The sequence below is a fragment of the Arvicanthis niloticus genome, chromosome 30 (genome assembly GCF_011762505.2).
Source record: "Arvicanthis niloticus isolate mArvNil1 chromosome 30, mArvNil1.pat.X, whole genome shotgun sequence".
Taxonomy (NCBI): Eukaryota; Metazoa; Chordata; class Mammalia; order Rodentia; family Muridae; genus Arvicanthis; species Arvicanthis niloticus.
In genome coordinates this window covers 8,444,564-8,552,797 of record NC_133438.1, presented here as the reverse complement: position 1 = coordinate 8,552,797, position 108,234 = coordinate 8,444,564, and the positions used below count along the sequence as shown (strand labels likewise).

Sequence of the window (108,234 nt, the reverse complement as noted above, 5' to 3'; positions counted from 1 at the left end):
GCTTGTCTGAATGTGTCATCACTGTCTGGGAGGCACAGAGGTGGATGCCTTCCTAGCAGGGATAAAGCCTCTGTTTCCATATCCAGCTCCTGAATTTGTATCATTGCCATGTACTGTGCACTGCTGAGCCTAGAAATGAAGGGGCCTATGGTCCCAGTCACCTTAGATGATACAAGCCAAGAAAAAAATGTGTAAATCACATGAGGGAAAAAAGAGCAAGCCATATATTTTTTCCATTGCCTGTACTCCCTAGGGAGTTAAGTTTTAGTATTAGAATTCAAGACAGACTCTGATTATACTTCTCTTGAATAGATTAGTATTCCATCAAAAAGTTCATGTGTTTTCATGTCTGCTTACATGAGCCGGGTTGTGGAAGGTCATCCCTGAAAACAATCTTTTTGGTAAATTAGGGCATTTTTTCCTCATGCATATATAAGGACATGAGTCAATCCACTCTAGAAACTGTGCATCAGTATATCTTTGACTGTATTGTACAATAGAAAGCTGTTCAGATCTGCAGGTCTTAGGTTCATGAATAATACTTGCCCTCAAAAGTATAGTTATGGAATGATACAATTGATTCAAGGTTGTGCTACATTAGAAACAAGATTTACAGACTTAAACTTGGCAATCACAATGAAGAAACAGAGGAACATAAGAAACAGTTTAGAAAATATATACCAGAAGCAGTGAATTAAAGGCTGAATGATTTCATTACTCAGTAATTTTCAAAGCAATATTGACATGACACCTGTATTGCACTATCAGGGAAATGGCCATTTTTCTCTGTTGCTCTTCTGTGAATTTCTGTCTTAGAAATAATACTAGAATTCTTCTTGATAGTTCATACCAAGCTGTCAAAAATACAAAACTAGCCAGGTAGTGGTGGTGCACACCTTTAATCCCAGCACTTGGGAGGCAGAGACAGGCAGATTTCTGAGTTCGAGGCCAGCCTGGTCTACAGAGTGAGTTCCAGGACATCCAGGGCTACACAGAAAAACCCTGTCTCAAAATAACAACAACAACAACAACAACAAATACAAAACTAAAATGAATACAACTCTGTTTAGGAAGAAAGATAATCCTCATATAAACACACAAAACAACATATAAGAGCATATGACATAAGACTTGGCAACAGTCTCATAGGCAGGGAAGTATGAAAAGGTATTTTTAAAGTGGTAAAAGCAAGGACCTGTCAATCATGTCACTGCACCAAGAACAACTGGCTCAAAATTTCAAGAAGGAGGAAGGGAACTTGAAAATATTATGAAGTAGCACCGGTTATTTATGAAAGCATCCTGATAGATCATAATTAGCGTAAACTATATATAAAAGAATCTAAGAAAAATTATCCATGCAAAGAAATATCAGAGACAAGTTTCAAGGATGGAATTAGACAGAGATATTATCTAAGGTACACAGAAACAGATTTCAAGTTGATTTCATGTAATATATGCAAAACTGTTTCAACACATAGAAACACATCAATATATTTCACGACATATTTAGGCTCAGTGAGAGAAGGACCATGACAATGCCAATTGATTCACCAAAAGCCTGTGGGAAAATAACACATTTTCCCAGTATAAAACTTTTAAAGGAGAAAACAGAATAAAATATTCCAGCATAAAAAAGATGAGACAAACTTAGCCTAACATTTCACAAAATTAGAAAACTGGAAAAATTCCATGCTAATCAGAACAGAGACATGAGTGTCAACTCCCACTATACTAACACAGCAAAGTGGATGGGTGAATGCCCCACCAGGGTGGGAGGAACAATTTTTAACTGATGTAATCAGGACTTTTTCCCCAAATATAATTCAAAAATTTAAAACTTACAGATATATCAGTTGTGGTAATATAATGTCTTTAGTGTAAGCACACAAGAAGTAGGTGTGGGCACAGTGAGGGAAAGCCAGACTGATCTACATGGAATGTTTCAGTGTTCAGAAAGGGCTACATATTAAGACATCATAGCTTAGTTACTGTTTTATTGCTATGAAGAGACACCATGACCAAGGGGACTCTTATAAAATGAAACATTTAATTGGAGTTTGCTTACAAATTCAGATGGCAAGGCCTGGATTGGCATGATAGGATGCCTGGTGGTAGGCAGGCTGGCAAGCAAGGGTGTGAAAGCTTAAATAGCTCCACTAACTGGGGACGAAGCATTCAAGCATCTCAGCTTATGGAAGCCTTTATCATTTAAACTGGCACATTGCACCCACAGACCCACATAGGCCTATAGCCATGTCTTAATAAAAATATATCCAGTGGAAACTCAAAAGTCCCCGTGGTTTTTCAGTCTCTCAACACAGTTTTAAAGTCTGAATTATATCTGAGACTCAAGGACATCTCTTAACTGTAACCCCCTATAAAAACCAAACATATTTCTAAGACATGATGGAACAGATTCTATATTACCATTCCAAAATGGAGGAAAAGGGACATAATGAGTAAATATTGCAAAGTGAAACCAAAGAACACCAGGACAAGTCCAAATTCTGTAACTTCATCTTCAGTGGACTTAGATGTCTCTTTTATTCTTGCTTTGCCAAGCACAATACATTTCTCTGTCATGGGCTAGTTTGACTCCCTTTCTATATCTCTTCTTGATAGGTGTCCCAAAGATATCACATCTACAACATCTCAGGGTTTCCAAGGCATTCCAGGCTTCACCTTCTCAACTTCACACAACGGCCTATCTGGGTCTTCATTCAGGGACTCCTTGGCCAGATTCCTGGCCTCAGGAGTTTTCTTGACTGCAACAGGAAATTTCCTAACCCTGTTCTTGATGTTAAATCCAGAACCAGGTGGCCAAAGCTACCAAGCGCTGTGGCTGCTTGGCTGAATCCCAGTCCACTCAATAAGGGCAACTCTTTAATTATTTGCTTTTCTGTTTTGTTTTTTTTTGTTTGTTTGTTTGTTTTTCGAGACAGGGTTTCTCTGTATAGCCCTGGCTGTCCTGGAACTCACTCTGTAGACCAGGCTGGCTGGCCTCGAACTCAGAAATCCGCCTGCCTCTGCCTCCCAAGTGCTAGGATTAAAGGTGTGCGCCACCACTGCCCAGCAATTATTGGCTTTTCATGATGTTATCTACAGTGATATTTTCATAGTTCTGCAATTTTTCTCTTTCAGGGCACACAGGATGAAGAGGCAGGTAGATCTATTTGACTTAGAAGCCATCCTGGTATCCTTATCAGGTTATAGTCCAGCCTAAATTACATAGTGAAACTTGTTTGAGAAACAAGAAATTCAAGGCATATTTTCTAAATTGACTTACAATCCTCAAAAATGTGTTTTTTCAATAATAGCATGAATATTAGAACACCAATTGTATTGGTTTAGATGAGCATGCTGCCCCACCCACTAATTCATAATTTTTGAGCACTATGCTCCCATTCGGTCACAATGCATTGTGAATTTTATTTATTGAAACATTAGTGAATAAAGTATGTCACTGGTTATTAACTCAGAGGAAAACAAAAAGCCATAAGTGTCCATATTTTTCTCTCTCCCTCCTTAATGACTGTAGATGCGGATGTGCATTTTCAGTGTTCTGTTCAATCAATATGGCTACTTTTTGAAAAAAAAAAAAAACCCTTCCTGACATGATAGACTCTTTTCCCTCTGAATTTTGGCTAATGGCACCATTAGCCAAAGTAAATTCTTTTTTTATAAGTTACATAGGCTATGGCACTTTATGAAAAACAAACAAACACGTATATCCTACGAATAATCATTTTTTAATTGGATTTAGGGCTTCTTTTCAGAGACTGAATTCAAGTCAGATTATGAAACTTGCATAGGAACAGGAAATATAATAAATGATGGGAACTTGCTATTGTTTTTGTAAAAAACTACCAATGGGAAACCTCCTTGTTAATACTTGCTGATATTCAAAGTAAACTTCTGTACTAAAGTTTCATCAGTAACCCTTCCTATTCCATTGCACAGACATTAGTACAGAAAACCATAATGTGTCAAATAAAATATTAAATGCTACCAGAGTCCCTATGCTTAGTGGGGCATCTGTATTTCCCCCTCCAACACTCCGCAAATGGTGATGCCTACATCAATCTGAGGTGGTACCTGAGGCGTTGATATGTGGAGAAGCAATACCATTACTCTTGTATACTGAAGAATATGCTTGGAAGTCCAAAACAGTATGGGTCAAGGAACATGAGGACTTGTAGCTTCTAACCTGGAGAATCCAACTCTTCACACCATATGGGGCTGGGAATACCAGTACCAAGGCTGCCATGTGCTTTTCTTCTGATGCTATCGTGATACTCTGTACTCCTTGTGTGAAACAGTGATTGAATAGATCTCTCTATACTTTGTCCAAATGTATTATATTCATTTACTGACAGTGTACCATTCCCTTTTTTCAGGAAAAATGCTATAGAAGTTGCTGATAACTTCTTGACAACCTTATTTTGCATAAAGACATAGTTTCTGAAAGACCCCACATGTTCATCTTTTAAATCTTTTTCCTGTTTTTTCTTGGCAATACTCTTCAAGGCCTGTCAGTAAAGAACAAATTCCTACTCCAGTTTAAAGAATCATCCTGGAATAAACAGTGGAAACTATAAGAGCCAGAGCCAGAGCCAGAGCCAGAGCCAGAGCCAGAGCCAGAGCCAGAGCCAGAGCCAGAGCCAGAGCCAGAGCCAGAGCCAGAGCCAGAGCCAGAGCCAGAGCCAGAGCCAGAGCCAGAGCCAGAGCCAGAGCCAGAGCCAGAGCCAGAGCCAGAGCCAGAGCCAGAGCCAGAGCCAGAGCCAGAGCCAGAGCCAGAGCCAGAGCCAGAGCCAGAGCTCAATAATCACCCAAATTTTTTTTTTACAAGAAAAGTAATGAAATGAGAAATGATGAAGAACTACACGTGACACTCCAGGGACCTGTCGCTTCTAGTCAGTGAGCATTATTCATCATGGTACACAAATACCTTGTTTCCCACTGATTCACCGTGAAAACAATTTGTCTAGAATCTATATGTCACATGCTGTTATCCAAGAAGAAGATTTTCAATTAATGTGCATGAAGAATCTTTTCTCTGCCTGATCAGTGTCCACACCCATGGCCCTCTAGTAACTAATCTTTTAGAAAAAGCAGCAGAAAGAACTGAAAGACATAATACCAGTGGGACTCCATCTTACCACAGTCATCATTCAAGTCAGTTTTCAGTTTCCCTACAACTAAACAAGCTAAAATTCATTTAAAATTCAATTAAAATTCAACTACATCACATGGTTCTATATAAAATGGCTAATTATAGTACTTTTTAGAAAGTTGAACAAACACCCGTGATCAACATGCATTCAAAATGCAACAGCAAATAGAAAATACATGCATGACATGTGAATATACAGCTAGCATCTGCTCATTAAAATACTGTAACACAATTGACAAAGGTTTCTGTTTCCTAAAGATTCTAAATAATTTGTTTATGAACTAAGTAATTCTTATTTTATATGGACTGCTAAGAAACGGTTTGCAGCCCCATGAGGAGAGCAACAATACCAACCAACAAGAGCTCCAGGGTCTAAACCACAGCCTGGGAGCACATAGGGAGGGACCCATGGCTCCAGCTGTATATGTAGGGGAGGATGCAAGTGGAAAATCACTGGACTCTGAAACTCAGAAACTGGATCAGATCGGTGAAGATGAACTGGAGCTGCTTAAAGAAGAGACTGGCGGCGCTCAGGAAGGCTCAAGTGCAAAAACAAGAATGGCTTTCCAAAGGGCACGGGGAGTACTGACAAATCGGCAGCGAGAGACACTTCTTCAAGAAGTCAAGGAGAGTGAGAAAATGATTTGCCCTTGTTACAGAGACACCACATTCAGGTGTAAAATACTAGACAGACATTTGGCAATTCTGGGCAAAAAACATCTCGTAACCAAGTTTTTGAAGCTGAATGTGGAAAAGGCACCATTCCTCTGTGAGAGATGTGGATCAAAGTCATCCCCACACTAGCTCTCTTGAGAAAGCTAGACACGAGAAAGCAAGACACGAGAGTATGTTGTTGAATTCACTGACCTAGGAAATACAGATGACTCCACTACAGAAACTTTAGAATGGAGACTTGGTTGTTTTGATGTTATCAATTACAGTGGAAATTTAATGGAGCCACCATTTCAGAGCCAAAAGAAATTTGGGATAAACTTCACAAAGCTGGAAAAGAAAACTATCTGAGGAAAGAAATCCGATTCTGATTCTGATGATGATTAGACCATGCTGTACTTTAAAGTCTTCTGTCTGTCTGTCTCTCTCTCTATTTCAGAGTTAAGTGTGTTTTCTAAATTCCACTTGAGAGAAGCAGATATTTAAATTATAGGGCGTGGGGAGTGTGTCCATAGTATGTTTCATTTAATGGGACAACTGGTGAATGTAATGGTTCCCTCAACTTAGTAGGCCCTCCTTACCCACTTTTCACTCTCAAAATTTAGAGCAAATCTCTATGTCTACGTAGATCCTGGTAACTATTCTGTCAGTTTTCTTTGCATATTTTTGTTTGAGCTTATCCGCTCTATGTGTCAAGGTATAGCCAGCTTTGTATGAAGTCTTTTTAGGGTACTTTTTTTTTCTTTTTTCTTTTTTTTAAATGTAATATTCTTTTGGCATTAGTATAAGATTTTTTTTTTTTAAGGAGAAGAGAATCCCATACTAATCTGTCCAGTCCTCAGAGACTGTTAGAGAAAATTCTTCCTGCTTTAGTCTCAGCACTTACTTGACTGTCTTATAATGTAGAATGTTGATTTAGTGAGACTTGTTTCTAGGAACTTCCTTTTTCTCCGTCAATTTTGATTTATTTATGTATCACGTTCTAAGGCACTGTATCAGGTAGCACTGATGTCATTGTCATTGCATTGCCTCCTTTTTATTTCTAGGTCTAAGACATATAGATTCAAACTTTCAGTCTAGACTATGTGTACTTTAGTCTCTGCACAAAAAGTCTGTAATACTGAATCATTGTATTATCTTTGAGTCTCGATTTTATTAATTTCTATATAACCTTAGCAATATCCTTCTATATAGTATTTCAGATTGACTTTGTTTCATACTTGTAATACCTCAGGCACATAATTATGAACATAGGTTTTCCACAGCCAGTGCCTCCTACTACCCAACTTCTCAGTGTGTTTTTGTTATACCACTTCTGTGTGATTATCTTTCCTGAGCTGGTAATTACCCTGACACTCTCAGAAAGTGTCCTTGGTACTCTATGAATTCTGTTTCACCGTTCATTGATTTAAGTATCGACAGTAGCTAATTTAAGGAACATTTAAAGAGCAGGAAATGTGGCTCAGCAGTTACAAGCACTAGTTCTTGTAGTTTTCAGGTTCAGCTTCCTGTATCTGCCTGGGAACTCTACTTTCTTTCAGACATCAGGTCCCACGTGATTTGTTGCCCTCTTGTGGCTACTGTAGGCTCTGCATGCATGAAGTACACAGTCTACATGCAAGCAAAGATATCCTTTCAAATAAAATTAAAATAAGTAAACCATACTAAAAATGAAACTATAAATGCAATGGAGGTATTGCATAAGTATTCAAGATAACACTACAAGAAAGAAAACAGAATTATCACTCGTAGTTTGAGAGTAAATGTGGAGTCTGGATATATGACATGACAGCTCATGTAAACATTGGAAGAGTTAGGAATGATCCCTATGTATGATAAATAAAATTGTTTGTGTACATGGAGCCCAGAGTTGGAGAGTATCCCATGTCAATTATAGTGTGGCAAGAGAAGAGTATATTGATAAGATAGATAGGTACATATCAGTAAATTTTAGGCTCATCCATGGTAAGTGTGGAAGAATTTATAATACTGGATAATGCTGTTATCTCGCATCACATCACAAAGAAGTACGTTATGAGAGGAAAATTAGTTGTATCAAATGCCATGGTTTTTTTATTCAAAGGTATAACCACAGGACCCAGATCTGAAACGTCTTTACTAATTGGTAAGGTATGGTGTAGAAAGGACATGTTTACACTCTAAATAGTTCATGATCAGCTAACAGGACTTGGCTTCCGTTTGCATTATTAAAACCAATTGGTTTAAGGGCTGTGTGTTGATTGTGCCTTAAGCCACATTCAACAAACTATTTCTAGCTGTTCCTATGTGAAGTGCATTGAAATCAAACCCTTGAGTGACATTCTCACTCTCACTCCACTGCAATTTTGAGCTTCGAAGGTCTTGAAGGCCATGCATAGTCTCTGAGGAAATTTGACTGCATGCGGTGTATTCACTGGGAGCTTTTGGGTTTGCTGCATTTGACCTTCACATCTACAGTTCTGCCAAATTCTGTGTTGCTGCTGTGACTTTCCCTGATCTTATCATGGAGCCATCTTCAGAAAGGATAGATCCCATTTCCATTCCTGATAATTAGGTCCTTCCCCTTTTGTTTGTTTAAGACAATGAATTCTCCACACCTGTGTCCTTTGGTTTCTGCCATGTAGGGTTAGTAGAGCTGTCAGTGATGTCTTTCTCATTCCTCAATGTAGCAGATGTTTCCTCTAGTTTCTCATATTGTATGTTTCAGAACTACAGTCTGTTGTTTTTGTTCTATTCTAACTCGGGTTTTGATCTTTAGATGAATTTCCTGACCCCATTTTATTGCTATTCTTCTTGTTTAGCTCACTGTGTATCTTCCAAATTTCTCGAGGAATTGAGAAATATCTGTATTTGGTTTTTAGAGATTTATTTTAGCTTTTTCAAATTTATCTTTCTCTGTGAAAATTCTCTTGATTGTTGTTTGCACTCGATCATGTAATAATCATGAAGTATTTTGCCAAAAAATACGGGAAAATGTAGAGTAATTCTGCTGAAATGGTGGGGAAGAAATACAAAATGCCCCTTTCTGTGACTGAGTAAGATCAGGTGGGTATGAAGTTAGTGATAAGTGGCATCCGCTCTCCCATACTTACCCTAATATTCTTCAATAAGAAATTATAGAAATTCACAGTAACTGTTAAGATAATTCCATGAGATGATACAGATGTAACTATGACATGAATGCATAGGTACATAATAGTGGTTCTATAATAATGTAAACATAATATCTGTCATTCACACATGTATAATGAATGCTTATTTTGCGACACAGAAATGACATAAGCTATAACACATAGCTAAATTAGCTAGGAGATTAGGCACATGTCACATATTTCAAATTTCTTGTGGAAGTGATTAAGGAATACTAGACCAAGAGCTGGAGAGGCGGCTCAGCACTTAAGAGAACTTGTTGATCTTGCAGTTTACAGGATCAGTTCTCTATACAGCAAAGTGACTTAACTGCCTTCTGTAACTCGAGTTCCAAAGAATCTATTGTCCTATTATAGCTGCTTTAGGCACTGCTCTCACTAGGTGCACAGGCCTACCTGTGGAAAAACGCACATATAAATAATATTAAGTGCATAAATCTTAAGAAAGCGAAACAAAATCTAGAGGTCTTCCTTCTTTCAGAGTCTAGATATTTACTTCCTTACATTAATATATCTGTGCATGCTGAAACAACCTTGCATCCTTCAGATTTTGGAGAATAATATGGACAGTGCATTTTTTTCAACGCTCCAAAGAGATTTCCCGTTTGCATTCTCACCAGCAGTTACATCACTGATCTGATTTGCCATTTCCTAAGCTCTGTTTTTGACCATTTGATTTCTTTTTGAAATTTTTTTTTGAGGAATGTCTTAATACATAGCTGTTGCTGGTCTGAAACTCACCATGTAGACAAGGCTAACAGCAAGTTACTGAGTTACACTTGCAGCTGCATTGAGAGTTATTTTCATTTTCTGTGAATAGGTGTTTTGTCATAGTACATGCCTGTGCAACACAGGTATTTAGTGTCTATGGAGGTCATGTATAGGCATCAGATCTGTTGAGAAGGAAGATAACAATGGCTGTGAGCTAGATTAATAGTGATAGTCTTTGAACCCAAGTATTCTGTAATAACTGTAGCTGCACTCACCCACTGAACAATCTCTTGATACATCAATTTGTTTTCTTTGTGTTAGCCATTTTTGCTAGTGGGAGATGGAATATCAATTTGTTATTCTCTCAAGGCTAAGTAGTATGAACATATTAATGAATACTTTGGGGAATTCTGGAAGGCTTTTAAGCTACAATCTATTAGATATTATCCTAATTTATTTTCAGTACGCTCATCATTGGCAGAAGAAAACTGGGCAGTTTTGTTGTTTTGTTTGTTCGTTTTGTTGCTTTTTTTAAACTTTTGTATTCTTCAATGTTCCTAATGCTGATGTCATGTATAAAGGTGGTATTTTCAGGTTATATATGCAATCATACCATTAATGAAATGGCTGAGTTAAGCATCTAAATTTTCTATTGTATCTGTTTGCTTCCTTTCAAATTTCTGCAGTTTGTTACTTTACCATTATTGTTACATGTGTCTGGACTTTTGTTCCATATTTATGTCTGTGCACCACACATGTGCAGAGACTACAGAGGCCAACAGATGGCATGGAATCCATTGGAACTAGACTTAAACTCAGACAGTTTTAATGCTCTGCCATTTGATTGTTGCTCTAGAACCCCAGACTTCTGGAAAAACAGCCAGTGTGCCTAGCCATCAATCCCCACTCCATCCTCTATAGCTAGGTTAAAACTATGGTAAATATGATCGGGAAGAACGTGAAACTTTGTCATGTTTCAGTGTCAGCTGAAGACTGTACATTTTCTTCTTTCTGGACTGCAAACCTAGAGTCACCAATATGCTCTTTATTGTGTTGAAATGTGTTTCTTTTATTCTGACTTGTACTAGGGATTTTGTGGTGATTTTTGATCAGTGGAGGAAATACTGTTCTGACTGAGATTTTCTTTCTTAGGGGCTTGAATTCAGAAGGTATTTCTGGCATTTTGGCTGATACATTATTATTCGTGTTGTTTTTCATTCCCAGTGAGCGTTAGTGCTTTCCTGTGTTATACAGGATGGCTTCTTTTATGTCTCTGATATTCATTTATTACTTACATGAAATTTTTCTCTCTTATGTGTCTTCATGGACAATTCATGTCTGATTCTTCTATATATAGTTTTATCTGATTGTTACATAAGTAGGATCTTGGGTGAAAAATTTGTGTAAAGTTTTTACCACCTTCAAGAAAACTTCCTTTCCTCTCACTTCTAGCAGTTTTTTTTTTTTTTTTTTTTTTTTTTTTTCTGGACGTAATGCTACAGTTCACATTTATTTTCTTCCAGGCCTTTAAAAATATCATTCCATGCTTTGCTGACATTAGTATATGTTCAACTGTTCATGAAAGTATTTTCTAAGCCTCCATTGGTGTTAAAATATAGGAGAAGACAACAGGAAAACAGATACACATGGTAACAGCACATAGATGTGAAAATAGCTGGATAGACCTGGGAGATGAAGAAATCTGTCTCTGAGAGACCATCCCTGGTAAATCTAGACTGGACTTCTGTGGTCTCCTACAATTTAGAGTCCTACTTTCTCAACAGTACACACAGCTATTTGAGCTTTTTCTACTTTAAACAATTCATGTTGAAACAAGTGATAAGGACCTTTGAATGGAAGACTCAGAAATGTAGAAAAATATCTGTTCATAAGTAGCTGTGTATTTGAGCAAGTGTCAATCCTAGATTGTATACAAGCCCTGTATCATGTATTTCATAGCGGAAGCATATAATACCTCATCCCATCCCAGAATACCTTCTTAATCTTCATGAAATTGAAGCTGCATTTTTTTTCAATTGAAGACATGAAAAGAATTATGTCATGGGACACATTCATTTCCCATATACAATACTGCTTAAATTAAAAAACAGCATTTCTCACTGGTGCAAGAATGTTTGATTTGTTGCTGATAGAGTTAATAACATTTCTCAGCCTGTACGTTACAGACAAGAGTGATAATGTGATGTGCCAAACACAAATATGCTCCTTCACTTGAACATACATGCAAAAATACTTGCAAAGAGATTCGAAGAACACATCAAAAAGATCACCAAACATGATCAAATAGGCTTTGACTCAGAGATGAAGTGATGTGTGAAAACCAATAAATGCAATCCACCATGACATGGTCATTTCATTACATGCAGAAAATGTCTTTGACAAAATTAAACATCCCTTTTCCATAAAAGTCCTGTAGAGATAGAAGATACAAGGGACATATCTAGACACAGCTTACAGCAAGCCTGGAACCATGTTCAAATTAAATGAAGATAAACTCAAAGCAATTGCACTATAATCAGGAACAAGCTGAGAATGTCCATGCGTTCCATATCTATTCAACATAATACTTGAAGTCTTAGCTAGAGCAGAAAGACAACTGAAGGAGATAAAAAAAAAAAAGATACAAAGTAGATTGAAAAGGAAGAAGTCAAATACCCTTATTTGCAAATGATATTATAGTATACATATGTGACCCAAGCATTTCCATCAGGTAACTCTATAACTCATAAACACTTTCCCCAGAGTAGCTGAATACGAAATTAAAGCTATTAAGTCAATAGCTTTCCTATATACAAATGACAAAGGGTCTAAGGGAAAAAATTAAGAAAGCAACACCTTTTACAATAGCCTCAAAAAAAAAGTATGTTGGTGTTAACTTTAGGCAAGCCAGTATGATAAAAACTTCAAGTCTTTGAAGAAATAAGTTAAAGAAGTTAATTAGAAAGTAGAATGGCTATCCTACCAAAAGCAATCTACATATTCAACACATTCCTCATCCAAATTCCAACCTGTATGTTACAGACAAGAGTGATAAAGTGACTTGCTAGCACAAATGCCCTTTCCCTTGAAAATCCATTCATTTCTATGCCCATTTTCCTTACCATCCTGATCCTGACCATGAATCCCCTATGCTTGAAATTTTAAATAATGTAAACTCACGACATTTTCTTTTTTTCTTGGCTATCAAAATTCTGTGTTGCTATCATTATAGTTTCACTTACATAAGATGGGTCTTATGCTGATGTTTTGATTCATATTATGGTTGTTAGGCTATTTACTGAGAAATATTTGGAAAAAGTATTTGCATTACCTATTCTCTTTGCTATTGTGACCAGGACAATGCTGCTGGAGTTTATCCACGTTTTCCAACTGCCGTGTTCTACCACTTGCAGTTTCTACCAAGTGTCCTTTTTGCCCCTGGAGCCCCTGTGAGAGCTTTCACAGTTCCCTTCTTATTATGTTTTTATCCACATTTTCATATGGAGGTGTCATTTATTTTTGACCCATGAAAAGTTCCTGGTGCTTTCTGATAACTCTTTTCCCATATGCAGGTGTCACACTCCTCAGCCAGTCCTGCACCTGTGAGTCTGAACTAAGATCCTTGGATGGTGAAGACAGGAGACTGTAGCAAAGGATCCAGGTATGTTAGAGGGATTGATCATTTGTTAATATCCTTTGTTTTGTTAGTTGATAGTTTTTTCTTTTCCTCTTACGTGCCATGATTGTGACCAACCCTCATGAAAGCAAATCTTTTAAAAACTTCCTTGAGTCTTAGCAATTTGTATTCTTTTTTATACTTTTAATAAAGTTGATGGCTTTGTAATTGGCCATATTGACAGCCTCAGAGGCATTGGTGGCTCTAGAGATGTTTCATCAGGTTTTCTTTTCATAGCAGAGTGATAGTCCATTGTGTAAAAGTCCCACATTTTTTTTAGAGGATCATCTAGGTGGATTCCAATTTCTGGCTGTTATAAGTAAAGCTGCAGTAAGCATGGTTGAGCAAGGGTCCTTGGGTAGGTTGGAGTGTCCTTTGGGTAGGTTGGAGTGTCCTTTGGGTATATGGCCTAGAGTGGGTGGATCTTGAAGTAGTTTGATTCCCATCAATTTGAGAACTGTCATACTGATTTCCTTAATGGCTGTACAAGATTGCACTCCTTCCAGCAATGCAGCAATGCTTCTGTGCTCCACATCCTACCAGCATTAGCTCCCTCACATGCTATTCTGACAAGTAATAACATGGGGTATCAAAGTTGTTCTGATTGGCATTTTCCTGAAGGTTAAGATTGAATACTTTTTAAGTTCCTCTTGGCTATTTGAGTTTCCTCCATTTAGAATCCTCTGTTAAGATTTATAACCCATTTTTAACTTGTATTTTTTTTCACATCTAGTTTCTTGAGTTTTTACTGTGTGGAATTGATAAAATCTTTTCCCAGTCTGTAGGCTGCTGCTTTGTGTAGATGATGGTGTGCCAAATTAAAACTTTTCAGTTTGCTGAGGTCCACTTACTGAATCAATTGCCTGGGCTATTGATTATTTTCCTTTTTTTTTTTTTTTTTTTTTGGCTGTCCTGGAACTCACTCTGTAGACCAGGCTGGCCTCGAACTCAGAAATCCACCTGCCTCTGCCTCTGCCTCCCAAGTTCTGGGATTAAAGGTGTGCACCACCACTGCCGGGCTTCTCTTTTGTTTTAAAGAAAATTTTCTCCTGTGACATCTGTTCACTGTTCTTCCCCATTCTATCTTCTGTCAAATTCAAAGTGTTTGGTTTTATATTGAGGTCTATGACCTACTTGGACCTGAGGTTTGTTTGTCCTGGGTGATAATTGTGGATCCATTTGTATTCTTCTTGATGCAGATAGCCAGGTAGACCAGCACTATTTGTTGAAGATGCTATCTTTTTTCAGTTTGTATTTTGGGCTTCTTTGTCAAAAATAGAATAGCCATATATATTTTTGTCTAGGCCTTCAGTTCATTTTCATTGATCAATGTGTCTTTTTTTTTCTGCCAGTATTTTTGAGTTTTTAGACTGTAGTCTTGTTGGTAATTTGAAATTGGGCATGGTGAGAACTCCAGAAAGTTCTTTTTTTGTTCAGGATTGTTTTAGCTGTTTTGTAATTTTTTGCTTATTTATATCTAAGTGAAGTTACCCACTTAAAATGTATGAAGACTTGATTTGGATTTTGGATAAGAAATGCCTTGATCTGCAGATTGCTTTTGGTAGGATGGACTTTTTTAGTATTTTAATCCTCTTGATCCACAAGCCTGGGAGATCTTTCCATTTTCTAATATCTTCTTCAATTTTTTCAAAGAGTTGAAGTTTTAATTATACAAGTCTTTCAGTTGCTTGCACAGAGTTATCATCATCATATTTTATATTATTTGATGGTATTGTGAAAGCTGTTGTTTTTCTTTTAAAAATCCATTTGTCACTTGTATATAGGAAGGCTATTGATTTTTGTGAATTCAGTTATTTTGGGGAAAGTTTTTTTTATCAGTTCCTTGGTGGAATTTTTTGGGTCACCTATATATACTGTAATATCATTTATAAAAAGGATTTTGACTTTTTTTCTCTGTAATTCAATGTCTATTTTCTTGATCTCCTTTAGCTTTTTGTTCTTGCTAAAAATTCAAGATTCATATTGAATAGACATGGAAAAAGTGAACAGCCTGGTTTGTTCTGATTTTATTGGAATTGCTTTGAGTTTCTCTCCATTTAATTTGATCTTGTCTTTATGTTTTCTGTAAACTGCCTTTATTATATTTAGGTATGTCCCTTGTATTATTTATCTCTGTAGGACTTTTATGTTGAAACTGTTGGCTTTTTGTCCAGGCCTTTTGTGCATGGACTGAGATGATCATGACTTTTTCTGTAGTTTGTTTTGTCTGATGGATCATATTTATTGATTTTTGTATTTTGAACTATCTGAGACACAGCCTTCTTGATCATGGTTGATGGTTTTCCTGATATTTTCTTGAATTGTCTTTGCAAGTGTTTTTGTGAGTATTTTTGCATGATGTTCATAGGGGAAAGTGGTCTGTAATTCTTCTTAGTTTCATGTTTATGTGGTTTGGGTATCAGTGTTAACTGGGGCCTCACCAAATAAATTGGGTGGATTCTTGTGGAATAATTTGAGTCTTAATTTTAATTGTTTTTTGAAAGTCTTAGAATTGTGGACTAAAACCATCTGTCCCTAAGCCCTTTTTGTTGTTGTTGTTGGGAGAATTTTAAGGATTGCTTCTATTTTACTAGGGGATACATAGGTCTATTTGCTTATCTGATATTGATTTCACTTTAGGATATGGAACCTGTTAATTAAATTACCCATTTCTTTTAGATTTTTATCAATTGTGTGGAGTAGACCTTTTTAATATGTTTTACGATTCTCTGGTTTTCCTCTGTGTCAGTTATTATGCCCACATTTTTGTTTCTGATTTTGTTAATTTAGATATTTTCTCTCACCCTCATAGTTAGTTTGGATAAGAGTTTGTTGATCTTGTTGATTTTGTCAAAGAACCATCTCTTTGTTTCACTGGTTCATTGTATTGTTCTCTATGTTTTTATTTTATTGATTTCAGCCCTTAGTAAGAATATTTCTTGTTGTTTAGGTTTAGTTTTTTCTTACTTCTGTCTTAATCCATTTTTAATGCAATAGAGTTGTTCACTTTTCATTTGTTTGTCAGCACTGTATAACTGAATTCTTTAAAACTGTGCCAAATGCACTGCTTATTTCTGCATCATAGACAGCCATAAGTGTTTCCATAAACCACTGAGTTCTCAAAAGGAACTTAATGCTTTGCATAGTAACGCTCCTTCAGCATGATTCCCAGAAGACAAAATTGTTCCTGACTTAGCACTACCCCAGTATCACCATCTAGGGAGGAAAGCTACAGCCCAGGATGAAGTCAGCATTAAGGTTGAATTGGCTGAGAGACCTGATTTCTTGAGACTTCACTATGAGGTTCAGACATCTGGGTGCAGTGTCCTCCTAGATCGAGTTAAGGTCCAAAGCCAGCCTGGCAGCTGGAGCTCTGAGGCAAGCTGTCTGAATCTGAGTGGGATCTACCTGTCCTCAGGAGGCCGGGGAAACTATTAGGACCAGGAGAGTGAGGGGGAAAAGAAAGTAGTGGGATGGACTCCACAAAGGCAAATCAGGACGAGAAAGATCCTGGCCTGTAAAGGGGTTAATGCTGCTCCAAAGGTCCAGGCCAGAGTGAAAAGAAAACCCACCCTTGCCTTTACTACCTGTAGAAGTCACATGGTCCCTAACCGTGGGCTTTTTACCCGGACCCGGTTCTGTTTGGAAACCCTAAAGCTATTCTAACTCGCAGTTTCCTGGCTGCTGGCTGGGAGAGTGAGCAGTTAGCAGAGCAGAGGTGGGAACCGCAGCACTGAACCTCTTCAGTCAGAGGAGCTGCAGGACAAGGAGGCAGGTTGGAGGGGCTGGGAAACAGGGTAGTGGAGCAGGTGTAAGTTTTCTAGCTGCTCTTAAGGACGCCGACCTCTGATATCCTATGAACCCGGGTTTATCTTGAAGTTTTCATTTGTCTTCTGGTTGGTACAGTAGTTTTCAACATTATCTCTTAGAGCGTTTGCAGTATGTGTAGTTTGTACACGGGGTTGTCTTTGCTACAGCAGTTACAAAGCTCAAATTCTCCAGATTCTCCCCAGCATCCCTCAGTCCCTACCTGGCATACCCTGCCCCAACTCTGAACCTTTCAGTCCAGGGACAGGGCTTACCTGCCTTCAGAGGCTTTTCCCTATATAATCCAGATATTTTACATGTTCTGTATCCCTTCTCATCCCCTCTCCTCCCCCATTCTCTGTTCTGCTCTTCTCTCTTCATGCTGGCCCTTTCTTTCTCTCTCCTCTCTAAATCCATGGTGACTCCCCTGGCCTCAATCCTAGGGGCCAGTGAACTCCCTCTAGAGCAGCTTCCCAGTAAGCCTGAATTTAATATATTTTATCTGACTTGAATTGGCTGATTTCACTTAAGGAGAAATAACCTATCAAAAATGTTAATGGGCACCTGAATTAGCCATTTTTCCTGAGTTTCTTTGAGGCCTAACAAGGTCTTAGCCAACCTATTATACATGCTGTGAGAGGATGATATCTGGCCAGACTATCTTTATAGATAGAAAACCCAGTATAAATAGAAACAAAATTAGGAAGCACATTTTCAATAATTATGATCACTCAGAAAAATATTCGGTTCAAGAAATGCACTGTACCCATGCATAAATGGCCAACCGTTAGTTATTTCATGGTTGCTTGACCTTGAGTTCTGTGACTGTGGACTTCTTGCAGGAGTAGGAATGCCTAGACCCTGTAGTCAGGGCTTTTTTTTTTTTCCTCCAGAAACCTCCTTATTAGAAGTGCAGCAGTCTGGATTCTGGGGGTCAGAATAGTTTTCTTGCAATCTTCCTTGCTCCTCCTCAGGGTTCCTGGGAAAATGACTCTGCATATATGTGAACTCTCCGTGAGTGAGTCTCACATCTCATAGAATAAAGTGAAATCCTCAGAGAAAAAGAGACATTTGTCATGGTATCGTCTCTTTCCTTCATGTTTATCCTTTTGGCAGGTGTGAGCATCTTTCATTTTCGTTCCATAAAAACTTCCTGGTGCTTTCTGAAGAATCTCTTTCCCACTGCTCAGCCTGATCTGCTCACCTGTGAATCAGAACTCAGAGCCCTGGATGGAGACTGTAACAAAGGATTCAGATATGTTGGAGAGATTGAGCAAGGGGTGCAGTGGGTCTCAAGTGAGAGTAGAAAGAGGACAGGACATGAAATTCTATTTGCCAGTTTCTCTGTTTTATAAAGGTTTATTTATTTTTATTTATATGAGTACACAGTAGCTGTCTTCAGAAACACCAGAAGACGGCATCAGATCCCATTACAGACAGACTGTTGTGAGCCACCATTCAGTGGATGGAAATGGACCTCAGGACCTCTGGAAGAGCAGTCAGTGCTCTTAACCACTGAGCCATCTCTCCAGCCCTGCCAGTTTTTCTTTAATTAATGATTCGAGAAGATTTCACTGATTATAATATTTTGTGTGGTAGTATGAATTTCCAGTTATAGGCAGTACAGTGAGCAGTCAGCTATTCTCAGTATTTGGTTAGTTTTGAGACTCTGAAATGACTGTTGCCCATTGAAAATAAAGTTTCATTGACCCAACCTAAAGCAGCAGCAGGTTATGGGTGTGAACTGAGACATTTTAACGTGTAGCTAATGTCAGTAATGGAATCCCTTCTAAGACCTTATTGTTGGCTTTTTTCTCTTCTTCCTCAGTTGTATACTAACTGATGCATTGTGTTGAGTTAGTCCTGGTGAAAGGCCTAAGACTCCCCAGAAGGGGACCCCAGGGGACCCCACTCGAGTCTCAGGACAGCACTCACCTAAAGGACACACGAAAGACCATCTTGTTGCAAGCACATGAGGTGGTTTAATGACGGAACGTTCCGGGACGCCCAACACGTCTTGTGCAAGAGACAGAGGGAACGACCCTGAGGCTCCAGGTTTTAGAGTTTTTATAAGGACGGAGTGGGGAGAAAGGGGGAAACTTCGCTCGGGTACACACAATTGGCTGCTCCACATCAGCAGCTGTACAAGTCGAGGGGGCAGAGGGCGGTTCCTGCAGGTGGAAGCTTATCTAAGTTAGCATAGTGTCTAGTCTCGTTAAACTTAAATTGCAGTTTCTTGGACCTTGAGAAGACCTCAAGGGGGGGAAAGGGTTTGGAGGAACACCAGATGGCCTATTATTCATTTAGACATACTCCGGGGCACATCCCTATTCTCTATTTAAAAGTGTCCTTGCATACCTTTTTTATCTTTATGTCTGGCCAAGTCCTTGGGAGGCTCAACAGGCCTTTGTCCTTGGTCTTATAACTCTATATTTTCTGTAACTAATTAACTGAGCCCAAACCTGCTGACAGGCATTTTTAACTATTTAGGTTAGGGAAAAGGAATCACAGGGGCCTGCTAATTTTATTAGTTTGGGCCTATTTCAAAATTTTCTTTCACTGGTTAGAGTAGAATAATTAGTTTCCTTGTTTTGTACTGTTTGCTTTAGCTTTGTATCTCTTTGCCTTTATTATTCTGAGCTATGTTCCTTCTGTCCTCACATTCTTAAGAGCTTTGTACTGAGGAAAGTTGTTTTTTTTTTTTTTTTTTTTTTTTTTTTTTTTTAGCATAGGGCTTTCATGTATCTATTGGCATACTCATTTTTCTTCTCTCACAGTCTCTACATCATTGGTGTCTTACACTGATTCAAGTGTTGAAACAGTCTTGAATTGTCAGTATGAACTCAGCTCTTCTTTCATCTTGTGAAACTTAAAATCTGTGTCTGTAGATCCTGGAAACTGGTCTGTGATTTTTCTTTGCATGTATTTCTTTGGGCTCTCCTGCCTTAGGTGTCCAGGCAAAGCCAGCTTTGTATGATGACTTTCTAGTGTTCTTTGTGTTTTAGGCAATATTCTCCCTTTGACGTTAGTGGAACGTCAGATTTGTCTAAGGAAAGGAAAATTCCATGCTAATCTGTCTAGTCCTCAGATACTGTTAGAGGAAACTTCCTGCAGATGGTTGATTTATTCAGTTACTTCTAAGAAATCTTCAATTCTCATTTATTTATGTATGACTTTCCTAAATACTGTGTAAGGTAACACTGCCATCATTGTCATGCAGTGCAATGTCCCCTTTTTAGCTTTAGTTCTAATACACAGAGAGTCACTCTTTTAGTTTCACTAGGTGAACATTGCTTTGTCGGTACTTTAAACTCTGCATAGAAACAAGTCTGCAGGAATGTATAGGAAGAAGTAATTTCATACAAAACCAGCTGTGATAGTTGAAATTTATATGGATTCTTTGTTTTATTGTTGAAGAAGCTGCATACTGACTTGCATGGCAACGGCAGGAAGTTGGATCCCTCCTGATTGTGTCCTTCCTGTTGCTTTGTCTGAAAGATTAGTTACTAGAGGATCTTGAGTGTGTACACTGACTAGGCAGAGAAAGGATCTTTGTGCAAATTAGTTGAGAATTTTATTACTAAAGATTTATAGCATGGAGATTCCAGATAGAAGATTGGTTTCAGAATGAAACACAAGATACATGAGCTGCTCGCTGGCCAGCTGTAATAGGTGTTCTGAGGGTCAAGTATAGTTCATTAGTGTCTGTCATTTCATTATGTTTCTTGTAAAATAAAATTTATGTGGTTATTGAGCAAATGTGGAGACAAATGAACATGTGAAAAAATTTTTCATCTTCGATTGGAAGGGTGAACGTGTGGGCTGTTAATAAAATAACGGAGTCTGGTATCAAGAGGGCACTTGTGAGAACCTAAAACTCTGGACTAAATCCTGGTTCAATTAATAGTTTTTATTCAAATACTGTAAAAGGCAGCTGCAGAAATGAAATCACTTCTCCTTTATTTCTTTATAAATTTAACTAAATTTGCATATTTAACTAAATTAACCATGTGTGAGCATGGTTGGGAGGTTAAGAGTTGATCCTCAACTCCTAAATGGCTCTACCTCTGAAGGAGATGCCCCTTCACCATCTTCTATGAACTGCCTGTAGACAGGCAGTTATGGTCCCAACCTCAGGGCCCCTCTCGGCCTTGATGAAATGCTGATGGACTCAGTCTTCTGAGGCATTTTGTTGATGATCATATAGGATTCAGGTCCAGAAGTTTTTCACTGCATATTCTCTATCCTCTGGATCTAGCTCTTGCATTTTCCCACTGTTTTGTGTACTATATCAATTTCTTCTATCATATCTTCTATCATATCATTCATTCTATCATTTCTATCATATCTATCATTTCTTCTATCATATCTTCATATCTTCATGGGATACAGTGAAAGCAGTATTAAGAGGAAAATTCATAGCCCTAAGTGCCTTCATAAAGAAATTGGAGATAACTCATTCTAATGATTTCAAAGTACACTTGAAAGCTCGATAACAAAAAGAAGCAATCTCAGCCAAAGGAGAAGAGGGCAGGAAATAGTCAAACAAAAAATGAAATCACTCATCTAGTAACAAACAATAAATATAATCAACAAAACCACGAGCTACTTCTCTGAGAAAATTAACAGGATAGAGAAACCTTTAACACAAATAAATAAAAGGTAGAGAGACCTTTACCAAATATAAAAATCAGAAATAAAAAGATATAACATAGAAACTGAGGAAATTCTAAAAATTATTTCATCTTAGTTCAAAAGCCTATACTACCCAAAATTGGAAAATCTACATAAAATGGATGATTTTTTAGACAGATACCATTTAAAAGAAGTAAAATCAAGATCAGGTAAAATATCTAAACATAGGTAAACATTCCTGTAACATTTGAGGAAAAAGAAAGAGTCATTAAATTCTCCCAAACAAAAATAAAATAAAAAAAAACAACAAAAAACCAGTGACAGATGGTTTGAATGCAGAATTCTACAAGACTTTCAAAGAAGAGATAATAACAATAACCTCGAAATAGTCTACAAAATAGAAATAGAAGAAATATTGCCAAACTCATTATGAGGTCACAGTCAACCTGATATCGAAACCACAAAGACAACAAAGAAAGAAAATTTGCAACCAATTTTTCTTATGAATATCAATGCAAAAATATACAATAAAATACTTGGACATCAAGTTTAGGGACACATTCAAAACATCATTTATCATGATCAAGTAGTTTTCATCTTAAAAATGCAGGAATATAACAATATATAAAACTGCATCAGCATTATCCACCACACAAATAAAATAAGGTAATAAAACACATTATCATCTAATTAGATGATAAAAAAGCCTTTGAAAAATCCATCACACGTTCATGTTAAAAGTCTCGTGGTGATTATGTACAGAAGGCATTCCTAAACATAAAAGGAATATATAGCAAACAGATGACCAACATTAACTAAATAGAGAGGGACTGGAAGCAATTCCACTAAAATCAGGGACAAAGCAAGGCTGCACACTCCCTCCCTATCTATTCCATATAATGCTTGAAGTTCTTCACTATTTAAGCATGGATGATATAATAGTATACATAAATAAGCCTTAAGTTCTACCAGAGAACTCCCATAGCCATAGCTGATACACCTTCAGCACAGTCACAGGATAGAAATTTAACTTTACAAAAAACCACCAGCCCTACTTCATATAAATAATAAACTGATCATGAAAGACGTTAGGGAAATTACATCCTTTGCAGTAGCCAAACATAATATAAAATACCTTGGCATAACTTGAACCATGCCATTAAAAGTCCTATGAGACAAGAAATCAACTTTCTGAACAAGAAAATTGAAGAGGCTTCAAAAGATGGAAAGGCCTTACATACACATGAATTGGTAGGATTAACATAGTAAAAATGGCCATCTTAAAAAAAATTTGCAGATTTAATTCAATTCCCATAAAACCCACAATTATTCAGACTGTGAAAGAGGAATTCTCAAATTTCCTTGTGAGATTTAACATTTTGTTTGTCTACTATATCAATTTCTTCTATCATATCTTCTATGCCTGATATTATCTCTTCTATTTTCTGTATTATTTTGGTAATGCTTGTTTCTGTTGTTCTGTTCTCCTCTCTAGATTTTTCCATCTTTAGGAGTCCCTGTTTGGGTTGTCTTCATTGATTCTATTTCTACTTTCAGGTCTTCCACAGTTATATTTATTTTCTTCACCTGATTAATTGTGTTTTCTTATGTATCATTAAGGGATTCATTCATTTTCTCTTTAAAGGCCTCTATCATCGTTATATGGTTAGATACAAAGTTATTTTCTTTTGCTTTAGTTGTGTTAGGATATCCTGAGCTTGCTGTAGATAAGTATCTGTGCTCTCAATTTGTCATATTGCTCTGGCTTTATTTTGTTGTGTTCTTTTGAGGATCTTTAGTCATCTGGATGGTTTTGGTCCCTGGATATTTCTGATGTAGTATTTATTGGGACAGGGATTAACCTTGATGGTTACCTCTGGTGGGTATCCTTGCACTGTGTGAGTCTGTGGGTCCCTGTTCTGGAGAGCATTCCATGATGATCTCCAGCCTGGCCTGGTGCAGATTGCAGGGGGTTGGGGGGGGGCTCATCTGGGCCAAGGGGATAGAGTGCCAGCAGGGTTGGGGAATCACCTCTGCTGCTGCTGCCGCCTCCACCTGTGTCACTCCTCTGTTGCCTCTCAGTCACTTCAAGGTGCTGCACCTGTCCCTCTGTGCTGAGCCTGCCCAGAATGGGCCAGTAAGAAGCCAGTTAGCTAGCAAGGAGTGGAGGGTCCTGCAGGCGCTTCAGGAGAGCAGGGAGAGCAGATGTCTTCCCATATGTTGCAGCTCTTGCAACAGAAACCCTTGGACAACAGGATGATTCTTGCACATCTTTACTTCTCCCAAATAGAGAGCTCTTTTATACAGTTGTGGGGTGGGTCAGGGTCTAGCAACAGAAACCTAATGGCTTGGTATGAAAGCTTGGAGATACCTAATCTATAAATGGGAGAGCCTGAGGCACTGTTCCTCCTGACTGACCTCCATAGACCTCTTTGTGGGAGGGGCTGTAGACGGCTGAAGCTAAATGAAAAGAACCAAAGCCCAGGAGCAGAGACAAACACCTGCAGTCTGATTAGAGTCCATGGTTCAAGGCCTGTGCTCAACCAGGTGCCCTGTTGCTTCTCAGAGCCCACGATCCTACATGATTCTAGTCATGAAGTCTGTTTGGTTCACAAGCTGCAGATCAGATGAAGGTAGACAAAGAGGTGATGGGAGAATGGATGGCCACCTGGGCTTTCAGGCTTCTCAGGGTAGCTTGCTGTGCTGAGAGGACTTTAGGAGCAGAGAAGGTGGGTGTTGGAAGGGAATAGCTACTTATCTACAGTAAGCCCTGGATGTCCTACCTGTATGTTTGAGGCTCAGTAGGTCTGATAAATATGGGAGGAGATGTGGAGAGGAGAAGTAGGTCCCTCTGGGATTGCAGGCTGCTCAGAGAAGCTGAGCTTGCTACAGACAGCTCAGCATGCATTGAATATGGGTGGGGGAAGTGAAGTTTGCCTGTTTGGTTCCAGCTCATCTGGTCTGAAGAAGGTGGGAGAGGAGGTAGCAGAGGAATGCCTATCATTATTTTAAACAGTATTCATTCATTGATAATTTCATATTTATATGTGATGTATAAAACTCTTCATTCCACTGATGGCAATTCTTTTTCAACATGTATCTCAGGGTTGAAGACCTATAGTCTCATAGCCAATTCTGACTATTTACTTTGAGAGAAAATATCTGCGTGGATGGTTTTCAGCTGACATTCATTCTAAAGCCAAGAAAAAAGTCAGGTTCAAAAGTAAGTGTTTTAGTTAGGAGAGATGATAGAGGTTCTGGTTAGTCAACAAAATGATGGACTGGGTATTAAGACTATCTTGTACCTCACTGGTACAATTAGGAATAATTATGCTCTAATTGTATTTTGAGAGAAAAGTTTTATTTTAACAGGAAGGGTGAAGCTAGGTGATGAGAGAGAGAGAAAGAGAGAAAAAGAGAGGATGGGCATGGAGGCAGATGTTCACGGGTCTCAACCAGTCAAAGATAGTTTATATATCTAGGTTGGGTATTAGGTTACACTTCTTACTGAGCATTATCAAACTTATAAAGCCTTTGATTAACATTTTAAAAGTGTATAAAAGCAAAAAGGAAAAGGGTTCATGGGATAGGGGTTTTCTAGGGAGGGGAAATGTGGAAATGGGATGTCATCTGAAGTGTAAATAAAATATAAAAAAATAAAAAAATAAAAAAAGAAGGAGAAAAACATATTTTAATAACATCAATTTTTACCAATTTAACAAAGGTGATTAACTTTGAGGAAATAAAAGGATAAAGGCTGCCTAGGTGATTAAACTAAAATAGAAAAGTGAATACAGTGTCAGGAAGTAGTTACATCTGCAATCGTGATGTAACCATAATTCAAAGACTGGTTGCACATATTGACTACAATTATGTTTTTCAGGTTGACATTTGTCATTGTGTAATAAAATGAGGTCCTAAGTTTGCAATACTGTACTATGGATCTCATTATGCAGTGACCTGTTATAGAATAATCTTCATGAAAGCTTCCACCAACTACAAAGAAGTTAGATTTCTTCAGAATAAAATATATATGAAAAGAAAACATGAAAATTTTGTGAAATGTCAAAACTTTAGAACAAAGTAATATATTGACACAAATTTGCTGTATTGAATATCAAATTTACAAATTATTTCAAAAAGGCAAAGTTGATGTATATGACTTCAATCTGTTTTTCAACATATGTAACTGAAAGAGGAGACAAATCTTTATAAAACACAGTTGTCAAATTAATTAGATGTATGAATGATGCAAGGGGAAGAACTCACAAATAAGGATTTCAAAAGCAAACTAAATAAAGAAAAATTATAGTGAATACAGGATTTAGACAAAAACAGAGCATATCTTTCAACATGAAAAACAGATTAGCCTAATATGATTCACTAAAGAAATAATACCTTGTGGCATCAACTACCACATTACAACTTTATATATAAGTTTTCAGATGCTGAAGAATAATAAGCCTTCAAATATATTGTTTAATTTAAGAAATGCAGAAGCTAGTTTTTAAGAAGGTTTTTTTCTCTTAGTATATGTTTTGTCCCTGATATAATGAAGTGAGTTCATTTCTGGCCTTAATAATATGATGTAACACTTGGGGACAAAGATGATGCCTAAGAGTGATGCACTGGAAGCCAAGATAGAGAAGACTTCCATAGCCACCATGATCTTCCCCTTGGTGCTGTGGTAGACAGGGAGGAAGGTGAGCCAGACACTGCAGAACACCAGCATGCTGAAAGCCAGGAACTTGGCTTCATTGAATGTGTCAGGTAGATTTCTGGACAAGAAAGCCATAAAGTAGCTCCCTAGGGCCAGTGCTCCCAAATATCCCAGGGTGCAATGGAAAGCAATAGCTGAGCCTTTGTTGCAAATGATGATGATGTGTCCATGTTCTGAGTGAGCATCTTTATCAATAAATGGAGGAGATGTTGTCAGCCAAATTCCAGAAAGCACAACTTCGATCAGGGTACAGACGGGAATAATGTAATTAGGGGCTCTTAATATCAGTAGCCATCTCCTCCTTCTTCCCGGAGACGTGATCTTGAAGGCTATAACTACAGTAATCGTTTTGGCCAACACAGTGGAAAGAGCCACGGTGAAGAGAAGTCCGAAAATGTTTTGCTGCAGGACACAGGTGGCTGTGTTAGGACAGCCAATGAAGAGCAAGGGACAGAGGAAACAGAGGGTCAGAGTGATGAGCAGGGTGTAACTGAGAGCCAAGTTATTGGCCTTGACAATGGGGGTGTCTCTGTATTTCAGAAACATCACAAGAACAAAAGCTGTGAGTGAGCAAAAGCCCAGGGACATGAAGCTAAGCGTCTTCCCCAAGGGGTCATCATAGGCCAGAAATGTCACAGTTTTCTGTAGGCAGTGGATTTTGTCTTTGTTGGCATAGTGAGTTTCTGGACACTTCACACACTGATCCATATCTGCCAAATGTTCAGTTTATAGTGAGTTCATACTTTGTTTTCATCCTTTATCTTAAGGCATTTCCCAGCTCCAGCACAAAACACTTGCTTTGTTTATGACACAAATATAAAAACACTTTCCAGATAATATTTCTAAACTCAATTTTCTTTTACTTCAAATTAAACAGCTTTAATGCTTTTTCCTGTTATTACACACATGGTACTCTTGCATTTAGTGACACTGTTGTATTTTTTTAGAAGACATCAAAACACTGAAATATATTGGATAAACATAATTTGGCTCTGCCTAAGCAAGTGACTCTAACCAAGCAAGTAAAAGATCTGTGTGACAAGAACTTCAAGAATCTGTGTAAAGAAATCTAAGAAGACCTCAGAAGATTGAAAGATCTCCTATGATCATGGATAGGTAGTACTTGCATAGTAGAAATGGCCGTCTTACCAAAAGCAATCTACAGATTTAGTGGAATCCCCATAAAAATTTCAAATCAATTCTCCACTGTGATGGAAAGAGCAATTCTCAAATTCATCTCTAGTAACAAACAAACCAGGACAGCAAAAACTATTCTCAACCCTAATTGAACTTCTATGGGAATCACCATCCCTGACCTCAACCTATACAACAGAGCAATAGTGACAAAAACAGCATGGTATTGGTACAGAGACAACAGGTAGATCAATGAAATAGAATTGAAGAATAAAATAAGAAATAAATGCACACACCTAAGGTCACCTGACCTTGGTCAAAGAAATCAAAACCATCCAGTGGCAAAAACAGCATTTTCAACAAATGGTGCTCATTCATGTGGCCATTCAGCACTTCCAAGAATGAAAATTGATCCATTCCTATCTTCTTTTAAATTTAAGTCTAAGTGTATCAAGGACATAAAACATAAAACATGATTCACTGAGTCAAATAGAAGAGAAAGTCAGGAGAAACTTCAAACACATATAGACAGAGGAAACTTTCCTGAAAAGAACACCAATTCAATTTTCATAAAATTGAAACTTTTCTGTAAGGCAGAGAACACTGTCATCACAACAAAATGGCAACATACAAGTTGGGAAAGGATCTTTATCAACCCTAGATTCCATAGAGGGCTATTAACCAATAAATACAAAGAATTGTAGAAGTTCAACACCAGAGAACCAAATAACTCTATTAAATGGGGTACTGAACTAAACAAAGAATTCTCAACTGATTAATCTCAAATGGTTGAAGAGCATCTAAAGAAATGTTCAACATTCTTAGTCATCAGAGAAATGCAAATCAAAATGCCCTATTAAGTCTGGCTAAGATCAAAAACTCAGGTGACAGCAGATGCTGGCATGGATGTGGAGAAAGAGGAATATTCCTCTATTGCTTGTGGGATTACAATCTTGTACAACCACTCTGGAAATCAGTCTGATATTTCCTCAGAAAATGAAAATAGTTCTACCTGAGGACCAAGCTATACTACTCCTTGGTAAATAGCCAAAAGCTGGTCCAACATGTAACCAGGACACATGTTCCACTATGATCATAGCAGCTTTATTTGTAATATCCTGAAGCTGCAAAATATCCAGATGTCCCTCAACCAAAAATAGATATAGAAAAAGTGGTATATTTACACAATAGAGTACTACTCCACTATTAAAAACAATGACTTCATAAAATTCATTTGTAGATTAAGAGATGGATCTAGAAAATATCATCCTGAGTGAGGTAATCTAGTCACAAAAGCACACATATTGTATGTACTCACTGATAAATGGTATTTACTCACTGATAACTGGATATTAGTTCAGAGGCTCAGAATACCCACAATACAACCCACAGATCATATGAAGCTCAAGAAGAAGAAATAACAAATTGTGGATACTTCAGTCCTACTTAGAAAGGGGAACAAAACAATCACAGGAGGTCGAAGGTAGGAGGGAAATTGGCAAGAGTAAGGAGGGACAGGAAAATGGGGGCCAAGATCAAGCATGGGAGAAGATGGGGAGAAGTACAGGAAATTGAAAGGAGGTGTGTAATAGTGGAGAATGGAGAACTGGTGATAGCTACTAGTAAGTCCCATATTCAATGGAAGAAAAAAAAAACTCCCAGGTTTCAATGGGTATTATATTAGCTGAAATACCCTACAAAGGGGAAATTGAATCAATACAGACCATATCAATTGGATAGGTGTAGGTAATTGTGGCTGAAGAACACAGATAGTTCCCTATGTCACGCTGTGGGTAGTTGGCTGGGAACACCTTGGGTTCCTCCAGCTGGAAGTTAGGCCCAGCTGCTCACTAAAGGCCTCTTCAAGGCTCCTCACAGCATGGCCCCAACACAGAGAAAGTTCTTGGGTTTCCAAAACTGGTTTATTGGCATGAAGGATGGTGGATGGATCTGGATGCACACCCCTCTAAAACCCAGGTCAGTCCTGAGTTAAATAGGGAGAGAAAGAGTGGGAAGGAGCTGGGGAATAATGCTTAATTGACTACACCCTCTGGCCTTCAGGTACCTTATTAGTATGTAAATCTCTCTAGGGTCTGAGGCCTGTTCACCTTCTACCTGCCCTCTACCTGTGTCCTACATGGCTGAAAGGTGAAGGTTGAATGAAGATTAAACCTCATGTCCAACCTGACAGATAGGCGTGGACCTTGGTTGAGGTATGGGGCCACCCACCCAACTCAAAAATTTTAACACAGAAATCTTCCCATGTAAGGGAAATGCAGGGCCAAATGATGGAGAAAAGATGAAAGGAAAGGCCACCTAGAGACCACTCCACCTAGGGATCCATACCATCTCCAGACATGCAACCTAGATACTATTGCTAATGCCAAGAAATGATTGCTGACAGGAACCACTTATGGCAGTCCCCTGAGAGGCTCTGCCAGAACTTGAACAATACAGATGTGGATGCTTGTAGCCAATCATCAGACTAAGCATGAGGACCCCAATGGAGGACTTAGGGGAAAGACTGAAAGAGCTGAAAGAATTTGTAACCCCATAGAAAGAATAATATAAACTACTTGGAACCCCTAGGGTTCTCAGGGACTAAACTACCAACCAAAGAATACATATGGAGGGACCGACCCATGGCTTCAGCTGCATATGTACCACAGGATTAATTTATCTAGCATCAATGGGAGGGGAGGCCCTTGGTCCTTTGGGGGCTTGATGCCCCAGTCTATGGAGATGCTGGGGTGATGGCAGAAATGGGTGGGTAGGTGTGGGAACACTCTCATAGAGGCAAGTATAAGGGGAGTTGGATGGGCATTTGCTGAAGGCAAAACTGGAAGGGGGCATTTCTAATGTAAATAAATTAATTAATCTATAAAACCAACCAACAAACAAAAACTACATATAATCATTCACCTTGATCTAGTAAACCTCATCCCGGGGATGCAAAGTTGGTTCAATATATTAAATCCATTAATGTAATTCATTATATAAACAAACTCAAAGCAAAAAATATCACATAATCATCTCATAAGATGCTGAAAAAGCATTTGACAAAACACAACACTGTTTATGTTAAAAGCTACTGTAGTATCTAACAAAATAGTTTAAAACTAAATTTAATCAAAGAGATGGAGAATGACATTTCCTACTCATCCAAGAAAAAAATGTACCAAGATATATTTCATTGTTGAATATATATGCCCCAAATGCAAGAGCACCCACAACTGTAAAAGAAATATAACCAAAACATAGATAACATATCAGAGCAAACACACACATTAACAGTGAGAATCTTCAATATTATACTCTCACCAATTAATAAAAATTAAACAGAGAAATAATAGCATTAAAACATTATGTATCAAAATAAATTAATTAATAAATTAATGAACTAATGGATATCTTCAGAATACTTTACTCCAACAAAAAAGAACACACCTATTTCTCAGCACATCAAAAAACATTCTCAAAACTTGATACCTTCTTGGTCACAATGTAAGTCTCAACATTTTGAAGTAAACTGAAATATCCTCCTGTATCCTGTCAGACCACCATGATTAAAGTTATACTTCAACAAAAACAGAAACAACAGAAATCTTATAAACTCATAAAAACCAAACAACTCACTACGGAGGAGTTAAGTCAGAAATAAAGAAGTTAAAGTGTACCAAGAATTTATTGAAAATTAAGCCAAAACAAACCCAAACTGATTGGACACAATGAAAGCCAAGCTAAGAGGAAAGTTGATAGCACTGAATGGTTTAATAAGGAAAGTGGAGAGATCTCAAAATAGCAACTAAATAGCACACATGGAAGCTCTAGAACAAAAGGAAGCAAAAATACCCAAGAGGAGAAGATGGCAGGAAATAGTCAAACACAGGGCTGAAATCAATACAATAGCAACAAAAGAGAACAATACAAAAAAAATCAATGAAACAAAGCATTGGTTCTTTGAGAAAAATCAACAAAATAGACAAATTCTTGTATAAACTGACAAAAAGACAGAGAGAATATTTGAAATAACAAAATCATAAATGAAAAGGGGGACATAACAACTGACCTTGAAAGGGTCAATTTCATATGGAAAACAATGTCCAGTGTAAAGAAAACAACTCTGAATAGTAAAAGAACTTTGAAGGTATAGCTATTGTTGATTTCAAGATGTACCTCAGAAGAATAGAAATAAAAACTTCATGGTATTGGCATTAAAACAGACATGCTGATCGGTGGAATTGATCTGAAGTCTTACACATAAATCCACTTACGCAAAGACAGAAATACACAATGGAAGAAGAAGTCATCTTCAACAGATGATGTTCATCTAACTGGGTGTCTGCATGTAGAAGAATGGAAATGGATCCATATTATCACCTTGCACAGAACTCAATTCCAAGCACATCAAAGACCTCAATATAAAATCTGATACAATAAACATGATAAAAAATAGAGAATAGTCTTGAACATATTACTACATTAGATGACTTTTTGAACAGAACAATGATAACAGTGGTACTACAATCAAAAATAAATGAGAACTCATGAAACTGAAAGGTTAATATAAAGCAATAGAACAAACTGTCAGCCTTCAGAATGGGAAAAGTTTTTCATCATCTCCATTTCAGACAGACGTGTAATATCCAAAATATATCAAGAACCCAAGAACCTAGATATTAACAGAACAAGCAATTCAATTAAAATTATCAGTGAAAATGGAGACATAACAATGGACATTGAGGAAATTCAAAGAATCATTAGGACATAGTTCAAAAGCCTGTTCTCTACAACATTTGAAAATATAAATAAAATGAAAGATTTTTCAGACAGATAACAACTATCAAATCTAACTCAACATCAGGTAAACTATAGGAATAATTCTATACTCTCTAAGAAAATAGAAGCAAGCCATTAAATATCTCCCAAGCAAATAAAACCTGGGCCAGATGGTTTTAGTGCATAGTTCTTCAAGGCTTTCAAAGAACAGCAAATGCAAATACTCCTCAAAATATTCCACAAAATGGAAACATAAGGCACACTGCCAAACTCATTCTATGAAGCCACAGTCAGGCCAATACCTAAACCACACAAAGACTCAACAAAGAAAGAGAATTTCAGACCAATTTCTCTTATAAACACCAATGCAAAAAATACTTAATAAAATACAAGAATACTGAATCCAAGAACACATAAAGACATTGTCCACTCTGATCAAGTAGGCTTCATTCCAGTAATGATGGTGTGAATAAATATGTATAAATTCATCATCATAATTCACCAAGTAAAAAACCAAAAAAAAAAACATGTGATCATCTTACTACAGACCAAAGAGCATTTGATAAAATTCAACACTTCTTAATAATGAATGTCTCAGAGTGATCAAGGATAGAGAGGTCATACCTAAACACAATAAAGGCAATATACAGCAAGGCAATAGCCAACGTCAAATGAACTGGAGGGAAACTTAAAATATTTCCATTAAAATTGGGAACAAGAGAATGCTGTCCAATCTCCCCCATCTCTTCAATATAGTACTTGAAATTATAGCTAGAGCAATAAGACAAGTGAGGGAGATGAAGTCGATACATATTACAAAGAAAGAAGTCAAACTATAACTATTAGCAGGTGATATGACAACATTCATAATGAACCCATAAATACTACCAGAGAATTTTTCCAGCTGATAAACACCTTCAGTAAAGTGAATGAACACAAAATTAACTAAAAGAAAACAGAAGTCTTTCTCAACACAAGCATTAAATGGGCTGAGAAAGAAGTTAGGGAAACAGTAGTCTTCACAATAGCTAAAAATAATGCAAAATATCTTAGTGTAACTTTAAGCAAGTAAGTGAAAAACCTGTGTGACAAGAACTTCAAGTCTCTGAAGAAAAAATTAAGGAAGATCTCAGAAGATGGAAAGATCTCTGATGCTCATTGATTCGTAGGATTAACATAGTGAAAATGGCCATCTTACCAAAAGCAGTCTAAAGATTCAATGCAATCTCCATCCAAATTCAAACACAATTCTTTACAGATCTTCAAATTACAATTCTCAACTTCATATGCAAAATATAAAACACAGTATTAACTAAATGACCACAAAAGAACTTCTGGAGGTTTCACTATCCTCTAATTCATACTATACTACAGAGAAGTAGTAATAAAAACAGCATGATTTTGGTGTAGATACAGGCAGGTAGATGTATGGAATAGATTTAAAGACCCAGAAATTAACCCACACCTAAGGACACAAGATGTTTGTCAGAAGAAAGCAATACTATACAATGCAAAAGGGAGAGCATCTTCATCAAGTAGTGCTGGTTTAACTGCATAGATCCATATTTATCAACATGAACACATCTAAGTTCAAATGGATCAAAGACCACAAGAAAAAGCTAGATATACTAAACCTAACACACAAAAAGTGGGAAATAGCCCTGAATTCCTTGGAACAGGAGACAACATCCTGAATAGAACACCAATGCTTCAGGTGCTTAGGTCAGTAATTAACAAATGTGATTCCATGAAACTAAAAAGGTTCTGTAAGGCAAAATGCACCATCATTAGGACAGAATGAGAGCCTACAAATTGAGGAAACATCTTCACTAACCCCCCCATCTGACAGAGGTCTAATATTCAAATTTTACAAGAAACTCAAGAAGTTATAAACCAACAACACAAATAACTGAATTGAAAAATGTGCTAAAGAGCTAAACAGAGAATTCTATACAGAGGAATCTTGAATTGTAAAAAAAAAAAAAAAAAAAAAACATTGAGAGAAATGTTCAATGTCCTTAGTCATCAGAGAAATGCACATCAAAAAGACTGAAATTCTACCCTGAAGCTATCGAAAATGATAAGATCAAAACCTCAAAGTACAGCACATGCTGGAGAGATGATGGTGCAAACAGAACACTTCTTTCTGTGGGTGGGAGTACAAACTTGTACAGTCACCCTGGAAATCATTGTGGCAGTGTCTCAGAAGATTTAGAATAGTTCTACCCCAAAATCCAGCTATACCACGGCTGGTCATGTATCTAAAAGTTTCTTCAATATCCCACAAGGCCACTTGCTCATCTATGTTCATAACAGTCTTCTCCTTAATATCCAGAAACAGTGCCTCAACTAAAGAATGGATAAAAGGTATGGATAATTCACACAAGGGAACACTACACAGATATTTAAAACAAAGACATCATGAATTTTACAGGCAAATAAATGGAACTAGAAAAGATCATTATGAAGAAGGTAACTCATAACCAAATCTCACTTATAAGTGAATGTTAGTCATAAAGTACAGGATAACAATGCTGTAATCAACAAACTCCAAAAGCCAAATAACAAGGAGGGCCAATCTAGGATGGTTAAATCTTTCTCAGGAGAGAAAATAAAATAGATATCAGAAGTCAATGTCAGGAAATAACTGGGTGGATGATGGGATCAGGAGAGGAGCCAGATGGGTAGCGATCATATGTAGGGAGAGCAGAAGAGAGCAGGGAGATTTTCAATGGGCAGGAGAGAATCTTTAGGACATGCCAGAGGCTTGGGATTAGGGAAGACCTCATAGGGTCTATTAGGGTAACTCTAGCTGAGATCAGTTAGGGATATGAATCCTGAAATAACCACTCACTGTATCCATGTCAGACTCACAGTAGAGGGATAAGGTAAGTAACCCACTCACAAAAACAGAGACAAAAACAAAATGGTTCTTGCCTAAAGAATGTGCAGGGATACAGAGAGCAGAGACAGAGGGGATGTCCAACCAATGACTGTCCAAAATTGAGACCAATGCCATGAGTAAGAACCAATCCCTGACAGTATTAACGATATTCTTATATGTTCACAGATGGGAACCTGGCATAACTGTCCTCTAAGAGGTTCACCCAGCAACCAATGGAAAGAAATGCCAGACCACTTTTGGGAATAAACTCCAAAGATGCCCAATTCCACCAAAAGAATATTTTATTAAATATTTTTACAGTGGTTTTTAAAATAATAGCCAGAAACTAGAAGCAACCTAGATATCCCTCAACTCATGAACAAATAAAGAAATTTTCAGTCATATAGAAACTAGAAAAATCCATTCTGAGTCAGGCAAGACAGACCCCAAAATAGAAACAAGATATGTCATCACTTATCTATAGATATTAGTTGTGAAACAAATAAGGATCATTACAATCCATAGATCCAGAGAGGCTGATTACCATGAATGGCTTGAGGGAGGATGCATGGATCTCCGTGAAAAATAAAAATAGAAAAGAATTTGTGTGGTGGACTGGCAGTGGGTAGGAAGAGAAAGGATACAATGGAGGAGGTATTGATAGAAGGAGAAAATATAGATAGAGCCATCTGCAATTGATGGACATTTAGGGAGTTATGTAGAAACAGTGCAGTGGAAAAGATACTGGAACCTATGAAAGTAACTACAGAGGATTTTTAGTAATGGACCTCATGGAACCTAAACTGGCCAGATCTGCAACCAGGCAAGGCTCCTGGTGTTGGCACGAGGACACCAACCCAACGTCAAAACATTTGACCCTATTCCATGCAAAATGTGCTAAGGCAATGGCTGCTCAGAACTTGTAGTGACTAGCCAGAGTGGTCTATTTTAGGCCCAAGTTAAGAGAGAGATCCTGGCACTACCTGGATGGCTATGAACATGGAAGTGATTGGTTCAGAGACCTAGGGTAGAACCAAATATTACTGACCAAAAAAGTTAACAAAGTGATTCTGAATGATATTCTGCTATACACAGAGATAGGAGCCTTGTCAAATCACCATCAAAGAGGCTTCCTCCAGCAGCTGATGGGAGTAGATGCAGAGACCCACAGCCAAATACTATGGGAATCTTGAAGAACTGCTCAGGAGAAGGAAAGGGAGGGCTGTAGGAGCCAGAGGAGTCAGGGTTACCAGAACAGGGCTTATAGATGGGCTCGCAGGTATTAAAGAAGTAATCATGGAGTCTGCATTAATCTGTGATAGGCTTTTCCTATACATGCTGTAGCTTTTAAATGTGAGTTTGATTTAATGGGATTCCTGATAGTGGAAGTGGTGGTGTGATTGACTCTTTTGCCTGCTCATTTTCTGTTCTCCTTTTTTTCCTACTGGGATGAGGGTTCATGCCTAGTTTCTTTGCATTTTGCTATGGCATGTTCAGTTGACATTTCTGCCATTTTTCAAAGGGAACTGCAAGAGCAATAGATTTTGGTGGAGAGGGGAGGTAGGGTGTAATGACTGGGAGGTGGGGATGTGTCAGGATGTGTTGTCTAATACATAGAATTTTTATATATAGGTAAATTTTAAAGTAAAAAAATAACATTATGACTTGCTAACAAGAACATGGGTGTCAGGGAGCAAAATGAGGTGATGTGAATGAAAATATCCCCCATCACATATTTGTATGCCTTGCCCCTAATGGACAGAGCTATTTGAAAAGAATTAGGAGGTATGGCTCTGTTGGGAAAAAGAGTTATTTTTGCTGTGGAAGGGCTTTAAGGATCTTGCAGTTCACAGTGTGTCTTCTTTGACTCCTAATAGTAGATTAGTAAGTGAGCTCTCAACAGTTATTGTTGTCATGTTGTCTTAGTTAATTTTCTACTGCTGAGAAGAGACATCATGACCAAGGCAGCTTAAAAAAGAAAGAATTTAAGTTGTAAAATCACAGTTCTATATGGAGAACATAGAAAGCTATAAGACAGAATGGACCTAGAAAAATAGCTGAAATCTTGCATCTGATCCAAAAAGGATGTGGGAGGAGGAGAAGAGGGGAAAGGGAGAGGTGGGAGAGATGGAGAGGTTATGCTAAATGGAAATGATGTGGGATGTTGATACCTCCAAGCCCACCCTCAGTGATAGTCCTCTTTGAACACTGGCACACCTACTAACACTTCCCAAACAGCTCCATAAGTATAGACCAAGTATTTAAACATGTGAGCATATAGGAGTCTTTCTCAGTCAGGCTAGTACACATGCCAAATATAAGGCAATTAAATGCTTTCTTTAAGTTGCTTGCTCATGTTGCTTGTCATATCACTAGGAAAAAACTAATTCAAAATAGATGGTGAAATGAAGAATATTACTTTGTTGTGGGTAGAGCGGTTTTCTGTAGGCAGTCATAAGCACAATATTTGAAGAACACAAATCAAGTATGAATTTCAATGTCAAGAGTATATTGTTTATGTTGGAAAATGGACTGTAACCTGTGATTTTCTGACATTTGGATTGAAAAGAATTATCTTCATTGAAGTGAACTGATTGCAGTTCACTTACACGTGTTTTCCATTTGCTTAGATTATTACACATAAATATTTTCTGCATGACTGATAATTACCTGTCTCATTGGAAATCTCATTCTCCAAACAAGGAGTGCAGTCAAAGCAACAGGCAGCTGTGCCCTCCTGGTGGGTTTTCCTAAATCCAGGATGACAGCTGTCACTGCATACAGACCTTGGAATCTGAGAAGGAAATGTATAATAGCAAATGGTCTGGTTTTTATGGAATCTCAAATAGAGTGGTTTTGAATGTAGAATCATTAATTTTTTAATGTAAGTTTCTCTAAATTCAGATAGTTGAATTGCATTTACTACTAATATGTCATTCATAAGCTTATGTGGTCTATGCTTGACGCTAATAACATGAATTTGTTACAAAATTGCAGAAAGATTATGGGTTGAGGCACATAAGTAAAATCTTAGGTTATTGGCATTATCTCTTGCTATGATTACAAACCTACTGCCTCTTTACTCTTTGATACAAAGACAAATAATTTTTCCCATTGTAAAAGTTATTCTTGTAATTTGATAGGTTTTAGAATCATTGTGAAAATTGATCTGTAAGAATTATATATTTGATTGTTTTAGGTTAGATTGCTGGCAGGTAAAAGATCATCTCCACAAGTGGGTAACCTTAATATATTGGCTATGGTTCTGGAATAAATAAAAAGCCAGAAAGAATGGTAGCAGCAGCATTCAGCAGTCTGTGTACTTCTGTGTACCCTGACTACTGATGTAATGTGAACCATTGTCTCTACAACTAAGAATATAGCTTTTTGCAGTATTAGTATATACTCTTAAACTGTGAGCCATGAAAACCATCTAATTATGTTTTATTAGGTAGCATTTTTGCAGCAGTAAAACAAACAACTAACATAGCTACATATTCTCATGCTTTTCTGTATTGACAGGAGCCTTGAAACAAAAGGCCAACTGACCATTGACTCAAAACTTCCAAGCTGGGATCAAAATAAATCTTCTGTCAGATAATCTGTGAAAATTATCCTGAAAAGATGATATATTTATAATATTGAATAAATGAGCTGATTCTAAAATAAATAGTTCATTCAGCATAATTAGGTGTTAAGATAACTCTCTTTATTGGTGTATATACTATGTTTCTATGAATGGGTCTTGTGTGAGCAATGAAGTGTCTTGACACTCAGAATTATAGTTTTGATTTTTACATACTGGCCAAAACACTGAAGTAACATGCAACCTACCCTTGTGGTTCCAGTGGCCCATTGTATCATGTCATCAGTTACAGACAAAGTCTGGCCCTCTGGAACATTTGCAGAAAATGTTCCTACTTTCACATTCAGCCCAAGACCTTTTGGGAAATTCCAAAAGTTGAAAATGTCATACTGTACATGTGATTTCCTTTTCCAATCCAGACCCACATTGTCAGCAGCATGATTGATGAGTTGTTTGTTCTTTAGAAAAGTGTGAAGCTAAAAGAGATGCATATGTTTGTGTTACATAACCTCCCAAGAAGTTAATCAGAAGCAGAATCTGGAAACGTCTCCTGTTGATTTTAATCCCTGATATGAAAAATGTCTTTAATATAGGGTTAATCCCATCTAACATATAATATCTTAAGATAATGAAAACATCATTATGCTTCTAAAATATTACAATCAGTTTCATTAAAAATTTTAGAGCCAAATATCTCTAAACCATGACTGTTCCTAGAGAAAACTTTCAGCTTCTTTGAAAATATAGTCATACCCAATTAAATTTTCAAAATATTTAGTTTCACACTGTAAAAGGAATGATCTTAAGAGTAATCATTTAAACAACATAAGCATCGTAGAAGTGTTCAGGTACATTGTGATTACCTCTGTTAGTATCTTTTCTGTTGTGTGAAATCTCAGGGGTAAATGTACTTCTCATATTCAAATTTTTACCTGGAAATTATCGTACGGCTCTTTGTAATGCTACTATATATTGACTTAAAAATAATTCTTCTTTGCAGTCTCTCTTGCAGGTTTTTGCCAAAATAGTCTACAATATATAATGCCTAGATTTTGCGCATTTATAAATCTTTAGAGTGTCAAGTTGCTGATGTCACAATACAACTGAAGTGATCTACCTGCCAGGGGAAGAATGTCATCTCTTTTCCTTTTCCATGAGTTTGCAATTGATTGAGAATCATCTCATGCAGACTGTGGGCCACAACATACACAGCATTGTATACATTATAACTCTCTTCACTCATGGCCATGTCAAATATGTTCCCAGGCAAGAATCCCAAGGAGGCATTAGGCAAACAGTTTTGTGCAATTTTACAATCTTTCCTAAAAAATGAGCAATTGAAGAATATGTGCCACAATACATGAAGATAAGTATCTTCTGGGTATTTGAAAGGATTGACTGTCTGAATAAAATCTGTAAAATTAGTAATTTCTTCATTGTGGTGTGAAAAAATAAGAGCCCCATGCAATGAATCTATCATGAAATAATCATCAAATCTGGAATTATCCCAGTGTGAGTTCAGAACCCAGACTTTCCACATAAGCAACTTCTGCTTTATATTTACTATTAAGCTTAATAGAGAATCAGAGTCTCCATAAATGATAATCACATTTGATGATGATTCCAGGATGTGTGCCTGATTTTTCCAGGATTTGGTGAAATATGATCCCCTGCTGACTTGGATCATTTCCACAAATGCTATGCAGACTCCATTTTTATCCATCTCACTTCTCAAATCTGACAGAGTCTGGGCACTTTTGTGATCATCTATGATGAATAACCCCACCCAGATCCACTTGAAATGAAGCATCAAAGATACAATGCCAATTGTTAGAGATGTGTCTTTGGGGGCCACCTGGTACAGAGAAGAAAACCGTCTTTGTTCACTCAGAAGATTATCAAAAGGCCCGAAGGTTAGCTGTAGAGAAAAATAATCAGAAAAAAGAACATTGTCACACAATTGAACTCAATTCTACAGTTAAGTTTTGAAGCCTTTATGACAATCTTGTTTTTCAGGTCAAACTTGAGTTCCTATTAGTTTTCCATAAAAGTACATAAACTATGCATAGGTTCAATATTGTGTTGCGTTTACTCTACCATTCATCTTCTATATATTCAAAGTCAGAAAAATATAGATGTACCATCAACTGTCTGCATAATTTTTCTATCCATGAAAGTGATTAGATCCTCCTCTTTTTCCTCACAATGTTCTAACATGTCACCAAGTAGAGCTGACACCATGTCTCATCTCATTACCATCTCACCTGTGGAAATTTGTAAAGATCCAGCAGTGTCCCTACATTTTCAGATATTGCCCATGATGGTCCTGTAAGTACAGCAGCTGAATTACTCTCTCTTGCATTTCTGTAGTTAGGAATGGCATGATCAGGCCCTGACAGTGAGCCAAAAAGATAGGCTAGAATGTTCCTTTGACCATGTGGGATATTGTGGATCTCAAATCCTAGTGATGTGTTGGGTAAAAGAAAGGGGTTGCTGTTGATCTCCTCAATGGCAAACCTCATGGCCAAAATACATTGGTAGTTCCTCAACTTAAACCTGTATGGAAGGTTGAACAATATTTAGGGTGAAGACTCATAAGGTATATCACATAAAATATGTGCAAGCTTAATGTAATGGCTTGCACAGTTTGAATGCTTCTGTTTTCAAAACTCCACATTTAAATATCTTACCAGTACTTGGTGTATTAAAACAGTAGTATTCTATATTTTTTCTTATTTTTTTATCAAAAATATTTTGTTTTTGTACTATGTATTCTAATTACAGTTTTAACTCTATCAAAATATTTCCAGGCCCTCCCTACATCCCATACCACCCAAATCCACAATTTTTTCTGTTATGAGAAAACAAAAATGCATCTAAAATAATAATAAATTAAAAATTAAAAAAAGAATAGAACAAAATAAATAAGAAAACAAATAAAATAATCAATGAAAAATTATAAGAATTAGATGTAGATAGAGATGTAGAGAAATAATTGTTTTCATATACAGAAAACCATAAAACAACAACAGACTAATATATATATGCAAAAACTTGTAAGGTTTGTAAAAAATTAAACTTCCAAAATGCCATTGTTTGAAAATTTTGTTTTTCAGTTACTAATGAACATGGGGCCTGGTCTTAAGGATAGTTTGTGTTACCAATGAGACTCCTTTAGAGGAAGCTAAGTTTTGTATTTGCCATTGTATTTGGCAAGGGCTTGTGATACTTTAAGGACAGCTTCGGAATTAAAGATGTGGGCTTGTCTCCACTCCTTGTTTCAGCACTGGATTCCCATCTGTCCTAGAATAGTACATGTCCTGTCCATACTTTTACAGTCCCTGTGAATTCATATGTTCCTTTATTTAAAAGCCCTTGTTTTTTCAGAGTTCTCTATCTTCTGTTGTTAGTGGAATTTTTCCTCCTCCTCTTCTGTAACATTACATGAGCCCTGAATAGGTTTTATGAATACAACCATGAGTACAATCATGAAATTTCTGTGATGATGACTGAATGAGACATGGATCTATGAATATAGAATGTCCTATGGAGTCATTTTATTGCTACATTACTTTAACAGAACAGTATTATTTGGTTCTCCTCTAGGTCCATGGACTATCTAGTTCTAGGGTTTCAGAAACCTAAGCAGTGTTGTTTCCACCTCAAAAAGCAGTGGACCTTAAATCCAATCAGAAATTATATGGTTAGTCTCATAAGCTTTGTGTCACTATTGCACTGTTGCATACTCATATCTTGCAGGCAGGAAACCATTGTTGATCAGAGGGTTTGTAGCTGGGTTGATGTTTGTATTTCTCCTTTGATATATTACAGAGTACCTTTCAGTACCAGGAACTTTTGATCTGCAGAATCACACACAAAAAAACAAATGTTTCTTTATCCAGCCACTGGTTACTAAGACTTTGTTTAATTCATGAATGACAAGTCATTCAACTGGACATCAGATACCAGTTCTATAATTAATTTAATTGGAGTGAGTGTTTATGTGATATTTATACGTGATTCTCTGTTCTCTCTCTCTCTCTCTCTCTCTCTCTCTCTCTCTCTCTCTCTCTCTCTCTATCATTCTCCCTCTCCCTGTATGTGTATTCATTGCATGTGTGTATGAAAATTGATGCTAGACTAAAACATTTATGGATGAGGGTCATCATTATCTACCTTATCTAATACCAGGTTGTTTTGAAGCTCATGGAGCAGTGCAGATTCTCTTGCTCCTGTCGCTCATTTCACCAAGTGCAACAGGATTATACATGGGCAGTGAAATGGCCCCTGCTCTTTTCCTTTAAATAAACAATCTGTAGATGTACATTCAGTTTTCACATTATCACAAACACATGCTTTCATACAAAATTAATCATCAGAGACAGGGAAGGATACTTCACATGTATCAAATGAAAATTCTATCAAGATAATACCTAAAGTCTGAACTTTTATGCCCCAAACAAAGGGCACATTTGTAGAAGAAACATTGCTACAGATAAATCATATATAGAACCCCAAACATTAATAGTTGGAGAGTTCAATCTCTTCAATTGACAGGACATTCAGAAAAAAATCTAAACATAGAAATATGAAACTAACAGATATCATGAATCAAATGGACCTAAGGAAAGGTACAGAATATTTCATCAAATTGTAAAAAAAAAAATACCTTCTTAGCAATTGATAAATTCTTCTCCAAAACTGACCATACAGTAAGTCACAAAGCAAGACATAAGATATACAAGAAAATTGAAATAATGCCTCATGTATTATCAGATCACCATGGATTACAATGACAAAAGCAACAGAAACACCAGAAAGCCTACAAGCTTATGAAATTGAACAACTCTCTACTGAATGGTCAGGGAGGAATAAAGAAAAAAAATTAAAGACTTTCTAGAATTAAATGAAATGGAGTCACAACATACCAAAATTTATGAGATGCATAGAAAACAGTACTAAGAGGAAAGTTCACTTAGTGCCTCTATAAAGAAATTAGAAAATTCATTTATCAGCAATTTCAAAGTACACCCGAAAGTTCTAGCAAAAAAGAAACAAGCACACCAAAAAGAGTAAAAGACAGGAAATAGTCAAAATTAGGGCTGAAAACAATCAGTTAGAAACAAAGAGAACAATAAAAAGAATCAGCAAAATCAAGAGCTAGTTCTTTGAGAAAATCAACAGGATAGAGAAACCATTAACCAAACTAAACAAGAGACATCTTCTACTTTATTTTCTATTAGATACAGAGTGCCAGGGTTTTTACATGTTTCCTGATAATCTGGAATTTTGATAAATTATCTTGTTCTGACATGCATCTTCACTAACTCTTTCAAGACACATCCCGTTGTCTGTCTATCTAATGCTTTGTCCTTGTATATAAACCCTTTAAGACAAATCAGTGCTGCTTACGTATTCTTGGATACATGATCTCCTGCTGAAATGTTGAATCAACTATGTTGGGCTCATAGGAGCTCACAGAGACTGGACTGACAACCAAGGAGCCTTCATGGGACTGATTAGGCTCCCTGTATATATGTGTTACAGTTGTAGAGCTTGGTCTTCTTGAGGACTCCTAACAGAGGCATTGAGGGATGTCTGTAGTGCTTTTGTTGGCCTTTGGAACCCTTTTCCTTATACTGGATTGCCAATAATAATAATAATAATAATAAAAAAAAATACAGTAATAGCAGTAGTAGTAACCTCTCTGACAAGTGTTGAGGGATCAATGGAGATAACGATATGTTATTAGGATTAAGTTTTACATTGTGTCCATTTAGAAGGATAGTAGTAATTGTTTCCCCGCTAGGGTCTTTATTTTGTACCATTGTTAATACTTGGGCCAACACTGGTACAAGGGATAAGTTTGTCATATCAAGAAGAATTTACTTCAATCACAGAATGATTCATTAATCCCTTGATGTATGTCTTAGTTTTCTTTCTGTTCTGATGGTAAAACAATGACCAAGTGCAACTTGGGGAAGAAAAGAATTATTACAGGTCCATATACATGGGAAACCATGGCAGAAATCAAGGTAGGAGTCTGGAGATAGGAACCTACTTTGCAGGGACCATGATGAGCAAATTTTTTCCGGCTTGCTGCTCATGAATTACTTAACCTGATTTCTAATATAGCACGGAACACCTTGTCCATAGTGCCACCACACACAGTAGCCTCAGTCCTTACACATCAATCATTAATTGAGAAAATTCTATGGAATCTTGCCTACAGACCCACCTTATAAAATGAAACTCTCAATGGAGAAATAATCTTTTCATACCTGTCTAGATTTATGCATAACCAGCTCAGTGTTTATTTTACTCTTGTACTAGGTGGCACATCTTACCATGTTTACTGATGAAATTCAGAAAGCTGATAGTTACATGTGCTTTGTGGTTACTCTTTTCCTCTAACAGTGTTCAGAGCATCATATCACATTGAAAAAGATACACATATGCTTGATTTCTGTATGCATTAACTCAAGTATGTACTTTCTTCTTTAATAGGGCCTTACCATATGTTCTACAAAGTTGTCAAGAGCAACAGTAATACCCTGTACTTGTTGGGTCTACCCCTGATACATCTGATAGTGTGCTAATATCCAAAATATATAAAGAACTCAAGAAACTAGATATCAACAAGCCAATTAATTCAAATAAATGCATGGTAGAGAACTAGAGAAAGAATTATCAAAAGAGAATTTCAAATGATTGTAAACCACTTAGAGAAATGTTTTACATCCTTAGCCATCAGGAAAAAGCAGTCTACATGACTTTGAGATTCCATCTTACACTTGTCAGAATAACTAAGATCAATAACACAAGGGGCAGCACATGTTTGTGAGGAGCAAGGGGAACATTTCTCCATTGCTGGTGGTAGTGCATACTTGTATAAGAACACTTGCTCAAGTGTATTTAAAGTGGCTTTATTCATAAAAGCCAAAAACTTGAAGCAATCAAGATTTTCCTCAGCTGAATAATGGATAGAAAAATATGATATATGTATATAATTAATTATTATTCAGCTGTTAAAAATGACATTATGAAAATTTCAGTCAAATTGATGAAACTAGAAAAAAATCATCTTGACTCAGGCAACACCAACCTAGAAAGAGAAATGCAATATGACACACACACACACACACACACACACACACACACACACACACACACACACACACACACATATATATATATATATATATATATATATATATATATATATATATATATATATATCCTAGAAGTAGATATTATTTTATAGGTTAATGATAATCATGCTACAATCTACAAAACCAGAGAGGCTAATTAACAAGGAGCACTCTGAGGAGGATGCATGGATCTCCCTGGGAAGGGGAAATAGAATAGATTTTGTAGGTATACTGTGGGAAGGTGCAGATGGGAACAGGAGGGATTAGAGAGGATTGGTGAAGATACAGAAGGAGAGAATACAGGGATAGACAGCTGGGGGAGCAATATGGAAACCTAGTACAGTAGATGCTTCAAGGATTCTACAAAGGTTGCCAGTAGGATTCTAGTGAGGATTCCATGTAAAGGAGGATACGGAGCCTGAACCATCCATCTTTTGTAACCAGGCAGGCATTTGTGGTGGGACTGGAGCATCTGCTGAGTCTGGCTTGGCTATGGAAGGGACACATGGCATGGTTCCTGTCCCTGGAACAAACCCAGCAGAATATGAGCCTCCCCAGTTGTTGATGGTTGCAGGGCATGCGGCTTGTTTACACACACACACACACACACCCACCCCCACACACACACCACACTCACACACGTGTGTGTGTTTAGCTTGGAAAATATTCTCCCTGCCATGGTTATCAGTTCATGTTCTCCCTCCCAAAGTTTATAACGTCATGGTAATCAGAAACAGCATGAGTCATAAGAAGTGAGGGTGTGGCTAACTTCTAAACACAATGTAAATGCTATGATATTCAGGAAAGCCCTTAAGGCTGTGTGAGAGAACTCTGAAAACATGAGTTTAAAAATATAAAATTTCTCAAGTATACACAATATAAGGTTGCAATGTGAATTGCTTATGAACTGGGGAGCTACACTATGAACCAGCATATCAGAAATATACTAAGAATGAGATAAAGAGATTTAGGCAGTGGTGATTCCTGGGCAAAATCCACCCAGTTAACTTTTTTGTGTTTGTTTATGCTTACAAAGACAGGCAGATTTCTGAGTTCAAGGTGAGCTTGGGACAGAGGGCATTTAGGTCCAGATCCAGGCATTCTAAGAATGGTAATTTCACCCAGGTAGCATATTGCCTGTGTTTAACAAAGGCAGGCAAATCTCTGAATTCTTTAGTCATGTTAAAAATATGCTTGCTGTCTCTTTCTAAGAATCAAGTGACTAGGTTCATGAAATGCAGACTCATGGGATGATGAAAAGGGAACAGAGTGGATAACTGAATTGATATATAAATAAAAAACTGGGATTTTGATCTGCAAGAGATTAGCTATCCAGGGATATTAGAAGTGCAAGAGAAAAATACCTTAAACTGAAAACACACACACACACACACACACAAAGAGAGCGAGAAAGAAGGAGAGAAAGCGCAAAATCTCAAAATTGTCTTGAGCAGGCCATACACTATCAACTTGTAAACTATGATTTGACATCAAATTGTTTTTTTAAATTGCTGCTAGACACCCCTTTCTCAGAAACCCTGTTCAAGCCAAGGCTGGTAAATGGCAGACATCAATGCCAGAAAACCTTCCACCTAAAATTTTTCCTGCCTATGAGATGTGCTGAGGCATTAGAGAGGTAGAACTTGTGGGAGTAGCCAAACAATGATTGGTCTTATTTGAAGCCCACACCAGGAGAATGAACCCATGCTGGATACTGTCTAGTTGAGCAGGAACCAGAGGTTGAATATAAGCATATATTAAAAATGAATAAAATGACTCTCAGTGATATTTTGTTCTACTCAGATTAGTGCCTAGCTCAATAGTTATCAGAGATGCCTCCACGGGGATCTGATGGCAGCATATGCAGATCCTACTGCCAAATATTAGGTGGGGAGAGAACCCAAATTGGAGATCTCCACTGGGTCTCATCTTTTGGAGCACTGGGAACCCTGTGGAAGAGGAAGAAGAATTACAGGAGCCAGAAAATATTGTGGACACCAGAAAACCACAGCCTACAGAATAAAATAACTAGGGCTAGGTCCTCTGCATATATACTAAGGTCATTTAGCTTGGTGATTTTGTGGTTCTACGAGTAGTGAGAGTTGGAATGTGTCTGATTCTTTTGTCTGCTCTTCAGACAGTTTTCCTCCTTCTGTATCTTCTCACTCACCCTTGATGTGAATGTTTGTTCTGAGTCTTATAGTACCTTGTTTTGCTGTCTGTGTTTGGCTGGTACCCCTGAGAGGCCTGTTGATTTCTAAAGAGAAAAGGAGGCAAATATCAGAGGGGGAATGATTTGGAATGAGGCTGGGATTAGTGGAGGGAGGGAAAATTGTGGTTGGCATGAACTGAAAATAAAAGCAATAATAAAAAGAAATATAAGCAAGCATAGCTATCCTCCGATGTTACAAAGCAGACACTAAAAAAATTCTTCAGAAGAGATAATTAAGCATACTCTATACTCATTACAGGAAAAATTCAACTGCAGGATATTACCATCTTAATCATATGCACTTCAAACATAGGAGCAGCCAACTTCCTTAATGAAGGAGTATTAGATGTAAAAGCACAGATCAACCCAAGCACAGAGTTGGTGAGTCAATTCAGCACCCCTCTTTCAGCAATAGACAAGTAATAAAAAAATATTAAATAGAGAAATTCTGAAGTTAAGTTATATTATTAGTCAGTTCTACCCCTATATGTAAAACACTTTGTGCCTTCTACACCTCTAGATAAAAGTCATGTTTACAGTAAGTATTGTTTGTCCATTATGTACCTGGCAGCCTTCAATGACCCACTCACATTTTCCAAATGTCTTGAAAATGTGAGCATTCTGTCCCAAGAACCCTTTTGTTCTCTATCAACCAATGGTTTATGAAGCCTCAAAATTTAAGAAGACCATTTTAACAGAAAATGTATTAGTTTGAAAGCATTTTTACATTTATAGAGACCAGATGATGTAAATAAGGACTCCTTTATGTAGGATACTGTATAAACAACAATTCAAATCTATATGGGACAATGGTTCTCTGTCTTACTGTGAGCACACAGACCTAGAACTTGGCATTTGCTTCTACTGGGAATCAAGACACAAACACACTGATTTATATCCTTCCCAACCAGTATTGTATATAAAATTTCACCAAAAGATATTTACATACTGTGTTGTTTTACTACTTTTACTTATAAAGCATCTTTGGCACTTGTGAGAATCTAATAATATATTTCTAAATGAGTACTTAATATATTTATTTGACTGTTCCAGAATTTTTGTGTAGATCATGCTTGTCCTGCAAACATAGATCTACCAGTCTGTGCCTCACAAATGCTCAAATTACAGGCATGCACCACCATGATGCCTATCAAGATACTTGGTTTGACAGCACATGGTTTTTAATAAGATGTATAAATAACATGAATATAGTTGAAAAAGAGAATAAGTTAAATTCCATGATTTAATCATTGTACATTTCACATAGGATGAAATGTCATCTTGTATCCCACAAATAATTACTGACTTCATGATGATAAATGAGTGTGTATAAATATGACTGTAGCTCTATCAATGCAAAACATAAAGAAACTGGTGTAATGGTTTTAGAACAAAACAGGAATAAAGTGCCATATCTGAAAAATAGAGTTTAAAAGCTGATAAATATTTGTACAACTAAATGTTTATGTAATTTTAAACCTTCAGCATAAACTATCAGACCTATTTTAAGTAAACATTATGTTGTAAAAAGTTGTCAAGTAATCAGTAAATAGATAATTATGTCCTTTAATTAGAAAAATGCTGAAAATTAGAAAATATCCACAGAAAAGTAGAAAAAACTGAAAATCGGACTTTTTGTTTTCTTCTAATACATAAATCTTTTCAAGTTATTAATACACAAATGCACATATAACTGATAAAATGCAACTTGGACATACTAAGTCTGTGCTAAGCCAGCTATATTTTTAATTTACTCCAATACATAGTGAGAGAAACTGTCTTTCATTATTGCTTTGCAGGTAAATTAACTATCATGCTTAGAAGATTCCATATTGTGCACATGTAGTTCTATGAATTAATCCACTTTAATCAGGTGATAGACATATTTTGTATATTTTGAACCTATGAAATATTCATTTACTGTCTTCTTAATTTTGACAGCAAGAAAGTTAAATTCAATTAGAAAATTAGACCACACAAAAATATATCATTGAAAATAATCTATTTGTACTACTTTTGTTCTTTTGTAGTTATGGCAAATAAGTATAATTCTGCATCTACAACTATAACATGAAATTTAAATGAAGAAAGACAGAACAATTTCTCTTTCAAATTAAAGTTTCTTACACCTATGTAAAATGTTTTATTAAATATATGAAAGTAATTGTGAGCCTTGAAGAGTATATGTTTGCATGTGCTTTACCCTCTACTAAAAGTATAATCTAAAAATGTGTTGCCTATATCAGACATGTTATTTTTTTTATAGCTTTTATAATTGTAAATTTGTTTTGGTTTTTTTTTACTTCAAAAGATACTAAATTGCACTTACACAGCACTCTCTTCTTGTATATATTAAATAAGCCATAAAGGTTTAATTTTCTAATTGAATTTAACTTTCTTGCTGTCAAAATTAAGAAGACAGTAAATGAATATTTCATAGGTTCTAAATATACAAAATTTTTCTACCATCTGATTAAAGCAGATTAATTTATGGTATTAATTCATATTCCATTGCTGAGTTGAGACTTGTATGCAAGCTATAATTCTCATTTCAAATACTTATTGTGTGGTTACCTACAGCAACTGGCATGTTTGCCTGGGATAAAATGCAACTGTCTTCCTTTAAACACTAACATGCATGATTGTTTCACATTATCAGGATCTAAGAAACTCAAGCTGACTTCTCTGATGTGTGTCTTGATCTTGTATCTTTGAGAATGCCAGAAACATTTTTTCAGAGTCTCAGCACAATCTAGTGTACACAGAAACACATTCATGACAATGAACAAATACACAATGGATATATATGCAACAAACAGGTAACAATGGTAAGTTATCAAAGAATACAAATATTAAAAGTTAGATAAATCATCTGTGACAGATGAAGTTATTTCTAAAACAGAAAGTAAGTTTCAATGTCTAATTTTGCCATTCCTGCTCCCAAGTCTTTATCAGCACACACATACATTATTTGTCACTCTAGTGTCACACAAGAAAATTGTTGGAAACTAACCTCAGTAGCATTATCCCTTTTCATAGGAGCACAACTAGATTTCCAGAACCCCCTCAAATACTTTATTACTAGATAATCTTTTTCCTGCAGAGTTAACATTGAAAACATTTCAACTCTGAGGAGTTATAAGCATAGCAGATCATATCGGGTAAATTCCCAGTGTAGGATATGGTGAAAAATCCCAAATTACTTTTTTTCCTTTGAAAGTACCAGATGAATCACTAAGAAGACAGCACTGCAAAGAGATGTAGAAATGGAAGAGAGAAAATGTGGTAAAGTGGTAAAGTGTTAAAATAATGATGTTTGAATGTGTACTTTTTCAGGAATGCCAAATATTGAAACAGAATAAATGAGTAAAAGACTTACTCGATCATAAGCTCATTGGTAAATTTAGTCATCCTCCAATCAGTTGTTTTGTTGAGTGGATAGGCAGCATAAGCAGGGAAAAATCCAACAATCACCACATTTCCATTTCCATGTAAATGGTAGTTCATCCTTACTAAACATTCACTGCTGCTGTAAGAGCATGCAAGAATTGGAATCTGCAGTAACCAAGAGATAGACATCCAAGAGAACTGCATATTAGCAAAATATCTGCCTCTCTGTGAGCATGGTAAGGTGAACTCTGCAGTGTTCAGCACTCATACGCATGTGTGTGTGTGCATGTTTGTTTAGAATTTTATTGGTGACTGAAATCATAACTTTAATCATCCCAAGATTCTTCTGAAATGACTCTTCAGCCCCATCTGGAATTGTCTAATAATTCATGCCCATAGGCTTTAAATCTGAGTTTCTACATTCATTATGAATAAACAATATTTATTAAGAATTGTCTCCAGCCACAGGCAGTATGATTTCATCCAAGACTACAGAGATCCAGTCTCAAGACATGAAAACCTTAGTGAATTCAGCCACAAATGTGAACCAAGGACTACTCATGGGAAAGCCATTTATGATGATACAAACATGTTGCATGTCACACCACATGATACCATGGTAGATGAAAGGGTAAATGGCAAAAAACAGGCCCATGCCAGGCCTGTCCAACTTTTGATGACCAATAGCAGATAGTATGCTCTGTAGAACTGGAGACTATCCATCCCAATTTGGCTTTCTGGCATCTCTATGATTCACATAATATTCCCTTTTTTTATGGATGTGTGTCAGGTACCACTGTTATGTACATGCCCAATTCTTAAATGTTGTGTCTCTTTCAGATGAAACTAGTGGTTCTGTTGCACTAATTTACAAAGGACCAACTTTACATTAACACAGAAACCAAGTTACCTGTGGTCTCCTCATGGGGTTGAATCTTTGTTGTTTCAAACTTTTGAGCTAATTGCCACTTATCAGTAAGTAAATATTAAAGGCGTGCACCACCACCCAGCTAATTTTGTTTATTTTTTCTTGAATATTTTATTTACATTTCAGATGCCATCCCCTTTCCCCATTTTCCCTTCCTAAAATACCTCTACCCCATTCTCACTCCTCCTTTTTGCTTTTATACAATTTTTAAATGTTGATCAAAGGCTTTATAAGTTTGGTAATGCTCAATAACAAGATGCCCATACAATCAGAAGTGTAACAAAATACCCAACCTAGATATACCAACTATCTTTGACTCGTGGAAATACTGGGAACATCTGGCTCCATGTTCTCCTCCCCCACTTCTTGTCTGCTAGCTCGTCCTCTCCTTCTCCTCCTTTCCTGATTCTTCCTCTTTCTCTTTTTACTCCTCCCATTTTAGCTCCTCCTACATATCACCCTTCCTGTTAAAATAAAACTTTTCTCTTAAAATACAATTAGAGCATAACTATACCAATTTGTGTCAGTAAGGTGCAAGATAGTCCTAATACCCAGTTCATCATTTTGTTGACTAACCAGAACCACTGTCATCTCTCCTAACTGAAAGACTTAGTTCTGAACCTGGCTTTTTTTCTTGGCTTTAGAATGAATGTTAGCTGAAAACCATCCTCTCAAATCTTTTCTCTCAAAGTAAATAGCCAGGATTGGCTATAAGACTATAAGTCTTCAACCCCATCAGAAATCCAGAATGACTGAGTTAAATGAAATTATGGGAAGCACAAAGCACAGCTTCTAAAACTTAGTCAATTTATAGAGACTGATAAACACCTGGACACCCCCTATACTACAAAACATTGGAGCATCTGTTCTTCAGCCTTCTGGCCCAGGATCATCTGACGGAGCTAGTGATGCAGAATTATTAAGGGTTGATTACTCTGTCTTGGCAGATATAATCAGTCGACTGTTCCACAAGTGTGTCCTTTTCTGGACAATAATTTATCTGTAGATGAAAAGAGGCAATTCTTGCCTAGTGGCTGTCTCACCACAACTGGAGTGACTCCCAAGATACTCACTTTCTTCTTAGAATTCAAGACAAGAAGCTGTCAGGAGCAGACTGGTCTCTAATTAAAAAGAACATTAATACAAAAATGTTTGTAGTATCAATTCTTGTGGACTTCTGACGTTTTGAAAACCAACTATCCATGTAAGACAATCTCTACTGTTGTCTGTTAACTCTTCTGAGCTATTTCTAAATAAAATATAGAAAACACCCTAACAATAAACTCAGAGCCATGAATTTGCTATAGGCCCTTAAATCACAGGCTAACCATCTCAAATCAGTTAAAGAAGTTAAGGAAAAACTGGGTCTAAGCCTTGTATTCTTAAATGTGTTATATAGGCAGAATGCCTTTGAGAGTAACAATATTAATCTCACTTTTATATCAATAAGACAGTCATACCAATGAAAACCTTAAATTTTAAATGAAAGTAAACTTTGTACCATTTAAGAAATGATAACTTTATCTTAATAACAATTTTATATATTTCTACCAGTAAGTTATGGCTATGCAATAAATCCTAGCTATTCCTCCCTTTTCCAGCAAAACCACGACTTTTCCTTAGAAAGACAGCCCAATTTTAACCACCTCAGTCCCCAAGCCCAGGGAATAGGGGTAATGACTCTCCATTAACTTCTTCAAGCTTATTATGGGCATTGAAATATTAGAAGAGTGGCATGGGGAAGAGTAAATTGATAAACCTCTGACACTGTGTCTTTACCTAATCCAGCTGGAATTCCAGGACATCAGAGATTTGAGCAGGTCTGTTCATCCTGCTTGATGAGTAGACACAGCAAGGCTGTGTATTCTAAGATGCTGCCCGGGTTAGGACTCCTGAGAAGTCACTTCCTCTGGGTTCTGTGAGATTGGTTGCAGAGCTGCTACTCAGGATCTGCTCAGTGATTGGGACCAGACTGGAAGGAATCATAAGTTAAGTTTTAAGCATATTATATGTGCATATTAGATATTCTGCAAATATTAAATATTTATCATCTCTCTAATCATGACAATAATAGAATAAAAGTCAATCTTAATCAGAAAAATTAGTGTAATACAGATAATGCTAGACACACAGGTTGTGATCCTTTTAGGTACAGTATATTAGAAAAATACGTACGAACACAGGTACAATTACAATGTGAAACTATTAGCCAGAGAGACAGAAGAAGTGTTCCTACAAAATACATGCACAGTCTTTTACAACTATGTAAAACATTTATTAAAAAATTGAAGTTTCTAACGTTTAAAAATTATATTACTTTGTTTGCCATTGTCTACAAAAAGTAGAAATTTTAAAATTGTGTTGCATCAAACAAACATGTTAACTAAATGTTTGTATGAAGAACAAGATTTTCCTACTTATAAATTTATATTGGTTTCATTCCCTACTTCATCTTATAAGTGTTCCTGAGACATTAGTCTCCCTTGAATATATTGGACAAGCTAGGCACTAAAATCTCATGTAATTACAACAGTGTTCTGCCCAGTTATAGACACTCATAATCTGAAGAGGGACTCATGAAGAAAGATTTAACATGTATATTAGTTCTCTGTGTCTCTCTCTGTCTCTCTGTCTTTTTCTATCTATCTATCTATCTATCTATCTATCTATCATCTATCTATCTATCTATCTATCTATCTATCTATCTATCTATCTATCTAAGCTCTTTTCAAGAATTTATTTTCTTATACAATACAAGCTAAACATAGTTTCCCTGCCCTCAACTCCTTCAATGCCTCCAATGCTCTTCCTTCCCCCTTGCCTACTTCTCCTCTCCCATAGATCCACTCCTCCTTCATTTCCCTGCAGAAAAGAGCAGGCCTCCTATAGGGAAGTTGGACCATGGTACCAGACAGAAGAACAGGTAAGTTTAAAGCAGGTTCAATAACTGCAGTAAATCTCACACTTAAGAATCTCAGTTGTTGGAACCAGCTCCCATCCAGGTTCTATCTGTCCTGGAACATGTAACCAATACAGCCCATTGAGAGGGTCATGACCACCAGTTGCATTGGGACAACACCTCAAGTCCTTCTCCATGCAGCTAAAACAACCTGAATAACTCAGATTGAGCTAAAAGGAAGCATCAAACCTGGACCCCACTTTACCTCTAAAATATTTATAATGTTCCTATCCACATGGAATCAAGTGCAGAAGTTATTTCATCAGGAAACATCTAAGTGTGGCTGTTTTATTGAGCTGTAACATTCCAGGGGAGGGTTTTCTCCTTCTAAATCCTTTATTGATGCACCTTGGTTCCAACCTGCAGGCCAGGCTTCCACTCTTTTGGCACTGCATCTACCATTCACTGCCAGTTGCAGTCACATCCTGCCTCTCAGTGACTCCAGCTATGGCTTCTGACTGCCTGCTGCAGCTTGTCACTACTCCTACTAGTACCGGGATTATTTCAGTAAGAGAAATTTGGCTGCCTACCCCACCCTGGCTTCCCTAGGAGAGCTGTATCACTTTGGTCATATTGGCCAGGCCAGAGCCCCATGTAATCTTTCCTTCTGGTAGAGGTAGCAATTATCCGATTTGCATTCTGTTCCTGTTGAGAAGCCTGCTATCAGTGCTCCTGCATCCCAGCATGGAGGCATGCAGCTGAACAACAGGCACAAAGATGTTGGGCATGAATGGTTAACTTGTATCATAACTGATACCCATGCAAATTCAACAGGACCTCTGATTCGACAGGAAGGGTAAGACCAACACTCTTGAGACAAGCAACCTGTTTTTTTCCTACTTTGCTTTCAGTTAACGCCATCCTGTGGACTCAGGTAAGTGTAAGAGACAAAGGGAACCTTCTGGCCAGAGCCACTGTCTGCAGCTCAGATCTATATAGGCTTTAAAATTGTCACTTCAGTCTCTGTGAGTCCTTGTGAGCCCTGTTTATTTGTATAGATGGGCCCTGTTATCCTGGTATCCTTGACTCTTCTGTCTTCTACTACCTTCCATCTTTTCTCTTCCTTCCCCATATCTGTCAAATGTTTGGCTGTAAGTCTCTGCATCTGCTCCCATAAGTTGGTGAATGAAGCCTCTTTGATGATGATTTGGCTAATCTCCAGTCTGTGAGTTTAGCAAAATATCAGAATGAATCCTTTTATTGATATTTTTAGGGAGGGGGAACAGCTGTAGTCCGTTGTAACCTAGGTCTATAGGTCCAGCCTGTTTCCTGGCCATGCAGAAAGTGTGAGGAATTGGCTCCCTCTTGTTGTGTGGTTATGAAAGTAGAAGACTAGTCACTGATGGGCCATCACCACAAGTTTTGTGCCTACTTACTCCATAATGGTTCTTAAACAATTAGGATTAGAAAGCAAAGGAACAGAGAATATTGGTAAGGACAACACTTTTATTTCAGGACACAGGTAGCCAAAGCCTACTAGATCTTTGGAGACAGCTGCCTGATCTTTGAAAAAAAAAAAAAGGCGGATTCCTGGGGCCATTTCATTATTGATGAAACAATACTTCTGAGTGGAAATTTTTGACTTTCTGTAGCCCTCATTGATATGGTTAATATACTTAAGAGATCCTTAGTGTTAAATTCTATTTACACTTTTATGTTTGTTTTCCTCCTGCACTATTCCTCAACACATTCTCCATAAATTTTCAGCAAGGGCAAAATAATGCCACTTTGACAATAACACATTGTTTTAATAATTGAATACCCATTGTCTCTAACATGATTCATGAATGCATACATACATATTTCTCTTTTGCTCTGAATGTCTGATTTTTGATTGGATATTTTATTTATTTACATTTCAAATGTTATCCCCTTTCCTGGTTTTTCCTCTGCAAACCCCCTATCCCACACTCCCTCCTGTGCTTCTATGAGGGTGCTCTCCCACCAACCCAACCGCCTCTGTCTCACTGCCCTAGCATCCTCCTTCTCTGGGGCATCAATCCTTCACAGAACCAAGGGCCTCCCCTCCCACTGATGCCAGATAAGACCTCTTCAGCCCCGTCAGTCCTTTCCCTAACTTGTCATTTGGGGTCCCTATGCTCAGTCTGAAAGTTGGCTGTGAGCATCCACATCTGTATTGGTCACGATATGGAAAAGCCTCTCAGGAGACTGCTGTATCAGGCTCCTGTCAGCAAGCACTTCTTGGCATCCATAATGGTGTCTGGATTTGGTGCCTGCATAAGGGATGGCAAAGGACACTGTCATCAGGCCTTGATTTGTCCCTGATTTTAGTGAAATTGCTTCAAGTTTCTCTTATTGTAATGTGATGCTGGCTGTTGGTTTGATGAATATTGCTTTTTTAAATGCTTATTTATGTGCCTTGAATTACTGATCTTTCCAAGACTTTTACCATGAAGTGGTTGTATTTAGTCAAAGGCTTTTTCAGCATTTAATGAGATGATCATGCGTTTTTTCTTTGAGATTTTTTATATAGTAGAATATGTTTATGGATTTTTATGTATCATACTGAACCTTCCCTGCATCACTAGGATGAAGTCCACTTGATCATGGTGAATGATTATTTTGGAGTGTTCTTGGATTTTATTTGTGAGAATTTTATTGAGTAGTTTTACATCCATATTTAAAAGTGAAATTGGTCTGAAGTTCCATTTCTATGTTGGGTTTTTGTTTGGTTTAGATATCAGTGTAACTGTGGGCTCATAGAATGAATTGGGTAGGATTCCTTATGTTTCAATTTTGTGGAATATTTGGAGAAGTATTGGTATTAAGTCTTCTTTGAGGTCTGTTAGAATTCTGCACTAAAACCATCTGGCCCTGGGCTTTTTTAGTTGGGAGACTTAATTACTGCTTCTATTTCTTTAGTGGTTGGTTATGAGCCTGTTCTTGTTTTAGCTTTGGTACCTTGTCTGCCTAGAAAATCATCCATTTCATCTAGATTTTCCATTTTGTTCAGTACAGGCTTTTGTGGTAGGATCTGATGAGTTTTTTTTTAATTTCTTCAGTTTCTATTCTTATATCTCCCTTTTCATTTCTGATTTTGTTAATTGGGATACTGTCTTTGTGCCCTTTAGTTAGTTTGGGTAAGAATTTTTCTATCTTGTTGATTTTCTCAAAGAAGCAGCTCTTAGTTTTTTTGATTCTTTGTATAGTTCTCTTTGTTTATAATAGGTTAATTTCAGCTGAGTTTATTTCTTATTCTCTTTGCCTCCCTGGCTGTGTTTGCTTATTTCTGTTCTAGAGCTTTCAAATGTGCTGTTATATTCTTAGTACAGTATCTTTCCAATTTCTTTATGAAGGTACTCAGTGCTATGAATTGTCCTCTTAGTACTGCTTTCATTGTGTCCCATCATTTTGTGCATGCCATGCCTTCATTTTCCTTAAAGTTGAGAATTTCTTTAATACCTTTGTTTATTTGTTCACTGACCAAGTTATCACTTAGTAGAGATTTATTCAATTTCCATGAGTATGTGAGCTTTCTGTTGTTTTTGTTGAAGACCAGCTTTAGTTTGTGGGAATATTTCACGGGAATATTTCATTCTTCTTGTTTTTCTAATTGATTATTTTATTTATTTACAATACAGATATCATCCCCTTTCCCCATTTCTCCTCTCTAGAAACCATTATCCCATCCCCCTCCTTCTTTATGATTTTATACCATTTTGATTACATGCATGTATTAAGGTCAGTACTAGGTCGAGTGTTTAGCAATACAATAGATGCAAATAGTCAAGGAACAAGCAAGACAATAAACACAAATAGTCAAAGAACAACTAGGGCATTAAATTCAGTTATGTGAACACTCACTCCTGTGATCACTGTTTCTAAAGGCTTATCAGGATGACCAGAGTATCTGAGCCTACTTCCCTGTCCTAGCCCAAGGTCATTTTCATGTCTGAAGCATATATTCTTGTTCTAACCTAAAATTTAGATTCCTGTCTGAAATTACTTCTTTGTTCTCACCTAAGATTTAGATTCCTACCTGAAATTACTTCTTTGTTCTAGCCTAATGTCAGATTCCTGCCTGAAGCCTACTTCCTTGTCCTTGGCCATTGTCATATTCCTGCCAAGCTGCCCATTTTCTTGTCCTTGGCCCATGTCAAATTCCTGACAAGCTGCCCATTTCCTTGTCCTTGGCCCAGATTCTATCTAAGCAGCCCCAGAGGCTCTCTGTCTTTCTTCCTTTTTTATTTCATTAACAAGAATGAGCCTGTCTTAGGCCATTCTGACAAGAATGCCTTCTTTACCTGTCATGCAATATGTATTATCAAGAGCAATGCACTTCTGTCTTAGGTTTGTAAGCCTCAAGGCTTGTTTTGTGTCCAATTATATGGTCAATTTTGAGAAGGTACCATGATGTGCTGAAAAGAAGATGTATTCTTTTGTTTTAGGGTAAATTTTTCTGTAGATATCTGCTAAATCCATTTAGTTCATAACCTCTATTAGTATCACCATGTCTCTTTTTAAATCAATTTGTGAATGTGAAATGTTCAAGTTTTCGAATATTCTTGTGTGAATATCACTGTGTTTTGAACTTTAATAATTTTTTTTTTTTTTTTACAAATGTGGATGCTTTTGCATTTCAGGCATAGATATTCACAATTGAGGGTTTATCATTTTGGATTTTTTTGTTGGTGAGTATGAAGTGCCTTTCCTCTTATCTTTTGATAACTTTTGGTTGACAGACTTTTATTGAATATTTGAATGTTTACTCCTTATTTCTTGGTACCATTAGCTTGGAAATTTTTTTCAAGTCTTTTAATCTGAGGTAGTGTCTGTCTTTGTTACTGACATGCATTTTCTGTATGCAACAAATTTTGGGTCCTATTTACTTATCCAGTCTGTTAGCCTATATCTTTTTATTGGGGAATTCGGTCCATTGATGTTGATAGATATTAAAGACCAATGGTTGTTGGTTCCTGTTATTTTTGTTTTAAGTGATGGTATCATACTTGTGTGGTTCTCTTCTTTTGAGTTGTGAGATGATTAATTTCTTGGGTTTTGTTTTTGGGTGTAGTTTTTCTCTTTATGTTTGTGCTTTCTTTTTATCATCCTCTGTAGGGCTTAATTAGTGAAAAAATATTGTTTAAATTTGGATTTTTCATGGAATATCTGAGTTTCTTCCTCTATGATGTTTGAGAGTTTTCCTGGGTATAGTTGCCTGGGCTGGCATTTGTGTTCTCTTAGGGTCTGTGTGACATCTGTCCAAAATCTTCTGACTTTTAGCATCTCCTTTGAGAAATCTGGTATAATTCTGATAGGTCTTCTTTATATGTTATTTGGCCTTTTAATTTTTTTGTTCTGGCATTTAGTGTTTTGATTATTATATGAAGGGAGGAATTTCTTTTATTATTGAGTCTATTTGCACATCTGTATTCTTCTCCATATCAAATTATATGGCTGTAAGGGAATGACATATGAGTGAATGGTAGTCTTTCTCAGGCAGTATTTGTCCCTTGTAATTACATTTAATTTTAATTAGTGGAAAAATAAAGTTACCCTATATATGCATATCACCTTATAGTCATACACATGTTATTTTACCTTTCTAGTTTATTTATTACATGTAGAAAAATTATTTCATAAATATTTATTTTTTAATAAATTTAATAATTGTATTTGGAGAAAGATGTATGTAAGTATGCATTTGTGATTATATAAATATTCATTGCTCATTTAGGCCATTAATGAACAATGGGTAGTATGGTTTTGAATAATATTTTTCCAGGATAGTCTGTCCTCAAACACACAGGGATATACCTGATCCAGGTACTGACTGCAGTTGTTTAGGACATTCCTTATGAACCCAGAATTGTTAATTTATATTTAATTATAAAGGCATTTGATATACTCATAATTGGTATATCTCAGTGATATAATTTTTCTTTTGGAAAGCATTTTCACTAATTTCTGAGGTATACCAACACAGCACTACCATCCCACTGAGATCTAGAAACATCTGGAAATTGTACAAACATCTTTATATCCCATTGATACACATTTGGAAAGTAAAATAATATAAGATGTAAAATGTATGAAAAACATTCATGGTTTGTTTTTGTATGAAAATGAGCTACAAGTCAGTTGTAGTGAAATAATACCATTTGTGTATTTATGTTTATGAGAAAAATAATAACTCCTATGTCTTCCAAGTTATTTCAAATTATGTGACCAAGAAACATCACTCATGTTCCTACATTCTCAACGATTCACTCCTATAAATATTATCTGGTTCCTCTTAGAAAGTACACATATGTGGTACCCTTATATATAAAAAAGAAACACTTTGAACATTATTTATCAACAAACAGAAAAGTGTTGTCTTCTAAATTTTCAGTAATTAAAAAACAAATTTGAGACTAGAACTTCTAAAACTCCAACACTGACTTATGAACATTAACATTAAAAGCATTGAATTATTTGAGCTGTCAGAGTGAGCTAGTCTTCTTCTTCTTCTTCTTCTTCTTCTTCTTCTTCTTCTTCTTCTTCTTCTTCTTCTTCTTCTTCTTCTTCTTCTTCTTCTTCTATTTGTTTTATTTTTTTCAAGACAGGGTTTCTCTGTGTAGTCCTGGCTGTCCTGGAACTCACTCTGTAGACCAGGTTAGCCTCGAACTCAGAAATCCGCCTGCCTCTGCCTCCCAAGTGCTGGGATTAAAGGCTTGCACCACCACCACCCGGCTGTGAGTTAGTCTTCTAAAGTGGCTGTTTGAAGACAACTTTCAGGAATCCACAATATCAAAATTGTATAGTGTTTACATTGCGAACATATGCAGCTAAACTTAATTCAATTTCTGAAGGAGAAACGTGTTAAATGTAAAATGTGTAGGAACATAAGTAAATTATACTTAACAAGAGAAGATACATGCTTTTTCATAATGGCAAATATAAACTATTAAGTTTCTCCTTTATCCCTAATTTCAATTGTTCCCAGGTATCAAATGCCACAGCTGTAACCCTTGTAAGTGACAAGGGGAGAAAGTATAACAACTATTAAAAAATCCGAACTTTTCAAAGAATGCAAATATATCATTTATAGACCATACTTTCCTTCTTTATTTTTAAGAGACAGTAAGGAATTGGTGTTTGTAATTCTTAAAAGCTAGTATATACACACACACACACACACATATATGTGTATATATATATATATATATATATATATATATATATATATATATATATATATATATCAGTGAATTATAGAGAGCAATATGATGTTCACAGTGGACAGATATCTTCCTTCAATTTTCAATGCAGCATCTGCAGGAATAGAGTAATGACTTGTAGGGAATTTGATGTAGTTACTGAATATCTATGTGAAAGCTCTGCTGAAAGTTTGGTACTAACATTAGTGTCAAATGGACATGCACTTGGAATTATATAATGAAGGAAGGAACATCATCAGATGCAATAACCATTTGGTTGCACACACCTAGTATAAAACTATTAAAATTTTCTGAGGATTCTTTTGAGAGGATATCACTAGTTACTGTGCTGTTGAACTTGTCAAGAGGAGAGATTCATGTGATAGATCAATGTTGATTATTTTTTATTTGGTTATGGCCTTTTCAGTGGGAGGCAGACAGAAAAAAGTACACACTGGGTCACTTTAAATTGGTAGAAGATTATTGAGTGTCTAAAAGTATTTGGTGCTGTTTCTTGGATATCAGGTGTAGTGAACATGACAGAGACGTGTAGCATTGCCCTTCTACCCATCCTTAGAGCCCTTGGGAAATATTCATGATGACATTTACAAGGAAAATATAAAAGCACATACTCAGTATTGAGAATATTATTGAAGTAGTCTCTCTCCACTGGCCATCTCACTAGTTCAAATGTGTAGATACAAGCTGTTTTCAGGTTTCCATCCTTCTTTTCATTCTGCTTCATTCTCCAAAAGCACCTGGGATGAATCAAACTGACCATGAGGAGTGGAATATTCAGGAGCAAGAAGAATAAAATTAAAGTGAGTGTAGTTTTCCTGCTCTAAGCCTGGGAAGTAAGAATGGTGAAGTGCCATGCAGATCAGCAAATCAAAGATGCTCTATATATTATAATATGCTTTTCTTTTTGTGGACAAAGAAGAGATTACTTGTGTATTCATGCCTTCTTGTGTTCCAAGTGCCTCCTCACCTCTGGAAATATCTTTGACAATTTTCTTGGGCTCTGCATCTGGTGTCCACAGTGCATGTGAGAACTGGTTGAGCAATGTATTAAATGTTTGTTTTTAAATATTCAAAAAGATCTAGTGAAAACTCCAAAACTGTGTAACTCATATCAGATGTACCATAAGATGTAGCATTCTTTCTGCCAAGCATTTTTAATTAGAAACTAAACTGAATTTTGGGTTCTTAAACATGATCTTCCTCCCTGATCCACAGGTCTCACATATTAAGACTTGTGTAACTAGGTTTCTTTTACTTTATATTTGATTCTCTGACTTGATTTTTTTCATTTCAAATTCCAGTAGTGACTTTGAAGAAGTTTTAAATTGAACTTCTTAGAAGCAAGTAGTAAGAAGAAATTGATATTGTGTTTAAATAAAAAGTTCTGATGCAATTTTCCTGGTCAACTATTTATTATGGTTTAGAACCTTAGTGCTAGTGAAAGTTAATTGATGATTGTGTGTTGATGACTGTATACACACACACACACACACACACACACACACACACACATACACATATGTTTAAAAAGAAGCACAAATATAGGCAATTTTTTCTTTCTTTCTTTCTTCTTTTTTTCTTCATTCACTTTTCCCTCCACCCCTCCCTCTTCCTTTCTTCTCTTTCTTTCTGTGTTTCTGTCTTTCTTTCTTTCTTTCTTTCTTTTTTTCTTTTTTTCTTCATTCAGTTTTCCCTCCACTCATCCCTCTTCCTTTCTTCTCTTTCTTTCTTTCTTTCTTTCTTTCTTTCTTTCTTTCTTTCTTTCTTTCTTCTTTCTTTCTTTCTTTCTTTCTTTCTTTCTTTCTTTCTTTCTTTCTTTTCTTTCTTCAAAACACTCCCCTTCCATTCCCTCTCACAGAGTCCCTACAACATAGCCCCTCCCATTCTCCTCAGAGAGAGTGTGGTTTCTATTGTAATCCCTCAACCTAGCACATCACTGTAGCCGCCTGTGGCCACAAGTAAACTGGGTACACTGAAAGGGGGGCTGGGAATTGAAGGGGGAAGGAGGGCGAGAAGAGATGAGGCCAAGACAAAGTTCTCTGATCAAGGCCCCAAGCTTTAATGTTCAGCTCTCAATTTAAAGGGGAAGACCCAACCCACAACCCCTTCTGGTTCCAGATGGGTGGGATAATCCATGGTCCATTCCAGGTCATGGCCGAAGATGTCTCAAGGCAAGCCCAGGGGCAGTTCTGCTTCTGTATTCTGGGCAACCAAGGTGGGTAACTCCACCTAGATTCTGTCACTTGACCTTGTTGTGGTAAACAAGGTCTCTCAGGCTTGCTCATGGTGGGGGGAAGGTACACATCACATTGCTGCAGGATTAGGTGCAATCTCTCCCACTAAGGCCAGAAGAGGCAGCCCTGGTGTTGAATCACTTCCACAGTGAGGAAAGAGCATTATAGAGAGCATCTACTCCAGTTGTTGGGGTACATACATCAAGAATAAGATGCACATCTTGTATGGATGTGCAAAGCACCTTGGTCTAACCTGTGTATGCTCTTTGTTTGGTGGCACAGTCTATGTGGTCTCCAAAAGGTTCAGGATAATTGACTTTGTTGGTCTCCTATATGATTCCTAACCCATTTAGGACCTTCAATCCTTCCCTAATTCTTTCATAAGAGTCTCTGACTTCCTTATAATATTTATCTGTGTGTATCTTCTGTTTCAGTCAGCTCCTTGGTAGAGGCACTCAGGGGACAGTTATGTTAGGCTTCTGTCTACAGGTATAACAGAGTAATAGTGTTAGTGTCAGGGATTGATTTTTGCGCATGGGATAGGCCTTAGGTTGCACTAAATATTGGTAGGACATTCCTTGAGGCTCTGCTCCTTTTGTGTCCCTGCATTTCTTTTAGACGAGGCAAATTTTGGGTCAAAATTTTGTGGGTGATTTGCTGTCTTCATCACTCCAATAGTTGTCCAATAGTGTTTGGCCATGCCCCCAGACTCCAGGCTACTGACACAAGGCTTTCTCCCAGCAAATTCCATTAACCCATGTAGGATTCCATTAATTCAGTCATGTAGGATGCAGTCCCACCCTTAGCCCCTCCCTACACAGGTAGAGGGCATGACTACAGGCTTCAGCCTCAAGAAATTTCCATATTAATGACTTAATGCCAGAGGGTGTAGCTAATTAAGTGACCCTCCTCCCCCTCTCCCTCCCTATTTAAGCCACGTCCCACCAGCTTAAGTGGGGGTGCACATCCAGATTCAACTACCATTTGCCATGTCAATAAAGCTTATGGAACCCTGGACTTTCTCGTGTTATTGGAGCCTGCTGCTGTACTGTTGTCATGGAGGACTTTGCTGTGTTCCAGCCATGGGAGGTGCCATCCAAGCCAAGCAAGTAGAATAAGTGAGCACTTCCTGCAGGGTGCTGTTCCAGAGCTCTCTCTTCTCCCCTTGTCTCTCCCAATATGCCAGCTGGCTGCTTGCCAGTACATTCTCCTTTCTGCTGACCCCTGTCCCCCATTTTTACTGCTGCTGTTAATGGCATTATTGTCAATTTTTAAAGAATCGTTTCATACCTCACTTTGCTTCTCTTAATATTTTTTCTTTGAAGTTAGAATATAACTAAACAAGTTTTCCAGTTTTTTAAAAATTTCTTTGAATAGTTCCAATATACACCAAATATTCTCTCAGTCTCTCTGTCACTCTCTCTCTCTCTCTCTTTCTCTCTCTCTCTCTCTCTCTCTCTCTCTCTCTCTCTGAAATCCATGCTTATTTGTTGGCTTATTGTTAACTTTTGTTAACTCTTGATCTACATGTATTGTCTGGAAACGTATGTCAATAAATATTGTAAATTTGCAGAATAAAAATACAACTAGGACTCTGGTTCCTGACGCACTAGAGTTTTCATATTGATTATTATTTGCTTGATACAGCTAATGTAGTTATCAAATTTTCCCTGAGCATGTATTTATTTAAATGTATATGTGAGTTTTGCATACATATACATATATACATGTATATACATACATGTATATATACACATGTATATCTATACATGTGCATATATGTATATATATACATATACATATATACATATATATATACATATACATATATATTTGAGATGAGTTTAGCTGCCATGTGGGTGCTGGGAAGTGAACTTAAGTTCCCCTTGAAGTACAGTCAGTTCTCTAACTGGTTAGAAGTCATTGGTGACTTAAGTATTATATTCTATATTATATTCTAGATGCTTGCTTGCTTGTATGACTGTGAGGAAAATATCATAGTAATGTAAACTCTAGGTTGAGAAATTAAAGTTGTTCTTTAATTTGTAAACATGTGTATGCATGTGTATGAATATTTATAATGCATATGCACATATATGTGTGTTTATGCGTACATGTTTTGCCTGTCGATGTATGTTTGCATGTGTGTATGTGTCTTGCCTCAGGTATTCCTGGTGCCTGTGCAATTCAAAATTTCAAGAATTAGAGTTATACTCAGTTTTGAGCCATGTTATGGGGTCTAGAAATCAAATTGAATTGTTCTCCAAGAATAGCATGTGCTATTAAATGCTAAGTCATCGCAGAATACAAAACATAAAAGGATAAATAATCAAAATGCAAGTACAATTTCCCAAATTTTGATTCCAACCCATATAATATATGACTTCTTAATGGAATAAATATATGTGGGAAGAGAATAATAGTGGAAAGAACTGAGCATGACTAGAGGGGCAGGACATATTTTCTACTAGAGTTCACTTTAGTGGTTCCACAGTTTCAGAAAAGTCATACAAACATTCATGCATGCAGAAGATAAAACATGAAAGTTAAGTATCTCCTAACCATGGGCACTTAAAGTGTCTGACTATTCTTCAAGAGGACCTGAGTTCACTTGCCAGCTCCTCATGGAAGACAACAATCACTTCACTTCTAGTTCTTAATATTCAAAGCCTTATTCTTGTCTCTGTGGTTTCTACATGAATATTCTTAAACAATCTTATATAGGAAAGTTAACAAAAATATTTGTTTAGAAAAGAAATCTACCATTTATAACCTAGCTACAGAGGAATTTATACTATAAATTCACCATCATTTATAAATCCTATATAATACAGTAGTGTTGAGATTGATGTTTTATTTCAAGATTAATGTGATAAATGCAGAGTTTTTAGGGCTACTCTTGGACAGGACCATGCAGGAGTGACAAATGGCTTAGAATTCATGGAATATGGCCCACCAGTTAGCACAACCACTATGGGTACACCCGAGTTAAGGCAAAATACAAAGAACTGTGTCCTGAAGGTTTCATGTTGTTATGGAGTTCTGTTCTGCTTGCTGCCATGATTTTCCTCTTAATCTAAGAATTATATGAAAACTCAAAAGCGGCGTCCAGCACCTCATTGAGTAGTATCACTCACACTCAAAATAATAAAGCTTGATCTTTTCCAGGCTGGAGCAAAGTAATGATTCAATCACCACCCTTGGCAAAAACAAAGAGGTGTAAATTGTCAGCAATATCCACCACCCTTAGAAAGCATTTAGTGAAGCATTATTAAGGTGTTTTTGCTACTGGCTTTGATGTAGAAAATCTTGGGGAACAGTATGAAGTTCAGAAAGACATAATTTGGTTAGTTAAGCCAGAGTATTTTTTTTTTACCTTTAATCTTTTTTTAACAGTCCAGTAGTTATCCTACTGTTCTGCCATCTGACAGTTCCTCATGCCATATTTGCTCCCCATTTTAATAATATGTCACCACTCTTCCACATCCCTCCCCTGACAGGCCTTCCCACTCCCTGGGGCCTCAAGTCTCTCAAGGGTTAGGTGCCTTTTCTCTCACTGTGGACACACGAGGAAGTCCTCTGCTGTTTATGTATCGGGTTCTTTTTAAGGACACAGAACAAGGAAAATGGCAGTATTGGCTGATGTGACTTTAACTGAGGCTAACCAGTGATGGTTATTTTCCTATACCCATCTTGCTCTCAGCTTTGTGATATGATTAAATAAGAATTGCTGATCAGTACACTCACATTTAGATGATTTAAATTAAATATGACTGATCTTTAAATAAAAGTTTATGTATGTGAATCTTTTAAGACTCTTATAAGGTTACCAATAAAGATAAATAATAAAATAATCATTCCTTTCTTTGTAGGTGCAGATTGCTGCCTGCCATTCAGAGAAACTGACTGAGAAAAATATCTTACTTGTCTACACTTTGTCAAGCTATAACAAGTTGCTTACGTGTACTATATATATTTTTTGTAAAGGTGTTAGGAACATAGTTTTGTTTTGTTTTTTTCATAGTCATTTATTAGAAGAAAACTAAAGCATAATCTAATACTTTCTGAAAGACTTTTCTGGGCTATAAAAGCCATGGGAGAAAGAATAAAGTAGTCAGAACCCATCAACTGTATGTACATATATACATGTGTAAAGTTTGTCTGAAGGTATGTTGAAAATACAGTCTTTCCACCTTCCAAGTACACACACACACACACACACACACACACACACACACACTTTTATGTGTGTGTTTATTATATGTGTGTGTGTGTAGGTATGTGTATCCATCTATTTATCTAAGTATTTATCTATGTATTTATGTAAATATGTATCTGTATATCTATATATTTGTATATTTATTTAAATTTGTATATATGTATATGTTTATATGTATATGTGTATATATTTTTATACATTTATAAGTATATATGTTTATGTGAAAAGTTTGTATGAGTGTGTGTTGGAACTTTGTTTCACACATTATATGTATATGTATGTATATATGCAAACTTTGGGTGTTTGTTGGAGCTTGCTTCTTTCACCAGTTATGTGTATATATATGTATATTATGTATGAAATTATTGGAGCCTGCTTGTTGGAACTTAGTTCCATCTGTCCACCAGTACTTGTGCATACTTATGTAAGTGCATATGTGTATATATGCATATATGTGTATATGTGAAATCCTTTTTGTGGGAGCATTTCTCCAGTCTTCTTATGTGTGAAAATATATGTATTTGTCAGTCTGTCTACCTGTATATTTGTCTGCATGTCTGTTACTGGACCTTGTTATTATTCAAACATAGTGTGTGTGTGTGTGTGTGTGTGTGTGTGTGTGTGTGTGTGTTTGATTTCACCCTTTATCTTTGCTAACTGCTGTCTTCCAGAAAAATCAGGCCCAGTTGATTTCATATACCAACACCCATTAGCTGCTCTCAACACTAACACCCTAGTGACTGCCTTCCTCATTTTATGTCAAAGGTTATCTTTTTCACAGAGTCATATAAATTTCATATATTGAAGAGATTGTTTCAACACACTAGGCTGTCTTTGCCAGTTTCTTTACTGTGTCTTTTATGGTACACTTAAAAGTTGAGGATTCTTATGTAAAATGCATGAAGGTAAACCCACTCATCTCTACTCATGTTTCATCCTTTCTGTGTAGGTTCCTGTAATTGTGACTTCTTAGTAGAACATTAAAAAGCAGAATGCCAATGGAAAATCTTAACCATGTTCTATATTTTTTAAAAAGTTATGTAATTTTAGGTGTGTGTGTGTGTGTGTGTGTGTGTGTGTGCATGTGTCTGTGTGTGATTATGTGAATAAATATGTTCAGGTAAATTTGGAGCCTAGAAGAGACCATCTGATCCTTTGTAGCTATTGATACAGGAGGTTGTTAGTAGCAATTGATGGCTTTTGATATTGAATTGGTTCATCTACAAGAGCAGAACATGATTTTCATTGCTGAGACATCAGTCCATCTCTTGTAATATTCTATCAACTTGATGATAATAATATTTTTTTACTGTTACATTCCTAGAATAATTCATCTAACTCTTAGAATGGATCAGGATTATTTTAACTCTTTCTTGCAAAGAGGAAGATTGTTGTAGGACATTGTGGAAGATTATAGGGGAAAATGTAGACCTCATTAGACACGATATTGCTAGGCAATATCATTAGAGAAAAAAGTGAGAGTCATTCCAAAATGGAGAGTTATGTTAATGTAATCTAATATTTGGTGATTATGAACCACCTATACATGTGTTAGTTATATTTTATGAACAGTGAGTTGGGGAAGATGATTTCTTCCTGATCTTTTGAAGACAATTTCTGTCTGGTCTAAACAGTATTGTGTAACATTTGGGAACAAAGATGCAGCCCAGCATCCCTGCACTAGAAGCCAATGTGGAGAAGATCTCCACAGCCACCATGATCTTGCCTTTGGTGCTGTGGTAAACAGGGAGGAATGTGACCCAGACACTGCAGAACACCATCATGCTGAATGTTATGGACTTGGCTTCATTGAAGGCACCAGGTAGGTTTCTGGAAAAGAAAGCAAGAATGAAACTTGCAAAGGCCAGGCAGGCCAGGTATGCCAGGGCACAGTAAAAGGCAGTGTTTGAACCCTTGTTGCAAACAATGATGATGTGGCCATGCTCATATTGTGCATCAGTATCAACAGAAGGAGGAGAAGCTCCTAGCCAGACTGCACATATCACAACTTGAATGAGAGTACAAATGGGAACGATGTAGTTAGATGTCCTTGAAACAAGAAAGTATTTCATTCTTGGAGAAGCTGTGACTTTGAATGCGAGTACCACAGTAATTGTTTTGGCCAATACAGTGGAAATAGCTACTGTGAATACAACTCCAAATGTGATTTGCTGTAGGATGCAGGTGGTCGAGTTCGGGTGGCCAATATAAAGCAAGGGGCAGAGGAAACAAAAGATGAGTGAGATGAGCAAGACATAGGTGAGAGAGCAATTATTGGCTTTAACTATGGGGGTAGCATGGTGCTTCACAAAGACGCCAAGAATCACAGCAGTGAAAGCAGAGAAGCACAAGGCCATTAAAGAAAGTGCCATCCCCAAGGGGTCTTCATAAGTGAGAAAAGTAAGAGCTTTGTGAATGCAGTGATTCTGCTCCGTGTTAGCATATTGGTCCTCTGGACACTGGACACACAAATCCACATCTAATGGAGAAATGAAAGTATTATTAGTGGAGCTTCAGCAATTTTACTGTCAGAATATTTTATTTAAATATAGAATAATTGTTGAAATATGTGAATCTGGTTGCTGAGAATACTTTGAAGGTTGTTGATACATAAAATAATTGATTCCATTAGTAAATTGTTTTCATTGTTATGGGGAATGAAAGGATGAATATTTTCTATTTTGTCTATTTGTTGTGATCATTTATCATGGGTGTTTAAATTTATAAGTGTCTTTACATGTAAAAATAAATTTTTATCATGAACATGAGAGTAATTGGTTTTGTATGGGTGAAGTATGAGATTGAGAATAAAAATTCAAGGTTATATGAAAATATTTTCAATGTTTGTAACTGCAAATATAAAAAATATATCAAACTCTCTCCTCTTTTGGCTGTAGTACCACCATAAACTTGAGGCTTTTCATACAAAGGAATAAACCTATCCCTGAAGGATATCCTCTGTAACGCCCACCACTGTATGTGTGAAAAATCTGATTGCCGTTGCTCTGAATTACTGGATAATTGCAATAAGGGATAATATGCTGTCAAGATTTGAAGTCTTTTATATGGAAAATTGCTTTTGTTGACAGCTTATATCAGTTAATTTGTTGGAGGGAATAGAATTTTAGCTTGGTCGTGAATAGAATGTGTTGCTCATAGAGAGTACTTGAGTTTGGTTCCCAGCAGAAATGTCAGGTGAACCCAAACAGCCCTGTTGAATTGCTTAAGTGTATATTTTATGTAGAACTGCAGGCATATCAGAACAACAACATGTAGGAGTTTGTGACCTCCTTTTTAATGAGTTCTGGGGACAAACTAACACAATCATAATTAGTGGGATAGTTTAAACTGCTAAGCCATGTTACTAACCATAAAAGCCTTTAAGTTCTTCCATTCAATTGTGTTGGTTGACACATTAAATGAGGGAATAAATGGATGCCTGCCAATTGTGTTTAGTAAATGCTGACTAAATAGTTTTTTGACTAATATGGGCTATACAAGTTCAGATAACATTTAAAAATTGTGGCTAATTCCTTGAAGGACAAAACAATTTTAATCTATTCTCTCATGGAAAATATGAACTAGGTACTATGTATTCTAGTATTGAGTAGACTACTTTTACTTTTTACACATCATGTGTCAACAGTGATTCTCAGTTTTCTACATTTCAAATATCATTGAACATTTTTTAAAAATTCTCTAATAAAGATATAAGTTTGTGTCAAATTTTCTTAAAATAATTTTGTTTAATCAAAAAGTGTCTATATCATACAAAATCTTCTGAATCATGCTTAACATTTTCTGATAATTTTAACAAATTATTATTTATCCTCTTCATTAGTCTTACAAAGAACATGAATCTAGTTCCAACTAACCACCTGCCTTATTCTGTCTTTCACGTCCTTCTGTACTTGATAGAGATGCACAAACTTATATAAGGGTACATACCTCAAGACAATATTAATAAATATTTTAAAGATTCTTGATCTTTAGAGAGAATTAATCACTAAAATAGATCTTGTATAGAACATGCTAACACTGAAGTTTTCTTATCAAAACTCTTTAAGAATATGTTATCTAGTATAAATTTTCAAGCAGTCAATGATATATTACAAGTTCTGTTTTTTTTTTTTTTTTGAGACAGGGTTTCTTTGTGTAGTCCTGGCTGTCCTAGAGCTCACTCTGTAGACCAGGCTGGCCTCAAACTCAGAAATCCGCCTGCCTCTGCCTCCCAAGTGCTGGGATTAAAGGCGTGCGCCACCACCGCCCGGAAAGTTCTGTTTTTCTTAGAAGGATATTTTAATTATTTTATTTCTATAATAACTAACTTTAAAAACTAATATACTTTTTTAATGTTCCATTTTAGACCACTTCAGTGCTCCTATTTGGGTGCAAGATGATAATCAATTTGAAGAATTTAACCCCAAAAGAAATACTCACTTGTCTTATTATAAATTTCATTTTCTGGGCAGGGACTACAATCAAAACAGCAAGCTGACATTCCATTCTTAATGAATTTTCTAAATCCATGACCACAATCAGCACTGCACACAGAGGTTGGCAACTGAAAAAAATAGATGTATCATTCTATCAGGAGTTTTAATTACTCCATTTAAAAATTATATTAGAATGTGATATTTATGAGCATATATATATATATATATATATATATATATATATATATATATAACAAAATACTGGGAGCAGTATTGCCTGTAGGCAGTGGGACATTAGAAATCATGCAGAATAAGCCAGTAAGCAGAAGTTCCTGAAGTGACTACATTTCAGTTGCATTTTCCAGATCCATGTCTCATCTTCCCTGGAGTGTATTCCATAAGCCAAGTTGAACTTTTCCTCATCAATTTGCTTATAGTTCATATTTAATAAGAGCAACTTAACCAATTGTTTGTGAAGGACATAAAAACATGGGAAAGAAGACCTCAAATAATAGCTAACCAAAATAACCTCAATAACATTAGGATGACAGACCTTAACAAACTAAGCAGAAACAGAAAAACAGGTGCATATGGCCACTTCTAATGCATTTGTGGTGAGGAGGTGCTGAGTTTCTGTATATTCAGCTGGACAGTGGAGTGTTTCCTTTAGTGAAAAAGCTTTATAGAGCCTGAAAATATGGTGAAAATATTGTGGATTTCTGTATTCTGCATTTCCATCCGTTGTATCATGTTAGGTTTGATGTTGCCATCATAGAGTGTATTCTTCACAGGCTCATGTCATGTTCTCCAGAAATATGATTAAACATAACTCTTCTTTTTTGGTTTTTGTTTATGTTGAAACAAGGTCTCACTGTCCTATTGTCATCCCAACCTGTATACTTGCCCCAGAAACCAAGAAACAGAAGTAGGTTAAACTGGAAGCCATAAAAATAAATCTTAAAATGTATAGTAAATAATTTGAAGTTAGCTTTCCAAACTTGACTGCTTCTTGAGGGAGTTTTAGAAGTAATAACTAAGTTCTATTTATGGGGCAGAAATTGAGAGTGTGACCACACTCCAGTGTCTTAGTTTGAGTTTTACTTCTGTGAACAGACACCAATACCAAGGCAACTCTTATAAGGAGAGTATTTAATTGGGGCTGGCTTCCCGCCTAACAGGCTCAGTCCATTATCTTCATGGAACCTGACAGCATCTAGATAGGCATGGTGCAGGAGGACCTGAGATTTCTCTATATTCATCTGAAAGCTGCTAGCAGAATTCTGACTTCAGAACAGCTAAGATGGGGGTCTTAATACCCACACCCAAAGTGACATACCTCCTCCAACAAGGACACACCAACTCCAACAGAACACTTCTCTAAATAGTGCCAATTCCTATGCCAACCTTATACAAACCATCACATCTAATATATATATATATATATATATATATATATATATATATATATCAAAAAAAACTTTTAAAATTTAATTTATCTTATTTTTGTGGGGTGCATTCCTAGAGAGAAAAAATGAAAGGACTAGGAATGGGGTATAAACATGATGTATAATTTGAATTTCCAAAATAATCAATAAAATATTATCAATAACAGTAGCAATAAAAATAAACTAAACTCATTTCTGTGATGTTTTTTAGAGATGAGCCCAAACACTCAATTACTACCAAAAATTATGTGTAAATTATTACTTAGGCTTTATTTCAGTATTTGATATTTTTCTAATACCTGTTTTACCTGTCAGGCATTTGAGTGGTGTTTATACTTTATTTTGACATCTTGTGTTCTTCTTACTTTTAAATATGTTGGAGTTCTTTGAATGTCATTCAGAGTCCTCATTTAATAGTTATGGCGTCTTATAATTGTGTTCATCCTGAAAATTTTTCTTTCTCCTTTCACTACAAGGAATATACTCACTGGATATAGTAAATGGAATGGCAGTTATGACCCTAATATTTTAAGCACATAATTTTTATCCTCCTCCTATAAGGAAGATAAGAATATACATGGTGTGTTACACTACACATAACTAAAGAAGCTAAGTAATAAAGAGGGCAAGATTTGGGAAATATGTATCTCCCTGCAAGACAAAAATAGAATAGACACCATGGGTGAAAGGGTTTGCGGACTGAATGGGAATGAAGTGGGATGAGAATAGAAGGGGAGGACAGAGGAACAGATTCTTTGCAAAGACCACTGAAGTGGGGGTGGCACCTCTGAGTCAATCTAGAATCCTAGGGCATTAGAAACTCCCAGAAATTTATGAGGATTGCCATGGCTAAGTCTCCTAGCAAAGTGGGATACAGAGTCCATATTGGCCATATCCAATAACCAGACAAAATTTCCAGTATTGTTACTAAAACAATGTTCTATCCACAACATCTTTAACCTACAATTAACCCTGCCTAAAGATCTGTGGGAATAAAGATGTAGCAAAGAATGGAGATAGCTAACTAATAACTGGCCTAGCTTGAAAACCTTGGATGAGAGAAACCCTACCCCTGATGTTGGTAATAATATTCTGTATATCTGCAGGCAAGTCTTGCATAACCATCGTCGGAGAGAATTCACTAAACAATTGATGGAGACAGATTCAGAGATCAATACCCAAACAATTTACAAAGTTTGGGGAATTCTGGATAAGATGGGGAATGTCATGCCTGGAGGGATGTCTTGGTTCTTGGGTGGGCACGGCCCTGGAACTCCAGGAGAAACAGCAGGCATTTGGCCATGCCCCCAGAATGCAGGTTCCTACATGTGGTCCACATCTCTCATTAACCTGCACTGTCAGTCACATAGGACACATGTAGAGGGTGTGACTAACAGGCCTCTCCCTCGAGATTTCCATATTCATGAGTTATCTAAAGGCCTGGAAGTGAAGCTCAGTTAAGTTCCTCGTCTTTTTCCCTTCCTATTTAAGCCAGCTCCCCCTCATTTTGTGAGCCTTTTCACTGAAATAAGTATTTGATTTATTTTCTTTTTACAGTATGTATTTGAGCTTTAATTTCATCTATTATTTTGTACCCTTATGAAATCTCTTTGTCAAAAACTTACTCAGGGTCTTACTGTAATAAAATATTAATATTTTTACTGTATTCTCCCAGCGGTGCTACTTTCCTCTTTGATTTTTTTTCTAGCAATCTTATAATTATTCTTTCATTCTTTGTTTAGTGTAACATTTTATATACACTCACTTTAGTCTGTGACTCTAAGGTATGGAAACATATTGCCTTGATACTTGTTTTTATTTATTAGGTTCCACATTGGGATTAACATATATGTGAATCAAATACTGGTTACATTGTTAAAAAATGTCTACCGTCTATCAGTGGACAGTTTGTAAGGCTCAAGTAAGGCCTGTTTAAAAATCACAAGTGATTTCAATGCTATCATTTTTATGGTTATGTAGCCCTGTAAATAAACTTTCAGCTTTTATGTTTTTTCACTAAGAATGGCATTCTTTAATCCACTGTGTAAAAATATCTGCTATAATTTTATAATATCTTAGCAAACTGAGTCACTTCGTATCAATCCTGAAGACATTTAAACAACTTTTGGGTGGAGTAATATGAATATGATGTATTAAACCGAGCACGTCAGAATTCATAGCTATAATATACCTGTCGTGCATCAGAGAGATTTCATTTCAAATTCCCTCAAAGGCGTGTTTTTATTACTACCAACTCCTCCCCACACTGAGAAGGAAACTACGCACATCCCTGTTTGTTTGAATATTTTATGCAGGAATTAATGGGGCTGAAGTGTTTCCTTTAGTCAACATTATCTTTTACAAGGTATGAATCAGGGCTGCAGACATGGCTCAGCTCTTAAGAAAAACTGCTACCAGTAAAGAGGACACAGATTTGATTTGCAGCACCCACTGAGTGGCATGGAGCTCTTGCAAATGCTTTGAGATTCGAACAGCTCTCCAGTCATTCATAAATACCATACAATCAGGTGTTGCACAAATATACATGCAGGAAAACCACTCATACCCATAATAAGAAAAACAGTAAAAACAATATATAGTTCATAACATATCTAAAATTGTCATAAAATGTTATTATATGGTTAGCTAGAGGTGTTGGAAATTCATGAGTAGTTGGTAAACAGCCTTTAAAATTACATAATAAAATTCAGTTACTTAATTACATCGAATTTAAAATGACCAGGAGTTTTTTTTTTTTTTTTTTTTTTTTTTTTTTTTTTTGGATATTTTTGAAGAGGTTCAACATAAGACTGGAAATCACTCTGTAGTTGTTAGAATAGTATTAATAGAAAATTGCTCACTTTACTGGAAATAATATCAATTTTTTTCTAAAACCATTTTATTTTAGTGTTAAAGGCAAGAAACGGATTCTAATATGATATAAATACATTGTAAACATGTTAGAAATTCTCAGTGAATTAATAAAATCTCATTCAAAAAAAATAAAAAGAAGAAGATAGATTAGGAGGCTAGAAATTGGTCTCTCACATGACAATCCATTTCATTTCACTAGTTTTGAGGAAGGTTGGATACACACACTTGACATGATTTACTGCTGTGTAATTTAAATTAGTACAGTAAAGACAAACACACCTGTGTGCTTCCTGTTGCCCACTCTATCATATCTTCAGATAAATGTAGCTGTTGACCATTTGGAAAATAGGGACTAAACATTCCTATTTTCACTTTAAGTCCAAGTCCCTGTGGAAAATTCCAAATGTAGTAAATGTCATACTTTCCTTGCAGTTTGTCTCTTTGGTTCATATTCACTCTGTCACCAACAGGATTAGTGAAGTAGGTCTTTCTCAGAGAGGAACACAGCTGAAAGACAGGCAGCATACTATAGACTACACATTCTTCCTTATAATAACAAAATGTATTCTTATTTCATCTTAAAGACAATTTTATTTACAGTATGCAGGCAAAAAATCCCAGTGAAAGTAATAGCAAAAACAAAATTAAAATGTTCTTGTTATTTTAGATCTCTAAGAGGAGATTGCCAAACAAGCACAAATATGCATGCAGACACCAAACATATATTTACAATATAGAATATACAAACACAACTAACTGAGAGAGACTGACATCCTTGTAGAGATATACACATAGCAGAAGTACACATAAATGTACAAGTACATGCCCATACTCATATTAGGAATTACAAATATACACAGAGACATAATTTTCATCAAAAAGTCAAAGACACAGAAACACACAAAACAATTACCCAGCCACACACACACAAAAGCACATGTAAGAACATGCACAAATAAATACACACACACACACACACACACACACACAGAGTAACATTAGCACACAGACAAATTTATGCTTTCATACAAAAGCACAGAGGCAGAGAAAAACAGTAATATGTAAATGAAAGAACATACACAAAACACAGGCACATGTAGTCACATGCATTGATAAATGTACACAAGAATATACACTTAGACAAAACCAACCATCCAGATAGTAATTGGAACACAAAAAATTAATGTTAACTGCAATAGGCAGATATATAGACAGAAACACACACATTTACATATACATATCTCCTGCTTTCTCTCTCTCTCTCTCTCTCTCTCTATATATATATATATATATGGAATTTTGTTTAATATATACACATATATATATATCTATATTAAACAAAATTTCATGAACACAGCCTTTATGCTCACTCTTGATGTTGTTTATTGCAACTTATTTTTTCTAATGGCTGCATGAATTAGGTATGAATATATATATGAATGATTATATATAATATATATGAATAAGTCATAATTCATAATATATTATGACATATATATATATATATATATATATATATATATATATATATATATAATGAATGATTACTAAACTGGTAGGTTGTCAGCCTCCCATGGCTTCTGATATCCTCATCTGCATTGCCTTTTCTAAGCCTGATGACCAATGTAGAAGATAAACATATCTTTCCTTTTAATTCTAGTTTATATCTGAAAATCTGAGTGCCTGTTCAAAGTTGGATACATGCAAAATTTGCATTAATGAAACTTTTACATCATAAAGCAATATATGAGCAGTTTATATACTACTTATATATTTCTCTCTCTCTCTCTCTCTCTCTCTCTCTATATATATATATATATATATATATATATATATATATATATATATATATATATACATACATATATACTTGGATACCTAGATATGGGTATAAACACAGATATAGAGACACAGAAACATACAAATATACAGCAAGAAATATACATTTATACCCATAAGCACACAAGATTGTAGAAAACTGAATTATCATGCTATTCTTGTATATAAAAGACTCTCAGACCACCAAGTGATGTCCCTAACCTACAGTGGGAAGAGCATAAGTTTAGATCTCTAGTTAAAACATTTCCTTACAGTAATTATAGCATATTTGACCATTAATGAACAAGGATTCACCATTGAGTTGAGTAAGTTCATGGGCGAAGGACTGAATATGTTTTCAGTATTAGAACATGGGATATTTGGGAAATCTGTAAGAAAGTTGCAGTGCCACATCAACAAATTCTGCCTTTGGTTTCATTCCCTGTATATGAGAGTTTTATACAAACATATATATTTACATGAACACCAGGAAAAATGTTTATAAACCATTTTATTTTGGAATATATTTTCTAGTACACTTGGTTTGAGCATCTAGGTGACTCAAAGGCATTGATAACATGAGATATCATATAATGGAAGAAGCCCCACCTTTTTGCAGTCATAATTTTGTTCTTTCCCATTGCCAGTAGGAATATTATCAACCTTTTGAAAAGTCACTGGATGGAGGGCATGAGCAAAAGCATACACAGCATTGTATATGTCATAACTCCCTTCAATAAAGGCCATGTCAAAAGAATGTTCAATTAACCATTCCAATGAGTGATGGGATGAGCAGTTCTTCAGTGTCTTACATATAGATGCTGAGACATTACAATTAAAGTACATCCATTCCATCTTTACCAGATATTCATCTGAGTATTTGAAAGGTTTCAGTGTCTGGACAAAATTTTTAAAACCAGAAATTTCACCATGGTTTTGTCCAAAAGCAAGAGTCCCCCATATGTTATCAAATGTCAAGTCTTTCTTACTAGGAGTGACATCCCACTGTGAGGTGGTGATCCATATTCTCTTTATTCCTAGAGATTTCCACATTCTAAAGGTCACAGCTAAGGTACTGTCTGTGTCACCATAAATGATGACAACATTTGTGGATGATGTTATGATTTGGTTGTAATGCACTTCTGCTCTTGTCATGTATAAATGCATATTGACTGGTATCATGCTGACAAAAGCAAAGCAGACTGTATTTTTTTCCATCTCTCTTCTCAAATAGGAAAAAAACTGGATACCTTTATCATTGTCTGAGATTGCCAATCCTACCCAGTTCCACCTGAAATAAATTATGAAAGAGACCAGGGCAACAGCTAGAGATGTATCCTCTGAGGCCATCTGATACAAATAGGAAAAATTTTCATGATCATTCAGGACAGGATGAAAGGGTCCATAAGTAAGCTGAAGGAACTAAAACACAGAAAGCAGTATGATGTACAATGCATTTCTAAGAACTCATAAACACATTTTTTCTGCAGATTATAGAAATCTCAGCTAGCTATTATTTTCCCCCATCTCTGTGTCATACAAGAACACGTAGAAGTCCCATCAATACTAGGTCCATTAAAGTACACACACACACACACACACACACACTGGCTCAGGCCTAGTAAGGACATGGTGACACCAACAGATATATGATTTCATGAATTTCCACCATTAACTCAATACAGTCACACACACACACACACACAGAAACATGCACACACACACACACAAGCACAAATATATACACACACTTACCTGCTGAAATATGAAATTCTTTGCAAATATATGAAATGTAATAGTTGCTGAACAATTTAGTCCTGTAAGTACCACTACACAACTTGTGTCATATATACAGTTATAATTAGGGAGAATTTCATGATTTTGTAATGACGAATGTATAGCTTTGAATAGGAATTTCCAATTACAACTGTATTCTGAGAAAGTAAATGCTAGAGACATATTTGGCAAAAGATCAGGGTTCCTGTTGATATCATTCATGGAAAAAGCCAAGGCCAGAGCATATTTTCGGTTCTCAGTATGTGTTCTGTAAAAGATTACATGGTTTATAAAGACAAGAATTTACACATGTCATTTGCATTCATTACAAGGACAATCCTGCACTGAATTGTATTTCCCCTACTTCTTAAGGATTGAAATGACCTGTGTACTTTGGTTGGGATGATATAAGAAACTGGAAGCTCAAACAACCTTTAAATGTTCATGATATGTAGAATTTTCGTGTTCTCACAGAGAGTTTTTCTTCCCATTTTTTAATGTTTGGTAAGAAGGTAAATAAATCATCAAATGCTTTAACCAAATGGTAAAAATATTCACATATTTATTTGAAATTAGTGAAGAATATGTAAAATACCTGGTATGTGTGTGCCATTAAGTTTATGGTATTTTATGAACTTGACTCTATTGGCTAAGACAGAGAAAGAATGACTGTTGAGTTCACAGCAGTCTTCTATAATAATACTTGGCTCATGAAGTTAAAATTAATTTTCATTAGGGTCCAATATATATATCACACCAACACATAGTTATCCTTACCTTAAATTCTCTTTCTTTCTAAAATTCTGTTGAAATGTAATAATACTGTTTTTGTTTACCTTTTTGAGAATTATAACTATTGTCTATTCAGAATTATTTCAAATCATCTGATTGATAAAGATCAAATATGTTACCTTATTATTAATTTTTACTGAGTTAAATATCTGTATTCCAGTTAGAAACTGTACATTTGTGATATCTTTCTATAAATACAATACATTTTAGAATATTCTTCATGAATACACAGAAAAAGGTGCCTTTAAAATTTCAATAGCAGAGTACAGAAATTTGTGTCTAGTACTTGTAAAAATCAAACAAAAAATCACACTGCACTGTGATGGAAGTACCACCAGTAGATTTTATGGCCATTTGCCTAAACATAGGAAGTGTAAACTCATAGAAAATTTATGCAGATTCTTTCAAAAAAAAAGATACCATTGGATAGTCTGCTATGGAAACTGTCAAGTGGAGGGATATATGTGGTAGATAAAGGACAAGAGTTGTTTTACTGTTCAGTTTGTATCCTTCTAATTTAGAGGCTGATGGAAAAAATATATCCTAGGTAAATTTTACGTGCGAATACATTAAGCATTTAATAGAATTTGGAGTTTTTTCTTGTTTTGTGGGTTGACAAAATAGAACAAAAGACTCATAGCACTGCCTTGGTTTTCATCCTCAGTAGTCCCAGGAAACATCCATGATGGCATTTACATGGAAAATACAAAAGCACTTACTGTATGTCCAGAATATGACTGAAATATTCTTTCTCCACAGGCTGTTTTACTATATGAATAGAGAAGATACAACCCCTTCCCAGGTTTCTATTCTCATATTCATTCTGCTTCATACTCCAAAAGCACCTGGGATAAATAAAATCAGCCACAAGAAATGGAATGTCCAGGAGCAATAAGGGTAAAATCAAGGTGAACATATTGTTTCTTCTCTGAGCATGGGCAGTATGGATTGTGAAGACCACACAAATCAGCAAATCAAACAGGTACCAATATATCTCGATGTACTATTATAATTGTGGCCAAGGGAGATGCCACATCTGTATTCATGTTTCCTTTTTTACAGGTGATTCTTCACCCCTAGAGGAATCTTATACACTCTCTCCTGAGGAGCTTCATTTGATGTCTCCTCTGCATGTAATAATCTTCGCTGATAAATATAGATCACTATGGTGAATCTCGATGGATGACATCACACATATTTGTTGAAATTAAGGTCCCTGAAAAGATTCCACTTTGTGAAAATTTGATCCCAGTACTGACTTAAAATCAGTTTATGTGAATAACTTATGTAATATCAATAGATTATGTTAGTTGATCTACCATGAGACATGCCTTAATGTTTTAGAAAGGACTCAGAAAGTCTGATGCAATAGTTACACACTGGACCTGATGACACAAAGAGTGTGGCAGGCATAAGCAGCCTCATGTTTCGAGCATTTTCTATCATGGAGAATGCAGTATTGACAATCTTACAGCAGTGATTGGTACAGAATATCTAAACAAAAAATCTGCTTACATTGTCTTGGGAATCAAAATGACAAATCCAGAAATATTCTGAATCCCGCTGTATTCAAAACTACCCAGAATATCTGAGAACCACAATTTACGTACATACCAAATGTTACTTTTTCAATATTCATCATGATTCAGAGAGAATGCTGGACATGTCTGCTTCATTTCAAACACTATATAAAAGCTAGCACTCATATTCCCAATTGTTATCAATGAGAAACTAAGGAGAATATTTGACTTCTAAAACACTATTTGTAATCTGACCCTCAGTTCTCACAGATCAATACCTTGTCTTGACTAGTTTCTTCTAGACTTTGATTTCCTATACTGATTTTGCTAATTTTACTTTCCAGTAGTTACTGTGAAGTCTTACATTATTATTTTAGAAGCAAATACTAAGTGTCATGTGAACATGTATTTAATTTACACACTAACTCTCCTCATACAATTTTCTTAGTCATCTAATATCGACTATATTTTAGATCCTGCAGTTCCAGCAGGAAAGTCTACTGATAATTGTGGCATGATGAGTCTCTTTATGTATGGACTGCAGAGAAAGCAGCACTAATAAAAGCAATTCTTTGTTGTGTGTTGTGATATGTCATAAATTAGCATTTCAGGTGAAGCATACAAGGCTTTTTTTCTGCATTTCTCTGTCAATTTAAGTAACAACAGTTTTTATGTCCATGAACCAAAAGCACTGTCCCAGGAGGCTAGGTATGGATGTAGAGAGATGTTAGATGAATACTTTTTCATGGTAAAGCAAAGAATAATCATCTTTCATGAGTTCAAATGAAATTTCCAGTAGTTCAGATTCAGCCTTGTATCCAGTTTTGTCTGTATGAAATAATCATTTAATTTTAAATGAATACGCCATAGTATGTTTTATTACGACACATCCACAGATATGTAGCCTGTACTCTGTCAGTTGTGGCCATCTGTCAGGCACATTACTTCTTCATGTTAGTACTCATTCCATTCCTTAGTTCAACAGCCTCTTTCTCAATTTATGACCTTTGTGTTGAATTTATAAGAAAAAATATGATACTTTCTTCTGTTTTTTTCCCCACTAGCTTCAAATGACTCCCCGTACTCTAATGCTTTGAGTCATTTGAATTCTTAAAAGTACCTCTCCTACTTGCTTCCTGTAAAAACACGTGTGTATACATACATACATACATACATACATACATAAAGATATACATCTATTGACTTCTGTGTATGTAACCTTCCTTGCTTCTCTGTAATAAAATCTGCATTATTATCATAGTTGATATTTTTGATTTGTTCACAGATTCACTTCACAAAAATTTTGTTGATTATGTTTTATCAAACTTCATAAGAGAAATTAGTCTATACATTTCCTTCTTGGTTAGGTCTTTCTCTTTTTTGGGTATGATGGTGACTGTCATTTTATAATTGAACAGTGTTTTTTTTTCTGTTTATCTTGTTTGGGATAATGTAGGAATAATGATGTTTTATTGTATATCTGAAAGTATTTTGTCATAAATATTTTTGTCTCTGAAACTTTTGGGGGTGTTGTGAAAATTTAAGTGAGTTTTACTTTTACACTATTGGTTAGAGTACAATGTAAGTTGTTATTTTCTGTAGACTAGGCTAGCCTCAAATTTACAGATATCCTCCTGCTTCTGTCTCTCACATACTAAGATTAAAGGAATTTGTCACTGCAGCCCTGATGAACTTACCTCTTTCAATGGCTAGGACAATGGTGACCAATGATGTAGCAGATTATCTTCCCACTACTTTTGTATAAAGCTCAGCGATTGGGCTGTATAAGAGGTAGGTGGAGTGAAGAGTTATGAGGAGGGAATAAGAAGGAGAGGAAAAGGAGGAGCTAGGAGGAAACAGGAAAGAGGTAGCTGCCATGGAGAACTATGGGTGGATCAAGAACAGTCCTTGGTAAAAATTTATATCTAAGTTTAGGTGTTGGGTAAGAACTCTAATTATGTGGATATCTTGTTATTATAGCATTTACAAATATATAAATACTGGAAAACCATTAAGCATTAAGGGTCACATTTCTACCAGGTACATCGGTCATAGTGGGATGGTTTGGGTTCAGCCAAGCATTGTGGACAGCATGGTGGATTGGCAGAGCCAGACACCACGTTGGCATCTTGTGGGTGCCAGGGCCGGTGCTTCTGGCTTCCCTGAGCCATGGTTTGAGCCAAGCAGCAGTGGGAGCATGCTGCCACTCTTGGCCTTTGGTCGCTTCTAGTCAAAAACATGGCAGCTGCTCATAAACGAGCAGGATGATGGGCTGCTTTTTAAACATTACTCACAACACAGTGACTTTGTATATGCTGTGTAATCATTATCAATGAATTCAAAAAATGCTTCTCATTATTTTATTTTTGTCTTGATCCATTTTTTATTTTGTGGAGAATAAGTCAGTTTCCGTGAGTTTGCATTTGTTCTGATGTTAATATAGTTGTTTATATACAGCTGTAGTCCATTATAACTGAAGGATACAATGAAGCTAGTTTTTCAATTTCCTTGTGTGAATTTTATTTATATCTTTATATCTTAGTATTTGCTCAACTTTTGATAAAACTTTATAAGAAGCAGAGAGCAATATTAACTATGTATGTTTTGTGGAAGATACTGTAAATATCTGTTATGTCTATTTGGTCTGTTCCATTTGGTAACTTCAGTATTTCTCTGTTTTCTTTTTGTCTGGATGACATGGCCTTTAGAGAAAACTGATTATTGAGGACTACCACCATGCATGTTTTGGCTATATGTCAGGCAAGTGAAACCATGTCACCAGAAAATAACTGAAAATGTTAAATGGATTTAGAAACCTCAGTATTTTCATTTCTGAGATCAGTTGGCTTTTCACCTGCTCCTCACTCAGTTCTTTTCCTGGAGCATGTGATCACAACACCCCACATGGAGATCATGACCACTAGTCTCATAACACAGAGGTATCTAAATAGGCTGGACTTAAGTTTTAGCCAGTAAGATTTCCATCCTGGACATTACTTACTGCAAAATGTGTTTAATCTCTGGTCCTCTGTGAGTAAGTTATATGTACCCATTGTCAATGAGGAACAATGAATAATTAGGACAGACAATCAAGGTCTGTCTCTTTCATCAAGAAATGATGTGGGAGACACCTTAGTCATACAGAATTATGCCACCTCTCACAGAAGTCTGTTGGCGTCCACACTAGCCCCACGTTGGAGCAGCCAAAAAGGTCGCAGCCCAGGCAAAATGTTGAGGCCTGGGCCGACCCACGTTTGGGCGGCCACTGTATCCCAGCCCAAGCTGCCACTCCGGTCCCCGAGTCGGGGTTCAGCAAGAGCGAGGGTGAGGGCAGACTCGAAGAATGGAGACCAGACAGGGTGTGATTCAATCCCGTTTATTCTTCAGTCTCTCTTCCTCTAAGTGTCTCCTTCTCTGTCTCCTCTGTCTGCTGTGTCTGATTCATCTGATCTATAGTCTGATTCTGATCTGTTCTGTCTCTGCCTTTTATATGTCTCACTTCTAAGCCACGCCTCTAAGTTACACCTTTAATCATGCCTTTAGGTCTTGTCTCTAACTCTGATCTCTATACTTCTAAGTCATACTCTTAAGTCACACACCTTTAATCTCACACACCTTTAATCTCATGCACCTTTAATCTCAAGGTATCTAAACAAAGATTATCGGAGTGTGCTTAGCTGTTGTAGGCTATTGTAATCCAAATCTCATGTCAGGGTATATGGCTCAAGATGGCTGCAAAGCTGATAGCCACTTTCTGCTAAAAGTTGGCCCCCAACAGAAGTCCTCAGAGTTCTACCAGCTCTCAGACATTTGCCACTAACCAAATTTGGAGTTCCCCTCACCCATTCTCCAGTGTATCCTCTGTAAATACAATTTCAAATGTGATTTGCATCCAGATGCAGGTGGCTGAGTTTGGTTGGCCAATGAAGAGCAAGAGGTAGAGAAAACAAAAGATGAGTGAGATGCGCAAGATGTAGGTAAGAGTGCTCTCATTGGCCTTAATTTTGAGAGAGTTGCGGTGCTTCAAAAAGATGCCATGAACCACAGCTGTGAATACAGAGAAGATGATATTATTTATCATAGTGTCACAAAGAACAGATAGTGTAGTACAGTATAGATGCTATGCTGAAATCATTTACATTAGTGAATTCACAGATGCTAAATTTGCTAAGGACATTTTTGCTGAGTGTATTTGAAATCACAGATATTTTGGATTTTTCTGATGTCTTTTTTCTCTTATATGAATGCCGTCCCAAGAGAAAATGTCTTCTATTAGGACAAGACATGTAATAGTTTTTCTAGTTAATATTTGCCAACCGAAAATCATCACCGATGAATCTATACTAAATGGGATCAGTAGTGTATGTATATACTGGTAAGTGTGTTTATATATAAAAGTGAAAAATGAGCTCATGAGTCTGAGAGTAACAGTGTTTATGTGAAAAATGAAAAGGGGGAATGGGAGAGGTGAATCTTATAAAATATAACAATAATGCTTAAAAACTACAAAAAATCTTAGTTTTCTATGAATCTAACATTATGTACTTTGTACTCTTAACATATTTTCATAAGAATGCATTAACCCTATAACTTAAGGGAAACACTTGTGTACATATTTTACTCTAAATATCACTTCATATTGACTTGACAACAACTGAGAGCAGACAACACTTTTCTTCTTCCAAAATTGCCATATCTATGAGACTGGTACTCAGTCAGTATAATCAAGCATGAAGGAAAGGTTTATATACATTATATAAAAAGATAAATCTAGATTTTATAGCAAGAATGTCAATTAGGAATGTTTATGTTACTCAATAATACCCCTTTCATATATTGTAATCCTCACCATTGTAAATGTAGAACATATATGATTTCCATTGCACTGAAGTATTGACTAAGTAGAGAAAGGAATGATTCTCCCAATATTTGAATTCTTTTTTACAAGGAAACATGCATCCATGGGGTTATGTTGTTTTTTACCTTGTTTATGACCATAAACAAGGCTCAGTGTGGGGAGACAACAGATGGCAGCTATCATCCTTGCAGCCATCTTGAGCCATATACCTTGACAAGAGACAAGTTTTCAACAGCCTACAAATTTTGGTGTAGTATTCTGAGTTCCATTTTCAAAGTTCACAAATTATTTCAATCCAGGAATGTGGACAAAGTGTTGGCATATAATATAGAAAATATGAGAAACATCATATGCAGTATTTAATATACAGCACACATTTATTAATGTAATTATGTAATAGAATATAATGGTTTTGCATTTATAGCAATTAACTACAAATATTCAAATATCATTGAAATCTATACAGTCCATATTAGTCAAATGATTATTTACTTATGGTAGGAAAAATGTAAATAGCTAATGGATTATTTCTTAATTATTTCATCTATCGTCTATGCGACTAAAAGTTTTTAAAAAGAGAGAATAAGATGGGGGCAGAGACATCCCAGTAGATTGGGAGGGGAATAAAATTTGGAGTTAAAAATAAATATATTATTTAAAAATAACTTGAAAGAAATCATTTCTTGCCAGTGAGATGGTGCAACAGTTAAACTACTTGCCACTTAGGCTGATAACATGTGTTTTTACCCTTAGGATCCATGGAGTAGGATCAAACTCTGAGTAGTATAGAAAGTAAAGCAAAGAACCCATGGAGTGGATTAGTTTGTTTGCTGGTCATAAATCTGTTAACATTTTACATTTTTAGATATTTTATTACAAATACAGGAGAATTTCAAGGACTAGTAGAGCCCTCAATATGTTTGGCATCCAATATATTTAGTATCCATGGGTTGCTTCAGGTCTCCATGGAGGCCTGTGGTCCTGGATGTAGAAGATCTGGGAGACCTCAGACAGTGTGTGGGGCCTTCAGAGGAGCAGAAAAGTTGATGATCTGCCCTTGTTGAAGTTCAAACCATAAAGGGTGTAGAGTTCAAGGAGGTGTTGAGGGTATGGATGACTCCTGAGTCAGTGGGGCTCTTTGGGGTTCCCAGCAGCTGTGGTTATTTGGGAGGTTCCCTTACCTGTTGCACTGCATGCAGCAGATCCCCTGGGAGGTCTTCAGACTGTGCCATAACTTCATTCTCTTCCTGATTGTCATTTGTATAAAGGAGGTCTACTGATTTGTTTGAGTTAATTTTGTACTCAGCCACACTGCTGAAGTTGTTTTCAGCTGTAGGAGGTCTCTGGTAGAATTTGGGGGATATCTTATGTATGCTATCATATTATCCACATAGTGATTCTTCTACTTCTTTCTTTCCTATGTGAATCTTCTTGATTTTTGTTAGTTGTGCTACTGCTCTCATTAGAACTTCAAGGTCTATATAGAATGGAATGAGAGAGAGTAAGGAGCCTAGTCGTGTGTCCCTGTTGCAGAGGAATTGCTTCAAAGTTTCTCTCCATTTAGTTTGATGTTGGATATTGGTTTTCTGTAAATTGCTTTGATTATTTTTAGGTATGTGCCCTGTATTCCTGATTTCTCAAGTACTTTTATCATGAAGAGGTGTTGGATATTATCAAAGAAATTTTCAGCACCCAATGAGATAATCATGTGATTTTTTTCTTACAGTTTGTTTATTGTTGATTACCTTGATGGATAGTCATGTAATGAACCATTCTGGCATTCCAGGAATGAAGTCTGTTTGACCTGAATGGAGAGGATTTCTTTTATGTATTCCACGTTTTGGTTTGTGAGTATTTCGATAAGTATTTTTGCATCAATGTTCATAAGACAAATTGGTCTAATGTTCTCTTTCTTTGTCATGTCTTTGTGTGGTTTAAGTATCAGGCTGACTGTAGCCTCATAGAATGAGTTTGGTAGTATTCTACTTTGTGAAATAATTCAAGGATTAGTGGTATTAGCTTTTCTTTGAAGGTCTGCTTTGCTAAATCAACAAGATGGTCAGGGGCGATATCTTCCTAAGTACAACTTAAAAATACTGACATCCAAATGTTCATCAATACCATATAGAAATGTGACTAGCACTTGCATGTGAACTGTGTTGTGATCCTGAGACCTTGCTACGGCCCTAATCTTAGTCCTGACTATTTTTGTCAACTTACTAATAGACTATATATACGATTGGTCTCTGAATAAAGATAAATTTAAACTCTAAAACAGTCTGCTTTGGAATTCTGCATTAAAACTAAGGGCTTGGGCTTGTTGGGTTGGGAGATTTTAATGACTGCTTCTATTTCTTTGGGGTTTATATGGCTGTTTAAATAGTTTACCTGATCTTAAATTAATTTTGGTAAGTGGCATCTGTATAGAAAAACTTCCATTTTGTTAAGATTGTTTAATTTGATGGAGTACAGGCTTTTGAAGTAATACCTAGTGATTCTTTGAATTTCCTCAATGTCAGTTGTTATGTCTACCTTTTCATTACTGATTTTGTTCATCTGGATTCTTTCTCTCTGTCTCTTGGTTACTTCAGCTAAGTGTTTATCTATCTTGGGTTTCTCAAAGAACCAAAATCAAAATCAAAACATCACTTATGATCAAGTAGATTTCATCTTTAAAATGCAGGAATGTATCAATATATAAAACTGCATCAGCATTATCCACCACACAAATAAAATAAGGTAATGAAACACTTTATCATCTAATTAGATGATAAAAAAGTCTTTGAAAAATCCAACACGCCTTCATATTAAAAGTCTCGGGGTCATTATGGACACAAGGCATTCCTAAACATAAAAGGAATATATAGCAAGCAGATGACCAACATTAAACTAAATGGAGAGGAACTGAAAGCAATTCCACTAAAATCAGGGACAAAGCAAGGCTGCACACTCCCTCCCTATCTATTCAATACAATACTTGAAGTTCTTGCTAGAGCAAAAAGACAAAAAGACTATATATATATATATATATATATATATATATATATATATATATATCTCAAGAGGATGTAAATTGAAAAAAATGAAGTGAAGATATCACTATTTAAGCATGGATGATATAATAGTATACATAAATAAGCCTTAAGTTCTACCAGAGAACTCCCATAGCCATAGCTGATACACCTTCAGCACAGTCGCAGGATAGAAATTTAACTTTACAAAAAACCACCAGCCCTACTTCATATAAACAATAAACTGATCATGAAAGACGTTAGGGAAATTACATCCTTTGCAGTAGCCAAACATAATATAATATATCTTGGTATAACTTGAACCATGCCATTAAATGTCCCATGAGACAAGAAATCAACTTTCTGAACAAGAAAATTGAAGAGGCTTCAAAAGATGGAAAGGTCTTACATACACATGAATTGGTAGGATTAACATAGTAAAAATGGCCATCTTAAAAAAAAATCTGCAGATTCAATTCAATTCCCATAAAACCCACAATTATTCAGACTGTGAAAGAGGGATTCTCAACTTTCCTTCTTAGATTTAACATTTTGTTTGTCTACTATATCAATTTCTTCTATCATATCTTCTATGCCTGATATTATCTCTTCTATTTTCTGTATTATTTTGGTAATGCTTGTTTCTGTTGTTTCTGTTTTCCTCTCTAGATTTTTCCATCTTCAGGAATCCCTGTTTGGGTTGTCTTCATTGATTCTATTTCTACTTTCAGGTCTTGCACAGTTATATTTATTTTCTTCACCTGTTTAATTGTGTTTTCTTGTGTATCATTAAGGGATTTATTCATTTTCTCTTTAAAGGCCTCTATTATCGTTATATGGTTAGATACAAAGTTATTTTCTTTTGCTTTAGTTGTGTTAGGATATCCTGAGCTTGCTGTAGATAAGTAGCTGTGCTCTCAACTTGTCATATTGCTCTGGCTTTATTTTGTTGTGTTCTTTTGAGGATCTTTAGTCATCTGGATGGCTTTGGTCCCTGGATGTTTCTGATATAGTATTTATCGGGACAGGGATTAACCTTGATGGTTACCTCTGGTGGGTATCCATGCACTGTGTGAGTCTGTGGGTCCCTGTTCTGGAGAGCATTCCATGATGATCTCCAGCCTGGCCTGGTGCAGATTGCAGGGGGTGGGGGTCGTCTGGGCGAAGGGGATAGAGTGCCAGCAGGGATGGGGAATCACCTCTGCTGCTGCTGCCTCCACCTGTGTCACTCCCCTGTCGCCTCCCAGTCACTTCCAGGTGCTGTACGTGTCCCTCTGTGCTGAGCCTGCCCAGGATGGGCCAGTAAGAAGCTGGTTAGCTAGCAAGGAGTGAAGGGCCCTGTAGGCACTTCAGGAGAGCAGGGAGAGCAGATGTCTTCCCATATGTTGCAGCTCTTGCAACAGAAACTCTTGGACATCAGGATGATTCTTGCACATCTTTACTTCTCCTGTACTTTTATACAGTTTTGGGGTGGGTCAGGATCTAGCAGCAGATAACCTAATGGCTTGGTATGAAAGACTGGAGATACCTAATCTACATATGGGAGAGCCTGAGACACTGTTCCTTGTGACTGACCTCCATAGACCTCATTGTGGGAGGGCCCGTAGAGGGATGAAGCTAAATGAAAAGAACCAAAGCCCAGGAGCAGAGACAAACTCCTGCAGTCTCATTAGGGTCCATGGTTCAAGGCCTGTGCTCAAACCAGGTGCCCAGTTGCTTCCACAGCCCACCATCCTACATGATTCCAGTCATGCAGTCTGTTTGGTTCACAAGCTGCAGATCAGATGAAGGTAGACAAAGAGGTGATGGAAGAATGGATGGCCACCTGGGCTTTCAGGCTGCTCAGGATAGCTTGCTGTGCTGAGAGGACTTTAGGAGATGAGAAGGTGGGTGTTGGAAGGAAATAGCTACTTATCTACAGTAAGCCCTGGATGTTTGAGGCTCAGTAGGTCTGATGAATGTGGGAGGAGAGGTGGGGAGGAGAGGCAGGTCCCTCTGGGATTGCAGGCTGCTCAGGGAAGCTGGGCTTGCTACAGAGAACTCAACATGCATTGAGTATGGGTGGGGGAAGAGAAGTTTACCTGTATGGATCCAGCTCAGCTGGTCTGAAGAAGGTTGGAGAGGAGGTAGCAGAGGAATGCTTATCATTATTTTAAACAGTATTCATTCATTGATAATTTCATATTTATATGTGATGTATAAAACTCTTCATTCCACTGATGGCAATTCTTTTTCAACATGTATCTCAGCCACAGTGGTACCGCTTTGATGCCTCTGGGAAATGTGGTCATGTTGGGGGCATAAGCAATTCTAAGATCATTAATAAAGTGATTCTTTATAGTATTTAACTTTCTGGTTTGTATATTCTGGGATCTTGTATCATATTAGTTATGTTATATTTTATTTTTTAGGCAATGGTGAATGGACTTGTTTCTCTGATTTCCAATGTTGTTTGTCTTCAGTGTTGCTACAGGGAGCACAAGAGAGATGGCTATTCAGACACAATATGTAGCCAATTGAAAGTTTTTATTCTGGCAGACTGCGAACACACCAAAATATACAGGTACCCTAGGATAGCTCCATATTTTCAGAATGCAATTTCCCCCAATACATTCTGACTTAATTTTTCACTCTCCCATCACGTCTATTTCATCCTATCTCATCTCCTCTCTTTTTCAGATCCACTAGTCTCCCATTTCCATTAAGAAAAAAAGGCTTCCTAGAGACATTCACATTATACTTAGCACTTACTGACGAAAAAAAAAAAAAAAAAAACTTGTCCCACAGGGATCCTTCATGTGATGGATGCAGGTCAGAAATTTGTGGACATGTCTGAATTTCACATTTCCTTACTGGGCTTTTTCAATATTCAGTGACCTCTGGTGGACCTCTGTGAGTTTGAAATGAACCTGGTCTATACAATGTGTTCAGGAAAGACTGGCTTTTTATAAATGGAGAAACTCTGTCTTGAAAATACTATCTATCTATCTATCTATCTATCTATCTATCTATGTATCTATCTATCTATCATCTATCTATCTATCTATCTATCTATCTATCTATCTATAATTGGTTTCCTGATGAACAGAGGCAAATAATTACAATAAAACATTTTTTAAAACATATTTTAAAGGAAGACCAAGAAGGGATGCCTCAGTTCTACTTAGAACGAGTAACAAAAATACTCAAGGGAGCAAATATAGAAACAAAACATGGAACAGAAACTGAAGGAGGGGCCATCAGGAGACCATTCCACCTGGGTATTCATCCTATGTACAGTCACCTAAGCTAGACACTGATGTGGATGGCTGGAAGTGCATGCTGTCAAAAATATGATATAGTTGTCTCCTTAGAGGTCTGCCAAAGACTAACACATTCAGAGGATGATGCTTACAGCTAACCACTGATCTGTTCAAGGGTTTCCCAAGGGAGGAAAGCAAGGATACCAAACAACCAGAGCCCCCCAGGGTCTAAACCACCAGCCTGGGAGCACATAGGGAGGGACCCATGACTCCAGCAGTATATGTAGGGGAGGATGGCCTTGTCAGGCATAGGTGGGAGAGGAGTTTCTTGGTCCCATAAAAAAGGAACACAGAGTGTGTTGGGGAATGTGAAGGTGCGAAGGGGTAGTAGGGGTGTAGGTGCGGGCACTGCCTCATAGAAGCGTGAGGAGGGGGGATGGGATAAGAGGTTTCTGGGTGGTGGGAGGAAGTGGGGTAAGGGAATAAAATCTGAAGCATAAATATAATACCCAATTTTAAAAAAGAGATGAAAAAAGGAGAAAAGGAGAAAAAAAGAGAAAAATAAAGAAAAAATGAAAGAAAAAAAAGAAAAGTAGGATATTTAATAACACAAAGGGAAGGATTTAGAAATTTAGGAGGAAGTTTATGTTAATAGAAACAGTATCATAGAAACTGGAAAATCACACCCTCATGGAAGCACAAGGGGGGGGGATAAGATAAAGGGTCCTCGGGCGGTGGGGGGAATGGGATAAGGGGATAAAATTTGAAATGTAAACATTACAACCAATTTTAAAAAGGGAAAAAAAAAGAAAACTTGTTAGAACCAACATCTTTAAAAAAATGTCAGCCCTCTAGGAAAAAAATTTTTTTCTTGAAACTAAAATTTGTTCTGAGAATTGTATATTGTAGAATACACAGCCTTGGTTTATCTACTCATCAAGCATAGCGCCCCTATTCCCTGGGCATGGGGACTAAGATGGTTAATATTGGTCTGTCTATCTAGGGAAAAGTAGTGGTTTTGTTGGAACAGAGAGGATTAGCTAGGACTCATTGCATAGCCATAACCTATTGGTAGAAATCTGTATAATTAATACCAAGATGAAGTTACAATTTCTTAAATGGTACAAAATTTACTTTGATTTCAAATTTAAGGTTTCCATTGATATGAGCTTTTTATTGATATAAAAGTGAGATGAATATTGATACTCTCATGTGCATTGTGCCTGTATAACACATTTAGGAATACAAGGCTTAGACCCAGTTCTTCTTTAATTTTTTAACTGATTTAGGACGGTTAGCCTATGAATTAAGGGACTATAGCAAATTCAGGCTTTGAGTTTATTGTTAGGGTGTTTTCCATATTTTATTTAGAAATAGCTGAGAGGAGTGAACAGACAACAGTCCAGGTTACCTTAAATGGATAGTTGGTTTTCAAAACATCAGAAGTCCATAGAACTGACACTACAAATATTTCTATATTAATGTTCATTTTGATTAGAGACCTGTCTGCTCCTGACAGCTTCCTGTCGTGGATTCTAAGAAGAAATTGAACATCCTTGGGGTTACTCCAGTTGTGCGGTGACAGCCATTAGGCAAGAATTGCCTCTCTCCATCTACAGACAAATTACTGTCCAGAAAAGAACACACTTGCAGAATAGTCGACTGACTATATCCGCCTAGACAGTGTAATCAGCCCTTAATAATTCTGCATCACTAAGGTCTGTCAGATGATTCTGGGCCAGAAGGCTGAAGATTTGATGCTCCAATGTTCGGTAGTATAGGGGCTTTCCAGGTGTTCAGTGGTCTCTATAAATTGGCTAAGTTTTAGAAGCTATGCTTAGTGCTTCCCATAATTTCAGTTAACTCAGTCAGATGACATTCATTCTAAAGCCAAGAAAAAAGCCAGGTTCAAAACTAAGTGTTTTAGTTAGGAGAGATGACAGAGGTTCTGGTTAGTCAACAAAATGATGGACTTGGTATTAGGACTATCTTGTGCCTCACTGGTACAATTAGGAATAATTATGCTCTAATTGTATTTTGAGAGAAAAGTTTTATTTTAACAGGAAGGGTGAAGCTAGGTGATGAGAGAGAAAGAGAAAGAGAGGGTGGGCATGGAGGCAGATGTTCATGGGTCTCAACCAGTCAAAGATAGTTTATATATCTAGGTTGGGTATTAGGTTACACTTCTTACTGAGCATTATCAAACTTATAAAGCCTTTGATTAACATTTTAAAAATGTATAAAAGCAAAAAGGAAAAGAGTTCATGGGATAGGGGTTTTCTAGGGAGGGGAAATGTGGAAAGGGTATGGCATCTGAAATGTAAATAAAATATAAAAAAATAAAAAATAAAGAAGGAGAAAAACATATTTTAATAACATCAATTTTTACCAATTTAACAAAGGTGATTAACTTTGAGGAAATAAAAGGATAAAGGCTGCCTAGGTGATTAGACTAAAATAAAAAAGTGAATACAGTGTCAGAGGAAGTAGTTACATCTGCAATTGTGATGTCACCATAATTCAAAGACAGGTTTCACATATTGACTACAATTATGTTTTTCAAGTTGACATTTGTCATTGTGTAATAAAATGAGGTCCTACATTTGCAATACTGTACTATGGAGCTTATTATGCAGTGACCTGTTATAGAATAATCTTCCTGAAAGCTTCCACCAACTACAAATAAATTAGATTTCTTCAGAATAATATATATATGAAAAGAAAACATGAAAATTTTGTGAAATGTCAAAACTTTAGAACAAAGTGATATATTGACACAAATTTGCTGTATTGAATATCAAATTTACAAACTATTTCAAAAAGGCAAAGTTGATGTATATGTATATGACTTGAATCTGTTTTTCAACATATGTAAATGAAAGAGGAAACAAATTTTTATAAAACACAGTTGTCAAATTAATTAGATATATGAATGATGCAAGGGGAAGAACTCACAAATAAGGATTTCATAAGCAAACTAAATAAAGAAAAATTATAGTGAATACAGGATTTAGACAAAAACAGAGCATATATTTCAACATGAAAAACAGATTAGCCTAATATGATTCACTAAAGAAATAATACCTTGTGGCATCAACTACTACATTACAACTTTATATGTAAGTTTTCAGATGCTGAAGAATAATAAGCCTTCAAATATATTGTTTAATTTAAGAAACGCAGAAGCTAGTCTTTAAGAAGGTTTTTTTTCTCTTAGTATATGTTTTGTCCCTGATATAATGAAGTGAGTTCTTTTCTGGCCTTAATAATATGATGTAACACTTGGGGACAAAGATGATGCCTAAGAGTGATGCACTGGAAGCCAAGATAGAGAAGACTTCCATAGCCACCATGATCTTCCCCTTGGTGCTGTGGTAGACAGGGAGGAAGGTGAGCCAGACACTGCAGAACACCAGCATGCTGAAAGCCAGGAACTTGGCTTCATTGAATGTGTCAGGTAGATTTCTGGACAAGAAAGCCATAAAGTAGCTCCCTAGGGCCAGTGCTCCCAAGTATCCCAGGGTGCAATGGAAAGCAATAGCTGAGCCTTTGTTGCAAATGATGATGATGTATCCATGTTCTGAGTGAGCATCTTTATCAATAAATGGAGAAGATGTTGTCAGCCAAATTCCAGAAAGCACAACTTCGATCAGGGTACAGACGGGAATAATGTAATTAGGGGCTCTTAATACCAGTAGCCATCTTCTCCTTCTTCCTGGAGATGTGATCTTGAAGGCTATAACTACAGTAATAGTTTTGGCCAACACAGTGGAAAGAGCCACAGTGAAGAGAAGTCCAAAAATGATTTGCTGCAGGACACAGGTGGCTGTGCTAGGATAGCCAATGAAGAGCAAGGGACAGAGGAAACAGAGTGTCAGAGTGATGAGCAGGGTGTAACTGAGAGCCAAGTTATTGGCCTTGACAATGGGGGTGTCTCTGTTCTTCAGAAACACCACAAGAACAACAGCTGTGAGTGTGAAAAAGCCCAGGGACATGAAGCTAAGTGTCTTCCCCAAGGGGTCATCATAGTCCAGAAATGTCACAGTTTTCTGTAGGCAGTGGATTTTGTCTGTGTTTGCATAGTGAGTTTCTGGACACTTCACACACTGATCCATATCTGCCAAATGTTCAGTTTATAATGAGTTCATACTTTGTTTTCACCCTTTATCTTAAGGCATTTCCCAGCTCCAGCACAAAGCACTTGCTTTGTTTATGACACAAATATAAACACAGTTTTCAGATAATATTTCTAAACTCAATTTTTTACTTCAAATTAAACACCTTTAATGCTTTTTCCTCTGTTATTACACACATAGTATTCTTGCATATTGTGACACAGTTGTATGTGTTTTAAAAGACATCAAAACACTGAAATACATTGGATGAACATAATTTGGTTCTATCCAAGGAAGTGACTCTAACCAAGCAAGTAAGAGATCTGTGTGACAAGAACTGCAAGAATCTGTGGAAAGAAATCTAAGAAGACCTCAAAAGATTGAAAGATCTCCTATGCTCATGGATAGGCAGAACTTGCATAGTAGAAATGGCCATCTTACCAAAAGCAATCTACAGATCTAGTGGAATCCCCATAAAAATTCCAAATCAATTCTCCATTGTGATGGAAAGAGTAATTCTCAAATTCATCTCTAGTAACAAACAAACAAGGACAGCAAAAACTATTCTCGACAATAATTGAACAACTATGGGAATCTCCATCTCTGACCTCAAGCTATACTACAGAGCAATAGTGACAAAAACAGCATGGTATTGGTACAGAGACAGACAGATAGATCAATGAAATAGAATTGAAGAATAAAATAAGAAATCAATACACACACCTATGGTCACCTGACCTTGGTCAAAGAAATCAAAACCATCCAGTGGTAAAAAGACAGCATTTTCAACAAATTGTGCTGGTTCATGTGGCCATTCAGCATGTAGAAGAATGCAAATTGATCCATTCCTATCTTCTTGTAAATTCAAGTCTAAGTGTATCAAGGTCATCCACATAAAACCTGATACACTGAGTCAAATAGAAGAGAAAGTCAGGAGGAACTTCAAACACATGTATACAGAGGAAAATTCCCCAAAAAGAACACCAATTCAATTTTCATAATTGAAAATTTTCTGTAGGGCAAAGAACAGTGTCATCAGGACAAAATGGCAATCTACAAATTGGGAAAAGATCTTTACCAAACCCAGATTCTATAGAGGGCTATTAACCAATAAATACAAAGAATTGGAGAAGTTCAACACCAGAGAACCAAATAACTCTATTAAATGGGGTACTGAACTAAACAAAGAATTCTCAACTGAATAATCTCAAGTGGCTGAAAAGCATCTAAATGTTCAACATTCTTAGTCATCAGAGAAATGCAAATCAAAATGCCCTATTCAGTCTGGCTAGGATCAAAAACTCAGGTGACAGCAGATGCTGGCATGGATGTGGAGAAAGAGGAATACTCCTCTATTGCTTGTGGGAATACAATTTTGTACAACCACTCTGGAAATCAGTCTGATATTTCCTCAGAAAATGAAAATAGTTCTACCTGAAGACCAAGCTATACTACTCCTTGGTAAATAGCCAAAAGCTGGTCCAACATGTATCCAGGACACATATTCCACTATGTTCATAGCAGCTTTATTTGTAATATCCAGAAGCTGCAAAATATCCAGATGTCCCTCAACCAAAAATGGATATAGAAAAAGTGGTATATTTACACAATAGAGTACTACTCCACTATTAAAAACAATGACTTCTTGAAATTCATTTGTATATAATGAGATGGATCTAGAAAATATCATCCTGAGTGACATAATCTAATCACAAACCACACATATTGTATGTACTCACTGATAAATGGTATTCACTCACTGATAACTGGATATTAGTTCAAAGGCTCAGAATACCCACAATACAACTCACAGATCATATGAAGCTCAAGAAGAAGAAATAACAAAGTGTGGATACTTCAGTCCTACTTAGAAAGTGGAACAAAACAATCACAGGAGATAGAAGGTGGTAGGGAAATTGGCAAGAGTGTGGAGCGACAGGGAAAATGAGGGCCAAGATCAAACATGGGAGAAGATGGAGAAGTACAGATGGTCAGGAAGTTGAAAGGAGGTATGTAATAGTGGGGAATGGAGAACTGGGGATAGCTACTAGTAAGTCCCTTATTCCATGGAAGAAGAAAAAAGCTCCCAGGTTTCAATGGGTATTCTATTAGCTGAAATACCCAACAAAGGAGAAATTGAATCTATAGAGACCATATCCAGTGGATAGGTGTAGGTAATTGTGGCTGGGGAACACAGAGAGTTCCCTATGCCATGCTGTGGATAGTTGGTTGGGAACACCTTGGGTTCCTCTAGCTGGAAGTTAGGCCCGGCTGCTCAGTAAAGGCCTCTTCAAGGCTCCTCACAGCGCGGCCCCAACACCTGAGAAAGTTCTTAGGTTTCCAAAACCGGTTTATTGGCATGATGGATGGTGGATGGATCTGGATGCACACCCTATAAAACCCAGGTCAGTCCTGATTTAAATAGGGAGGGGAAGAGGGGAGAGGGGCTGAGAGGAATGCTTAATTGACTCCACCCTCTGGCCTTCAGGTACCTTATTAGTATGTAAATCTACATGACTGAATGGTGAAGGTTGAATGAAGATTAAACCTCATGTCAGGCCTGACAGATAGGCATGAACCTTGGTTGAGGTATGGGGACACCCACCCAACTCGAAAATTTTAACACAGAAATCTTCCCATCTAAGGGAAATGCAGGGGCAAATGGTGGAGAAGAGATGAAAGGAAAGGCCATCTAGAGACCACTCCACCTAGGGATCCATCTCATCTCCAGACATGAAACCTAGACCCTATTGCTGATGCCAAGAAATGATTGCTGACAGGAACCTCTTATGACAGTCCCTTGAGAGGCTCTGCCAGACCTGAACAATACAGATCAGACTAAGCATGAAGAACCCAATGGAGAACTTAGGGGAAAGACTGAAGGAGCTGAAAGAATTTGCAACCCCATAGAAAGAATAATATAAACAACTTGGAACCCCCAGGGCTCTCAAGGACTAAACTACCAACCAAAAATACATATGGAGGAACAGGCCCATGGCTTCAGCTGCATATGTAGCAGAAGATTAATTTGTCTAGCATCAATGGGAGGGGGAGGCCCTTGGTACTGTGGAGGCTTGATGCCCCAGCGTATGGAGATGCTGGAAGGGGAAATGGCAGAAGTGGGTTCTTAGGTGTGGGAACACTCTCATAGAGGCAAGTATAGGGGGGATGGGATGGGGGTTTGCTGAGGGTGAACCTGGAAGAGGGCGACTTGCAATGTAAATAAATTAATTAATCTATAAAAACCAACCAACGAACCAAACAAACAAAAACTACAAATAATTATTCACCTTGATCTAGTAGACCTCATCCCAGGGATGCAAAGTTGGTTCAACATATTAAATCCATTAATGTAATTCACTATATAAAGAAACTCAAAGGAAAAAATACCAGATAATCATCTCATAAGATGTTGAAAAAGCATTTGCCAAAACACAACACTGTTCATGTTAAAAGTATTGGAGAAATCATGAATTCAAGGTCCAAACCTAAGCATAATAAAAGCAATATACATCAAGCTAACAACCAATATCAAATTAAATGGCAAGATACTTGAAGCAATCCACTAAAATCAGGGACAAGACAAGGATGCCGACTCTCCCCTTATCTAGTCAATATAGTACTCAAAGTTCTAACAAGAGCAATAAGACAACAAAATGAAATCAAGGTGATACAAATTGACAAAGAAGTCAAGGTATCACTATTTGCAGATGATATGATATTATAAATAAGCAATCATACAAATTTTTACCGGAGAACTTCTACAGCTGATAAACAACTTCAGCAAAGTGGCTGGATATAAAATTAACTCAAACAAATCAGTAGCTTTTTTTATACAAATGATAATCAGGCTGAGAATAAAATAGTGAAACAAAATCCTTCAGAAATAGTCAAAAATAATATAAAATATCTTGAGGTAACTCTAACCAAACATGTGAAAGATCTGTATGACAAGAACTTCAACTCTCTCAAGAAAGGAACTTAAGAAGGTGTCAGAAAATGGAGAGAACTCCCATGCTCATGGATTGGTAGGATTAATGTAGTAAAAATGACAATCCTACCAAAAGCAATCTACAAATTCAATGCAATCACCATCAAAATCTGAATACAATTCTTCACAGACATGGAAAGAGCAATTTTCAATTTCATATGGAAAATCAAAACCCAGGATAGCAAAAACAATTCTAAACAAAAAAGTAACTGTTAGATGAGTTACCATCCCTGACCATAAGCTATACTACAAAACAACAGTCATAAAAAACTGCATGGTATTAGTATAGATACAGATAGGCTGATCAATGGAATAGAAATGAAGAAGCAGAAATAAAACTCTACACCTAAGAAAACTTGATCCTTGAGAAAGAAGCAAAAAATTAACAATGAAAAAAGAGAAAGCATCTTCAGTAAATGATGCTCATCTAACTGGCAGTATATGTGTTGAGAAATGAAAATAGATTTATATTTGTCACCTTGCACAAAGCTCAAGACCAAGTAGATCAAAGGACCTCAATATAAAACCAGATACACTGAATCTAGTAGACAAAAAAGTGGGGAAAAGCCTTGAACTCATGGGCAGGGAGATAAATTTTCTAAACATATCTCCAATGGCTCATGCTCTAAGATCAAGAATTGATAAATGGGTCCTCATGACATTAAAAAGCTTCTGTAAGGCAAAGGATATAGACAATAGAATATATCAGCAATCTGATGACTGGGAAAAATTTCTACAAACCCTACATCCAATAGAGGGCTAATATATAAAATATATTTAGAACGTAAGAAGCTAACCTGCAAAACCCCATACAACACAATCTAACAATGGGGTATAAAGCTAAACAGAATTCACAACAGAGGAATCTTGAATGGCTGGAAGCACTTAAAGAAATGCTGAAAGACTTTAGTTATCAGGGAAATGCAAATTAAGATGACCCTGAGATTCTACCTTACACCAATCAGATTGTTATAGCACCTTTTGGGTATAAGCCCAGGAGTGGTATAGCTGGGTCATGAGGTAGAGCTATTCCCAGTTTTCTGAGGAAAAGCCAAATTGATTTACAAAGTGGTTGTATAAGTTTGCACTCCCACCAGCAATGGGGAAGTGTTCTACTTGCTCCACATCTTTGCCAGTATGTGCTACCCCATGAGTTTTTGATCTTAGCCATTCTGATAGGTGTAAGATGGAACCTCAGTTGTTTTAATTTACATTTCTCTGATGACTAAGGACTTTGAATATTTCTTTAAGTGTTTCTCAGCCATTCAAGATTCCTCTGTTGATTATCTCTGTTTAGATCTGTACTCTATTTTTAATTTTAAATTACTGTATTTATTTACATTCCAAATGTGTCCCCCACTCCCTGAGTTCTTCACCACATGCCCCTTTACTTCTGAGAGGGTGGTCCCCTCTAAACCCAGCCCAACCTCATCCCCATCAGCATCCCCCTTCCTTGGGGCATCAAGTTTCTACAGGGTTAGGAGCATTCTCTCCTACTGAGGCCAGACAATGAAGTTCTGTGGTACATATGTGCAGGGGGCCATGGACCAGCCTATGTATGCTCTTTGGTTGGTGGTTTAGTCTCTGAACACCCTGAGCCATCCTGGTTAGTTAATACTTTTGTTCTTCCTATGGAGTTGCAATCCCTTTCAGCTCTTTCAATCCTTCTCCTATCTCTTCCACAGGGGTCCCCCAACATCAAACAAATGGTTGGCTGTTAGTATCTGCATCTGTCTCAGTCAGCTGCTGGTAGAGCCTCTCAGAGGACAAGCGTGTTAGGCTCCTATCTGCAAGCACAGCATGGCATCAGTAATATTGTCAGGTTTCAGTGTCTACGCATGGGATGCATCTCAAGTTATATAATTTGGGAAGACATGCCTTCCTAATTTTCTTGTTTGACATATTGAAAATGCTGTAAGTCATATTTGTTCTTTGTAAACATCAATGCACTGTTATGAGTTAGTGTGGAACATTGCCCATCTTTGTCTTTCTTCTGAGTACAGGAGAATGATGGCAGCTGTCTTTAGATTTTGTAAGGACAGGGTTAGGATGTTGACCACTGTCTTGACTGTGCTGAGGTATCTTCCTTTTCTACTCTCACATTCTTCAGTGCTTTCATAGTAAGCTAATGTAATATTTTGCCCTGGGCATTTCATGGCTATGTTGACATGGTTGTGTCTCTTTTCTCACTGACTTTTGCATATTTTGTTCCCTGAATTCTTTGGTTTGTGGGTGTTGATACAGTCTAGCATCCCTGGTATGAAATCAACTTCAGTTCCCTTATATTTAGCCATTAGGGAGAAGCTCTTTGTCAGTGAACATCCCTGCAACTGGCCTATGCTTTTTTTTCTTTATAAATAATTTCTTTTGCTCACTGCTCTTTTTATCTAGGTAAGGCCAGGTTTGTGTGATGACTGTCTAACATTCCTTTTCATTTTGTATTCTGTAATATTTTCTTTGCAAGATTATAATATTTTTAAAAAAAAAAAATAGAAAATTCACTGCTGAGTCTGTCCAATGCTCAGACATTGTTAGTGGAAACATTGTGTCAACATTTGCTGAGCAGTTGTCTGGCCTATTTTTATGACATAAAAGGTTGATTTTCACTTGTTTCTAGGAAATGATCTTCTCTCCTTCAGTTCTCACTAATTTCATATGACTTTCCACAGCATGTCATCTGTCTGTTATTCCCCGTTGTTACACTAAACTACATAGGCAGTGGCATAGAGTGAGACCATATAAGTGTTTGATAAATGTCTATAGAACTATTTGATATGAGAGAAATATAATGTAAATGTAATACATAGAGTTGCTAATATGCTAATATCACAGTCGTGACAGCTTTTTATAGTAATAGTATTTAAACATTCAGAATGAGTTCTTATTTTTGAGACATGCATAGTTTGTGTGTATATGTGTGTATATCTATACATATATTTATATGCCTGTATGTGAATGCACATACATATATATATTCATATATATACATATATTCATATATACATATATTCATATATATATACATATATATATATATGAATGAATGACATGACAGGAAATCATGCTGCACATTCTTACTTTCATTTGGAACTACAATGTACAACTATCATAAGAGCCAGGAACGATTGATTCTCAATCATATTTATTACTAATTGGGAACGTGAGAACTGCCTAGAACAATACCAAGACATAGACATATGCATGTTGTAAAAGATATTTCCAACCGTGATAGGATTTTGACATATCTGATATAATGAGTGACTCATTCCAAGGTCATACCCTGAAATGACTCACTTTATCTCTGTGTACATCCTCTTACACGTAGCAGCCATCAAAGAGTTTCTGCCATCCCGCTTCTTGATGATTCTGAATTAATATTGAGAAGAATAGTTCTTCTCAATCTGTGTGTCGTGATCTCATTGGGGTCAACTGACCCTTTCACAGGGGTTGCCTAAGACTACCATAAAACACATAATTCTGATGGTCTTAGGAACAGATACACCATTCCTGTATCAATATACAAATGCATCTGCCACATCAACTTATTAGTTCTTGGTACTGTATTAGAAGGTCACAGTATTGAAAAAGTGGAGAAGCACTGGCTTAGAACATTTAGCACATGGACATTCCACTTAAAGACATGTTTTTCCTTCAATTTCAATATCTACTTATGAATATATTCACATAAATTTCAAGTGATTAGTATTTCTACACAAAAGTATGCATGAGATTTAGAAAATATGTACACATTAAAGGGAAGAATAAATTGGAAGATACATTTTTCCTTGGGAACAATGTGAAGAATTCTTAGATGATGAAAATTGCTATATCTAGATCTAATGACAGTTTGTCAGTTTGAGAAAACCATGTCTGTACTCTAAGGCAACAGGAAACACAAGGAAAATTGATGTATTGTATCTTCCAGATAGAATGAAATGAAATGTGACCAAAGGGTGAGGTGTTGTTATATTCTAGTGTGATGGCTAATGAAACTCCATTTAATTCTAGGTGTCCATTTTGGTACCCACTAGTCATTTCTTCCTGACTCCAGTCCCTGGAAGATAAGTTCCCAGTGATAACACTGAGTAGTGTTTTGCAGCAGGTATACATGTATTCTATGTTTGTATCTGTTTCCTGCTGAGGTTTGGAAAAGGCCTGAGATTGTAGTCATTTTTTTACTACATTTAATATATCAACTCATGCTCTCTGTCAGACTGTTGATAAGTATTCTGGTATTATTTTAGTTTTTATATCTTTTTATATGGTTTAGCATTATCAATAACAGAGCTTATTAATTTTAGCTTCTAATATCTGAAATATTTATTGTGAAATTTCAATAATTATTCCAGTCTATATTCCTGAAACAGGAACTTGGAGAGGAACAAGAAGATGAATGCTTCTCTGCTAAATGTTACCAAGGTCAGTGTCCTGTCCACATTTCTTTGAAATATTCTTGTTTTATTTAAACCATTCAAGAATTATTTTTCTACCTCTGGTAATATTACACAAAGTGTTTGTATTTTGTGATTTATCTTTGTTCTTGTTCTCCAATAATCAATTAACTCTTTAGATCTTTCACTTACAAGCAGAGCCTTGTCCATTATATTATCACTGGTTTTTATACTGAGAGGACATAAATTATCAAGTACTGAAGACTTGCAGTCCTTATGGAGAATGTATTGTAAATGATGCTCAAAGAATATATTTATGCTAATTTCTGCATGGCTAAGTTTTAGAAGCTACGTTTAGTGCTTCCCATAACTTCAGCTAACTCAGTCATTCTGGATTTCTGACGGGGTTGAAGACCCATAGTCTCATAGCCAATCCTGGCTATTTACTTTGAGAGAAAAGATCTGAGTAGATAGTTTTCAGCTGACATTCACTCTAAAGCCAAAAAAAAAAAAAAAAAAAAAAAAAAAAAAAAAAAAAAAAAAAAAAAAAAAAAAAAAAAAAAAGCCAGGATCAAAAAGTAAGTGTTTTAGTTAGAAGAGATGACAGAGGTTCTGGTTAGTCAACAAAATGATGGACTGGGTATTAGGACTATCTTGTACCTCACTGGTACAATTAGGAATAAGTATGCTCTAACTGTATTTTGAGAGAAAAGTTTTACTTTAACAGGAAGAGTGATATGTAGGAGGAGCTAAGTGGGAA

At 36.5% G+C, this 108,234-nt stretch overlaps 2 protein-coding genes and 1 pseudogene across 3 annotated transcripts; 1 reads left to right on the top strand and 2 right to left on the bottom strand.

Annotated features, from left to right (window-relative positions):
- Nucleotides 1-5,583: 5,583 nt before the first annotated feature.
- Nucleotides 5,584-6,252, top strand: LOC143440600 (thioredoxin domain-containing protein 9 pseudogene; annotated as a pseudogene).
- A 20,080-nt stretch (nt 6,253-26,332) lies between these two features.
- LOC143440676 (vomeronasal type-2 receptor 116-like) lies at nt 26,333-51,885 on the bottom strand. Its single transcript, XM_076927458.1, has 6 exons — nt 51,671-51,885; nt 41,193-41,484; nt 40,046-40,846; nt 39,177-39,404; nt 38,013-38,136; nt 26,333-27,255 (listed from the first exon to the last, which is right to left on the bottom strand). The coding sequence occupies exons 1-6, from the start codon at nt 51,883-51,885 to the stop codon at nt 26,333-26,335; spliced, it is 2,583 nt and encodes an 860-aa protein (XP_076783573.1).
- Nucleotides 51,886-69,556: 17,671 nt separating this feature from the next.
- Nucleotides 69,557-83,262, bottom strand: LOC143440911 (vomeronasal type-2 receptor 116-like). Of its 2 annotated transcripts, none has more exons than XM_076927834.1 (6): nt 83,066-83,262; nt 81,534-81,822; nt 80,388-81,200; nt 78,240-78,467; nt 73,646-73,769; nt 69,557-71,684 (listed from the first exon to the last, which is right to left on the bottom strand). In XM_076927834.1, the coding sequence occupies exons 1-6, from the start codon at nt 83,260-83,262 to the stop codon at nt 70,768-70,770; spliced, it is 2,568 nt and encodes an 855-aa protein (XP_076783949.1). In that variant the 3' UTR covers nt 69,557-70,767. The 2 variants fall into 2 exon arrangements, with proteins under 2 accessions (XP_076783949.1, XP_076783950.1); XM_076927835.1 differs by having other exon boundaries at nt 81,582-81,822.
- Nucleotides 83,263-108,234: the final 24,972 nt, after the last annotated feature.

Excerpts from the sequence above, each read along its gene's own strand:
- LOC143440676 (XM_076927458.1), bottom strand. The coding sequence starts at position 51,885 with ATGCAGTTCTCTTGGATGTCTATCTCTTGGTTACTGCAGATTCCAATT. Across the intron at positions 41,485-51,670 it reads ACCAATGAGCTTATGATCGA|GTTTAAGTTGAGGAACTACC; the intron begins GTAAGTCTTTTA and ends CCTTCCATACAG. Across the intron at positions 39,405-40,045 it reads TGACATTCTTCCCCTGGCAG|CTTCACACTTTTCTAAAGAA; the intron begins GTAGATCACTTC and ends CATCTCTTTTAG.
- LOC143440911 (XM_076927834.1), bottom strand. The coding sequence starts at position 83,262 with ATGTTCACCTTGATTTTACCCTTATTGCTCCTGGACATTCCATTTCTT. Across the intron at positions 73,770-78,239 it reads GGGCAACAGGAAGCACACAG|TTGCCAACCTCTGTGTGCAG; the intron begins GTGTGTTTGTCT and ends TATTTTTTTCAG. Across the intron at positions 71,685-73,645 it reads TGAAATTTATAATAAGACAA|ATGTGGATTTGTGTGTCCAG; the intron begins GTGAGTATTTCT and ends TTTCTCCATTAG.